Here is a 143,830-nt window from a genome sequence, read left to right as displayed (position 1 = left end):
TCAATTAATGTTCGCAAAAATAATTTTTAAGGATAAAATATATTTTTTTTCTAAATAAAAATCCACGTTGGAGTAACCATGGTGCAAGCTTTCCTGCAAAATTTGCCCCTCATGCATGACTAAGTTATGGGAGATCCAAACCAGGAAGAATCTCAAATTATAACAGTATAATCAACATTTTTACTTATAAGACTATTTTTAGACTTCACGTATATTATAAGGATTATTTCAACGATTAATCGAATTTACAATTAAACCTACTTTTTATTAGGGTAATCTCGATTAATTTTTTACACTAAAAAACATTAAAACTAATCTAATCATTAATTTTCGTAACTTTTTAAATATTTTTACAAATACAGATTTATATAATGGGTTTGCTAGAAGCCACTCATGAATGTGTCTTTTAGCAAGTCACACCTCAAGGTGTAATTTTTACTTTTTAGTTATAACTTTGCTAAAAAACACCTTTATAAAAATTAGTTGGTGTCTTTTAACAAATGATCATAGAATAACTTGCTAAAAAGCAATTTCATAAAAGGTGTCTTCTAGCCTAACCATTTATATAAAGTTGTAAAATGCTCCTTTTTTTTTTTTGAAGGATTGTAAAATGCTCCTTAAAAGGTTGTAAAATGTTATATGAAGGGTGAAAAAGTGTTGCTTACCAGTGTTAGAGACATTAGTCAACAAAACCTTACTAACGGCAGCTTAAAAAATTTGTAAAATTGTGATATTTTCAAATAAATATGATTAAATTTTTAAAAAAAAATTTTATAAATAAAGATTGGAGGGAGTTCATAAATAATGAGATGTGGCATTCTATTCTATAGCATAAAATTCCCAGAAAATGTAACCAAAAAAAAATAAAATTCCCAGAAAACCACGAATACATTTAAACGCCGTGACTATCACATCACATGAGAGAAAGTAACAGCGTCAAAATAGACGGCGCCGCTCCATTTTCTCTTTTATCTTTCTCTTCTTTCCCTATTCTCTCTCTTCTCTCTCTCTCTCTCTCTCTCTCTCTAGAAATTCCTTTACAACAACTGAAAGTAAAGAACCTCTCTCTCTTTCTCTATCCTTTTTTTTTTTCGTCTAAGGTACGCTATTCACTCTCTTTCTCTCTCTCTCTCTAGTTCATATTCGTAACTGTATTATTTATTTGATTTTTTTCATTTTTATCTTAATTTTGAATGATGCGTTATTAGTGTTATTCAAATTCCATAATTTGAGTGTGTGTATGTTGAATTTTGTTATTTTTTAGATTTTAGATGTTTCATCAGATTTTTTTCGATTGGATCATATTCACAATTTCATTTTAATAAATATTCTAAATTTAATTTTTAGCTTTTTTTTATTTCGAGTCAATTTTATTCGATTTTGTTTGATACGGTGTCTCATTTTTCTGGTGATTTGAGTTTGTAAGAAACATATTAATTTGCAGCTTATAGCATAAGTGCTTATGAATAAGCTATTTCTATTGCACAAGACAAAATAAAGTCAAATTGTTTTCGAATAAGCTATAAGCTGCTTTATTAAGCTATCTTGGAGAACTTGTTGAAATAAGCTGGAAACAACTTATGCTAGTGAATAAAATAAGCCAATCCAATGAGGTCCTAAGTAGTTATTGTTATTTATTAAGTGGATTTTCCTTTCACACTATTCCATATTCTTTTGTTACTCTTGTGTTCACTTTTTTGGTTGAGAAATGATTGTAATTGTTTTTAGAGTGAAGACCCATTTTGATTCTTCACAATTTTCCAGCGACCAAATTTAGTTATCGTCAAAAAGTAATGCCAAAGTAGTCCCTGAAATTTTCCATAAAAGGGTAACCCGGTGAAATGAAGCTCCCGCATATGCAGGGTCCGGGAAGGGGTCCCACCATTTGGTGTATTGTACGCAGCCTTACCCTGTTTTTACACAAGAGGTTGTTTCCAGGACTTGAACCCGTGACCTTACGGTCACATGACAACAACTTTACCAGTTGCGCCAAGGTTACCCCTCAGTCCCTGAAATTTTTCATATCGAGGACAAATCAATTATAATGAGTCAGTGACTAATTTGTGCTTTCTATTAAAATGTCAGGGACTAATTTGAGTTTTATTTTTGTCAAGGATTAAATTGGATCGATAAAATTGTGAGGAATCAAATTAGGTCCTTACTCTTGTTTTTAATTATGTTTTGACTGTAACATTACAGATAGATTATTGCAATTGATGATATGACTTTTTCATCTGTTTCAGGAAGAGAGGTGCTCACTGGTGAATGGGTGTTTTTGGTGGTTGTGTTAATATAAGAAGCTAAATACTATTATCAATTTCAGAATGGGCGCTGCGTGTTGTGTTGCGGCCAGAGATAAAACTATTCAAAGTGGACCAACCAGTGAAGTCTGGCATAGGAATGCTCGGTATTCCCCAACATGGAACTTGCGATGGGATCATAGAAGTCGTGTAGCTGGAGAAGATACTTCTATAAATTGGTTTTCTGACGGTGTTAGCAGCAACGACAGATTGGAGAATAAAAATGAATCACATGTATCCGAGGATGGAAGTCCGATGCAGAATTATCAAAGGAATAGATGGCAAAAGTCCCCAATCTCTGAAGGAACTGCTCAACATACAAAATCATTTTCTGGTAATTTTCATTGAATCAACTCTCTGATTTTAACTATCCATGATACACCTACTTGTTTTTCGCAGTAATTTTTTTCTTCTTTTCCTAGTTATTATTTGACATGTCTCATGAGATGAGCCGGTAACCTATTAAATAGAATGAAAATATAACACACTGCTACATCGAAGCTATGACAGTAGTCATTGTGATACATTAAATATATAAACATGGTGATGTGTTCTCACTTTTGTTTTCTTTTTCATAAATGATCAGCCATCAAGAAAAAATGCAATAAATATGGCTAGAATGATAGTAATTCCATATAAGGAACAAGTTGAGCGTTTTATGTCATGTTATTGTACTAGTAAATCTTGAGGGACTTAGATGGCAATTTCAAATATGATAGGATCATGGGACTGTAAAATAAAAGAGAAATGAACTGCTATGAATTCCTTAGTGCAAATAAATGTTTTTGTTGTACTACAACTACTATACACAATACAACATAAAAAAACGTAGACCAATGGAACATCAAGCTGGCTCCTTTTATTTAGGAAACAATTGACCATTAGTACATAAACATGTCTCAGAAGTTATCTTTGTTAAAGTTAAACATCAAATCCCTCTGGGCTATTTTTTCTGAAAGCTCGGCAAATAAAAATGTTTTTCCTTCAATCCTGTGTTTTATATTTTAAAGAGGAGAGAATATAGTGCTTGGTACAACTTCTTATATTAGAAATTCAAATATCCAAGTTTAATGTGTTTTATGGCATTCTTTTCTTTCACGGTCTAGTATGTGCCTATTGAAACACAATGAACATTTATAGCTAAATTGGTATTGTGTCCCATTGTTAAATCAGCAGCAAGGCTCATAAGTCATAACCCTTGTAGTATTAAAAATAATGAGTGGTCCTTAGCCCCCTAAGCCCCCTAGTGCTTGTTACTCTGAGTATAAAATTCAAAACACACAACATTTTGTGGAAGCTTGTTTATCAAAAGGCTTAACTGTGTTTGAATAGATTATTGAACCTTTTTGATTGGCTTTTGATAATCTTATTTCATTGTGTTAGGGTGGAATATGCACCATTGGATAAGTTATTATGTTTCTCTCTCTAGTTCATCATTATTCATAGCCCAGTACTTGATTAACAAAATATATAACAGAATTGGAAATCTTGTAAGCATATACTCGCTAAATGGTAAATGGTCTGAAAAAATCAATTACGAATTAACAATCCCATTTGCACGAAAAGTTATCACTTATCATCATGGATTTTCCGGAAAAATCACATTCTCAAATAAATATGAATGGAAATTATTCTGCAAATCCCCCATGCCCACCCAATAGGGAAAAATAAGCTTATTATGCAAGTCTTCTAGAGGACTGTCCACCCAACATTTCCTTTTGGTCTTAAGCAATAAACTTGATGAGTGATTATAGAAGTTCCCCTCATAAACACATAATCTTGGATGAAGGTCCATACTTGAGAAAATTGTGTAATGTAAGTCCTTTAAAAAAGTCAAAAAAAAAAAAAAAAAAACTTTCAGATCAATGTGTATCTTTATCTGAGGGCCAAGTAATTACTGTGTATCCTGATGTGGCTTCGTTTATATTAATTATTGTCTTGGCTATCCCTGCACCAATACGAGACAGACAGCAATGCTGCTATTAGAAAAAAGAGGAGTGCTAGCAACACTCTCTTTTTCAACACTTGCTCTAACACCCACTCTCTTATTGGGTGAAACTCATGTGGGTCTCGCCACTTTATGTAGGACCTATTTTCAAATTGTGGATCCTACATAAGTTTCACCAAATAAGAGATTGAGTGTTAGAGTTAGTGTTGCTAGCACTTCTCTAGAAAAAAAGAGTAGACCATCCTTGTTTTAAATTTAACTGATCCATTAGTAAACTATCATTCACTCAACTGGTTTGTTTATAGATCTGATGGTGTTCATATTTATGTCAGATCAATCTATTTCAAGGAACGTTTCCATAGATGGGAGAATGGAACAGGTAATATTATAACTGAAAAGGAATTTGGTGTTGTTTTAAGTTTTTGCAAGTAGTTCATATCTGATTTCTGGGGCACATTTCCTGCTTATTAATCTCTGTATAGGTGAATGAATTGGAAGAATCATCAGCAGTATCAATATCTTGTCCATTTCCTACAAAAACTTCACCTACATTGTCTTCTACTTCGTTGTCAATATCTCCTCAGCCATCCCAAAGCCGCCTACCTCCATCCAGCTCAACACCATCAAAGTGGCCCTCCCATTCCAGAGGATACCAGTTATCACGGCAAGTTTCTGATAGCCGGATCATGGGATTTAAGTCACCTAGCAGCTTTTATGCATCTGAAGAAAGGCCAGTGTTTCCTTCACGGAGCAATGAATATGGTATGCACTCTGACGGGGGATCTTCAGATTATTGTTCTAGACCTGGCTTTACTGAGCTGATGGGCAATCCTCACATGGAAAGATGGTCAGTTGATACCGAGTCATTTGGTTTTAATTGTGATAGGTTGGCTAGATTCAGTAGCCAGTTTTCAACTTCTCCAGTTGATTTGCAAACATGTGGTGTTTGCTCAAATCATTTAACTGAAAAATCTTCTTGGAGCAGTCAACAGATTATTGCAAATAATGACCTTTCTGTAGTTTCTGTTCTTATTTGTGGACACGTCTATCATGCTGAATGTTTAGAGAGTATCACACCTGAAATCAACAAGTATGACCCAGCTTGCCCAGTTTGCACTTTTGGCGAGAAACAAACTCGTAAATTGTTTGGAAAAGGTATGAAAGCTGAAATGGATTCAAAAGCTAGAAATAAGAAATCAAGGAACCAAATTGTGGATAATGATATTGACGACGACGATGATGATGATTCTGTTGTATTTGATCATTTTAAAGATAAAAGGCGTCAAAATAAAGGTCCTAGAATGGACTCTAGTTCTAGCAAAAGAAGCTCTTCTGGGAAACCTTTTCTGAGTAGACACTTCTCATTTGGCTCAAAGGGTTCCAAAAGCATGTTAGATAATCACCCAACCCGAAAGAAGGGCTTTTTTTTGGGCGAAGTCTAGCAAGGAATAAACTGCTTCTTGGTTGTTGGTAAGTTGCATTATATTTATTGTGTTGCTTTCATAGAGTTTATCAATAACATCCTTTTTTTTTTTTTTTTTTTTTAATATCAATGACATCCTTAAAGTTGTCATATTCCATACTTTTGTTTGGAATAATACTTCGTACATTATGATCGGTTAAAAATCAAAATTTCTTACTCTTTCTCTGTTTCTAATTGGTGGTTATGTCCACCAATCCTAACCCAAGTCTTACAATCCTCTGTGGCGCAGTGCAGCCACTGCAGAGTCATTGGATTTAAGTGCAGTGTTGGATACGACAGCTTAACGGTCTAGTCACTCAGAATTTGTTCAAAAGCATTGGTTGTTTCACATCCACATTTCTTTGGCTTCTGTTATTGGTGCAGCCTGGAATTTTGAATTTGTTATTGGTGCAGCCTGTTATTGACTTCAAAGTTCAAATGTTAAATGTAAATAAGCTTATACTGCCAGAAATCCTCAGCTGTTATTTTGGACTTATTTATTGTTTATTTTCCCTTTAAAACAGATTCCGTTGTTGTTCTTATCTGCAACCTCAGATATAATGACTGATGAAAGGGCAAGATGTCATTCATCAAGTTTTCATTATTTGAGCATTGCATTCACCAATGCATGATTTCAAAAGGATTAGAGAATGAAGTTAACTCTGTAAAGAAGAAAAGTGTAAAACATTCAGAAGGATAAATATATGAAGACAGAGACAGTGTTTAGAGACCAAGGTTCTTTATATGTTTTGTAAAGATCAATTTGTTCATTGCATGGATATAATTCATGTATCCAAATGACGTTCTGTTATCCATTGTTCTACTAATGTAATTCAGAATACATGCCAATTTGGTTGTATCTGGTGTTGGGCAACACCAATTAGTTTGGTTAAGTTAGTTGCATAAAACCTTGTATCTGATGATCAATGCTTTATTGGTTAGAATGGATTTGTGATTTTGGTAGCAGATTGTATTATCTGCTTTATTTAATGCCATTTGTTACTTGCTGACTGTTTGTTGAATCACCAAGTCCTCAAAGTTTCAACTTTTACACTTACACTTGGGTGAGATTTAGTATGGGAAAGGAGAGTTGTTTCCCACCATGGAAAAGTTTTTTTCAACCATTAGATTAAAGAGGTGTATCAATTTTATCATGGACTGCCAATACTATATTTTTTTCCCTTTCTCTTTCTCTTACAACTTTTTTTTTTGTTCATATCTGGAATTTTTTTCTTTCCTAAATCTGGAATTTTTTTTAAGATCTATAACCGGCTCATAAGTGTAAAATCAAATTAGATGGACTAAGAATGTTTGGAAGCAATTTTTCCAATGTACACGGCTCTGGTAGTTGGTTTAATTTTTTCAGTGCTCAAACATACTCTTCCAACCAATGATTATACATCCTAGGTTGACAATAACAAAGGTCACATTAATAGCACCGATTCTTAGTATGTAAGGAAACATTATTAACTTCTTTTAACTGAAAAATGAAGTTTTATACTTTCGTATTTTAAAATTTGGATATGTAAAGTGGATTTTTTACATATCTAGCTTTCATTTCACAAATAGAAGATGAGAATATTCAAATTGGTTTGATTTTGATTTGAGTTATTGAATTGAAGATGAGAATAGTAGAAATTATGAGAAATGAATGTTTTAAGAGAGAAAGTTGTTAAACATGATTTTACTGATAAAAAGAAAGAAGAAAGAAGCCACTGGTGAGATAAACGAAATTAGTGCATGAAGAAAGAAGCCACTGGGCTGTTTTCATTCAAGGTTAAAAGGTTGAGGAAAGTGTAAACAAAAAATCTAGTGATGAGAGATCATGATAAGATCAATGTTCCTTGTTGATCTAATGGTTGAAAAAAACTTTCCCATGGTGGGAAACAACTCTCCTTTCCCATACTGAATCCCACCTTACACTTGCACTATATTGCTTGCTTGTTGTTACTTTAGAGAGTTACGTGCACGTTTATATGTTTGTTCTAATTATATTATTAACTAACTTATACAATACGCTCCCATGAATCAATCAATCATTTTTTTTGACATGAGAAGATAAAACAAATAAAAAGCAATTACAAAGATCCTTTCTACTTGCTATTTAATTTGTCGACAAAAAAAGAGCATATGTTGACTCAGAGGAATAAAGGTGATATATATTGTAAAAGAGAATTTTAATTCTATTTCATTAAAAACTTGTTACTTTATTATTTCTCATGTGATAATTATTAGAAAGTGACGAGGGTGAGGGTGATCAGTTTCAATGCAAATTTTAATTCATTTGTACTGCACCTGTCAAGAATTGTTTATTGAACTATTGTAGATCATTTTTTAGATTATCAATATTACACGACTTTATACTTGGCAAGATATGAGAAAGTAGAGTTTAGGTAGGATATTCACACCCACATTTTGAAAACAAGGGATAATGTTTCAAGGCTGGTTTGTCCAACATGAACAATAAATTTAATATAATTAAGTCACATAGGTGTTCGGAACGTGCTGAACGTGACTTAAGTCACGTAGGTTGTATTCCACGTTGGGTTTAACACATGCGTGAGATAAGTCATGTGGGGGTATGTAAGGAAATTCGGTTGGGAGTGAGCAATTCTTGATGGGAGAAGAGCAATTTTCAAACAACTTTGGCTTTAGATTATGACCGTCCAATAGTAACAATTGTTTTTCGTCATTATGCTCTATGCGAAATTGCATATACTGATATACTAGTACATAGTTTAATTCCTTCACAAAATTTGCATACATATTTTGAAGTTGTTTCTCTTAAATATGGAACTTTCATATGCATAAACTCAAATAAGTACATATGATATTTGCTGCCCCTTATGTGTATCTCAAATCCCTACAAAAATGTTTATATTCGTAGAACTGGTCATTGTGGCCATAAATTCCTGCTCAGAATTGTTGTCTGATGGATTACTGTGTTTAAATTCTAGAGATTTTTGTGTTGACAATTCTTATCATATTCTTGCTCTGATGAAATATTCCCAACCTTGATTGCTTTTTGGCCATAAATTCTTATCATAAATGTTTGAATTCTTATCATTGTGGCCATGCAAAAGATACAATTTAAAACTCAATTATGTTACCTAAAACTAAGTGTTTAGAGTAAAGAATCAAATATATCCTAGTTATGTTTATAACTAGGATATATTTGAGCTGCAAACTTAACAGGGCATCATAAAGTGTTAGCCTTTCATGTTAGGTCGAAAATATATAAAGAAATAATGTATCAGCCAACACATAAGATAGATAAACAAAGCTTTAAGCTTATTTTTGTTTTACTAAAACAAACCTTTTAGCTTGAAAGGTCATATTTAGATCAAGACAACACAAGTCAGGATTCATAGACGAATTAATTTAATTTTGCTAATATAGATGAATTCTAAAATATTTCTCAAACACTTCGGAAATTAAATTACTACAGGCCCCAATTTAATGCAACATGCAAAAAATATAAAGATAAGAACGGAGAACAGCAAGCATGTGCCCCAACAAACTATATTGATATCTTGAGTATCATTTGAATTCTCCTTTTTCATTTGCTTTTTCCATTATTCCATTCTTGTACTTCAAACATATCACGTGTTGCATGCAGGCGCCAACAACCCTGCAATTTTGGTCCTCCAGTAAGGATCTTAACCTAGTTATTTAGTATAAATATATGAGAAATAAATCAAGAGCAAAGGGCCTGGAAAAGAGAGGAAATCGAAGAATTAAAGAAAAAATAAATTTTCCGCTGGTTGAGCTTCCTTCTTTCTTCTTCCTTGGTTCTTCTCTCGTAGCCCTCTTTCTTTTCTCCCATGTGTTGTTTTATTTCTAGGTCTTAAATCTAGGTTATATCTGTTGTTTATAAATTTATAAATTTAATTATACATCACTTGTTTTCATGATGATTTCTAATAGAACTTCTTCAAATTAGAAAGTTGAAGTTTAAATAAGATAAAAACTATAAATGTTTGTTTCAAGCTCAAGAGAGTATTGGCTAGCAGATCGTTATTTGATGTTTTGGATTTTTTTTATAACATGGTGTCTTTCTGTTTTCAGTTGAGTGTCTAAGTTGATGAAAAATTCGATTGATTAAAACCATCTTAGTATAAATTGTGGTTGATTATTTTAGTTATTCTAATATTTTGCCAAGAAAGGTCTAATATTTTGCCAAGAAAGGTCTGATGCAAAATTTTAATCGATAAAAAATTATGAACGATTTTCTTTTTTGAAGGAAAAAGATGAAAAAAGGTAAAGGGAAGCAAACTCTACTACCAATTAAAACTTATGTAATCTTTTATAAAATAATCAATTTTATCAAAATAATAAAAAATTATAAATGAGGAAAATCAAATTACACCAAAGTAATGTTACATAGCTCAATATCTTTTTACTTGATTTATATTTTTCAGATCATGCATGTAAAATTTTATACACATCTAAAATCATTTGATATGGACATATGGTTTTGAGAATCACCTAGATCAACTGTGCAAAGTCTCTAACAATCTTTTCTGCCAGAGTTTCATATGAAACCGTGAGTTTTTAAAGAATCTCATACATACACTTTCACATTTTTTGGTGTTGTCTTTTAAAAAATCCTAAACGAAATTCACTTGGCAATTTGTGCTTTGATTTTGATTTTTCACTTATTTTACTTTATGGTGGTGATTTTTACCATTGTTGAAAATTATCCACTCACCGAAAGAACCACGTCACAAATTGTATCATAACCAGCACTGCATCATTCTCTTTGATCTTGATAATTTTTGCGAACTAGGTTATTGTTAGCTTTATGGTATGGGTTTTTGTTTTGATTTTATTTACCTCTTGAAAACCAATTCTAAATAGTCTATCTATTGGTTTAGGAGAGTGACATGAATTCCTTTTATACACGGTGTTAAGCCTATATGACACTTATCGATACAAGCTTAACATCGAGTAGAGAAGGCTTAATTCATCTCTTAATCTTAGTAAACTGTTTGAGAATTGGTTTTCGATAGGAAAAAAAAAATCCAAACAAGGAATCATGTCATATAACTAATTGATGCCATAAAACTATCATAAAGAATGATGCAGCATAAGTTATGATCATAAGAATGAAAATTTGTAATATGCTTCTTCTAGTGAGTGGATGATTTTTAACAATGAGAGAAGTCAACATCACAATGTACATAAGGGAAAAATTAAGATCAAAGCACAAATTACCATCTGGGTTTTATTTAGAAACTTGGCATGCGTTGTGATAGCAATGGTGGCACCCAAATATTTAAAGTTCTAGGTTGCAAGTTGTATGCGATATTTTAAAACTCACGATTTCGTATAGAACTGTATTCCAACATATAATGTATTTAAGAAGGAAATATTATTATGGAATTGGATTCAAATAATGTTATAGCTTTGGTGGAAAACAATGAAACAAGTCCTTGGAATCTATGTTTTTCTTTTTTTGTATTAAATATGGTGATATAAGATCAAGAAGGCCATTGATGTTTGCATCATCTCTATATATAAATGCTAGCAAGGTATAAACTATGTTGTATGGTTGTTTATTTTGTTGCCTCACCATTGTAAAATGGTGTAGACGTGCAAGTTGAGGACGGTTGAGACAGCGTGAGTACCGAGGACTATCTAGACGCTTTCTCATTTTCTTTTGCTTTGAAGTCTAGTCTAGGGCCTGTTTAGGATCTTTTGGGAGTTGTTTATTTTCTATGTTGGATTTATATGGAGAACCTTATTGTTTTATTTGTATTATGAGATTGAATTATGATGTTGAGACCTTGAGATGATTTTTTTAGAAGATGTTGCTTATTCCGTTGCGAAACTTTGATGAGAAATGAATATATGTGTCATGACCCAAAAACAATCATCGTGACCGGCGCACGAACTAGATCATTCTAGCCCGGCAAGCCTATTAATCAAACTTGACAACTATAATAAATAAATAAAAAATTCCAATTTGAATTTCATTTCAAAAGAAAATTCACTGAAATTTCGACAAAGTTTCCTCTGTATTTTCAACATTTCCAAGATGTAAATCCTGTTTTAAAAACCTGTTCTATCAGCCAGAATCTCCAAATAACGTCTTTATTTTCATACTACTTGTACAACTCAAAATAAAACATCCTAGACATCCAAATACCTGCAGATACATCAATTGACACTAGAGTATACATAAATAAAAGAGTCGGTCATCAAGGACGAAACACCCCTACTAGAAATCACCTAGGATATCTAGCATGTGAGTTGTGGACTTCTCAGGTATATTGAAGACTTTTAAATTATTGTCTCTGCACCAGATTTGTTGTGCCAGTTATACACAATCGTTGTGGAAAAAAAATCGGATAAAATCCAAACAATCGCAGTCACTTTATCAAGGCATAATATCACCATAACAAAGCAATCATATGATATTCATCATACCTTGCAAATAATTCTCGACAGAGTTATCAGCAGGTTTCTTAAACTGCAACATACTTTGAATTAGACTTTAAGCAAGCATCTAATCTATCACACAGTCATATCACAATAAGTGCATAAGTGCTATGTTGCATCAAATTCAACTGTGATTATAGAAAACACTTCTAAAATGACCGGATTTTAGACTAAAAAAAACAATCACAAACTTAGCATAGATCAAAGTTTACCATATCATACAAAGATACATTAACCAAACATGCAAGAGGACCAAATTGACCTTAAAATAAATCATTCAAAAAAAAACACGCAGCTAAATTATATCTTCTACTGAAACAAATCATATAATAAATATAGTCATACTCATAATTTTAATCATAAACATACATAAATATATATCTGATCTATCGTATTCTGGTATAGCTTATATTTTGACATACTTATTTGAGTATGTATCTGATTCTTTTCCGATAACCACTAGTTTCGGCTAACTAAGCCGGAGTTCCATAACTAAAATTCCTCATTTCCAACTATTGGTAAAATGCCCATGAAATATTTCTTCGTAGCTAACTCAATCTAAACATAATTTTCATGTTAATATGCATATGCTATGTTAGTATTCATGTTGGAGGGTCCTTAGAATTTTTCCTTGATTCCAAAATTTTGTTTTTTCTCTCTTTCAAATATTATTCGAATAATTATTGACTTAAAATTTCATATCATTAATTATACATTTCATTCGTTACTATGAGTCGTACCTCATAGGCTACATTATCTCTCGTTGTAGCAAACGGAGTTTTCATATTCGTTACTATGACCCGTACGTCATAGGCTACATTATCGCTCGTTGTAGCAAACGGATAAAAAAATCATTACTATGACCCGTACGTCATAGGCTACATTATCTCTCGTTGTAGCAAACGGAGTTTTTCTCAATATTCTCATTTCTTTCTTTCTTTCTTTCTTTTTCTATGAGCATGTTACCCATTTAAATTTTTCTTCTCATTTCCATTTTTCTGATTTTCTATAATTCACTTTGAGCATATTACTCAAAGGTTGCATTTCAAATTTTCCTTCAAATCACTTCTATAAATATATATATGCATCAATTGCGTTGTTAATTTCCCTCCAACATTTATACTAACATCAACATACTTGTTAACATAAAAGATATTTTAGAATACACTAATAAGAATAACTAATTCAGAAATAATCATTCTACTATCTCATATTTATTCTGTTTCAAAAGTACCATTCATATGGCATAATAGTCATGCTATAATTATGTCATCTTATTCTAATAATTCATAATCACACATTAATCATTCATATACAACAACTCAAGCTTTTGTTCTATCATTCCAAACATAATAACATATCAAAAACCATACATATACCACTTGTTATTATCACTTAGTTTATAGCAGCCCAAACAACAACTCTAAATAATCACTTATGTGCCAAAACAGCTTATGTTTTAAATCCACTACCAAAGGATAAACAACTTATGCTTAAACTATATACAAGACACTCTGTAGAGACATATTTGGGTTAATAAGAATAATTGTCAAGGAATTAAAGAAAGAAAAGATTAATTTCAAACAAACAAACAAAGCTCATAACTTCAAAATTGACCTAGATATACATGTGTGAAATTTTAGAGTAGTTTGTCAAAGTATTAACCTGATCACAATCATCATTACTCAATCTAAGAAGCAATAACAAAATATACCAATTTCCCAAGCATTTTTGAAGGTTCACAATCATGATTAGACCTATACAGATTACGGTATCTGTTTTAAAACAAAAAGAACATGTGACCGAGTAAAGATAAGAAGTATATTCGAGTAACATCTACTCATTACTAGCTTTATACATTATTATGTTCTTCTACTTTCACTTGTTTTACACCTCTTCTATGTTCCAATCCACAATTAATTCAAATCCAAAAGCTACTGTCTGAGTCTATTCCTTAAAACAACTTAAATTTTAACAATCCAAACTTACCTAATATCCAGCTCAAAACCTCAACCCAAGCTTCCAACTTCCTTGTCACTTGCTTCAGACCATCCTGATAAGTCACGGTCAGTACCCAAAATATGCATACACAACTCACTGTTGCTAACTGAAAGAGTTTTCCAAGGCTAGAGAAAGGGTGTGTTTTCGGCGAAGAAGAAATCAAAGCTTGCTTCAGGTTCTAACCACTCTAAACATCTAAGAATTTCAATTGTATGTGGTGATGGTGAATATTGAATGAATTTGGGAAAGTTAGGGTGAAGAGAATAGAAGAAGGCCGGTTGAGTTAGAGAGAAGGGGAAAAGATATTTTAAAAAAAAAAAAAAAATTAGTGAGAAAAGAGTGGAATTGTCTAGAATTCTCAAGAAAAATTTCCCACTTTTATGGTATTAAAGGGGAAGTTACCTTTTTGCCCTTATTTTTAAAAAATCTCATGGACAATTTGGTTAAAAAAATATGCGGGTTATTACAATATGCATGTTTTGAGTTTTAATGACGCGGCACCTTGATCATAATATGAATTAATTATTGTATTTATATTTAATATTAATGGTGGGGTTCGAGGGTGTTACAAGGATCACCTTGCTATCAGCAGGTGCAACTAAACATTGGTGGGATAGACCAAAATCAACTAAGAGAGTAAGGCCTCGCGTGTTAGGATCAATGAGTGATTAACAGATGCATCTTGAACCGATTAGGTTAGATAGATCCTGACGAACTCATTACTTAGATAGTCTACTTATGATAACTAAACGAGACTTGAATGTTATTTAATTCCAACAAATAAATAGGGGATTCAAAGAGTCCTAACCACTGCTTATTTTTCTACAACTAAAACATGTAACTTGCTCTGTTGCAAACAGATAAACATTGCAATCTCTTTTTCATCCGTCTTATATCGCTCTATCACACGTCGAAGTAAGTAGATCGCTTCCATAGTCGATCTCTCAGACATAAAACCAAATTCGTTATCACTAACCCGAGTCTCTTCTTTTAGTCTTCGTTCAATCATCATTTCCCATAACTTCTGGTATGACATAAGTTTAATTTCCCTATAATCATCGTAATTTTGTATACCCTCTTGTTCTTATAAATTAAAATTAAAGTGTTTCTTCTCTACTCATCCGACATTTTGTTTGTCCTAACAATCTCGTTATAAAGTTTGTTGAACCACACAATTCCTCTATCTCGAAGTCTTTTTAACAATGGGTATGTTGTCTAACCCAAATGTCTTGCCACTACTCATCCCTTTTCAAAAATTATTCTAGATTTATATGTAATGGAGCAAACTACAAAATATACAATTTAAAACTCAATTATGTTAACTAAAACTAATTGTATAGAGTAAAGAATCAAATATATCTTAGTTATGTATATAAGATTGAAATAAAGCAACGCTCCAAACTAAAACTAATTGCGTAATACTTTGAGCTGCAAACTTAACAGGGCATCATAAAGTGTTAGTAACGCCTTTCATGTTAGGTCTAAAATATATAAAGAAATAATGTATCAGCCAACACATAAGATAGATAAACAAACCTTTTAAGCTTATTTTTGTTTTACTAAGACAAACCTTTTAGCTTGAAAGGTCATATATAGATCAAAACAAGCACAACTCAGGATTCATAGATGATTTTTTATTTATTTTTTGCTAATATAGATGAATTCTAAAATATTTAAATTAACTTTATGAAATTAATTTTGCATTGGAAATTGGTTAAAAATGGAATGTTTAACTTTGTGAAAGTCAAAAAATTGTTGTTTTTAATAAAAGAAAAATCTATTTTTGACATCCTTAACTAGTGCTTTGAGGGCAATAGTTAGTATGACCCTAAAAAAAATATGAACGGAAAACAGCAATCATGTGCCCCAACAACTATATTGATATCTTGAGTATCATTTGAATTCTCCTTTTTCATTTTCTTTTTCCATTATTCCATTCTTGTACTTCAAACATATCACATGTTGCATGCAGGCGCCAACAACCCTGCAATTTTGGTCCTCCAGTAAGGATCTTAACCTAGTTATTTGGTATAAATATATGAGCAATAAACCAGAGCAAACAGGCCTAGAAAAGAGATGAAATCGAAGAATTAAAGAAAAAAATAAATTTTCCGCTGGTTGAGCTTCCTTCTTTCTTCTTCCTTGGTTCTCTCGTAGCCCTCTTTCTTTTCTCCTATGTGTTGTTTTATTTCTAGGTCATAAATGAGATCTAGGTTATATCTGTTGTTTATAAATTTATAAATTTAAGGCTTAATGATGTCTTTAGTCCCTGCAAATAGGCGGCGTTTAAAAATTGGTCCCTGTAATCGCTAATCCTGGCATTTTACCCCTGCAATTGTTAATCATTTAAAATTTGGTCCTTTGACCAACTTAATCACTGCCACGTCACCAGATTGACAAAAATGGCATGGGAATTGACCAAAATACCCCTGGGCTAATTTTTTTTTTCCTTCAAAAAAATTTTTTTTTCAAAATTTTGAAAATTCTTTTTTAAATTAAAAAAATCTGAAAAAATAATTAAAAGTCAAAAAAATTTTCGGAAAAAAATTGTTAAAATTAAAACTGAAAAATTTTCGGGAAAAAATCGTAAAAAAAATTCGGGAAAAAACTGAATTTTTTTTAAGGAAAAAAAAACAAAAAAAAAAATAAGTCAGGGGTAATTTCGTCATTTCCCATGCCATTTTTGCTAATCTGGTGACGTGGCAGTGATTAAGTTGGTCAAAGGACCAAATTTTAAATGATTAACAATTGCAGGGGTAAAATGCCAGGATTAGCGATTACAGGGACCAATTTTTAAACGCCGCCTATTTGCAGGGGCTAAACACACCATTAAGCCTAAATTTAATTATACATCATTTGTTTTCTTGATTTCTAATAGAACTTCTTCAAATTAGAAAGTTGAACTTTAAACAAGATAAGAACTATAAATGTTTGTTTCAAGCTCAAGAGAGTATTGGCTAGCAGAGTGTTAGTTGATGTTTTAGATTCTTTATATCTCTTTAAACATCAACTAACTCTCTGCTAGCCAACCTTTGATTTTTTTTACTTTAGCACATCCAATTTAAAAAAATGTTCATCTATACTTGATCAATGATTTCCCTCCCCTTCCTTTAGGTAACGAATAGGATTACACCATCAATAGGAAGAAAAAAATTGGTTACACATCAATAGGAAAATTGGAACCAAAACTTTTTCCAACCTATTTATAAAAGGGTTATGATAGAAGACACCTTTTGTGAAGGTGTCTTTTATCAAAAAGGTTCGTTTCAAACTCGAGTCGAGTTTCGAGCCGAACCAATTCTTATCGAGTCGAGTCGAGCTCAGACAGGTTCGACTCGACTCGACTCGTTTCCAGCCTTATTTATCAAGTTACTCTATGAGCATTTGTTAAAAGACACCAACTACTTTTTATGAAGGTGTCTTTTATCAAAGTTATAACTAAAAAAGTGAAAATCACACCTTAAGGTGTGACTTGATAAAAGACACCACACTACTTTTTATGAAGGTGTCTTGTAACATAACCCTTTATAAAATATGCTCCACATAGATATTTTTATCTGATATGTAATTTGCCGGATCTGCCTATCCCCCTTGAAGATGATTTTATTCCTTGCATCCCAAAGGCACCACACAATAGCAAGCCATATAAACCTTTTGTATTTTATCATTTATACACACACCCAAATTTTATTTTAATTTTATGAAACACATTTGTTTGAACTTCGTACTAATAATAGCTTAGTTCTAATGTGCTCAAGTCATTTAAGTGGTGCACTATGAAAGATCATTTTTTACAATCCACCAAATATTAGGGCAAACCCTCTTCTCTGTCTTCCCTTCTTCTCCTTCCCTATCCACCAAATATTAGACCATTTTTTTATTCGGTTTACAGAGCTCAATACACATTTTCGGCCATCACTGGGTGGAAGAACACTAACAACTTTTTTTAATAGTTTGCTGAATTCTTCATTCCAAGTTGAATAGTCATACTTTAAACTAATTATTGATTGCTTATGCACTGTGGTGGAGATTAAGTGTGTGTTTGGTATAGCGGTGGGGAGAATTGATTTTGATAGAATTGAGTTTGAGAGAATTGATTTTGGTTAAAAGTGAGTTGAATGTGAATTGATTTATGTTTGGATACACTTTATTAGAAGTGATTCTTGTGGGTTGATGTTGTTTGGATAGTTTGAATCAAAATTGATTTTGAATGTGTAATGACTAAACTATCCTTTTAATTGTATTTAAAACTCATTCTCATTAAAAAATTATTTCAACTCATCATACATGAATTTTATTGGTTCCGAAATTAATTTTAAAATCATATTAATTTATAAGAGTTATTTTTAATAATTTTTTTTATCAATTGGGTGATTTTAATAAAATAATATAAGCATAAAAAGACGTAAAAAATATGAGAAATTACACAACTATAAACTAAAATATACGTAAATTATTAATACATAATCATAGATTTCTAAATTAGTATAATAACGATGGCAGGGCTCTAAAGTATATTACATATAGATAATATATAATATAAGTTCAAGTGCAATATAATATTGAAAATTATTACAAACTAATTATTTAGCTTATACGCTATAATTTGATCTCGAATTGAGTTTCGAACATGATCCATCTCTGAAGAAGAAGCTACATTGAAACTTTGAGATTGATCCAAGTTAGTTGATCTATGATAATCATCATGGTGAATGATTGTATTTTCATCTTCATAAAGATTGAAATCAACATCCATTTCGGCACTCCTTCTAATAAAGTTGTGTATTGCCATTGTTGCGACAACTATATGAACTTGTGTCTCATATTTGAACTTAGGCATGCGACGCAAAATTGCAAATCTATTCTTCCATACCCCAAAAGTTCTTTCAATTGTGCATCGTAAACTTGAGTGGTAGTAATTGAATAATTCGTTATTATTTTCGAACCCACTTGAACGCCTAAATTCAGGAAGATGATAACGTTCACATCTATATGGACCAATGTACCCTATTGGTGTTGGATAACCAGAATCCACCAAATAATACTTACCTAAAAATAAATTAATTATTAAAATATGAAAATAAATAAATTGTTAATATAACAAATCATATCTAGTAAGACAATATAACATACCTTGCGGAGGATGCGGAAAGTTAAGGTTAGCAGTAGTAAGAGCTTTGTCAAAAACACGGGCATCATGGGCAGTGCCTTCCCAACCAGCTAATACAAAAGTGAAACACATATTCCAATCACATACAGCCATAATATTTTGTGTTGGATATCCTTTTCTTCCAATAAACCTTGGTTGCTCACTAGCACTAACTACACATGACACATGTGTACCATCAATTGCTCCTATAGCATTCTTAAAAAAAGGCCAATAACGTTGGTCATTTTTTATTTTGGCATGACAATCACGAAACATAGGATCTTCGGGTTTAATATATTTGAAGGACAACTTAAGGCATGCATGAAGTACACGATGGAAATGTCTACTTACAGTCTCACCCGAATGTTGAAATCTTTCTTGAATCATTCTATTACCGACACCGTGGCCTACAACGACCAAAAACATTGCAACCATTTCTTCAACCCCCATATGTTTAGAAGATTTTAAATCATGTTCCACCAATTCATTGCAAAGTTTATTAAATATATGTTTTTCCATTCGAAACATCTCATAACAACGAGTGGGATTCCCTTGCAATATTTCTTGAACCCATGCATGACCTGTGAGCTCACTAGTTCTACATGGCTCTTTGCATAAATTTTTTGTTGCATACTCACCAAGTAATGCAGCCAAAAAATAGGATTCTTGAAATATATCATCATCTTCTTCTTCTTGTGTATTGTGTTCCAAATGTTCATTCCAACCATTCATTTTAATAAAGAGGAACCTGTGCATAAATCACAATATATAATTCAATTAGTATAATAAAAAGCATATATCATTTAGCAGCTACAGAGGTGTATAAACATACCATCCAATTTGAAGTAAAGCAAGTAATTGTATGAAAAACATCATTTAGCAGCTACTGAATCTTGTACTATACTAAGGTTTTACTTTTTGAACATAATATAGATGAGAGCAGCATACTAGTTTTTTTTTTAATCAGCAAATTTATTAAGCTAGGCTAGCACAAGAAGCACTATACCCGCATTAGGAGGAAAAAGAGTACAAATGAGGGCCAAAAAGACGAGCACCTCACCACCACACCAACTCACTAAAAAACCTCCTAAAAGTCCAAAATCAGAACTGCACTGGACTAAAAGCAGTCATAAACGACCTGCTAACAACTCCCAACAACAAACAGACCACCTAAAAAACAAACCTCCAGCACAGTAAAGCTTACAACACAGAAAACACAAACAAAACTGCCAAAAAAGCCTGCTGTCATCCCTAAAACACTGCTGTCAACGCTGCTACAGCAGCCTAAAAACACCCTCAGCCTCAGCGAAAAAGGAAGAACTCAGCCACGCAAAACACACAGGCACCACGGTTACAAGTCGCCACATCAGAGAAAGAATCAACCTAACACACACTAGTACTGTCCAATTCACGATTCCATACTGCTTTTGACAGCACATTTTGGAAACAGAAAATTCATACTGATATATCAGGTGAATGATACCTGGCGAGAGTGGTTACTTGCTAGAGCTTGTGAGAGTATTTTTTGTGATTTTTTATCCACACTCTAAAGACATATAGCAACCTGTAATCAGTAAAGTCATAATAGCTATTAACAAAGGCAACCATGTAACAAATTCACTTCATTCAAATTCCAAAGACATAATACATAGGTTCATATCACCATAATAGCAATTTCAAAGACTTAATACATACTACTTGGGTTCTTAATAGCAAGCAAGTTCTAAAGGAAAGTCTTAACAGATAGGGCAACATAATGAAGATCTAAACACAAACTAAACAACCAAATACATAAACTAAGTCCAAGAGCATAAACTAAGTCCAATGGACATCACTAAGCCAATTCTTGAGCCAAATTAATACTTCATAAACATAGTAGGATTGAATGATGCAAATTTGAGCCAAATCAGCCTTCTTTCCTCAAAACCCCGCAATGATACAAACATCTCCCTAGCTGGCTTAAACATCATTAGGTTACAACACATTGTATGAAACTCTAAATCAGAAGTAACTGCATCCATGGTTTGAATCTCAGCCATCACTTCACCAATAGATGCATTACTTATAGCCTCATTCCGCGACTTGCAAGTCTCCGCAATCACATTAACAGCCTCAGCTATTGAAGTTGAAGTAGTTACAATTTACAATTTCATACAGATGAAATGATATAAACATTAATTAAACACATTGGAGCAGCACCAATGTTCATTTGTTTATCTTACACTTTAACTTGAATTGTTTTGTTAAATTGAGAAAGGATGTTGGTCATTTACTTGTTTATTGCTAATTTATAAATAATCAAATTGTGGTTTGAGGGACCAACAAAATAAAATTGTTTTTGGGATGAATTGAGTGGAAGGGATTGAAAACATTGTGTCCAAAGTGTCCTTTTTCCCTGCATATGTAAGATGAAATGTAGGAGGAGTAAGTACTTGGTACAAGCAACAACATTAGACCACCGCCACAAAATACTTGGAAGTGAAATTTTGATGGGTCATCAAAAGGTAAACCCAGTGCAGCTGGCATTAGAGGAATGCCTTGAAACACAGGCTACCATCGTAGAAGAATTTGCTGCTTCGATTTGGATTAAAAATTCAAATGAGGCAGAATCCCTAGCAATCTTTTCTGCCACAGTTTCATATAAAACGTGAGTTTTTAAAGAATCTCATACACCTTCACATTTTTGGGTGTTGCCTTTGAAAAAATCCTAAACGAAATCCACTTGGCAATTTGTGCTTTGATTTTGATTTTTCACTTACTTTACTTTATGGTGGTGAATTTTACCATTGTTGAAAATTATCCACTCAACAGAATAACCACGTCACAAATTGTATCATAACCAACACTGCATCATTCTCTTTGATCTTGATAATTTATGCGAACTAGGTTATTGTTAGCTTTGTGTCATGGTTTTTTTGTTTTGATTTTATTTACCTCCTGAAAACCAATTTTTAACATTTTAAAAGGGTTATGAGAGTGACATGAAATTCTTTTATACACGGTGTTTAGCGTAAATGACACTTCTCAATACAAGCTTAACATCGAGTAGAAAAGTTTCACTCCTCTCTTAACCATGGTAAACTGTTTGATAATTGCTTTTCGAAAGGAAAAAAAATCCCAACTAAAAAAATTTATGACATAAAACTAATTGATGCCATAAAACTATCATAAAGAATGATGCAGCATAAGTTATGATCATAAGAATGAAAAATTTGTAATATGGTTATTCCAGTGAGTGGATGATTTTTAATAATGAGAAAAGTCAACATCACAATATACATAAGTGAAAAATTAAGACCAAAACACAAATTACCATCTGGGTTTTATTTAGAAACTTGGCATGAGTTTTGATAGCAACGGGCACCCACAAATTTGAACTTCTGGGTTGCAAGTTGTATGCGATATTTTAAAACTCACGATTTTATATAGAACTGTATTCCAGCAGATAATGTATTTAAGAAGAAAATGTTATTATGGAATTGGATTCAAATAATGCTCTAGCTTTGGTGGAAAATAATGAGACAAGTCCTTGGAATCTATGTTTTTTTGTATTAAATATGGTGATATATGATTAAGATGGCCATTGATGTTTGCATCATCTCTCTATATACGAATGCTAGCAAGGTATGCGACTCACGCAATATTGGTGTATCTCTTCATAAACATGAAGTATAAAGTATAAAATATAGTCTTAATTCCTAAGAAGGATAATCCGGAAACTATGAGGGATTTACGCCCTATTTCACTATGCAACGTCCTTTACAAAATCATAGCAAAAGTGTTAGCAAATAGACTCAAGAGGTTACTGCCAAAATGCATTTCACATGAACAGTCAGCTTTTGTAGAAAATAGATCTATTCTGGATAATGTTTTGGTAGCATCTGAAATTTTACACCATATGAAATGCAAGTCCAAAGGGAAGAAGGGGGAAGTAGCACTGAAGATAGATATGAACAAAGCTTATGATAGAGTAAATTGGAGTTTTGCCTAAGGAATGATGAGGAAGATGGGTTTCGACGAGAAGTGGGTGAAATGGATGGCAATTTGTATGACTAATGTGAAATATCAAGTGCTTGTTAATGGTGAGGGTATTGGTTTACAATATCCTGGAAGAGGCTTACGACAAGGAGACTCGTTGTCCCCATACCTGTTTATTATTTGTGTTGAAGGCCTCTCAGTCTTGCTCAAAAAGTTAGAAGCCCGAGGGGACATTAATGGCATCAAAGTGTGTCGGGGAGCCCCACTTCTGACACACTTATTATTTGCAGATGATTGCTTTCTGTTTTGCAGGGCAAACGAAAAAGAGGCACAAACCTTGTCAGAAGCACTTAAAAAATATGAAGAGGCCTCGGGGCAGACAATAAATTTACAGAAGTCAGAAATATTCTTTAGCAAAAATACTAATCATACGACAAAGGAGACAGTAAAGAGAATTTTACAGGTCTCAGAGAGTATAGGCTCTGGAAAGTATTTGGGGTTACCATTGATGGTGGGGAGAAAGAAGAGGGATGTGTTCAATCATATTCGAGATCGTATTTGGAAGAGAATTCAACATTGGTCAGGAAAACATTTATCTAAAGTCGGAAGAGAGGTACTTATAAAGTCCGTGGCTCAATCGATTCCAACATATTGTATGAGTTTCTTTCTACTCTCGTCGACTTTAGGAGAGGAGATTCAAAAAAATGTTGAATTCATTTTGGTGGGGATCGAATAGACAAAATGGGAAAGGCATCAACTGGTTAAGATGGGAGAAACTGACAATGAAAAAAGAATACGGAGGCATGGGCTTCCGACATCTGTATGGTTTCAATTTGGCAATGCTAGGGAAGCAAGCTTGGAAATTAGAAACCAACCATGATACTATAGTTGCAAAAGTTTTCAAAGCTAGATATTTTCCAAAAGGGAATTTTGTGGATGCAAAATTGGGTCATAACCCGAGCTATGTATGGCGTAGTATCCATGCTTCACAGGTAATAGTCAGAGGAGGCCTCAGATGGAGATTGGGAGACGGTACACAGATTCGAGTGTGGTATGATCCATGGATCAATGATGAAGGGAGAGGTTATGCGACAAGTAACGTTCCAACAGGGAGGGAGGGCATGACGGTTAGCGAGCTAATTGAGGATGACGGTAATGAATGGAAAGTGAATGTCATCCAGGAGGTGTTTAATGAGAGAGACGTCGAAAATATCTTAGCCATGCCAATTATGGATGACATGGGAGAAGACAAACGGTGCTGGAAATTCACAAACCACGGGGAACACACTGTTAAATCAGCATATCACTATACCATGGAGAACCTGGTGGATAACAACGAGCTGAGAAAAGAGGGTAACTGGATGAAAATTTGGAGTCTTCAAATCCCACAAAAAGTAAAGGTGTTCTTATGGAGGGCGGCAAGGGGATGTCTACCAACGAAACACAGGCTTCAAACCCGCGGTGTACATGTTTGTGATCGGTGTGTGCACTGTGAGAGCTCCTATGAGAATGACTGGCATGTCTTTTTAGGATGTGCAAAACTAGAGGAGGTGTGGAGTGCAGCAGGTATATGGCCCATCATACAAAACAACTTAGAAACGGCGGATGGTTTTGTAGCCCTTTTCTTCAAGTTACTAGAATCTCTACAACACCAACAACTCTTTGATTTCGTAATGACCCTTTGGGGCATCTGGAAACGGCGCAACGATAAGTTGTGGAACGACGTCGAAACACCACCACGTATCTCAGTGAATATGGCGCGCGATGTCTTATTTCAATGGCAGCAGGTTCGCATAAATCAGGGAAGAAGAGAACAAGGAGAATACTGCAACAGTGGACTGACAGATCACAGACAAGAGGGGTGGATTAGACCGGTAGTCGGGGAAGTGAAGTGCAATGTCGATGCGGCAATTTTTAAGGATCAAGGTTGTTATGGGGTCGGTATGTGTCTAAGAGGGGATCAAGGGGAGTTCATTAGAGCGAAGACAACATGGTACAAAGGTCTCCCACAACCAAAAGAAGCAGAAGCAAGAGGTCTAAAAGAAACGATAAAATGGCTTGGTACTATGAGATTTCCTTCGGTGTCTATAGAACTTGATTGCAAGCAAGTGGTCGACGGCATCTCAAGCAATCTTAGCACCAATTCCATGTTCGGTGCGATTCTGAATACTTGCAAAGTTTCACTTTTGAATCATCAAAACTTTAAGATAAGTTTCATTAGGAGACAAGCAAATAATGTTGCCCACTTGTTAGCTAGGGCGTCATTATCTTATGCTAGTTCCCAAGTTCATGATTATATGTCATCTTGTATTGAAACTATTATTATAAATGAAATGAGTTAAGTTTGTTTCTGTCAAAAAAATATATATATAATCCAATGTAATGCAACATGCAAAAAAAACAGCAAGAATGTTTATGTTTCACTCTTTCACCAAATGACAAAAAAAAAAATAATAAGAACGGAAAATAGCAAGCATGTGCCCTAACAACTATTTTGATATCTTGAGTATCATTTGAATTCTCCTTTTTCATTTGCTTTTTCCTTTATTCCATTCTTGTACTTCAAACATATCACATGTTGCAGGCGCCAACAACCCTGCAGTTTTGGTCTTCTGCCCCCACAAGCCAGTAAGGATCTTAACCTAGTTATTTAGTATAAATATATGAGCAATAAACCAGAGCGAAGGGCGCCTGTAAAAGAGTGGAAACCGAAGAATTAACGAAATAAATTTTCTGTTGGTTAAGCTTCCTTCTTTCTTCTTCCTTGGTTCTTCTCTCGTAGCCCTCTTTCTTTCTTCCTTTGTGTTGTTTTACTTTTAGGTCTTAAATGAGATCTAGGTTATATCTATTATTTATAAATTTAATTATACATCATTTGTTTTCTTGATTTCTAATAGAACTTCTTCAAATTCGAAAGTTGAACTTTAAACAAGTTTTGATGTCATGATTTTTTTTTATAACATGATGTTTCTCTGATTTCAGTGGAGTGTCTAAGTTGATGAAAAATTCGAACGATTAAAACCATCTTAGTATACATTGTGGACTTGTGGTTGATTATTTTAGTTATTATAATATTTTGACAAGGTCTTATGCAAAAGTTTAATCAATAAAAAATTATGCAAAAAGATTTTCTTTTTGGAAGGAAAAAGATGAAAAAAGATAAAGGGAAGCAAACTCTAGTATATCAATTAAAACTTATGTAAACTTTTATAAAATAATCAATTTTATCAAAGTAATAAAAAGTTATAAATGAATATATATATATATATATATATATATATATATATATATATATATATATATATATATGAGTAATCTAAATTGCCAACCACCGCCATATAATACTTGAACTACATCATTCTCTTTGATCTTGATAATTTATGCACAATAGGTTATTGTTAATTTGCATTATGGTATCGGTTTTTGTTTTTGTTTTGATTTTATTTTTCTATTGAAAACGAATTCAAAACAGTTTAACAGGATTAGGAGAATGACGAAAACTTCTTATACACGGTGTTAAGCCTATACAACACTTATCGAAACAGGCTTAACATTAAGTAGAAAAGGTTTCTTTTATCTCTTAAATTTAGTAAACAATTTGAGAATTGGTTTTCGAAAGGAAAAAAAAATTCAAGCAAGAACTATAAATGTTTGTTTCAAGATCAAGAGATTTGACTAGCAGAGTGTTAGTTGATGTTTTGGATTTTTTTTTTCTAACATGATGTTTCTCTGATTTCAGTGGAGTATCTAAGTTGCTGAAAAATTCGAACGATTAAAACCATTTTAGTATAAAGTGTAGTTGATTATTTTAATTATTATAATATCTTGACAAGTAAGGTCTGATGCAAAGTTTAAGAGCAGTGCTATATCGCACGATAGCTCGTAACACGACAATTGCACGACAAGTACGTTTTTAGCTTAACCCACCTCTCCAATGGTTTCCATCCCCATCTCACCAATTATATATAACTGCAAGTGTAACACCCATACTAGACGTATCTAGAAAGTCTAGCATGTGCGTTAGTTTAGTACCGGATACATTAAAATTTACAACATAAATTTCTTCGAATGAATATATTATACAACAATACACGTTCGTACAATAACATTACTACACCTTTTGTCTAAAATATAATAAAAGCATCCTTGAAATCCATAATCATTCTGCAGCGGGTACGAACGAGCACTTGCTGAAATATCCATCCGGCTACAGGCTTGCGATCCACCCTGTTTATCTGAAACAAATAGGATTGGGATGAGACATAAGGTCTCAGTGAGTTCCCCTAAATCCTAGGCTATAGGTAACCTCAGGGGAAACCTACGGTCACGACGTGTCTACTTTACAACCTGACGGTTGATTATACGTGTGTGGGGACTTGCATACTTAGACGGTTGTGCATACTAGGGCCGTCATAAACATCTTACTTGTTATAGGCTTACTATAATCATATGTGTCATGGCGGTCAAGGGATCCTAAGACCGCTACCTCATGATACGTTAAATGCATCAAGACTAAACTTAATATATTCATGACACAATCATAAACCGGACGATTAGGGGAACCTAAGATCGTCATCGACATAACATTCTTTACTTGTTCTATTTCCTGACTTGAACTTATCTTATAGCACCTTGTGCTCTGGCTTAATAACATAATTGTACTTGAATTCATTCTTGCATAAACATAAATAAAGTCAGGGTCATTCTTGGTTAGTGTTGAACAAACATATTATCTGAGTTCATTTTACGGATTAATCCCGAGTGGAGTAACCCCGGAAGTTAATCCCATACTACCGGTGAAAGGCCTAGCTAGGGCGCACCGGACTCCCTAAATGACGTGCGGGTCCCTTACGGCTAACCACATTCCCCCTGGAAGAACCTTTTGCATCCGACCTGGGAAGGAATACAAAAGACACGGCACCGTCAAATCTTGCTTATTCAGTGGCATGCGGGTCCCTTTCGGCTAACCTCATTCCCATCATGAGAACCCCTTGCATCCAACCTTGGAAGGAATACAAGAGACATGACACCTACTTAATTCATTTTAAACTTATCTTAATCTTGATCTTTAACTCTCATGAAAGGATTAAACCTATTCATGCTTACTTGTTACCTAGAATCCTTAATCGATTCTATTAGTGGTAACCTTCTTACTTGATCATGTACTTTCTTATTCTTAGTGGAGAGATATAACTTATCAAACCACAACTTATCATACTTACATGATCTTCTTAAACATATGCGAAGAGTTTACACTTCGCGTCTTTCCTTATTAGGATTCTTGCTTAACTTTCTTTGTGAAAAAATATCTAATCTCTCACATCCTAGCATAAATAATTGGCTAAAATGCACTTTTGGCCCCCTAAGTTTAGCCCCGTAGCAATTTTGGCCCCCTATTAAAAAAATGACTTTTCAGCCCCCCAACTTCACCCCCTTTTGCAACTCGGTGGCCCCCTTCAATTTTGACTCGGTCAAAACTCAGTGACCAATAGATGGATGCCACGTGACATTTATTGAATTAAAATTAAAAAAAAAAATCCAAGTAATTATTTACATAATTAAATAAATAAAAAAAGAAATAAAAAAATAGAAAAGGAATATCTTTAATTAAAAAAAAAATGGAAAAAGATGGAACACGTGATTCCATCACCAACACCATTCATCATCTTCCATCCAAACCCAGCAGCTTCATCAAGCAAAGTGTTCAACAGTGGGAGAAAAACAAACACAAACACAGCTGCCCAAGAAACAAATGCAACTCAAATCACCAACACAAATTCACAAAACTCAAAATATAACCTTAAAATTATAGCCTTCACATGCTCACAAGATAACCAACAACAATTTCAACAAATCTACAAAAAATCAACAAACCTAAAACAAATTCAAACATAGGCTAGTTGATTAGGTAATAATAACAAGAATTAAAAGCTTAATTCAAACATAGGCTAGTTGATGAAATGCTCAGAAACGGAACCAGATACAATCCTTCCAAAAAATCCCCAAATGCTAGGCTTCATCACTGCCAAACCCGTTCCAACTCCACATAGCAACGAAACAAACAATATCCAAAAATCCAAACTCTTCATCGGTTGCAGGCTTCTGAGGTCCGTACACCTGTTTCGTCGACGCCGGAGTGTTGAAGATCACCGGTTGTCGCCACTGAAACCCACCTCGACACCATAGTCTCACCTTCATAAAATTTTGGTTTGATTGTAAAATTTGGAATCAGAGATAGAAAGTTGTGGTGGGTTTTGGGTTTGTGGGGAGGGAGGTTGTCGTTGTTGAAAAGAGACAGAGGGAGGAGGTAGAGAGATTATGAGGTTGTAGGGAGGGAGGTTGTCTGGGTTTGATGAGAAAGAAGAGAGAAGGGTTGAAATCACGTGCCCCTTCCTCCTTCCTTTTTTTTTTTTTTTTTTACCAAAATCATTTTTAATTCTTTTTTTATTCTTTTTTGTTTTTTTATTTTTTTAATTAATTAAATGCCACGTGGCGTCCATCTATTGGCCACATGAGCTTTGACCGGGTCAAAATTGAAGGGGGCCACCGAGTTGCAAAAGGGGGTGAAGTTGGGGGGCTGGAAAGTCATTTTTTGTAATAGGGGACCAAAATTGCTACGGGACCAAACTTAGGGGGCCAAAAGTGCATTTTAGCCTAAATAATTTCATGCTAATCTCTCACATCCTAGCATAAATAATTTCATGCTAACTATCTAGTTCTCGATAACTATATTGAGGCTCTAGTTCTTTCCCCTTTCTTATTTCATGCTACCCGGACATAATGAATATTATTCTCTCGTATGCCACGCTTTACCAACACATTAAATACTTGCTTTATTCTTAAGTAAACATATAAATAAAACATGTAAAACATCTCTTCAGCAAGTATTCATGAGTTAGCAAGCATAGCATAATTTGGGTAACTAATCATAACATATAAAATTCCTAATATTCATATTATCCTCACAAGATAAAAACATAATCCCAAAGGGTAGGAAAACTATCTATGGAACTCACCATAGAAAAAATTCTGGATTCTCTCAATATCTTTTGCCACAACTCAAAGCTCATATCATTGCTTTCTCTTCAACCCTCTTCTCTTGCTCTTAGAAGCCTTATTTTCATATCTCCGCTTCAGTCCTTATCCATTCAATATGACTCACTTATGCAAAACCCGTACCCTGCAATATCCAGCATCAATGCCTTGACTTCAACAATTTAATTAAAATACCAAACGATATCGGTTTAGAGCAAACGACTACTCGTTGGAAAGCTTAGGGTGTCAAGATTCCGAATATAATTTTTGTTTTGAGGGTTAACCTTCGAATTTGTACAGTTTAACAAAAGAGTGGACATTGGTACAGAAACGAGATTGAAACTTTCCTCAAAATTGCAGGTACTTTTTCTCCTACTATACTTGATAAAATTTAACAATTCTTGTGTCTAAAATGTAGACAATTTCGTTAGCCATCCATAGCAATAACGACCACTTAATTCAGAGTTACAGGGAGAGAGTTCTTACCATTTTAGTGAAGCCCTGTTCCAAAACCCGTAGCCAGAATCAGCATAAAATACCAAACTTTAAACATGTTTTCCGAACTCGTTTCAAATCTGAATCATACAAAATTTGTGTCCAAACTGTAGGGAATTGAATGAGGAATCCAAAACTTTAACAATCATTCAATTCCAAGCTACATAGAAACAGGTACGAATTAAAAACCAGAACTTGAGTTTACCACTATTTTATGAAATTCGTCCATAATCAACCTCAAATTCAAAATTAATGAAACACTCACCTATTGATTATGCAGCAACCCCAGCTTAAGCTCCAATTTCCAACTTTTCTCTGCATCAAAAACCTAGCTTCCCTTAAACATCTCTTTATGAGCTTTAAGATGAAAATTTGCTAATCCAAGTTGTTTCAACCACAACATAAGCTTGATCATTCAAGAATCCAATTTAATCAAAACCTTAACTTCTTAAAGGAGAGAATAATTGAAACTTACCCATTAAACCAAGCTTCTAGCACCATAAAAATTTTCTTGGAAAATTTACACAACTTGTTTCATAATTTGGAAGTAGTTTGGAAAAGATTGATGGAAGAAGAAGAAGAAGAAGAAGGAAGAGAAGCGTGAGAGAAGAAGAAGAAGAAAAAGAGAATGAGAAAGAGAGAGCACGGCAAGAATGAAAGGAAGGAGCATAATAATTATGTGAAAACAGTGTTATGCATAGTGATTTAATGATAATTGAGTTACTATGCAACACGTGTGTTTCTCACCAATTGCCCTTGAAAATTGCTGTTCACACATTTAAGAAGGCTGGGACACACATGTAAAATACGTTTTTGCCCCCTCGGCAGTTAACTGCCGGCAGTTAACTGCCGAGGATTTCAAAAACCGGCTGCAGTTAACTGCCGAGGAAAACCTCGGCAGTTAACTACCGAGGAAAAGCAAATTTCATTCTTCCCAGGAGCAGCACCCCATCCAGAATTTTCATTTCCGGACCCACCATTGCTGGCAGTTGTGGCTCCCCAACCAGCTTCAGTTGTATTGCTTTCTTTGTTTGAGCTATTTCCACCCCAACTTTTACCACCAGTCGCTCCCCATCCACTCTCGCCACCAGAGGGAGTTTCATTCTTCCCATGAGAAGCACTCCATCCAGCTTTTTCATTTTCAGGTGCATCATTATTGGCAGCTGTGGAGGAAGGTTGGTGAAAGAGTCCATGTGTGAAAAAGCCTCATACACTGTTGAGACACTTAGATTCCAATTCTTCTCTTCTTCTTCAATTATTCTGGTCCTAATTTACCCAAGGTTTTGCAACGGTAGTTTGATCCACATAACAAATTTCAATTGCCTTTTTTTGTTTGATGAATTTGGGAACTACCCACAAAGAAAAAATATTAATTTTGATGGGAAAAGGAAATTTGGGTGAAGATAAAAAATTGTTTGATTGTTCAGGAACAAGAAGTGATTGGGAAAAGGAAATTTGGGTAAAGATAAAAAATTGTTCATGAACACAGTGATTGGGAAAAGAAATTTTGATGGGAAAAATTGTTTGGGTGAATACAGGAACACGAAGTGATTCCTCGGCACTTAAGTGCCGATGGTTTTTTTTCCCTTTTCCCTCGGCAGTTAACTGCCGAAGTTTTCAATTTTCCTTGGTAGTTAACTGCCAAAGTTTTCCTCGGTAGTTAACTGCAGCCGGTTTCATAATTCGGCAGTTAACTGCCGAGGGGGCAAAAACGTATTTTACATGTGTGTCCCAGCCTTCTCAAATGTGTGAGTAGCAATTTTCATTGCCCTTTTTGTCTTACACGTGTTTATTCTGTCTCTTAAGGGTAACTTGGGTTTGTCCAAAAATTAATTAAATAAACTTTTCCTGTCATATTTATTTTTCCATGAACATTAGTCCTCTTATCACGTTAATCTGACAATATTCCAAAAATTAACGAGCGGGATATTACAGCAAGCCCATCTACATGTTTTAGGACTAACCATGTAATGTAAGCAACTCCTCTAAGTCGTCTTCACTGTTGCCTTTCACTGTAGCTGTATTCATCATTGCCATCAGCGTTTTTGTTGTTCTAGTTGTCTTCACCGTTGCTTTCGTTGTCGCCGCACAACTTAGTTGCCATTAGTCAACAATGTTGTGATTGTTAATCAATAAAAAATGAGTAATGATATTTTGACATCCATTTGATGACAACTTTGTTGACAACCTTGTTTTTCTCACTTCTTATTGGTCAAAAACAATGGAGAGAGAAAAAGGAAGAGAGAGGATAACAACATCATGTGAGTATGAGAGAGAAAGTTGTCAAAAAGTTGTCAAAAAGTGGTTGTCAAAATATCATTTCTCATAAAAAATTATGCAAGAAGTTTTTCATTTTTGAAGGAAAAAGATGAAAAAAGATAAAGGGAAGCAAACTCTACTACCAATTAAAACTTATGTAATCTTTTATAAAATAATCAATTTTATCAAAATAATAAAAAATTATAAATGAGGAAAATCAAATTACACCGTAGTAATGTTACACCGCTCAATATCGTTTTACTTGATTCTTATTTTTCAGATCATGCATGTAAAATTTTGAGAAATAATATTTGAACATCCATTTTTTAACAACTTTTGTGACAACCCTCTCTCTCATACTCTCGTTATACTTTTATTCTTTCTCTTCTTTTTCTCTCTCTATTGTTATTGTCCAATAAAAAGAGAGGAAAAAGATTGCCACAAAAAGTTGTTGAAAATTGAATGTCAAAATATCATTCCTCTAAAATTTTATACAAATCTAAAATCATTTGATATGGTTTTGAGAATCACCAAGATCAACTGTGCAAAGTCTCTAACAATCTTTTCTGCCAAAGTTTCATATGAAACCGTGAGTTTTTAAAGAATCTCATACATACACCTTCACATTTTTTGGTGTTGTTTTTAAAAAAAAATCTTAAACGAAATTCACTTGGCAATTTGTGCTTTGATTTTGACTTTTCACTTATTTTACTTTATGGTGGTGATTTTGACCATTGTTGAAAATTATCCACTCACCGAAAGAACCACATCACAAATTGTATCATAACCAGCACTGCATCATTCTCTTTGATCTTGATAAATTTTGCGAACTAGGTTATTGTTAGCTTTATGGTATGGGTTTTTGTTTTGATTTTATTTACCTCTTGAAAACCAATTCTAAATAGTCTATTGGTTTAGGAGAGCGAGTGACGTGAATTCCTTTTATACACGGTGTAAAGCCTATTTGTCACTTATCGATACAAGCTTAACATCGAGTAGAGAAGGTTTAATTCATCTCTTAATCTTAGTAAACTGTTTGAGAATTGGTTTTCGATAGAAAAAAAATCCAAACAAGCAGCCTTGCCATATAACTAATTGATGCCATAAAACTATCATATGATGCAGCATAAGTTATGATCATTAGAATGAAAATTTGTAATATGCTTGCTTCTTCCAGTGAGTGGATGATTTTTAACAATGAGAGAAGTCAACATCACAATGTACATAAGGGAAAAATTAAGATCAAAGCACAAATTACCATCTGGGTTTTATTTAGAAACTTGGCATGAGTTGTGATAGCAATGGTGGCACCCAAATATTTAAAGTTCTAGGTTGCAAGTTGTATGCGATATTTTAAAACTCATGATTTCGTATAGAAATGTATTCCAGCAGATAATGTATTTAAGAAGGAAATATTATTATGGAATTGGATTCAAATAATGCTCTAACTTTGGTGGAAAATAATGAGACAAGTCCTTGGAATCTACGTTTTTTTAATTTGTATTAAATATGGTGATATATGATTAAGATGGCCATTGATGTTTGCATCATCTTTATATATGAATGCTAGCAAGGTGTGCGACTTACACAATATTGGTGTATCTCTTCATAAACATGAAGTATAAAGTATGCTGTAATTTACTTCGAAAAATTAGCAATGAACATGATTAAAATGGTAATAATTCATATATGGAAAAAGTTTAGTGTTTTATATTACATTATTGTACTAGTAAATCTGGAGGGAGTATTAGATGGCAATTTCAAGTTGAGTGTTTTTTATGTTTATTGTATTCTACTTTGTTCTGATTTCATTTTTTTAATTTATTCTCTAAACAAATTAGAAAGAAAAAAAAACACTCGTTCACGTGTTACCAACAAAAAATCATTATATATTCCATTTGGTTAGATTAAAGTGTACTCTCTGATAATTTTAGGAATAAGCCAACTATAGTTTCTTCTTGATTTTTTACTTGGCTACTTAATTTCTAATTTTGTGTGAAAATAATGCATCGTTAACATATGCGTGTGTGCTTGTAAAACTTTATCTCCCAAATTTTTACCATTCTTTTTTTTTTTTTGTCTAGAAAATTACCTTAACCTATAATGAAATTTCTAAAAATAATCAGAGGTTTTCCGGCTACTGAGACCTATTAGTTCTCCTGCTCTTTGACTTTGTACGCTCTTTTCACAAACCTCAACATCAGCATTCATACTTTACCATCTTCATTCTTTCATTGATATTACTAAAACCACTCTAGTCACTTTGTTCGTGTTGTTGTTGAAGGGTTGTGAGACTATATTATAGAAAATGGACAAAGTTATACAAGAATTTGAGGCATTGTGCACAGATGCAGAAAAGGTTCAAAGGAATACATTGAAACGAATTTTGGAAGACAATGCATCAACACAATATTTACAGAATTTAGGTCTTAATGTAAGAACTGATCCCGAAAGTTTCAAGGCATGTGTTCCACTTGTTACACACAGATTTAGAACCTTATATCAATAGAATTATTGATGGTGATGCTTCTCCTATTCTAACTACAAAGCCCATCACAGCTATGTCTTTAAGGTGTACTGTTGTTTTCTTTTTACAATTTCATATGTTACATACATTTGATTTTTGTTTCTTCGTAACGTTACTTAATATTTCATATATTATACGCTATATTTGTTTTGTTCCGAACTACAAACCATTTAAATTTTTAGACTTGTACAATTGCAACGTAGAAAGTTTTTCTAAGTCTGAGAACCATGTTCTTGCAGTTCTGGCACTACCCAAGGGAAGCCTAAATATATACCATGGAATGATGAACTGTTTGAAACAGCAATGCAGATACATCAGGCCTTTTTTGCATATCTAAACAGGTTCATTTCATTTATTAAAAAAATTATGATTGAATAATTATTTTGTTATATACTCTTCTGTCCTACCATGATTTTTTGTTGGTTAATTAAAGTTGGCACTCTAATATTATATATAACTCCATTTTGTAGAGAGTTTCCAATGCTACAAAATGGGAAGTGTCTACACTTTGGATATGGCTGCAAACAGTTCCAAACAAAAGGGGGTCTCATAGCTACAAATATTACAACCAACATGCTACGCAATCCGAATTATAAGCATGTAGTGAAAGAACTTAAGATTCAATATTGCACCCCAAATGAAGTGGTACTATGTCATGATTATTTTCAATCACTGTATTGTCATTTATTAATTGGACTGATTTACCGCGAGGAAGTTCAGTCTTTGTCTTCATCATTTGCTCACCTCTTAGTCCAAGCATTCAGAACTTTTGAACAAGTTTGGGAAGAGCTTTGTAGTGATATTAGGGAAGGAGTTCTTAGTAGTAGAGTCACAGATCCATCGATTCGAATGGCAATGTCTAAATTGCTCAAACTAAATCAAGAATTAGCCGACATAATCCGCAAAAAATGTCTAGGGCTGAATAATTGTTATGGTTTGATACCAGAGTTGTTTCCTAATGTGAAGTACATTTATGGAATCATGACAGGGTCGATGGAGCCATATTTAGGAAAGTTGAGGCACTATGCAGGAGAGTTCTCTCTATGGAGCTTCTGAAGGGTTCATAGCTGCAAATATTAACCCAAAACTTCCCCTTGAATTGGCAACCTATGTTATGTTTCCTCAAAATGGATACTTTGAGTTCATTCCTCTCACACATCCTAAGAATGAGGGCAGTGACCTTTGTGTTGATCCTCATCCAGTGGGACTCACTGAGGTGAAGGTTGGTGAAGAATATGAAATTGTTATGACCAATTCAGCAGGTAAACACTTCTGGTTTTTTGACACCTTTATGTTAATGTGTTTTGGGAAATGTGTACGATAAAAAAGTTAACATTTATCGTATTAACTTACTCGGTTAAATAATTTCAGGATTATACCGGTATAGGCTAGGAGATGTGGTAAATGTTATGGGATTCCATAACTCAACTCCAAAACTCAAGTTTATTCGTAGGAGTAGTGTTTTGCTGAGCGTTAACATCGACAAGACCACAGAGAAAGATTTACTATTAGTTGCGGAAGCATCTGCCAAATTATTAGCAGAAGAAGAATTGGAAGTTATTGAATTCACAAGCCATGTTGATGTATCCAAAGAGCCTGGAAACTATGTAATATTCTGGGAAATTAGTGGTGAAGCAAGTGAAGAATTGTTGAGTAAATGTTGCACTTGTTTGGATAAGTCTTTCACTGATCCATCCTACAATTTTTCTCGTAAGGCCAACACTATCGGGGCCTTAGGACTCCGAGTTGTTAGGAAAGGAACGTTCCAAAAGATTCTTGATCATTACTTGGGATTAGGAACATCTATTAGTCAGTATAAGACACCAAGATATGTAGGTCTTACACAGAACATTGTGTTGCAAATCTTGAATGAAAATGTTGTCAAGAAATATCTGAGTACTGCTTTCAATTGAATAATATTTGACATTGTGCCAATAGTCTGGAATCAATAAAGTTTATTAGTTTTAATAAAAAAGAATGTGCAACTTTCTATTTGATGGTTCAAATCTTAAAAAACTTTGTGCATCTTCATTAAGTCTATGCCATTAATTTGCCAATATATATCTTTGGCTTTGAATGGATTTTCTTTTTGACATTGAATATAAAGTCTAAATGAATGCTTCATTTTGTCGAAAAAAAAAAAGAATGCTTCACATAATTTACACAATATCCATAATATATTAATTATGTATCTTTTTTTTTAATGGCAAAAATTGTATTGATCAATAATAATGGAAAACAGTACAAGTAGTACTACACCCAATTTTATGGGATCTGGTACTAGTGGCACTAAGACCATTGCCAAAAAATAAAAGTTCATCTATTAATCTCATCTAATTAAACAATTCATTGGGTTTACAAACCATTCATAAAATAAGCATGAGCACCCGAGTGTTTTCCCAAGAGATACTTTTAATCGCATCAACGATATCTAAGTAGACATATAGATTTTTGTGAAAAAAAAAAATAGATCATTACACGCCTTCAAAATTGACCTTTATTTTTGCGAGAAACCATGCTTCCTCGGAAATTTTTGGTTGGAATTCCATAGTATTCTTGTAGTGGTTGTATGTCAAATCAATAATGACCCTTTGGTAATCTTCTTATGGCACACAAAGAAGCAAACAACTTTCCCACGAAGTAAAGACGTCATTTGGTAGAACCATTGAGACACCAAGCCACCAAAAAAATTCATACCAAACTCTAATTGTAAACCCGCATGTTAAAAATAGGTGATCATTCGATTCCGTCACTTCTGAGTACCATTGATAACAGGTAGCCCCCCATCGACTAACACACCACGCTTAGCTAAATTGATGGAAGAATTGTTAAAGAAAAAAGAGAGATAAAAGAGAAGATACCAATGGGAGAAAAAAACACGTGAAAGGGAAAGATACATAGAAAACGCAAATGACACTGCAATATCTAGAAACATACGCTCGCGATGCTTTCGGGATAATAGTGTTCGTGATGTTTAGCATTTTCCCTATTATATATCATGCAACTGTCTGAAATAATATAGTGTTGTTGAAGGTCTCGTTGCTCGTGTAGCGGATGCTACTCATTCGCCTTCCAACGAAAAACAATCTAATACATCGTGAAATATTCCTCACATTTCATATCTTTGTTCAAGTAAGTTGTGGTAAGACCAAAAATGCATATCATTTATTTGTGGGTTGTGCTTTTTATGGCAGCATTTGGGCGTATATCCAATTGTGGTTTGGTATATTTAATTTGTGGTAGACTGGTTACCTATTTCTAATCATGTTTGTCAATTTACAGATCTAGCATGCATAGAAAAACCATATTTGCTCTTCATGTGATTTGGATGGCGTCTGTTTGAGTCATTTGAAAAGAAAGGAATAGTTGAATTTTCCGCCAAAAACATCAATCATTGCAAAAGATGGTGGACAATATGAAGTTATCCTCTTTTGGGTGGTTACAAGCTAAAAATAGTATCATACATTTTGATTTTCATCACTGGTGACTAATCTCATTTAGTGTTTTACCAAGATCCATAGCTAGCTTTTGGTTGTTTTCTAGCTATTGTTGGTTGTGGATCCTTGTATGCGACTGAATCCTTTCTTTAGTCCTTGCCTAGCACTTCTTGTGCGGCGAGGGAGCTCCGTTAATTAATATATTTTATTTTGTCTTCAACAAAAAAAATTATTGAGTGTGTTTTAGATGGAACACCGCCGGTATGTCATTTTTATACTAGAAGTCGGACCCATTTGTTTAAGATAATAAAAAAAAAAATTGATTATCTTATGAAATTGACTCTTAAAAGTTGACTTTGCTATATATATTATTAATTTTATTTGAAATTATATATTTTCCTTGTCAGTAACAACACTGCTTGAGCTTTCAAGAATCATATGATTTCAGGTTCATGTCTCTTAATGCTTGACATGTTCTCTCTACGTGCAGTCACATAAGTAAGGGACTAAGGGCCCTGATTAATGTATATATACATACAACTAAAAATAATGTCAACTTTCTCTCCTTCCTTAACTATGTGCTTGCATCACTCCTTTAAAAAAAATGTGGTTGCATCATTGTAACCAACCATTTTCTTTTTTGCAGCCATAGTCGATCACATGTAGTTGCAAACGTTAAATAAAAGATTGTGCGAGTTATTTTTTTAGTGTGAATCAGGTATCCTCTGCGTGCAACTCTGGAGACTAATTTTTCGATTATTGAAGTTGTATTTTAAAATTTATTTATTAAACTTGGACTGTGAATCATCTCATCCATCCTGTGGTTAAGATTTCATGACAGCATGACATGACACAAAAAAATTGAATGTGTATGGAAAGACATGACATTATTGCAATAAATGTAACTAAAATTCAGTTTGTTGTTGATGTTTTTTTTGGAATGACACTACTAGGGGTGTTCGCGGTGCGGTTTGGTTCGGTTTTGAGCAAAAAAGTCATCCAAACCGCGAGATAAAAAAGCATGCGGTTTGGTTTGGTTCGGTTGATTTTTAAAAGTCATCCAAACCAAACCAAACCAAACCAATGCGGTTTGGATTGGTTCGGTTTGTGCGGTTTATCGTGAGATAAAAAAATATTGCATTAACTCTAATATTGCCAACTTGTTAAAAAATAAACATAGGACATTTTATTTTGATGTTTATATGATAAAATATTAGGTAAAACTTATATCAAAATAGGTAAAATTAAGAAGAAACATAAGCATGAAACAAATTATTGGGAAGTAAAGAAAACAAATTCATCACTAGAAATGAATTGAAAGAGATGGAAAGGAATTATAATCGAACCTGATGGTGCAACGATGGAAAAATCGAATCAAAAGAGATTATTCTTGAGCTATGTAATTAGGCTAGTACATATTTAAGTAATATTCATTATTCTTGCGGTTTGGTTTGGTTTGGTTCGGTTGCTGAGATGCAAACCGCAAACCGAACCGAACCGCGCGGTTCAGTGCAAAAGTCATCCGAATTCATCCGAACCAAGTGCGGTTTTTTGCGGTTTCGGTTTGGATTGAGTTGGTTTGCGGTTTTTCTATTGGGTTGGTTCGGTTTTGAACACCCCTAGACACTACATCATGGTAGATAAAGCTCAAATAACCTGTCTAAATACTTGAATGTAACAAACTCACATTTGTTGCAACAAATTTAAGGGATTTGCAGGTGGAAGTTTCCTACATCCACGTAGTCGAGACATCAGTGGCAGTCCGATCAAGATTGAACAGTTCAGATTCAAGCACAGTCTTTTACACTATATGATAAAAAATTAAAATCTGTATTTTTAGATCTTATAATCTTGATCGAACGACTCCAAATATCTCGAATGCATGAATGCGACCGTATGGAATCCAAATTCAAATTGAAGGTAGTTAAAATAAAAAGGAAAAGGGAGTTTGACTAGTTCAAAGCAACCATTTGTTTGGTAAATACTAAAAAAGGCATTAATCAAAAAAAGACAACAAACATGTTAATGTACGAGAATTCACAAACCACAAAAATGAACATTCCAAATTCTTAGGCTAAATATTTGGAATCCAAACATTCTGTCATTGTTGTCATCCTTTCCTATTTTCCTCCAAACAAATTGAAAGTTGTTATTAGAAATCTAATAACACCCTTTTCCATGCTTTCTATCAACTTATAACATTTCTAAATTTTCATAACCTCACCCTCAATCCCCCCCAGGAGGTATGGGGAAGATAGAAAAAAAAAACACATCAAAAATAAAATTTTCATTACAACAAAATCATAATAATAATTTTCTATCAACCTTGTCATCAATATCACCTTTGATGGCTATCCTCCTGGTCATTCTTCTCTTATCTTTTTCTTCACCTTCATTAGCTCTTCCTTCTTCGTCTCCAAGTTTCGTTCCGAAAGACAGTTTTCTTATTGATTGTGGTTCTGAAAATGTAGTTACTTTACCTGATGGAAGACAATTCAAATCAGATCCACAAGCAAATTCATTTTTACAAGCTAAGGATGATTACAAAGTTTCAGCAGATGATGCTAATGTTCCTTCACCTATATATAAAAATGCTAGAATCTTCATTCAAGAAGCTAAGTATTCATTCCATTTGGTTCAGCCTGGTTTTCATTGGATTCGCCTTCATTTCTATCCGATCAAAAACAGTGTTTTCGATCTTCAAAAGGCGACGTTTTCTGTCAACACAAATACTTTTGTTCTTCTTCATAGCTTCAATGTGAATAACACTGACAAGGCAATCCTCAAAGAGTATCTCATCAATGCAACAGAACCACAGTTGATGTTGTCCTTCATTCCTTTGAAGAATTCGGCTGCGTTTATCAATGCAATCGAGGTTGTTTCGGCGCCAGATAACCTAATCTTTGACACCGGCTCGGGACTTTTCCCAGTCGCCCCGGTTAACGGATTAACAGCCTATGCTTTCCAGCCTGTTTATAGGTTGAACAATGGAGGACCTTTAATTACATCAGCAAATGATACACTTGGAAGAACTTGGGAATCTGATGAACCTTATCTTACAAATAAGAATCTTGGAAAGAGTGTTACTGTTGCTACTAATGTTGTTAAGTTTCCTCAAGACCGTCCGGATATTTCGCCTTTGATTGCACCACAAACTGTTTATTCTTCTGCCACTGAGATGGGTAATGCTGATGTGAATCTACCAAATTTCAATGTATCATGGAAATTTGATGTTGACACTTCTTTTAGTTACCTTGTTAGGTTGCATTTTTGTGACATTGTGAGCAAAGGACTTAATCAACTTTACTTCAATGTTTATGTTAATGGAAAAGTTGCAATTTCTAATTTGGATTTATCAGCTATAACTGGTGCATTGGCAACACCATATTATAAAGATTTTGTTGTGAATGCAACATTGATGACTCAAGGATTGAGTGTTCAAGTTGGTCCTGCAGATGCTAATGGTGGAAATGGTAATGCAATTATGAATGGTATTGAGGTTTTGAAGATAAGCAACACAGTGAATAGTTTGGATGGTGAGTTTGGTGTTGATGGAAGGAGAGTTGGTGGTTCGAACCGTGGAACGGTTGCAGCGGTCGGTTTTGCTATGATGTTTGGAGCATTTGTTGGTCTTGGTGCTATGGTGATCAAGTGGCATAAGAGGCCTCAAGATTGGCAAAAGAGGAATAGTTTCTCTTCATGGCTGCTTCCTTTACACGCCGGCGACACAAGTTTCATGAGTAGCAAGAATTCAATAGGGAAAAGCAACATTTTCTCATCATCAATGGGATTAGGAAGGATTTTTTCCTTTTCAGAAATACAAGAAGCAACAAAGAATTTTGACTCCAAAAACATTATTGGTGTTGGTGGTTTTGGTAATGTTTATTTAGGTGTGATTGATGAAGGGGTTCAAGTTGCTGTCAAGAGAGGAAATCCACAATCAGAACAAGGTATCAATGAATTCCAGACTGAAATCCAAATGTTGTCTAAGCTTAGACATAGACATTTGGTTTCAATGATTGGATATTGTGATGAAAATGAAGAAATGATTCTTGTTTATGAGTACATGCCTAATGGACATCTTAGAGATCATCTTTATGGAAAGAACATGCCACCACTATCTTGGAAGCAAAGGTTGGAGATTTGCATTGGATCGGCAAGAGGTCTTCATTACCTTCACACTGGTACGGCACAAGGAATCATTCATCGTGACGTTAAGACAACTAACATCTTGCTTGATGAGAATTTCACGGCTAAGGTATCCGATTTTGGACTTTCAAAAGACGCGCCTATGGGACAAGGTCACGTTAGTACTGCGGTGAAAGGTAGTTTTGGTTATCTTGACCCTGAGTACTTCAGGAGACAACAATTGACCGAAAAGTCTGATGTCTACTCATTCGGAGTAGTCCTGCTCGAGGCATTGTGCGCCAGGCCGGCTATTAACCCTCAGTTACCTAGAGAACAAGTTAACTTAGCTGATTGGGCTATGCAATGGAAGAGAAAGGGTTTGCTTGATAAAATCATTGACCCTCTTCTTGTCGGTTCGATTAATCCTGAATCTATGAAGAAATTTGCTGAGGCTGCTGAGAAATGTTTGGCTGATCATGGTGTTGATAGGCCTTCAATGGGAGATGTTCTTTGGAATTTGGAATATGCATTGCAGCTTCAAGAAGCTTTTACACAAGGGAAAGTTGAGGATGAGAATGAGGCTAAATCTGCTGCTGTTGTTGTTCCTACTTCACCTGCTCCTCCTACTACACCCCCTTCTGTTACTGATTGTCCCCCCACAACTCCTCAACAAGAAGTAAATAATAGTCCTGCTGAAGTTCAAGCTATTGATGGCCATTCTGGAACTGCAATGTTTGCACAGTTTAGTAATCTTAATGGAAGGTGAAATCCATCACATGGAATTCTGTAAAGTTGATCATGTGAAGGAAGTGTTATATAATAATTTTGTATGAATGTGGAGAAAAAAATTTGATGTATAATGGTGTGTGATGATACTGTGTGATATTTTCTGTTGTGGAGTATTATGTTTGATGGTAGAAATTTGTAATACTGGTTAAAGTACTGGTGTGTGGAAGTATATGTGCATTCAGTACCATTAATCATATGGTCTTATATAATTTGATTTGTAATATATTTTGTTTTGTAAATTTTAGGGAGTGATTTTTAGAAGCAAGTTTTAGAAAACTTAGATTTGAATTTCCATGCAATTTGACAAGAAAATAGCTTCTTTTTCTTATTTGGTCATATGATATAGATGATGTTTTTGTGCTACCTGCAAAAAAAACTAACATAGGATGAATATAATCAAGATTGTAATCAATGATTTTAAAAATATAAAAATAAAAAACGTATGTCTCCAATATCAAGATTATTTTGTATGGCTCTGCACACGATTGCGAGTGAGGTCGTATCACCTTGAGTCCTTGACTACAATTCTCCTCAATATTAAAAATTGTGATAAAAGTTGAGATTGTGTCTGCGATTTAAAACCTTGTTTAAACTTACCGGATAGTTAAAATATAAATTAACATTTTCAATCTTTCACATATTCATGACTTGCAAGACTGTTGAATTGTCTTTGCTACATTTGCATCTAGTGCCATAAGTAAACTATTTATGAGGTCACACTCACAGCACATAATCTGTCATAAGAAATGACTTACAATATTAATCTGGTTGGAAAGGATTTACCTCATACTTCATAAGAGTGTTAGATTCAAATCATGATACCATTCTGAGAAATTCACTAGGAGCAGGGACCGGTATCATGTACATTATGAGTTGTGGGGACACATGCATGTACTGTGTTATTGAGGAAACAAAAAAAAGTGAGTAGCATACATGATATACTATGTTTGACATTTTGACCAACAATGTGGCACACGCCCACCCAGCATAAACTCAACATGCACAACTCAACTAAACAGTATGGCCCACACCTAACACAATGGCTGATAAAAATCATAGAGAACAGTTGTGATTATTTATGCTTTCAAAAATGAAATATATTTATACAAATATATATTTCCTCGTGAAAAAACATTGCTTATGAGATTGAACCCTATACTTGGTTTACAATATATTTATGCTTCAAAAATGAGGATTGAAGAAGCTAGAAATCTTAGCTTCACCTAGATGCAGGAATTTTTGCTTCAGCCACAGATCCAAACAGGCAATTAAAGGAGGTGTAGATAAGGATGGGGTCGCCATCACCCAGTCTGAATAAAAGCAGAATTGGTGGCTGTAGAAATCAAATGTTCATAACATTAAACTAGTATATAGCTTGGGACTGGGACCAATATCAGCCTGAAGAACGTTGAAATAAAATCAAAATTTATAAAGTAAAAAAATAACAGTTTTGCTTTATTTTCTCTTTAATGTGCTTCTAATAAAAAAGTTGCGTCAAAAAAAAAAAAAATACAGTATGATTCAATTTCGGCAAAGTTTTACACAGGCAAATCTGTCATGCCAGACAGCATCATCCATTTGACATTTGTATTAAATCATCCACCTATTCATCTGACAAATCCAGAAACCATGAAAGATTGGTAATAAAAAGTTGTCCTTTTTAAGAATTCATGAGAATGACCAGATGAAAGGAAAAAAAATGCTAAAAATATACATGACAATAACTGAATAAAATTTCATTTTGCAAAATATCTGTTAAATCGTCTTTAGACAATAATTGAATAAAGATTCCAATTTGCAAAACTTCTGTTAACTAATATCAGGTGTTGTGAAGTTAATTAGAAAGATTAGTGATCCTCTCTGTCAGGAGTCAGCAAGAATAATACACATTTGCTGCCACAGAGAAAAGCACAAGAACAAAAAAGAGTATCTATCCGAATCAGAAAACTAGTAGCAGCATACCTAACCCGGTTATGGCCAAAGAATCGCCAAACCTCTACCAAATACAAAATTAGAATGCAAGATCTCAACCGGATTAATAGTTCGTGCACAAAACTATGACACTCTTCTCTTTTTAAACCCATCTAAATTCCCATCGAGCATGACAAGGTCGTCTTCATCATCGATTACTTGCAATTTCTTGTGATGCCTTTCATCATCAGCAGTATTCGACTTATCAGAATCATCAGGAAGCTTTCTTTTCTTCACCGGAGAAATTATACCAACATCATCATCATTTTCAGATTTTTCTACTGCTGTTATTGGTGCGTCTGAGGTGCTTGCACCGTTACTAACAGATTTGTCTTCATTTTCTGCAGCTGCAGCTGGTTGAGTCCATCCTGAGAGAACCATACCATCGGGTTCTTTCTCTTCATCAAATTCCTCTCTGAATTTAAAGTCACCAACAAAAGAAAACAATTCAGAATAACAGGAAAAAATAAACATTAGGATTAAGAATGAATTGAAAAACAACCATAATTCAAGATGCAAGAAGGAAATGGGAGAAAAGAAACACTACAAACCTGTGCTTTATGTTAATGTTGCACTTCAATTCCTGTTGAAAATCCTCTACTGTAAGCATTGTACCACCAGTTACAGGAGAAGGAAGCTCAGCTAGGACCTGAACAGAATAGTAAAAATGGTTAAAGAAAATGTAATCTCATTATCAAACCAAAAGACAAGAAGCATACCTTTTCAAGGTTGGCATTATAAATTGCAACCATGTCATCCTCAATATCACCAGCTTCATAGAGGAGGTTTGAAGCATTCATGACAAGTGGAAGGCTCATCCCAAGCTTAGCCTTGATGATCTTTTCGACAACATCCTTCAACTTTGAACGGTTTGTGTTTATTTCAAGCAATACAGGACTCTGTTTCCCACATATTTGAACATGGTGAGTATGAGCATATTAATTACATTGACTTTAAAGTACTAGGTGAGAAAGGAAGATTTGACGTACCTCAGAACAAACATAACATGATTTGTTAGGCTCAAATGGCTCCACTGGCATAAGCAGAGTGTTTCTTGCTGGATGTTCCAGACAATATGTCATTCTGCGGCATGTCCAAATAAGATTAGAATAAAAGCATTAAGAGAGAAGTTAATAAACTTGTAAGCTACGAACTCGTCAGAGAGAAAATCATCACGGTAAACAACATGAACAGAAAATACTATTCACGGATACTTAGAACAGAATTTATTCTCGGGAAAATTCTAAAAATATGTTTGGTTACCATTTAATAGTTTTAAGGAGCTTTATCATTTCATCGAGTTTAACAGAAATCAACAGAATAAGAAAAGAATGTGGTAGATAAAAGCGAGATAAGTTAGAGCCGTGGTTATTTCAAAGTAACTCCTATGCCCATGGAAAAACATGATATCCCTCCTACTCGTAGGAATAAACAGCGAGCAAAACATGGGCATGTTCCATTTGTTAGAATCAATAACAACAGGACTATTATTTCAAGGCTTGAACCAAATACAGAATACTGCATTCCTAACAATTCTACAACCAGCAGAAACATCACCAACTATTTGATAACATAAGATCAAGTATAAGTTGTTTCTAAAATCAAAAAGAGAATGAGGATAAACTTCTGCATAAACTGAAAATAACAGGCTTATGATAATAAGCCATCTGGAGAAGCTTATGAATCATGAATGTAAGCTAAGGACAGCTTATATCAGGTTTTTTTTTTTTTACAAACTCTTCCAGCTACTTAAATTGCCTATAAAATAAATCCAAATAACCCTCAAGTAAACAGCTTCAACTATAATTTTATTTAGCTATGTTAACTATACTGCAATAGAGTGAACAATAATGATAATATTTTGATCATTCAAAACAAAATACAAACAAACCGAGAGTAAATTCTTACATGTAACACTAGCAATATGATGATACTACAGAAATTGTTCCCCACCACCAAAAAAGTTTGTTAGTATCTAGAAGGTAGTTTTTTCCTCAAGGTATATTGTTTGACACTTAACAATGCTTTCTACAACCCCAAACATACAGTAACACAGTCACTTTTGTATCACTACATCCAATGCAAAACGGATAAGTTAGAGAAAGCGGAATCACATATACCTATAACTTTTAATGTCATTTTTCAGCACCTTGATTGCTTCAATGACAATCAAACCAGCAATAACAGCATTTGTTGTCGCCACAGCATGCACAATGTTACCAGCAATTCCTTTAGCTTCAAAAAGACTATGTAAAGGTATGCCAAATGAAGCAGCACGTATGTTTGCAGCTGCAGTAACAAATTCTACAGCCAACTGGTCATCTTTATCAAAGCTCAGATTGCCAATATCCTGCTCAAAAGATACATCAAAAGAAATAAAAGGTTCCCGTTAAGTTTCCAGATGGTGATATATGATTATTGTATATGCTCTCCCATCAGAGTGTGAAATCAGACCAACCTTTTCTCTTTTTGTGAAAAATAGTCTCAATGCTTCGAGAAATACTCTAGCATTTTCTCTAAGACTCCAGATATCTTGCGGGTTCTTCATGCCCAAAGATGACATGGCAGAAACTGAAAATCCATCGCCACAAGCATTATCATTGTCCAGATTTCCATTCTGTTTATCCAATTCATCAGACAGGACATCCTTGCTGTATATAGGTTTAGGTCTATTTCGATTTTTCCATGTCTCCTCATTGGACAAAGCTAATTCAATATTATACCCAAATACGTGATCAAATATTTTCTTTCCATATTGACTGATGTCTTCATCTTTGCTATGTTCAAATATATCCTCTATGTTTTTTGATGAGCTGGCAGCATCGCTTGAGCGAACATTTAAATCATTGTCTTGATTTTTGTCGCCAAATAACTTAGAAAATAGTAGTTCTTTTGCCCACACAATACAGTGAACAAACTACGACAACAAAGATAAAGCAAAAGCTTAGAACTCACTACGCTGAAGTATAAATTGAATGCATAATTCATAAGCCTAGTTGATGTTCAATTTGACAAAGCAAAATACAATTGTTTGTGTCACAAACTTATCTACTTGTCTAAGATATAACTAATGAGTGCCTTCGGTAATAGGTTAGACTGTAACTGACTACTGGTATTCATGATCCACAAAGATATAACAAGGAATTATAAAGATTACATTCAAGGAAAATCTAAATGGCCATGCAATGCCTAAAATTTCTATGTATGAACTACGGTCCTATTGCATCATATGTTCTATGATGAAAAAATCATTCAGTGCATAAAGGAAAACCAACACATACCTTTGATGGGGTACTTGTGATAGTACAGACTGGATATGTCTTTGGAGCTGGTTTAGGCTGACACTCATAGCACTCTGTTCTTCCTTTGACATGAACTGTTACCTGTTTCCAATAAAAATTATATCACAAAAGCTGCAATCAGTATCTCATAACAATTAAGCATACAAACATATATTGCAATTAAAATCATGTGGGATCAATGATATATTTTGAAAGATAGTAAAAAATAAGTTTCAAAGACCGCCGGGGCCACAAAACTAGGAGGTAAAAAAACAAATAAGTGATCTCAAATGAAAACCTGAACAAGTCAATAGTATATAATATAATTACTGTGGATTTAAGTCAATTAACTTTCAGAAAACTCATCATAGAAACAGTATGAAGAAGAGGTGTCCCCTGAAATTTTAGAGGATAATCAGTGAATAGAGATTAAGAGCTCGGATGATAAAAAAAATTTGAAGACATGAAGTATGTCAAAGGAAACATATTTTCTTTTCCCAATCAGAAGATCGATTATCTAGTCATAAGACATAAATCAGTGACTAATTACATTGATAACAGATTTTATCAAATAGGTTTATAATGACAATCAGATAATCAATGATTAAATTACCATTCAGAATTTACTTAATACTGCTAAACACAACCCCTATATGGAAATAGATATATCTTACCAAGAAAACAATAACTACACACACAGTAACACAATAACACAGTAAACTCAGTAACACAATAACAGTTATAATTTTATTAAGTTTAATTTAGCTATGTTAACTATACTGCAATAGAGTGAATAGAAATTAAGAATTCAGGTGATAAATAAATTTTGAAGATTTCAAGTATGTCAAAAGAAACATATTTTGGATTCCCACTCGAAAGATTGATTATCTAAATATCAGACATAAATCAGTGATTAATCACATTGATAACAAATTTTAGGTTTATAATGACAATCAGATAATCAATGATTAAATGAACAAAGATACACTAAAGCAAATAAAAATAACCATCGAGCAAGAAAAAACACAATTCAGAATCTACGTAATACTGCTACAATGAAACTTCTAACTGAAATGAAATTCTAAATGAAATGAAATGAAATAATAACACACCAAGAAGCCAATAACTACAATTAAATTACCTGACCAAGGAACCCAGTAGTTCCACTTTCAACTAAAGGAACATCAGCTGCCAAGCACAAACGATTCACATGTCGCCGTGCATCTAGGTTGTCCAGCCCATTAAGAACAACATTAAATTGCTTAAAGAAGTCCACATTGAAATCAGGATCTTTGACATTTGCATGATATGATGTGATGTTTATCTTGGGTCTAAATTTTAAAACAGCATCCCTAGCAACCTGGTTGAAGACTTAATCAGATGGTTGTGAATCTAAAACCTATACAAGTAACTAGAATGTCGGTAACATATTAACTTACTTTAGCCTTGGACTGCCCAACATGGGATTGTCGAAACAAAAACTGTCTGTTCAGGTTACTGACTTCTATAGTGTCCATGTCAATCTGCACATTGGGAATAAAAGAAGCATATTAATGTAATAAAGCGCATCCATGGCTTAAAACCACGTAGATAATTCAAAAGAAAATCTTAAAATATAATAATATACAAAATGCAGTCTTTTAATTTATTCTGGCCACAACTTCCACCAGCATTCACCAGATCTGCATCTCCCCACAAGCTTATCACCTACACCTTATCACCTACACCCTCCGGTCACTATTATAAGCAAAAATGCATTTTTTAGATTCATTGAATAAATGATGTACATGGTCTATAATATAGACCACATAAATCATTTATTGAATGGATTTAAAATGTTGATTTTTGCTTATAACAGTGACCAGAGGGTGTAAAGTATTAACCAATGATTTAAAAACCAACCCAGACAATTCAAACGGTTGAACCGCGAACCAGCACCGTCTACGGTTTGGTTATTTGAACAGTTCAACCGTGGTTTTGTCCAGGTTCAAGCGAGTTAAAGTTGTTGAACCATGAACCAAAGGTCTTGGTTCGATGTCCGGTTCAGTTATTAAAACATTGGTACTAACCCCCAATAATAACAGGGTTAATATATGCTTTTACGGTTATAACAACATTGTCCACACTACAAACTACCCTTAATTAAAATGAGTCTTATCTTACAACTTGGGTAACAAAAACTCAAGAATCCACAACCAAACGTGTAATAAATACCCTATTTTCATCATTGCCAACACCAATTGCCAAAAAAAGCAAGTAAAGTCAACAGACTGTAAACACCCAAACATTTCAACCTAAACACACAATTATTGTGAAAAAATTGCTCAAACCTTACTAAAACAAAACACCTGAAAATCCAATACCAAAAAACTCTCCCCAATTAAAACAAACAATAGAGTTTCAAATCAGTACTAAGTAACCATAAATCAGATCAAAAGGGAAATTAATCAAAATACTATACAACCAATACAACAATTTAATTAAATAACAAATTTAATCACTCCAATTAAAAACTAATAACAGTTCAATAACTTTCTAAGTTCACAACCAACACTCACACTTGACAATTCACTCACACACAAAAAAAAACTAAGAAATTCAAAAAACGAAACTGAAACGCAAAATTATGGAAATACCCATTTGACAAAACCCATAAAGTTCAAAACTTTACTAAAAATCTGAAAACCCGAAGTGCAGAAAACCCTAAAAAAACCAAATTTCAAAATTTCAAAAAAAAAATTAAAAAAATAAAACCCTAAAAAAACAAAAAGGAAGTAACTAACGATGTGTATGTCAGAGAAGCCAGAGAGAGCGAGAGTTTTGAGAAGCTCGCAACCAATTCCACCAGCACCAACCATGAGAACTTTTGCATCCTGAAAGAAAACCCAAAACGACATTAAAAACATGCAAAACGACGAAAGTGAATACGAAGAAGGAAAAAAAGAGTAAAATTTACTTTGATAATGGAAGAAGCCATTGAAATTGAGGGTTGAGTGAGAAGAAGTTGAAGGAGAAAAAGAATCGTTGAAAAATTTATGAGAGAGAAAGAGGGAACAAATTGTGAGAAAAAATTGCGTTTTTGTTTATTTATTATTGTTCAAAAATAAAATTAAATAAATAGAAAAATGGTTTTTTAGAGAATCGAACCGTTGATGTGAGGGTGGGAGAGGATCTAAAGGGTTGTTAGGGGTAAAGAGCGCCAAAAACAAAAATACTACTTCCTTCCTTGAACTTAGGTTCCCTTTTTAAATTCGCAACTTGGTTTGGTTCGGTTTTGAGGGTAAAAGTCGTTTATGCAAGAAAATATATGTAATTTGATTTGGTTCGGTTGACTTTTAAATCCAAATCGATCAAATCAATGCGGTTTGGATTGATCTGATTTTTGCGAGAAAACACGCAAAGGAAAGTACTACTCCCTCCGCCCCTTAATACTTAACACAGTTGACCTTATTACGCATGTCAATGCATAATTTTGAGCTAAAATATCTTGAATAATATATTAGAAAAAATTATGAAAATTTGATATTTTGAAAATACTCATTGAGGCAAATCTAACGACATCTTATATGATATTATTTATATTTGTATATTAGTAGAAAAATATGGTCAAAGTAAGTTAGGTCAAAAGTACACATTTTCAAATGGATAATCTATTGCGGGACGGAGGGAGTATTAATGTTTATGTTTCATGTTCCAATGAGAGAACATGATAAGTTACATACTCCCTCCGGTCTCAAATGTAAGAAATAAAAAAAAATGGATGGTCTCAAATATAAGAAAAAGTATAGTAAGATGAACCTATTTAAAGCCATAATTCCAAGTTTACCCTCATTAAACCTACATCATTAATGTCTTTACTACTCCAAGACAAGGGTAAAATTAAAAAAATATCATTTTTTATAATGACTTAAATGTGGTCAATCCACTTTCTTAATATGTGTGCATTTTTTTTTTTGTTTCTTACATTTGAGACCGGAGGGAGTACAATTTTCCATGTGAGAGTTGTGTTGATTTGGTACTAGTAATAATATTTTTACATTGATCCATTAAGTTTTTCCGTATTATAAAATGTCACGAATTTTTTCCACATTTAATATTTAATGAATTTTGTCATTCTATAAATTGATAAACAAACACAAGATAAGAAATAAATTATGCATAAGAAACAGAGCATGTTTTGGTTACCATTAACATGTTGCATTACATTAAAATAACAGTATATATCAAGTATAAACCGCTTATTTTACCATTATCATGTTGCATTAAACAAAATAAAAGAAATAAAAACATATCATGATGAATATTGTGTTGGATTGGGATTGAGTCTTTTATGTTGCGGTTCAATTTGGTTTGGTTAAGTTGTTAAAATCAAAACCACAAACCCAACTATGTGGCTTAGTCGAAAATGGTCCGAGCTCATCCGAATCAAACGTGTTTTTTTGCGGTTTTGGTTTGGGTTGTTTCGTATATGCAATTTTCTATTGAGTCGGTTTGGTTTTGAACACTCCTAATTTTTAGTAAAAAAATGTTGAAATCGATTAAGAGTAATGATACTTGTACAACCATTTTGTGATAACATTCTTTTTCTCTCTTCTTATTGGTCAAAAATAATAGAGAGAAGAAAAAAAGTAGAACACGGTATGAGTATGAAAGAGATATTTGACTTAAAGTGGTTGTAAAATATCATTTCTTAAATAGAAAAACATTTTAATAAAAAGAACAAAGAGATACAGTGATAAAATATCACCTTGTCTCTTCCTAGGTGAACTCCTAAAAAGCTTCACCATTCTAGAAATTTAAGTTTTTATGTTAAAATACAACACCAAATAATGTCAACAAGCCTTTGAGAAATTTCAATGTCGTTGAAAGTTTCTTTGACGAAATAACCTACTCATGTCATAAGATTTTTCAAGATCTATTTTTATAGCCATCTGTAACACCCTCAAACCCTAATACAATATTTAATAATAATTCAATAGATAATCACAAAGGTTCAAGATGTTATTTCATCATTAATCCAAAATAGTCATAAATTCTCATAATCATAAAACAGTCGCAGCGGAATCAAAACATAAAACAACATAAATTCATCATCTCAACATCTCAAATACATCATCTATGAGAACTCATGTGTTTCTCAAAAACACAAATGCAAAGACAAAATAAATAAATCTTCGACACCTAATCAGAGCACGACAACTAAGACTCCAAAAACATAAGCAAAGAAGAAGGTTAGGCATCACACCGTCCTCTAGAACTCACGCCGATCAAGCGTCTTCAACCTGCACATCTACACCACAACAGATGTAGGCGACCAAACAGCCACTGGAGGTTAAGATATGCATTCAACATAAAGAAGATATGAACTTAAGCATAACATTTAGGAATTTAAAATATCACATATGAATAAACATATTCATTTCCCAAATTACCATCACTACATTCATTCTTATTCAATCAACAAACATATTAATTCTCACATTATCAACACAAGATATAACAAGTATTCACTTTCTCACTTTATAGACAAATCAAACATATATCATTCACAATTCATCTGTATCACTAAATATTACATGAACACACATAGTTATTCACACATCTTCACATATGATCATGTATTCAAATCACGACTCTCACGTAGACTCATGTGTATGTTATGTTCTAGACACGGCTCTATATGCATGTGGTACAGTTTTGGATGTCGGAGTTATGTTGCCGATTGATCCCTCATCATCAAACACGTCATCTTTACATCATAATTCGGAGGCATGCTACGGACTTAATCACTCATCTTAAATACTCATCTTTAAGTAGGACATATGAATGCATGGACTTCAAGTATAAACTCGACGATGCACAACACCAAAAACTCATCATTATATAATTCACACTTTTATATAATATATCACCACACCAACACATCATTGCATCGTCAAATTAATACATATGTACATCATCAATTAATCATATGATCATATCATCATGTTTAACATACCAACATCACTGTCATTTTCATCATTCAATTCACAATTCATAACATAATCAAGTACAAGTCCACTACTAGTCTTACTAACCTCTATGTTACCTTTAATCTAGAGTTTAATTAATATTTCCTCACTATCAAATTAATCTCAAGCCACTTAGGTTGTTGCTAATGATTAAATAAAATGAATGCAATTAATTTCAAGTTAATTGGAGTTACAAAGCGAGATAACGATAAAAAACGGGGGGATGGATGCATGAGCAGACTCCTGAGGGACTGCCTCAGGCGCCCTGCGCCTGGAAGCGAGTTAACTCACTTTTGGCGCCATTTTCAGACCGTTTTCGCGGCGAACTCAACTCTAAACTTTATCATGTGTTAACTCATCCAATTATAACCTAATTCCACTCTAAACCACTCCATTAGTCATCAACCATAAGCTTAAATGGTTCAATTGGCTTAAGCTAGTTTCTATCAAATTTTAGCATGTTCAATTCACTCTTAAGCATGAGACGACAACAAAAACAACTTCTTCACATCTTCAATTTATAAATAACAACATAACAACATAATTCTCTTCATTTCATCATAACAACACTTTATCAATTCAAATCATGAAAACTCGATCCACAATTAAACAACAACTTCCATGAATATCATCAATTTCTCCTAAGACTCACAACAACACAACAATTCGATCCAACATGATATCAATATAACAACTTCATGAATTTCTCATTTAATTTCATACCCAATGAGATAGAAAGAAGATAGAACATGAATTTGACATAATTCAACAACAACTTCATGAATTTTACTCAAATAAGCTAAAAACAATTAAACTTCAACTTATCACAATTAAACATAGGTTTTCATGCAACAACAACATGATTGTATCACTTTTCACATATTCAAAATAACCATAACTTTTCACTTGACAGATAACTGCATCATCATATCTTAGAAGAAATGATCTTTGAAGTAGCTTGTATTCAACATGATTTATGGTAGATGCACGGTCTCTAAATAAACGTAAATGAAAGTCCGCTTAATTTCTGAAGACAAAATTTTAAGGAACTTTTCTCTAACCAATCTAGTTTTTCTATGCGTGGTGGCCAGACAAAAACCCATAACGAACAATTGTCAAATCTCCCCTTGGTTGCGTATATAATATTCAAATAATATTCAGAAGTGTACCATCATATACGATTTTTATTTTAAGAAGCTAAAAATGGAAGTAAAACATAATTTCTGTCTTGAAAACATAAGATTTTAAATTTCTAAAACATAGAATGCGCAATTTCCAATAAAATGTTTCTATATTTAATCTCTTAACTTGTGTCTTAAGGGCATAAGTTAACATTTGCCTTATTTTAAAAATGCATAGGATTAGCAACTCTTCATTGGCTCATGTTTGTTTAAGTACGTGCAGGTTAATGTTAGCTCCATGAAAAATGAAATGCTTATGTTACTATACAACCCGTATATTTTACTTACTATCTCTCTTAGGGTATGTTTCGATTGACTTATTTAAGTTTATCTACCGACATCAATACTTATGAGACTGTTGAGATAATCTATGGAAACAGCTTATGACATGTCCATAAACTGTTTTCAGCTTGTTTATATAAGTTTTACGATGGCATATGAAAAAGTATTTGATTTTATTTTATCTTTTGTTAAAGGAATAGTTTATACATGCACTAATACGATTAGTGTTTGTTGCACAGATAGGGCTACAAACGGTTAACTAAGTTGTTTATCAAAATAGGACCCTAATTTTTCATGTGACTGCATTTGAACAAATTCTTGCCTGCATCATACAATAATTTTTGTTCCACTTCACAGAATGCTGCTACACATCATTCTCTTATGATAGTTTATTTTGGAGGCAATGATTCCATGGGTCCTCACTCATCTGGTCTAGGCCCTCATGTGCCACTTCAAGAGTATATCGCAAATACAAAAAAGATTGGTTCATAATGAGGTACTTCTGCTATGTCGATCATATTATGTCTTTCTCCATTATTGTCCTTCAAGCGTTGGAGACAGATATCTTCACTTTCAAACACATTTGACACTTCAATGACAAATATTATGTAAATCGTTTGATTTTAAACCTTCCAATGTACTGGCATATATCTTGCCTTACCTTGGTTCTCCAAAGTTGTTTCGTTGCGCACAATACAATATTGTACTTAATAGTGAAACATGATTTTGCTTGAGTTCATTTTTTTTCATTATGGTTTATAGTTTTACAAGAAACAAAGCATCCAAAAAAGTTAATTCATAAAATGAAGATTATGTTTGAGTAAAATACGTGGATAATAATTAACCCCCCTCCACTCATGAATGAGGCAAATTAATATGCTTGTGATTTTACTGTGTCTTCATAAAACAGTAACAAGTCAAACGAATTAGGGAAATAAGAAATAGTGAAAAATAATGTGTTGCAGCGATGAATTGCAGCATATTGTAATTCATTAATAATGATAAAAATATATATTAAACATGATGATAGTTTGCTTGCAATTATGATTGCATTTTCGTTTGAAATATAAAACTACCATTCATAGTTTAATGAAAATATTGAATGGCAGAGCCTCTCTGAAAAGACATGTATCATTATTCTCAACTGTTGTTCTATCAATGAAGAAAAAGTGCGCAGAAACACTAGGTAGCCTAAAACATTTTTCTCTTACATTTTCATCTATGTACTTGTATTCAGATAACGCAATGAAATTCTAATCACATAATTTTTGTTCTCCTTTCTTAATCAGTGCAATTTTCAATGAGTTGATAAGAATAAATGAATTATGTCGAAGCTTGTATAAAGCTATGCAAGGAACTTGGTATGAAAATCGTGGATCTTTTAAATGCATTGCAAAGTATAGATGATTGGGAGAATGCTTATTTTACGTAAGCTTCTTAACCTCTTTCTTAATCAATTTTATTTTTCCAAATACCATAAAATATCAAGTGACATACTGCAATGTAATTGTTCAATATCCAAATCCTTCACTAGCTTTTCTCAAGTATCTTGTTCTTTTTTGATGCTTTCTTTGCTAGATGGTCTAAGCATACATTCTTCCACCCTAACCACGTATTGTCTCATACAATCTTTTAATTAATTATTTAAACTTGGATTTGTTACTTCTTGTAAGTTGTGATGTATACGTTATTCTCCTCTTCCCCCTCACTCAATTTGCACATATGTAACTTTAAACTATTTTGATCATGGAAAGATTGGAATTAACCTTAATTTGGTCCTAAAAGATAGGTATATGACTTTAGTTTATGAAAGTTGGAGAGTGGCATCAATTTTGTCCTCTAAAGAAATCCATATCAATTTATTTATTCAAATATAGTGTTGTTCATTTATATAACCAACCCTGTATGGTGGAAAATTATTTAGTCGAAATTGTTGTTAGTTATTAAGTGATTGAAAAATGACATCAATTTTGTCTTTCAATGTTCAATTTTGCAGTTTGTGTTAGAAAGACGATTTTAAGGTTACTTTTAATGATGTTAGGATACTGAATTGATGTCACATATCTATTAATATTGTAGCTTATTATGTTTTCTTGTAAAATATATTAAAGGACAGCCCTTTTAATGTCCTATAACCTGATATAACTTGTAAAAAATAATTTAGGAAATGATAAATCTAAAGTATCATTAATTTTGTTCTAAATTTTAATGAATTATGCAGTGATTGTATCCATTTAGCAGATGAGGGAAGCAAAATTGTGGTGAAAGATATACTGAAAGTACTTAAGGAGGATGATTTGAAGCCATGCCTCCACTGGCAGCCTATGGACACTAAATTTTTAGAAGATTCACAATATGATCTTGTTGTTGTTGATGGGAAAAGAATACTGAATCCTTTTGAGTGAACTTTTCACAGAAAGGTTAGGTGGGATTAGGTTGTTGGGTGATCAACATCATATTTTAACAGTTTCCTCCTTATTTAAGTTTTGTTTTAAAAATATTGATTTGTTATATGGTGACAAAATAGTCATTTATGAAGTTTATAATAGCTGATATAGTAGAATGGCAGTGTAGTTCTATACTTCCATAGCTATATGCAAAATTCATCATGTATTTGTCGTTCAGGGAGTTTTAAAATCAGTGTAAATTATATGATGTACGAGACATAAGTCCTTTATAATAATTTAGTTATCAAGATGAATTCAATGTCATAATATTGTCTCGTCCACACTCTCCCATCATCTTCGTCTTCTTTTATGAACATCCTCCCCTCTTTCTTTTATGTTATTCCATTTTCTGTTTTTGTCTTTGGCTGAATCATCTTTTCACTTTCTTCTTAATGAAAGTATGCATAATATAATCTACTTTTGTTGAATGAATAAAATTATAGGTAGACACTGACGAGAAAGTTTGCACAATCTGCATCATTAACATGCATGTCAAGTTTATCAACCCGCTATTATCGAACGGTTGCTAAGTATGTATGGTTATGCATTGGAGTTAGTTAGGAAAGCAAAAGATAGTGTTACTCAAGAGTATATCCATTTAGCTGGGGACTTAAGAGTAAAGTAGATTTTACTATGTCTACTTTCACTCAAGAACAAATCATTATCTATAAGGGTATGAAATATATGATATTTATAGTATTTAGGAATTAGTTAATAAGAGTTAGTTAGTAAGTTGATATTTTTGTTATTATTTTTTTGGTGGTGGTCGGGGTTTGAACCCCGAACCTTGCATATATTATGCATTGTCCCTACCAACTGAGCTAAGCTCACGATGACAAAAAAGGGTGGGAGAGGTGCAACACAAGGACTTCCTAGGAGGTCTCCCATCCTAGTACTACTCTCGCCCAAATACGCTTAACTGCGGAGTTCTGATGTTATTCTTATAAAGCTTTTAAATAGTCCTCTTTTGGATGAGGAGACGATAAATAACTTTGAATAATTAAATTTTCTGATTAGAGAATTATCTAGCTTGAAAGAAGACTGCATTTTTGAGGTAGCCTTATGTGCATTTGTGCATGGTTTGTAAATCTTTTATATCTTATCTTTCAACTTCTCTGTACCATTAAAAAAAAACTTCATTTGTTTGAAGAAAAAAAATCAACTTACCTACTAACTTACTAATTCTTAACTATTCTAAGTATTATATATTTTACATCCTCGCATGAATCCTTCATGGATTATTTGCAAGGAGTTAAAAGATAGATTAACTGAAAAACAAAAATAAGAAAATTGAACAACATAGAAGAACATGAAGGATATCATGGAAGAATAAATAAGGAAAAAGTGTGAATGAGACTGAGAGAAAAAGATTTTAGTTTATTTTTAAAAAAAAAATTATGATTTTTTTTTTAAATTGAGGAAAACATTTATTTTAGTATTTGAAATTGGATGGAGTATATGATGTGGAGTTCATGGGAAATTTAAACAACAAGTCTTGATAAAATGACGTTATTCTAAATAAATATTATGTATCTTTTATACCGTTGTTTAATTTCATACTAATTATTTAATATTGAGATCCTTTTATTTACCTTTTCAAAGTGAAATTTCCCTTTGTTTTTTTGGTTAAAGTGGCCGAAATGGCTTTGTTTTTATGTATTGAATTTGAATTTTTTTAGAATTCAAGAAAACTCTATGAGTTGTAGTTTTAATAATTATGAATGGTTTAATTCTTGAAGTTTTAGGAAATAAAGAAAAGAAGTATAAATTACACCTTTTAAATATTGTCGAACTTTTGAGAAACTTTATTTAGACTCTTTAGGGTTTGAGATTGTCAAACCTTTTGGCAACTATTATAGATGACAAGATTTTATATGGATGATATATTATGTTGTAAGTATTTTTTTTTTGGTGTTCAAAAGTTATGGAAATTATTGCAAAAACAAAGGTTGCAACGAATTTTTTCTAGAAAATATTTTAGGGTTGAACTTTGATAATTGAAGTGAGTTACTGTATTTTGTATCATTAGACCTGGGGGTTATTTGTTATGTTTAGTATGAGTTTAAAACCTTTTGGAAGTCAAGATTTTTTTTTAAGTGTTAAACTTATTTGAATTTTTTTTAATGAGAGTTGAGATTTTTAAAAGGAATGTTAACATCTATGATTTTGAAAACATGTATGTGCTTAGATAGTTTGGGGGAGACAAACTAGGTGTAGTAGATAAATGATTGAATAGTAGTGAACAATAGTTTTGAGAATCACCCCTAAAAGAATAGTTCTAATAATAATTTGAGTAAGAGTGAATCTTTATAATTAAAGGTTGAAAGTTATAGCCGGATTGAAGAACTTGTCGAGTGAGAGACGGATTATGCTTGCATAATGCAAGTTTGCTTAGTGTAATAAATCGCCGCGAGGTAAGGACACTTTTAAACTACAATGTTTATTTCTCCAATATGGAGGTGTGCATATACATGATTTAATGTGGGTACTTTTGTGTATATTTGTGTCTAAATGTGGTGGTAATTATAAATTGGTGTTTATGTAAATTGGTGATTAAATGAGGTGGTGATTATGGAAATTGGTGATTAAATGTGTGAATTGGTGATTTACTCTTATAGAGATTATAAATTGGTGTTTATGTAAATGAGCGGTTAAATGGTGTGGCGAATGCATATGGTGTAATTGTAATATGTTTGGTGTTGGTAAAAAAACAAATTAAAATTATTATGACGTTAAAATCATGTTTGCAAATGAAAAAATGCATTTAAGCTTTGAAATTATGTTGACCTTACTTCTATATATGTGGTGTACATATCCGTTCATAAATACATACATAGTAAGTGATGTAACATCTCATATTGCTTTCAGGATTGTCGACCGACCCCACAAACCAAAATGAATCTTTTCAGCGTGTTTTGTTCTCACTCGCACGGTTTCCAGGAAACTTCTCAGAGGGTCGTCCATCCCAAAATTATTCCAAGTCCAGTATGCTGAAATGTGGAGTTCTTATAGAATGGGTTGCCGAAAACAAGATTCATCTTGTTGATATAGGTAGAACCAAACAATTCTTATAAGCATTCCTTCAACCATGCAGTCTCATACCTACACGGCTTCAAGATTCCTCTCATTCTGATGTGATTCAATTTTTCCTAAAAGCTTCCGGAAGTTGGACCACTCCCAGCCCTCACCAGCCTCGAGTGTTGCATGTCCATCAAGCGGAGGCGTTACAAGTGACAATGGCGTTCATAATTGGTTGCAACCACCGTGGTGATGTCCATATTGGATAAAAGCCCCACATTCTTAAAATGGAAATTGGAGTTGTAACACCCCCATATTTTCTACACATTGTTTTTATAATTTTATTAATTTCTTCTATTTAATAATCAATTTGATGAAACAATAATAATTTAGTCATTATTTGTTTGATTAGATATTTGATGAATAAATCTTATATTAATTCCCTTTTTATTTAAATTCTGATGTGATAATAGTTATTTTATTTATAACTTTTGGAATTAGTTGTATTAGTCTTAGATGGGAAGTAGCCATGTCAATTTTGACTAAGTCAAAATCGTTGTTATTCTTTTGTGTGTTGCAAATGTATCACACGTCATTGGTTTTTAGCAAGCCTTAGTCCTTAAGTACCCTTTTGTTTCTATAACCATGAAACTAATTACTCCTATTAAATAGCATGGTTCAAACTAATTTTCCACTTATTCAAACCACTAACATGCCAACGGGACAATTTCTATCACTCTTTCTCCATGATAGACACCTTTTTTACCAATTCATTGTTTCCCTCATATTAAGTTTCTGCCTAATGCCTTGATGTTCCTATAAGATAGCTACACGTTTAAATTCATGGCTTATAAAGCTGAGATGATATCCATTATCACTATAATTTGGTTCCCAATCATATTTTATTTTAACAAACCGTAACTTGTTACTATAATTTTAATTCTTCAAAACCATCCATATGTATCATTTTCTTGTGATCCATCTTTCCTTAACTTAAATTCTTCTATTTTGCTTTTGACTTTACTACCTTTCACACATATATTATGTGCTTCCATTTTTCATTTTGAGATAATATACATTACCACTGTTTAAAGTTGGGGTGTTACATTTCTAATGATTGAAGGATTTGAACTATCATAAGGTTAGGTCATTAGCTTGACGCATGCCACTAAAAGACTATAGGCCCAATATTCGAGTATAGCGAAGCCCACTATCCGACCACATAGCCAAGGTGGTTAAGGCCCATTATAGAGATTCATATCTCTATATATGGACAACTCATTCCATCGTAAAACCTAGATCATTCATTCCGCAGAAAACACCCGACGGCTAGGTCAGAGTTCTATCAACAACAATATATATCGGAGAGGTAGATACATCAATTTTGTGCCTTGATTTTACTCATTTGTTTTGTTGATTTTATTTTAAATTGATTGCATCTATATTGCTTGGCTTGTTTTCGCCTTTTAATCTTTATTTGTTTCATCTTATCTAGATCCACGGGCGAGCCAACAAATCTAAGTTCATGGATAATCAATTTGAGCTTGATCTAATCGAAATTATCATTGTTGGTTTTTATTTCTACATCTTCTGGGTTATGCTTTCTTCTATTGTCCGTTTTTGTAATGTTGAGAATATATCTCCATCGACTGTAATTTCTTTGATTAAATTGCAACAAAGTGTTATTAACACCTCAAATATATATGTCAAAAGAGATATCATATTCTCTTCATTCAGAAGCTCGGTGATGGATAAACTACTATTGTTGTTATTGGTGATCAGCCATCACTTGTGGGTGTGACGACGATTAGAATCAAATAGCTCCTCCTCCTCCAACTACTCTAAGTGGAGTCAAAGTTGAATTGGAGCCTGCAAATAATTAATATGTATAACCAATTTTTAGTGTTTACGTGGTGAGAAACGATTTCTGCATGTAAAACTCAACACGACCTTGTATTTGGTTTGATGTTGGTATGTAAAAAAATTATATTCCAATACAATAAGACGCCTCTTACTTGATTAACAATCATATATCTAGAAGTTGGTCTAATAAGTTTTTCTTTCAATTGTGTGTTCAATTTCATGTTTTACTAGTGTTGTTTGAGAACAAAAAGTCATAATTAATTTTTTTTCTTTCCTCTAATAGAGCCTTCTCATTAAAAATTGCCAACTTTAGATTTATATATATATATATATATTATGTTTAGTATATGTATTAAAGAAAAGACGGACACTCACGTTCCTAGCTTTCCGATTTTTTTTATTGCACCAACGTTTGAAAATTATGAATGGTGTTTTTTTATGAAATTTTGATTTTGATTAAAAGTAAAAATATAAATGTTTTTTGCTTTCAAATTATAACAAATCAAACTAACTATGATTATCTACTTCAATGATACCAACAATATAACAAAAAAATATAATCTAAGTTCTTATTTTTTTTAATGACACCAACAACAATCTTTATTATAGAAAATGTTGTTTAAGGGTATAATTGAAATAACGAAAAAGTAAGTATAAATATACTCATCTTGTTTGTTAAACTTTTTAAAGGATAAAGGAAAAAAACTCGACACACACACACACACACACACACACACACACACACACATATATATATACTCATATCATGTTTGTTACACTTTTATTTTAATATTTGAATATACTCTTATCTATTTGTTATATATATATATATGTGTGTGTGTGTGTGTGTGTGTGTGTGTGTGTGTGTGTGTTGTTTGTATTGAAAGTTGATGATAATTTTAAAAGAAAAAAGTCAGGCCAAAAGAGTCAAAAGATAGCGTCGCTAATCTTTGATGGATGAAAATGACTAATGTGGTACCAAATAAACAAATTAAAGGACATATCTGCATCTTTTTTAAATATGGGACCAATATGAACCCTAAAATAAAGATAAGGAACCAAAAAGATATTTACGCCTAATTAAAAATATTCTCCCCCCTTCATCTACCCCGAACCAAACAGACCTTTAGGGGAAGGGTTATCTTTTTTCCTTTAGTGGGAAGGGTATGTTTTTTTTTTGCTATTTCTCTTGTACACCATTATTTTCATGTAACTATACATGATTAATATTATTTATTTTGTTTTTTATGTAGCATGATTTGCTGGAATTGCCACATGATTTTTTTTTTATATTGTTATCGCATTGTCATTATTTGTGAGATTTTCTCCTTGAGTTAAGTTGAACAATCATCCATTGCCTGAAGTTGGCGTGATCTTATGTTGTGGCTGGTTCCTTGAGTAGATCAAGGCTTGACACTCCCTCTTTACAACTCTATTCAAATCCTGCATTTTGTGGTTGTGTTGACTCTATCACCTCATTATCTATATTTGCACATTCATTTTCTTTCACTTGTTGCGTTCTAGCCTCCTCTTAACATGTCTCTACATTGCTCAATTTATGACAACATTTTTCACACTATAAGCATACATAATGAAGCCCTTGATATTCAAGATAAAGAGGATAAACTCTAATAGTAATATAAGTTGACAATGACTTCTCCAAGTTGCGCTCCACACAAACACAAGCAAACTTGCCCTAGAGTGAATAAATGTTAACCTATCCATATTGAGGAAAAGTCCCCATAATAATATATATTCGCCTCAAGAAAATATATTATTATAAAGCTCAATAGGTAGCCCAGGGATACAAACCAAACTGTCGCCTTACGATAAACTTTGGGCTAAATAGAAATAATGGACTCCATTGTTGAATGATCAGATAATGATATGCAATCATCTACAAACCTTTAAACATTGGATGATTACAGTTGTCCTAGTTGTTAAGAATCAACCATCATGCATACCAATGATTTGAATTTTTTGTTCTTTGTCCAACTACGTTGAAACTTGTTCTCCAAAACTCAAAACATAATTTTTTTATAGCCAAAACAGTCACCACCATTGTTTTTGAATGACATCGACCAAATGTCAAATATTTCGCCCAGAGACTGACATGTAAGACGTTATCAATTGCTTTCACCTCTTGCATATCTTCCACATTGAGATACATCAATGGTTCTTCAACTTCCTTAGCAATATATCTCATGTTACTTCATTAGTATGTCTCTATATGTAGAGTTGTCATCATTTCTTTGTGCTATGGCTGAGAAGGGCTTCCTCTTGTCTCAAAACCCTTGCAGACACAATTGTCGTCATTTTCGAAACCTTTATGATTGATCTTTAACTCGCAAAATTGTTTTTTCCATATTATTTAACACACCCATTTTGCTTACGACTCTGGTTAGCGAAAAATAGAGAATATCAAATAGATTTACGTTTGTTGAAATGATACATGTACAATCTTTCCTGCCAGATTAAGAATTTAGGCAAAATGGCGCCATTTCGCCACCCGCTACAACCACATTCAACTGCACTTCACCGCATCACACCTACTCCAACCGTCATCTTCAATAATAGCAAGATCGTTATCTGGAGATTAGTCACTTTAGTCCCTGAATAGGAAAGGAGTCATCACTTAGTCCCTGAATGCAGAAAAATTGCAAAATAGTCCTTGAATGTAGACTCTGTTAGTCAATTTAGTCCTTGAATGCAGACTCCGTCGATTAATTTAGTCCCTGAATGTAGACTCCGTTTGTCACTTTAGTCCCTGAAATTGACCAACAGAGTCTACATTCAAGGACTGTTTTGCAATTTCTCTGCATTCGGGGACTAAAGTGACTACTCATTTCCTATTTAGGGACTAAAGTGACTAATTTCCCGATCATTATCTAACAAAATATAGATTATTCTAGAGACAATCAATCATCACAAACACATCAATAAGAAAACACCAATCAAACCCATGCTTCAATCACTCCTACACTAACTTCCACACTAAGGAACCGTTTTGCGGGGCTTTTTTACGGTGTAAAAACTACTTTAAAACAAAGTTAAAATAAAGGTCTTTAAGAAAGAAGCTAAAACTGCTTGGTTTCTTTATTTATTTATTTTTAGTTGTAAAGCTATTTTTAAGTTAAAAGTTGTTTGACAAACTATTGTACAAAACTTTGATTTTTTTTTTGAGGTTTTGGTTTCCGGGGTTTGAACCCCAGACCTTGTATATATTTATGCGTTACCCCTATCAACTGAGCTAAGCTCACGAGGACAAAACTTTGAATGTATTATGAATTAATATACTAAATAAAAAAATGTTTAAAATATTTTTTGAAGGGAAAAAATGTTTAAAATTTAAAAGATATTTTATTTACAAATACTATATTTACTCAATGACGTTTATTTTGTGTAACATGAATACAAATTTGTATCATCATATAAATGACTTGTTAAATATTTGAATATGAGAAATAATTTAAGGAGACTCAAATAATAACATAAATAATATCAAAATAGTTGGTTTTTTCTTTTCCAATTATACTCTATAACAAATTTCGTTATAAGAATACCATATTTTTGGTGGCATTCAAAAAGATAAGAATTTTTGTTGTATGATATTATATTTGTTACATTGTTGGTGTCATTGAAAAAGATATGTTTAAGTTTTTTTGAATAAGAAAAAGATATGCATAGTTTGTTACAATATAAAGGTGCAAACTATATATAAGTATAATTTTTTTAGGCATCTATACTTGTACTTTTAATTGAAATCAAAATTTTATAAAAATAATTATATGCATCAACACTAAAAATAAATTATACGCATTAACGTAACAAAAAAACCGACAGACAGACATAAAGTATTACTCTAAACGCTAATGTGTGTGTGTATATATTTGCGAGGTTGAAGAATGGAAATAAAAATATTTATGAGGTTGTGATGATTAAATGATATTGAAATTAAATATATAAGTGATAAAAAAGATAATAAAATTCCTTTTAAAAAAAAGATAGTAAAATTAAATGGACTTTCCTTCAAAAATAAAATAAAATTGACCGGATCAAAAAAATAAAAAAAAATAAAATGGAAGAAAAAAATAAATTGAAATATAATATTAAAAAATAAAAGAAAAAGTTGTCAGCGTGAGTTGAAGAGATGTGCTTGTGAAATAAATTGTCGAGAAGTAGTTTTTTGAAGTAGCATTCAACAACTTTTGGTCAAAGCTCATTCCATTCAATTTTATGCATTCTAAAAAAAGTATTTTTTTTAGAGAAAAAAGTACTTTTTTCGAAGGTACTTTATTGATATTGTGTCTGGCCTAGCTTCTACTTAAAAATGTAGAGAAGCTGAAAAAAAAAGCCGGCCCAAAACGGTACCTAACTCCATCACACACAATCACTCCTCCTCCAACAAACTCAACACTATTTAGCGTGTGTTTGATTCTACGGTGGCAAAAATTAATTTTTATTGAATTGATTTTGTACAATTGATTTTAGTTAAAAGTGAGTTGATTTTAAAGTGATTTATGTTTGAATACCTTAGCTACAAAAGTGATTTGTATGAAAGATGTTCTTTGATTATTTTGTGTCAAAATTGCTTTTAGATATGTAAATTACTAAAATGGGTTTTAACATGTATATATGTAGATCACTTGTTTCCTTTATTTATTTATTTATTTATTTAATAAGGACAATAAAGACAATAGTGAAAAGATGTATAAAAGCTATGATTTTGGGCTTCAACTAGAATCGAGTTTGGATGGCAGAATTGCTTTGCTTTGTATCATCCAAACAACATGAAAAAATTATGGAATCACGTTTTTCATTAGAAACGCACATTTAAGCCATTTGGACGTGAATCCAAACACATACTTAACCACTACCATTTCCAAAGAAGAAGGGAAAAAAAACCAAAATCTTCACTCGCTTTCAATTCTCAAACCCTAATTTCACTCTTCTCCTTCACAATCGGTAACATGCATTCTCTCTTCTAAACCTAAAATCAACCATTTATCATTTAATTTCTCATTCTATCGAATTTCTATGATTTTGCAGTTTTCGCATAGTGTCATCAATGGATTCATCGGTTCAGTTGTTACCAGCTAAACACTCAGCTCCAGATGGTATATCATTCTTCATTTTCTTCTCTCACAATTTTGATTTTAATTTTTATTTTTTTTACTTGAAATGTAGCTTAACTATTGATCATCATTGTTTTTTTTTTCCAGCTGAATTTTTGTTTTTATTTTCATCTATTTGTTAATGGTGTTGTAAATTTTAATTGTTTTTTTTTTTCTTTTCATGAAAATCAACTTTTTCCTTTTAATGTAAATTGATTATGGGTTTGAGCTTTTGAGTTGAATCGCCAGTGTTCATGCATGTTGGACCCATATTTTTTTTATGTGATTTCATTTTTTTTACCGTAAATGAGTTGGATTAAAATATGGTATATGATATAACATAATAGCGTCGTTTGATCCATGTAGTCAAGACCACTTAGTGGATAAGGCATGGTTGTTGTTGTATTTAATTTTTTTTCTTTCTTGAAAAGATTATGTTTGGCCCTGTTTTGATGAACACCTTATTTGCAGTTTATAGCACAAGCGCTTATGTATATGCTTACATAACCTTTTTTTTATAGCAAATGATAAAATGAAGTTACATTGTTTTTGTTTACTCCCTTCGGTCTCAATTATAAGCAATATTTCACTTTTTAGGTTCATTGATTAACCGATGTATTTGGTCTATATGACAGACCAGATACATTAGTTATTCAATGAATCTAGAAAATGTTTGTTTGTTGCTTATATTTGGGACTGGTGGGAGTATGCTATAAGCTGTTTTCATAAGTTATCCCAGAAAAATTATGAATATAAACCGGAAAAAGCTTATGAAAATGTCATAACCTGTTTTCAAAAGTTCTCCCAAACAGCCTCAAAACTTATGCCAGTAGATATACTCAAGTAAGCCAATCCAAACAGGCCTTTTATATTATTATCATAATGTTATACGGTCTATGTTTTGGTAAGAAAAATTGCCTATATTTAGTTATGTGTTAATTGTATGCGCAACCCTTTTTTTTTGGAAATGTGTTGGGAACCCTTTTTGTTACTGCCTGACCTTTCAGTCCACTCCTTTTTACATGCACGACCGTTCACTGGTTGGAGGTAGTAGTAATGTTCCTCCAATGACAAAATGACTCAAGTCGGTTTCAGGTGAACCGAGGGTTTTTCACTTTCTAGGCTGAGAAGTGAAAGAATATGCACGAAGCAATCCACTTGTTTAGACGGAGGGTTTTAGAGGGGAAATGGGAACTGAATGACTGGATAATTTTTTTATTATAAACAAACATGTATTCACTAATTTAAAAAATTTAGAATTAAAGGAAAAAAATGACATTAAAATTCCTCCAGTGCTTGAATTGGAGGGGGAGGGGCTGAGAATCCTGTGTTATGAAATGTTGGCTTTGAGTGTATACCACTTTGATTTGATTCTGTGGGGACCTAATTGTTCCCATATCCTGACCTTCCTGCTAAAAACACAAAAAATGGTGGGTTCAAACCCCTTTATTTTTTATTTATTTATTGAACCGTTTATATGGATTGACGAGCTGCTGAATGGAGTTGAAAACCGGTGTTGTCCTTGGTAGCGTCATGTTTAAGTTTTAGTCCAATTGAATTATATAAGCCTTTAGAATATTTTCTCTTGTTTGTACTTGTAATTAGCTTCCTTAGGATGAATGCACAGATGCACATGTTGGAACATGTGGAGTTGCACAATATTCCCATTCAATATATAACACTTGAAAGAGATGCCTTTAGTTTATAAGTATCGTTTATGTCACCTATTCCATTAATAAATATATGTACTTATTAATGGATTTCTAATTGTTTAGTTTTTTAGTTTATCTGAAGCAAAATATGCCTTAATGGGCATTTGTATCATGTCAATTCTAATCCATTTCATTTTCTCCAGGTATTTCGTCTGAGGAAGGATGCAAAAAACTTAAGTTATCAAGTGATGGTTTGCCATGTTCAGCACAAGCTAAGGTTGTTGATTACAGTAATCCGTATGCAATCACAGAAGTTTTAAATAGTTTAGAGGGTGGAGAATATGGTAGTGTGACAAAGGATATTGATGCCCTTATAACCCGAAAAATGCAAGTGTTAGGCCCCTACTTTGCTAAATATCCTACCCTTATTGATCGATTCTTGAAAGTGGTGACAGATCAGGATGAAAAAAGTCACCACTCAGATCAAAATGTCATAGATTTGGATGAGGAACAAATTCAAAGGGATGTTAGGGCACCAAAAAGAGAAAAGGATGTTCCTGCGGCACCATGCCCTGTTGTTATAATTGATTCAGACGAGGAGGATGATAGGGATCAGAAGTCTTTTCATGCGTATCATGAAGTTGTTTTGCCAAAACGGCAGTCTCCTGCATTAAAAATGATTGTAAGCTTTGCCCTGCTTTTATTTTTGGAGTATATAATTTTTTGGAATGTGCCTTGCCCTGCTTTTGTAATCCTTAAAAATATACCTTTATTTGGGTTGTATATCCCTTCTGGGGTCATTTGACTGAACTAATGTATTTCATTTTATCATTTGTGGCACAAGAGTTTTTTAAATTCACAATTGACCCGTCTTGAATTTTTATCTTTTTCTTGATTGTTTTTTTTCTTAACCTAAATGTTGCACCTTTTGTCTTAAGTGTCCCAGTTCCAAAATCATTTACTGTTTTGCTAAACTTGAATCTTCCATTACAATATACAATTTCTGGTACCTTGTTGCTTTGTATTTATGTAAATTATAAAGTTGAAAATGAAAAATAAAATAATGTATGTTTGGATTTATATTTATTTAAATGCCATGTTATTTCCACCTTCCTTTTTTTTCTTTACTCCTATGATGCTGACAGAACCCTGAGTTCCTGTACATGTGTTGGCCCAATTGTTGGGCCCAATCCACACAAGCACAGCTTCTAGAAGCCAGTAGAAGCTGTGGGAATACAAACAGTCATAATAATTATTGGAATTTAGGCAGAAGTGCAGTTACTGAAGAGAAGGAAGCCTAGAAGGTTAGTCATTAAGAAGAGAATTTCAGTTATAAAAGAGGGGGGAGTCTAGTCTAGAGGTAAGGCATTCAGAAAGTTGCTAAGAGTTGTTTAGGAGAGAAGTTCTCTCTGGTCTAGGAGCTTAGCTCTGGTAGGAGTTCTCTGAACTCTAGTTAATCCTTTCAATTTTCTGTTTTTCATCTTTTTAAGAGCTTTGAGCTCATGTTAAATAAATACAGTGTTACTTTCAAATCTCGGGGTTCTATCAGATGCTATGGAACATGCCATAGTTGTTGAAAGACGAACAATATACAAGGTTTCCATTTAATTTTCAGAACATATTGATGAACTTTTTCCATAGGGATCGTTAGATGCTCATAAAAGTAGATTCCTTTGTAAGATTTTGTGTATCAGGATTAAAATTCATAGCTGCTTTTCTTGAGAAGATTCATGTCTTTCTTTTACAATGCAATTTGTTTCATTGACGCAGAGCATTAAGGTATTTTTTTATTTTTCATTCTATCTAGCAGACCCCACGTAGTGGGAAAAGGCTTTGTTATTGTTCTTGTATCTAGCCGACCCCAAAATGGGAAAAGGAATATTATTATTGTTGTTTCACTAACATCCTTTCCTATTCTCTTGCAACAATTCTTTACAGGGATATCATCCTCCCAATGCTTACAATGGAGAAAGTTCAGATCTAAAATTTGAAACAAGTCTGCCTCCTAATGCATACTATGGAGAAAGCGCGGATAAAAAATTTGAAAAAAAACTGCCTCCTAAAGATAACCCAAGGAAAGATAAAGGTGTTTATCTTGGTGTACAAGAGGAAGATGATAATGTGGTTGATGCTGAAGATGACGGGCTAGAGGATATTTGGAGGGAGATGTCAATGGCAATAGAAACTTCTAAAGTGCGGTTACATTTTTTTATTTGACTTTTCAATTATAACAACTATCTTTGTCAAGTAGATTTTTCCCCTACTCGTTTGGGTCATTGTTTCATAATATGTCATCTGCAGTACTTCCTTAATAGTTATCTTTTAAGGATTCTGAGACAACTCATCTTCCTTGTTCAGATAAGGGGGAAATGGAAAAATGGGCTATTTTGTGGGGGTATGAATTGATATATAAAGAATTGTGACACCGATTCCTTCTTTCGATGGAGTTGTTACTAATTAACATGAATATCTTTTGATTTATAAAGCGGACTACTTAATTTTGTTAGTGTTCACTGAAAATGGTCTGTATTTCAATAAGCTTTATTAGTATAGGGTATATGTAGGTATATATGCTGGTGATCATACTGTAGTTAATATAATGCATATTGCATGTGATTTTATGTCTTGCAATCTTCTGAATTATGATGTTTGATTATTTTGCTCTTTCATTCAGCCTTTCTTTCTCTCTGTTATGCTTGTTATATGCATGTTAATTGTAAAGCTTCTGTCAAATTTTACATTGTTAGTAAGCTTTTGTTCTCTGCTCAAGAAAATAGCTTGTATACATATCTTGGTAATTTAACTCTAAGAGCATTTGGAGTGTTGTTTCTATTACTAAAACCTGAGATATGTGAATTTGCATTTGCTGTTCTTTGCTTTTTTATCATTGTTCTCTATCTTATTGATCTTTTTTTTTTTTTTAAACTTTGAATTTTACTCATCATAGTATCTCTTAGAGTTCTTTTGGGATTAATTTAGTTTAATTGCACTCCTACTAGGATGTTTCTGCAGATCCTCCGCCCGAAGAAGAGGAAGAAGATGCTGACTGCGATCACTCTTTTGTTCTAAAAGACGATCTTGGATATGTTTGTCGTGTTTGTGGGGTTATTGATAGAGGAATTGAAACCATATTTGAGTTTCAATACAAGGTTAGACACTTGTCTATGCACGAATGCTTTTTTGGTCATAAATCTTCTAAGAACATCGCAAATGCATGCGTTGAGTTTTAAAGTATGTGTCTTAAAGTTAGATGCATAGTTTGCCTATGCATGAATGTTTTTTTGGTCATAAATCTTCTAAGAACATCGCAAATGCATGAGTTGAGTTTTAAAGTATGTGTCTTAAAATTAGATGCATAGGTTGAATATTTCAACAAGGCATAATAATATGAAGAGTGAAACAGTTAGAATTTAGATACTTGTTGTGTTAAATAATCTCCTCTGTTGTGGGAAAAGTGGTGGTTTTATCTGATTTGATTCAGTTTTGTAAAACATTCAGGAACCTCTTAGTCTTACCCAACCAAAATAATATAATAGCACATTAGGACATATTATGGCCTGGGTTAATTGCTTTGAAAAGCAGTTTCTTCATGATTCTCATTATATATGTTCTGGACTAATATTTGTGATACTTGTAGTTGGGGCTAGCAAATGTGTACAACTGATTTATTGTTATTTATTACCGTATCAATTTTGTTGAAGGTTAAAAGGAGCACCAGGACTTATATGTCCGATTCGTCGAAAGCCAAAGAAAAAGTGGATGCGTTTGGAGTGAAGATTGCTGAAGAAGATTTCTTGGTAACTGACATATCAGCCCATCCTCGGCATGCTAATCAAATGAAACCGCACCAAGTTGAAGGATTCAACTTTCTCGTCAGAAACTTGGTGGGAGACCATCCCGGGGGATGCATCCTGGCTCATGCTCCAGGATCGGGAAAGACTTTCATGATTATCAGTTTCATGCAAAGTTTTCTAGGAAAGTATCCCAATGCTCGACCTCTAGTGGTGCTTCCCAAGGGAATATTGTCGACTTGGAAGAAAGAGTTTCAAACGTGGCAAGTGGAAGATATACCGCTCTATGATCTATACACTGTGAAGGCTGACAGCAGATCTCAGCAACTGGAGGTGTTAAAACAATGGATGAATAACAAAAGTATCCTTTTCTTAGGATACAAACAGTTTTCTTCCATTGTGTGTGATAATAGTAATAACAATGCATCAATATCATGCCAAGAGATATTGCTTAAAGTTCCCTCAATTCTCATTTTAGATGAGGGACACACTCCAAGAAATGAGAATACAGATATGGTACAGTCCCTTGCCAAAGTACAAACACCTAGGAAAGTTGTATTGTCTGGAACTCTTTATCAAAATCATGTTAGGGAGGTTTTCAATGTTCTCAATCTTGTGAGGCCGAAGTTTTTAAAGATGGAAACATCTAAGCCTATCGTCCGACGCATTCAGGCTAGGGTCCATATACCTAGCGTGAAACGCTTTGACGATTTGGTTGAGAATACATTACAGAAGGACCCAGATTTTAAAAGGAAAGTTGCTGTAATTCATGATTTGCGTGAGATGACCAGTAAAGTTCTTCACTACTACAAAGGCGATTTTCTTGACGAGCTTCCTGGCCTGGTAGATTTCACTGTGGTGCTCAAACTTACGCCCAGGCAGAAGATTGAAGTTGAGAAAGCAAAGAAGATGTATATTAGAAAGTTCAAATTTTCTTCTGTAGGCAGTGCAGTGTATCTGCACCCAAAGTTGAAGCCAATTGCAGAGAAATGTGATGAAAATTCCATATCTGATCATATCATGGATGATTTTATAGCAGACCTTGATATGAGAGATGGAGTCAAATCAAAGTTCTTTCGCAATATGCTGAACCTATGTGAATCAGCTGGGGAAAAACTTCTGGTGTTCAGTCAATATCTATTGCCTTTGAAATATTTGGAAAGGTTAGCCATGAAGTGGAAGGGTTGGAGTCTCGGAAAAGAAATCTTCGTGATTTCAGGAGAATCTTCCGCTGAACAAAGAGAGTTTTCAATGGAGAAGTTTAACAATTCACCTGAGGCAAAAATATTTTTTGGCTCAATCAAAGCATGTGGCGAAGGGATTTCATTGGTTGGGGCATCCCGTGTCATCATCTTGGATGTTCATCTCAACCCATCTGTTACTCGTCAAGCTATTGGTCGTGCTTTTCGGCCAGGACAGAAAAAGAAAGTCTTTGTGTATCGTTTGATAGCTGCTGATTCTCCAGAAGAGGAAGATCACCATACTTGTTTCAAGAAGGAGTTAATCTCAAAAATGTGGTTTGAATGGAATGAATATTGTGGTGACCGTGCATTTGAAGTTGAAACACTTGATGTCAAAGAATGTGGTGATCTATTTCTCGAGAGCCCGTTGTTAGGGGAAGACGTAAAAGCTCTGTATAAAAGGTTAGACCCCTTTTATTTACCTTTTTGCATATCATACGAAAATATGACATTTATATTTTCCTAATTCTTGTTTTATTTGTATTTGTCAGGTAACATGTGGGCATTCAAACAAGCTAAATTCAATATCAAATAGAGATGGAATATTTAAAGGTAGATGTGACAAAATTTAGTCCTTGTAGTTTTTTAGTTCTAGGTTCTCATATATACTCAACAGGATTGATTACTTTTTCTTTGTCTAGGAGTTTCGGAAAAGACTATGCTCTTAGCTGACTTATTCACAAGTCTTCCGCAGGAACACTAATGACAGTCAATCAGAGTGTGGCAGTCACAACTTACATTGAACTGTTATAGCTTTTTATTTAGATTAAGACCAATGTAGAGAGTTGCAAACTGAATTAGTTGTCTGTCTTTACGTCTTAGATAGTCACAACATACAGTGAACTGTTTAGGGATTGGGATGGAGACATGTAGAGTGAACTGTTTTAATTTTCTGAACTTGTTTGCGTTGCAGAAATCCTCTGCTCTGACATTGCTATTGCTTCAACTGTTCAGAAAAATGTTTTAAGTTCTGTATATATTGGTTGAGTTGCTAAGATGAAGGTTGTCTTTCTTCAGAAAGTTATAAGAAAAGCCTCCTACTTTCTTGGTTCTGATTTCAGCTTGATGACCAAAATATAAATAAAACTTATTTTTTCTGTAGCAATTTTACAAGAGCTGTCAAAACGGATTACCAAACCTGTTTAGGGCAGGTCCTAACTGGTTCGTGTTATCAGGCTGGGCTTAACAATCCTAGTTAAATACGGGCTCTAAAATTAGAGAATTTCTTGTCAACCCTACTCATCTCTTGCTCGCTTTCCAAATTTTTCATTTTACCCTTGGAAAATTGCTTTTTTGACAATGAAAGTTTCCTAGTGACACAAGTAAAATACTAAAATGCCCCCAGCGGTTGTTAACAACCGCTTTGCAAAACGCCGGTAGTTAACTGCCGCTGGCACTCAGCAAAATTGCTTTTTCTCTCTGTTCTCTCTCATCTCTATTCTCTAGATATATAACACTTCTCTGTTCTCTCTCATCTCTAATCTCTTTTCTGTTCTCTCTGCAAAATTTATATGTCGGGTTATTTGGGTTTACTACCTTTTTCGTGACAAGGAGAAAATGCTTCATTCTGCAACTGGGGTTTTACACCAAGTTGGAAATAAACAACTTTTGAGCAAGCTAGCTCAGTTATTTAATCTGCATGTTTTTTCCAAATTACTAGTCGAAACTAGAAATGGAACAAGTGCTAATTAAGAAAACACAACACAAACTACTACAAATTTTAATCCAACCAGATTTTCTTCATTCCCACACGGTATATATATAACCCATTGAATTGAAGTTGAAACATCTGAAAAATCCAAACCCACCCAGGTTGCTTTTGAATTCCAATTGTAGCTGAAAATCAATCCTAATCTTTCAAAACCAAAAGCTCTCCCAAAAAAGACCATCTGCAACGCAAACCGTGAACCTGAAAAAAAGTCAAAACACAATAAAAAGAAAAAATTGCAGTAAGAATAAAACAGAGAGAAACTCAATTGAAATTTTAAGAACTGGGTATTGAAGGTAGAACCTGAAAGTTTGGATTATTTTTATCAGTCTTCCAATCAATGGCGAGAGTCGGAGGAAGCAGAGGACGGTTTATCGGTTACGCCGTCGTGTTCCTCTTCACCCTGAATTCGTGCTGGTATGCGAAAGCCTGAGAGAGAACAGAGAGAAAAAGCAATTTTTCAGCGGTAGTTAACTACCGCTGAGTGCCAGCGGCAGTTAACTACCGGCGTTTTGCAAAAGCGGTTGTTAACAACCGCTGAGGGCATTTTAGTATTTTACTTGTGTCAATAGGAAACTTTCATTGTCAGAAAAGCAATTTTCTTACCCTTGTTTGGATTATATAATTTGAAGCATTTTATACTATTTGACATTATATAATCCAAATCATCTAAAAACTCAAAAGTCCATGTGTTTTGCATTAAATTATTGTGTGTAATTCCTGTTTCAAAACCTTTTGGATTGATTATATAATCCGAAAAGCAAACTAAACGTGTTGAACCCCCCATTAGACCAGGTTTTAACCATAATGGTGGTCATAATATTGACACATTCTGTATTATATAATTCGAAGAAGTAAAATATGTGTTTGAACTGTGTAAATCCATATTGTATCAACATGGAGACCTTACTTATTTGTCCAAAAAGCGTGTACTCATTTGTAAATCTTAGCTGATTTTGAAACACAAACCAATCTAACGTAACAAGTTTAAATTTGAGGCTGGTTTTCCTAAAAAATGAAACTGAAATATTTTCTCAACTGAAAATAAATTCAACAAAGCATAGAAATTGAACATGGCACAACACTTATTCACGTTAGCATAAATCACACACAATCAATGTTCAAATCACAACGAAAATATCTCGTGGGCATGTATTTAGGCCACAAAAAATCAAACTTTTTTTAAGGGACAAAAAATAAAACCTGGCCACCAAATTTCTCATTATAATGGTTTATATTCAAAACATTTTTCAAGCACCCAAAGCGAGAATCATACCATTTTTCTCTCAAAAAAAAAAAAAAAAATTCAAAACATTTTTCCAACAAAATTTTCACTCCATTTTAAAAGATATAATGAGAACAAATGATCATTAATTTATATGAGTTAAAATTCCATTGATGCTATGTAATTCAAAAGACTTATACCAAATTTTAACCCTTAATTTTAATTGTTCTTGCGGTTCAAATTATATAATAAAAGAAAGTTTAAATTACACCATGAGTCTTTTAAGTTTGAAGTTTGTAACAAATAGGTCATTTATGTTATTTGGTCACGTATTTTCAAACGGTTTCAATTTAGTCCATCTGTTAACCAAATGTTACAAAAACGATGACGTGACATTACTTTTTTGTATGATCCGGTAGTTAAGGAGTTGACATTAGCCACATCAGATCACAAAAACACTGCGTTTGACCCACCAACATGTCAAATTACGTGTGACCAAAATAACTTAAAACATATCTGTTATAAACTTCAAATTTAAAAAACACCTCCTTGTGTAATTTAGCCTAAAAGAAATTGATAAAACACATAGCAGCTGATGCGAGATCTCGTTCGAAAAGTTCTTGTATCAACGATGCGAGATCTCGTTCGAAAAGTTCTTGTATCAACGAAAAAGCCTTACAATCTCTGAGAGATAATTGAAACCACTAATTGCCTAATAATATAAACATCGATAATCAAGCAAACCTCAATTCTATACGTAGATTCTACACCAGTAATATCTTTGAGATTTAGGCCAACACCAATTTAAGTCATTGTTCGGTGGCAACACTAAAAGAATTGAGATGTCAAGAATCTTTGCTATTCTAAAATCATAATTGATTCCTAAGGTTTTTGAATTCTGCTCTTTACCCAAATTGTTTTGCTCATTCCCAAAGTAAATGACCAAAATACCCCTACGCATGTTAACTCACGCTAGTGTTAAATTTGTGTGGGTTAACTCATGCTGCGCTGCGTGACTTAAGTCACGCAGAAAAACACACTAAAACCCAACGTGAGTTAACTCACGCTGGTTTTGTTTCATCTGAATAACCCTAAGCTTTGCACTTCTACTTCTGCGGTTCAAGTTCTCTTCTTCTGACGGTGTGATTGGTCTTTTTGTGAGAATAATTCCATTTGATCTATGCATTACTTGTTTTACCCATGCTTCTTTTTCTTTGATTTCATCAATCATCTTCCTCAGATCACTACTGCAGCTCTCCCCTTCTCCCATTTCTTCATTCCCTTTAATTATATTAAGAAATGTTCGCTTCACAATTCTGTCCTCCAAACTGTGAAAGGATATGACAGCAAGGATGCTGATCACGTGCATGCAAATGAATGCTAGAGGACACCTCCAACTTCAATGTCATGCATGCTTGCACTGCAAACACTTGTCAACTTTTGGGCAGCTCAGCCTCAAATGAAATACCAAAACAAGTTCATTTTATTATATAAAGGCACATGTTAGATTTTTTTTTAACACTGAACTTACCATGCCATTGATTAATCGATTATCCTCATCACATGGCTTCATTAATGAGTACAATCACATAGTACAAGTCCAAAAGGTGTGTGAAAAAATTGGATACGATGAAACAAAACCAGCGTGAGTTAACTCACGCTGGGTTTTAGTGTGTATTTTTCCGCGTGACTTAACTCACGCAAATTTTGTTGTTGCGGATGACCGGAAAATAATTAACCTGCAAAAATAACAAACTGTGAAATAAACCTGAGGCGTGACTACGTCACTGGACTAAGGAATTATCCGCAGAATTGCGCAACTCCCCCAGAATACAACAGGTTCCTCTCGGTGGTAATCGTACCGAGGCTATCAAGACACGAGAAGTTTACACAGATAGTAACTCAGACACCTAGTATATTTGGAAAATCAAAGAAAGAAGGGAAGCACCAAATATTTTCTGTGTGTATCGGTGAAAGCACATTTTTGAGTTTATTAATATAGAAAGAATATATTTTCCCGTTGAATAACCGTTTCTCCCCCATTAAAGGAAATTATTATATATATTAATAATAAGTAATGAAATTATTTTTAAGATGGAGCAGATTCGGTTACTCTTTTAAGGAAATCAGAATCACACATATGCCAATATCAAGTCAAATTCATATTTTACACTTAATGGCATATAACGTTTCCTTAATTTTAATAAGTATCATGTAGGTAGAATAATTCAAAAAGAAGTTCCACAAATCATGTAAAATACCAGCGTGACATATACTGTCAATATGAGCTTCTTATGCATAAGTCAACAAAGTTAATTATTCTCAATAAAATTAATTAAAACATTTATTTATAATAAAATAAAATAAAATAACTTTTGAAATATCTCAAATATACAACAAATTTAACACCAATATGAGTTAACTCACATAGCGTGAGTTAACATACATAAGAGTATTTTGGTCATTTACTTTGGGAATGAGCAAAACCGTTTGGGTAAAGAGCAGAATTCAAGGTTTTTTTCTCTTCTTTTTTTGAGTTTGGAAGGGAAGGGAGAGAAGGGGTTTGAAAAAAAGGAATGACCAAGCGGAGGAAATAAATGACATTGAGAGAGGAAGACATTGGGGGTTCATTTTTCTTCATAATACAAAATTCACCACTAAATAATTGTATTGCAAGAGGATTTTTTTTTTTCCGGGGGGTTGTTGGAGGGTTTACATCAATTCTTCAAATTTAATATACTTAGTTATAATACTTTTAAAATAAAAAATATATTAATCAAAAACATTAATTTATCATTCTCTAAAAAATTACCCCTCTAAAAAAATGTGTAAAGATTCTCTTTTGAGCACAAGATGTGCTAAGGAAGAACAACAAAGTTCAAATACAACATTTTATCAATAAGAAGAAGCAAAGTAAAAACATCTAATCAACGTCAGTCAGTATTTTATTGTGCATTATTTGTAGTGGTTGAATACACTTATCATTAACTTACTACCAACTTACCAGCCATTGTATCAAAGGAAAAGCCTTACAATTTCTAAGAGATAACTGGAATCACTAATTGCCTAATATTATAAAACATCGATAATCAAGCAAACCTCAATTCTGTATTGTAGATTCTACACCACTAATTGTTTTGAGATTTAGGCAAACACCCCTTTAAGTCATTGTTAGGTGGCAACCTTAAGGGTGTGTTTGGATGGAGGATTTATGAGGGGAAGAGATGAGAATGCTTACTTTTCTTTTTTAAATTACAGACATCATAAAATGATTTTTAAAAAATTGATTTAACAACATGATAAATGATCAAATTTAAAAACAATTAATTAATTTAAAAAAACATTTTACATTGTTAGTAATTTATAAAATAAAAGTGAGCCCTATCATCCTAAACTCTCAATCCAAACACACGCTAAAATAATTGAGGTATCAAGTATCTTTGCTATTCCAAAATCATAATTGATTCCTGAGGTACCAAACTCTCGAACAAGATCCACGGATGTGTTTTAGTTTGTTTTTTTTTTGTTGATATAATTTGAACCGAAAGATCAATTTAAATTAAAGGTTGAGATTTGGTGTAAGTCGTTTGATTTACACTTGGTGTGATCATAACTAACTAACCACACACATGGGTGTGCAAATTTTTTGGTTAACCATATCCAAATCAATAATCAAACTAGCTCGTATTTTAAAAATACATACATATATACATGGTACACACAACTTAAATTTTGGTGGCAGCAGAGGTTTGTTCAAAAATTAAACGGTGGGTATATCTTGCTCATTTTCTAAAAAATTGGTAAAAAAAGAGGTTTTAAAATTCCAACATTTGCTGGGACATTTCATAAAATCGTTTATCATAAAAAAGACTATTTTACATACATAATTACAACAAAACTCATGTGAATTAGACAAATTTCAAAGTAGGTCTTACTCAATCATTGGATTTGATGATAGTCAGTATTTTTATTGTGCATTATTTGCAACGGTTGAATACACTTTATCATTGACTTACTACCAACTTACTGGCCATTGCAACTTAGGCTCAATTTTCATTTAGAACAGGTTTTTCTTAAATAAGAGGTTTGGTTCTATGTGGCTTGTCATCTTGTTTTATGTTTACATAATTTTTTTTGTAAAAAAGGAGCAAATGAAGAACCAAATGCATACCCTAGATATATTAATTTAAAATAAAAGGTTACAACAGTCTGGGAAGACATAAATCTGACTTAGTGACAACAAAAAACAGACAAGCAATAGAAACAATCCAAAGGGTGTTACAGTCCAACCGAAAATGGTCCAAAACCACAAACACATAAACATGCACCACCAACACAATTTAACAGGCCCGTGTACGGAACCAAAACCAAATTACAAAAACAAGAGTAACGCACACGAGCAAGAACTAACCATATACGACTTCATACTAATTTGAACCTTTGCATAATGGTAGGGAACCCGATCGCCAACACAATAATGAATCCACTACCAACAACTCACTTTAACAAAGAAAAAGTAAGCTAACACAACCATTTCAAGATCAATCATTTAAATTCTCCGACGCGTGAAAAAGTTCTCGACACACGGACCACACGTTCATCACACTCATCACCAAGAAAACTGGAACTAGCACCACCACAAAACTGTTGCGAGTTAAGAAGGAGGCAATGGCGATCCGTCAGAAGGAAAAACCAGGTGAAGGTGGAAGGTGGCAACTGGTTTCTTGGTTAGCAAGAGTTATGTGTAAATATTTAATATCATTGCTCTCTTCTATTTAATATATTAGTCGATAAATAATTTGCTAATCATCTATATGTATCTACCTGTCTACCATATATCTATTATATACTTTAGAAAATAAATAATCAACACAAAGACAATATTAACCTCATTTAGCTAAAAAACCTTTTTTTTTTGTGTAAAAAAAACTCTTGCACATTTTTATTCATTCTAAAAAGTGAGAAACTATCATTTTCCAACTTTGTCTTCTTTTTTGTATGTGGCTTCATTGTTTTCATATTATTTTTTGAAAATGAGTCACTGGAGTATCATTGAAATTTACAATCGTAATTCGAGACAATTGTTTTTTACTAATCAATTAATTTTGTGTGTGTATCTTCTATGTAGAAATGAGAATAATTATAATAAAATATTAATTATAATTTTTTTAATAAAAATCATACATGGGAAAAATATGTCACTAAATGGTTATACACTAAATGGTTATACAAATTAGTGTTTATTTTAATATCTTCGACATAAATAAGAGAACAATTATAATTTACCAATTAATTTTTTTTACGCGTCATTATTTTAAATTTGTTTTTCTAGATATGAGTCACTAAATAATGATGTTGACGCGTATAATTCACACACAAGACAACTATTTATCAATAATCAGTTATATAATATTTTTTTATATCTTCTAAATAAAATTGAGAATAATTATAATATAGTAATTATAATTTATTATAAAAATCATCGAATGGATAAATATTTGTCACTACAGAATTACTTATATTTTTCAATATCTTTGATATAAAAAAGAGGATAATTATAATACATTAATTATAATTTTCGTAGACTTCATTATTTTCACGTTATTTTTATCTAAACGAGTCTATAACGAGTATCCTTGAAGTGTACAATTCATACACGGAAGAATTGTTTGTCATTGACCAATTGATTAATTTTTTTTGTCTTCTAAATAAAAATGAAAATAATATTTAATATACTATTTATAATTTATCATAGAAATTATACACGAGACAAATATTTGTGACTGAAAAGATAGTTAAAATTAGTGTTTTTATAATATCTTCGTCATAAGAATGATAACAATTTTAATACACTAATTATAAATGAGAATAACTATAATACGGAACTGCGATCCTCTCTCTCTCTCTCAACTCTCTCTAACCCTACTCCGCTGCCACTCCCCTTACTCCAAAATTCAACAACAAATTCCTTCACCATGTAGACTTTTATCCTGGTGGTGCGACGAAATCCTTTCTCTGCACCACCGAAACCTGTTGGGCACTAATCATAATAATTTCTATCGTTTACGGTGTTCGTTTGTTATAATTGTTTAGGGTTGGATCCACCATGTTGTTCTTTTTGATGTATTACCTGTTAGGGTTGACTCACATTGATTGACCGAGTCAAGTTTTATACCCCTCAGTTTAGAGTAAGGTACCAACTTAGCTAGACACTATTCTTTTTGATGTCATTTTGCTCTTGACTTATCAAAAAATAATTAATTATAATACACTAACTATTTTTTTTTTTTCAAACTTCAATTTTTTAACGTTTTGCTTTTGGAAATAAGTCTATAAAGAAGTCTTTGACACATACAATTCTTACACGAGACACATATTTATTTGTCACTAATCATTTAATTAAATTTAATATTTTTTGTTGTCGTTTTTTATTTGAACATATTCACGAACTTTTTGAATGTTCCTTCAAAAAAAAAAATTTAGTGAGACGCGTTACAAGAATCTTAAGTATTTATACTCCCTAGGTTTTCTCTTTTCCTCACACACATTCTTCTCCGTTTATACATATTCAATCACACACTGTTTGAGCAGGGTCACTCTTGACTGGTCTAGGGTTCGCCAAATTTTTTGTACAAAGGTTAGATCTATCTAAATCGTATATTTAGTTTTCAAATTTCATATAGTACTCGATACAAATTGATTAATTATTTTCAAATCAGTTGCATTACGAAAGTCTTAAATTTATATTTTCTAGATTTCCTCTTTCCCTCACACAATCTCTTCTTCGTTTATACATATTTAATCATACTCTGTTTGTGCAGGGTCACTCTTTGTTGGTGCAGGGTGCGCGGAATATACCGCACAAAGGTTAGATCTATCTAAATTGTATTATATTTTCAAATTAAATATACAATATTTGATATATTCGATTTGTTCTATTGTTAGATTAGATGTATGAATGATATGTTATTAAGATGATATTTTACAACTGCATTGATCATCACCCACCATGGGTACAATGTTTCTTTGCTTTAAGACTTATTTGTGAAAATATTTTTTTCCATCCTCAAGATTGAGTTGATATTTGATCTATAAACTGTCATATTTGTTTATTGTTGATAGATCTACTGATTTAGCGTACAAATTTTGTTTCAAAATAGTTTTTGCTTGAAAAAGGTGACTTCTTTGTATCTCTATTCCATTTGTTTCAAATTTTGATAGAATTGATAAAAGAGTTGAGGTTAAAAATTGATTCATGTTTGATAATTATAATTTAAAAATGATTTTTTTTTTGAATAAATAATTTAAAAATGATTTTTTTTGAGGGAAATTTAAAAATGAATTTAAAAGCATTCATTTCATTTAAATGGTAAAACTTTTGGGCTTAGGCCCTTTTTTTTGGGTTTAAAAATTCAGGTCTTACTTATCACCAAGATTTAAAAGTAGAAGAAATTGCTCTTAAGGCACCTATCAATTGCTCACAAACATCTCAAAATACCAAATATATCCCTAACGACAATTAATTACCGTTTGGGGAACTTAAATTGATTAAACCGATTTAAAAAGCAATTTAACCGATTTAAAAAGTAACGAATGACAATTAACTACCGTTTTAAAGCGATAGTTATTTGCCATTTATCAAATGGAAATAGATATCTATGAGCAATTGCTAGGTGCCTAAAGATCAATCTTCAAAAGTATATTTACTTTTCTGTCTAAGTCTATCGTGCACGGGGGATGCAAGTCTTCCACCATGCACAAGGTCATTTCCACCATTGAATTAATAAATTTCGTTATTAAAGTAAATGAAATATGAGGTGATTTATAGATCCGATGGTGGAGAGTAAATGTTTGCATGGTGCAAGACCAATTTACTTAAACATGTTAGTAAAAATCTACTTTTCATGTGCAAATTAAGGATTTTGCGACTTATGTACACAAAATCAATTGTACACAAAATTGACTTTAAGTGTCACAATTTCAATTACTAGATGCACGTACAATGCAAAAGTAGTATCATTGCATGTTTTTCCGATTTTATATTTATTAAAATCTTAACCAAACAAATTTGAGCCTTGCAAACCGATCAATGCTTTATTATTTTATAAAAATACCCGGACCTTGCGTATGCTGGAGAGCGTTGTGGATTTGCGCACAAGACTGTCAACCGTTAATATAATCTTATACATTCACTTTTTATTATACTTTAACTTAAGATATATCATTAGGGTAAAAATCCACCTCATAAACTTAAGATATCTCTAACTTAAGATATACTTGAATTTTAATAATCATTGTTATTCCTCCACAAAGAATGGCAATGTAATGTCTAATATCTTTAACACCGTAATCAAGTTGAAAGTTTTTCTTTAAAATCATTGTTTGGGACAAGCCAGATATTTGCACATAGTTGTGGGGACTAGTCTCAAAATTTTGTTAGATCCTAATAGGCAGTAAACTCTCTCTAAGTGATTTTATTAGATGCGCTTAAGTCTTAATGTCAAATAAGTTTTAAAATACACGAAAACAGGTAATATGTTTCCTTCTTGCTTGTACCTAGTCATATGTTCATGTGAAATTTTTTTTGCTTGTTAATGTAGTCGTTGGTCTTATTATTGCTAATGTTGTTTCTATTTGTTCATGGTTATTTCAACTTGGTTTAGTGTTTCATTAGTTTTTCTTCAAGTTCCATTATGTTGGTATAAAAGAATGAAGTGTGTAGGAACACGTTCCTAGGGTTTTCTTTTGGTGTCTGACACATGTCAGTGTTGGACATTCAATCACTTATATTTTTCTCAAGTTGTCATAGATTTTCACAACTAATATGTACTAACTAATTTGATATTTGGACTAAAGCTGCATAATGAGTGATAGAAGGAAGCCTTTTATTGGAGGAAAAGATGTCAATGATGATAATGGAAGTAGAACAAAGAGGCTTAGAGATGATAATGGCATTCCAAACCCATTGATTGGAAGCGAGAGCAATGAAGTAGAAGTCCTTTATGATAGAAGGACAAAAACTGTGAAATATAGCCCCATGATGAATCCTACATCTTCTTACACTCATGCAGATGCTGTGAAATATAGCCCGATGATGAATCCTACATCTTCTTACACTCATGCAGATGATGTGAAATATAGCCCGATGATGAATCCTACATCTTCTTACACTCATGGAGATGCTCTGAAATATAGCCCTATGATGAATCATACATCTTCTTACACTCATGCAGTTGATGTGAAATATAGCCCTATGATGAATCCTACATATTCTTACACTCATTCAGATGCTATGAAATATAGCCCTATGATGAATCCTACATCTTCTTACACTCATTCAGATGCTGTGAAATATAGCCCTATGATGAATCCTACATCTTCTTACACTCATGCAGATGATGTGAAATATAGCCCTATGATGAATCCTACATCTTCTTACACTCATGCAGATGTTGTGAAATATAGCCCTATGATGAATCATACATCTTCTTACACTCATGCAGTTGATGTGAAATATAGCCCTATGATGAATCCTACATCTTACACTCATGCAGATGCTGCGAAATATAGCCCTATGATGAATCCTGCATCTTCTTACACTCATGCAGATGTTTCGAAGACGCAAACTGTGAAATATAGCCCTATGATGAATCCTGCATCTTCTTACACTCATGCAGATGCTGTGAAATATAGCCCTATGATGAATCCTACATCTTCTTTCACTCATGCAGAAACTGCGAAATATAGCCCTATGATGAATCCTACATCTTCTTACACTCATGCAGATGCTGTGAAATATAGCCCTATGATGAATCCTACATCTTCTTACACTCATGTAGATGTTTCGAAAACCTTTACGGTAAATATGTTCCTCAATTATCCTTTTAAAATTTAAATTTATCTTAATTCTTACACTAATAGCCTTCATTTCTCTTTGTTGTTGTCTGCTAGAATTCTGTTGTAAAGAAGGAAGAGGAAATTCGTAATCTCATAACATCTGGTCAAGCTAAAGAATGGGGCTCCGATATGCTTCTGGGTAGCGTCCTTTTAAATTTATATATGCCTTCAGAATATTTTCTCATGTTATTTTACTTGTATTATGCATGCTGCTTAGGATGCATGCAAGATGCACTCGTTGAAGCACAAAATACCTTAATAAATTTCTGTGTTATGTAAATTTTAATTCATTCTATTTATTGCAGGAATTTCATCTGAGGAAGGATGTAAAGAACTTAAATTATCAAGTGATAGCTTGCCATATTCGGCAAATGCTTATGTTGTAGATTACAAAAATCCGCATGCAATCACAGAAGTTATAAACCATGTAGAGAATGGACAATATGGTAGTGTGACAAAGGATATTGATGCCCTTATAACCCGAAAAATGCAAATATTGGGCCCTTACTTTGCTCAACATCCGAGTCTTATTAATAAATACTTGAAAGGGGTGACAGATCATGAAGAAACTCACCCTTTGGAAAATATAAAAGTTACTGGTATGTCACATCAAAATGTCAAAAATTTTGATTTTGACAGAAGGCATATTCAGAAGGATGTTGCGGCACCAAAAAGAGAAAAGAATGTTCCTGCAGCACCTATTCCTGTTTTTCATCAATTTGTATTGCTGAAACCTATTTTTCATAGAGTTTTATTGCCGAAACGGGAGACTCCTGCAATAAAAATGATTGTAAGCTTTGCCCTGCGTTTCTTTATGGAACATATAATTTTTAAGCACATTGAATCATGTGTGTTTTTTATGCACATTCTCGCAATGATTTACCGGAAAATGACTATTTTTGTTGTTGTTGTTGCTGTTTTCCTAACATTCTTTCCTATTCTCTGTGCAACAATTATTTACAGGGCTATCAAGATGCTCCTAATTATGCTTACCCTGGAGAAAGTTCAGGTCTGAATCCTAAAATAAGTCTGCCTCCTACATATAGCACTAGGAAAGATAAAGGTGTATATGTTGGTGTACATGAGGAAGAAGATAATAATGTTGCTGCTGAAGATAACAGTGTTTATGGTCGTGTACAAGAGGAAGAGGATAACAAGGTTGATGCTGAAGATACATGTGTTTATACCGGTGTACAAGAGGAAGAAGATAATAAGGTTGATGTTGAAGATGACGGGCTAGAAGATATGTGGAGGGAGATGTCAATGGCAATAGAAACTTCTAAAGTATGGTTACATTATTTTGATTTCACTTTTCAGTTATAACAATCATCTATGTCAAGTAGATTCCCCCCTTTCACGTTTGGGTCAATTATTCATAATATTTCATTTCAGAAATGCTATTTGGACCCACAATGTTAACAACAATACGGGACACCGACATTTGTTGTCACTGTGCAGGTGACATGTACTGTTGTCAATATAGTGCGTCCAAATAGCATTCTTGTATTTTATTTGCATTACTTCCTTATGATTTATGACACTGTTTTATTTCCTTCTTTGATTGAGTTGTTACTAATTAACATGAATATCTATTGATTTATAAAGAAGACTAATTAACTTTGTTTATGCTCATTGAAAAAGGTCTGTCCATTTCTATCAACTGTATTTATGTATGTATATGTTGTGATCATACAGTAGTAAATGTTATGCTGGTTGTTCGCATGTTACTTGTAAAGCTTCTGTGAAATTTTGTTCTCTCCTCATGAAAATAACTTGTATGCATATCTTGAATTAGGAATTTAACTGCATTTGCATGTGCTTTTCTTTGCTTTTTTAATAATCTTCTCTATCATATTGATCGTTTTTTTTTAAACTTTGACTTTACTCTTTATAGTATCTCTCAAAGTTCTCTTGGATTAATTTAGTTTAATTGTTGTCCTACTAGGATGTTTCTGCAGATCCTCCACCTGAAGATGAGGAAGAAGATCCTGACTGTGATCATTCTTTCATTCTAAAAGACGATCTTGGATATGTTTGTCGTGTTTGTGGGGTTATTGACAAAGGAATCGAAACCATATTTGAGTTTCAATACAAGGTTAGACACTTGTCTCTGCAAGAATGCTTTTTTGGTCATAAATCTTGTAAGAACGTCGCAAATGCATGAGTTGAGTTTTAAAGTATCTGTCTTAAAATTAGATGCATAGGTTGAATGTTTCAACAAAGGCATAATAATATGAAGAGTGAAACAGTTAGAACTTAGAGATTTGATGTGCTACACCCTCCGTCGTGGGAAAATCAGGAACCTCTTACCAAACCAAAATAATATAATAGCACATCAGGACATATTATGACATGGGTTCAATTGATTTGAAAAACAGTGCCTTCATATTTCTCATTATAAATGTTCTGGACTAACATTTAAGATTACTTGTAGTTGGGGCTAGAAAATGTGTAAAACTGATTTATAGTTATAGTTATTTATTACCGTATTATTTTGTTGAAGGTTAAAAGGAGCACCAGGACTTGTATGTCCGATTCATCGAAAGCCAAAGAAAAAGTGGATGCATTTGGAGTGAAGATTGCTGAAGAAGATTTCTTGGTAACTGACATATCAGCCCATCCTCGGCATGCAAATCAAATGAAACCGCACCAAGTTGAAGGATTCAACTTTCTCGCCAGAAACTTGGCGGGGGACCATCCCGGGGGATGCATCCTGGCTCATGCTCCGGGATCCGGAAAGACTTTCATGATTATCAGTTTCATGCAAAGTTTTCTAGGAAAGTATCCTGATGCCCGACCTCTTGTGGTGCTTCCGAAGGGAATATTGTCAACTTGGAAAAAGGAGTTTCAAACATGGCAAGTGGAAGATATACCGCTCTATGACCTATACACTGTGAGGGCTGACAGTAGACCTCAGCAACTGGCGGTGTTAAAACAGTGGATGGATAACAAAAGTATCCTTTTCTTAGGATACAAACAGTTGGCTAACATTGTGTGTGATAAAAGTAATAACAATGCAACAATATCTTGCCAAGAGATATTGCTTAAGGTTCCCTCGCTTCTCATTTTAGATGAGGGACACACTCCAAGAAATGAGAATACTGAGATGGTACAGTCCCTTGCCAAAATACAAACACCAAGGAAAGTTGTATTGTCTGGAACTCTTTATCAAAATCATGTTAGGGAGGTCTTCAATGTTCTAAATCTTGTTCGGCCAAAGTTCTTGAATATGGAGGCGTCTAAGCCTATTGTTCGGCGCATTCAGAGCAGGATCCATATGCCTGGTGTGAAACGCTTTGATGAATTGGTTGAGAATATATTACAGAAGGATCCAGATTTTAAAAGGAAAGTGGCTGTAATTCATGATTTGCGTGAGATGACCAGCAAAGTTCTTCACTATTACAGAGGAGATTTTCTTGATGAGCTTCCTGGCCTGGTAGATTTCACTGTGTTGCTGAAACTTACTCCGAGACAGAAGCACGAACTTAAGATAGTGAAGATGACACATATAAAGTTCAAAAAGTCTTCTGTAGGCAGTGCAGTGTATATGCACCCAAATTTGAAGCCCATTGCAGAAAATAATGATGAAAAATCCACATATGATCATATAAAGATGGATGAATTTATAAAGGACTTAGATGTCGGAGAGGGAGTTAAATCGAAATTCTTTCGCAATATGCTGAACCTATGTGAATCAGCTGGGGAGAAACTTCTGGTGTTCAGTCAATACCTATTGACTTTGAAATATTTGGAAAGGTTAGCCATGAAGTGGAAGGGTTGGAGTCTCGGAAAAGAAATCTTTGTGATTTCAGGAGAATCATCCGCTGAACAAAGAGAGTTTTCCATGGAGAAGTTTAACAATTCACCCGAGGCAAAAGTATTGTTTGGCTCAATCAGAGCATGTAGTGAGGGGATATCATTGGTTGGGGCATCCCGTGTCATCATCTTGGATGTTCATCTCAACCCATCTGTTACTCGTCAAGCTATTGGCCGTGCTTTTCGGCCAGGCCAGAAAAAGAAAGTCTTTGTGTATCGACTGATAGCGGCTGATTCTCCAGAAGAGGAAGATCACCGTACTTGTTTCAAGAAGGAATTAATCTCAAAAATGTGGTTTGAATGGAATGAATATTGTGGTGAACGTGCATTTCAAGTGGAAACACTAGATGTGAAAGAATGCGGCGATCTGTTTCTCGAGAGCCCATTGTTAGGGGAAGACGTAAAAGCTGTGTATAAAAGGTTAGACCACTTTTACTTACCTTTTTGCATATCACACGAAAGTATGGCATTTATTTTGTCCTAATTCTTGTTTTATTTGTATTTTTCAGGTAATATATGGGCATTCAAACAAGCTCATTTCAATATCACATAGAGATGGAATATTGTTGTCTTGATTCTGATTTCAGCTTGATGACCGAAACATAAATTTGCATTACAGTTCCTATATTTGGCTGGTAATTTCAGTATAGTGCAATCAAACTCATCTGTCAAAAGACAAATCAGTTAGACATCCTGTTTGAGTATTTTATTGAATTTTTTTGGACAAAAATTCGTATGAAACAGTTTGAGTATATTATTGGTTCATTCTGTAACAGTTTTATGACTGGGGACTGATATTTGCAATCCCAATTTTTGCTACTATCTCCATATAGAATTTTTTTTTTTATTGGAAATACTTCTATCGAGAAGTTTATTACGCGATTTAAGCATTTGCGATGTTATTATGAGATTTATGACCAAAAAAAGCATTTATGGTGAGAGAAGTGCCGTACCTTGTACTGAAACTCAAATATGGTTTCATTTCCTCTATCAATAAGACAATAACCCCACAAACATATCCAAGATAGTCTTTTAGAACGAAAGAATGATGACAATCAACATCTTGTTCCTCTTCTTAGGGTGGAGGATCTGCAGAAACATCCTAGTAGAAGTACAATTAAACAAAATTAATCAAAAGAACACTAAGAGATATTATAATGAGTAAACTTCAAAGTTCAATATGATAGAGAACAACGATAAAATCCAAAGAACAGCACATGCAAATGCAACTATATCATTTTCAGGTTTTAGTAACAGAAACAACATTCCTAATAAGTTTGGAAGTTAAATTACCAAGATATGTATACAATTCATTTTCTTGAAGAGAGAACAAAAGCACACATACAATGTAAAATTTGACGGAAGCTGTACAGGGAACATGCATATCTTTTTTTAGGAAAGGTAACATGCATATAATAAGCATAACAGAGAGAAAGAAAGGCTGAATGAAAAAGCAAAATAATGAACTTTATGCTAAATAAAACTGATCGAAATGGATGGACCATTTTCAGTGAACATTAACAAAATTCATCAGTCTTCTTTATAAATCAATAGATATTCATGTTAATTAGTAATAACCCCATCAAAGAAGGAAATAGTGTCACAATTCTTTATATATCAATTCATACCCCTGCAAAATAGTTCGTTTTTCCAATTCCCCCCTTATCTTCATAAGGAAAATGCTTTGTCTCAGAATCTTTTACAGATAGATCCTAAGAAAGTACTGCAAATGAAATATTATGAACAAAGATCGTTGTTATAACTGAAAAGTGAAATCAAAAGAATGGAACCATACTTTAGAAGTTTCTATTACCATTGACATCTCCCTCCAAACATCTACTATAAACTGCACATGACTTGTAGTTCTGTCTGGCCCATCATTTTCAGCATCAAAAGGGTGAGTTTCTTCATCATGATCTGTCACCACTTTCAAGACTGACTTGCGTCATTTTGTTTGACACCGACACAGACACATGTGATTATATCAAATTAATTCATTTTTCTAAATTATCACCGACTTGGCATGTTAGTGTCGTGTGTGATGTCTGTGTCAATGTTTCATAGACACTACCACTTCATCCAATCAGCAATAACAAAAAGGGTTCCCAAAAAAAAAAAAAAGTTACATGAAGAGATGCTACAAAATAACATTACACCGTGTAGGCAATTTAGCTGACTAAATCATTATTATTATAACATAATAATATGAGGTATATATGAAATCATTCACATTAACTATTAAATTAAAAAATGCACAAAAACAATAAAATGGAATCCACGTAAAAAACAGAAACAGGTAAAATGGCCACAAAACTTTACACTTACAGCATACAAGAAATTCACAAAACATGATTAGCAGAATAATTGGCAAGTTTATGATGGACGGTGGTGATCAATCAAAGGGATTTACAAATTTGTGATCAAAGGGATTTTGTGTGTGTATCGGGGTGGGTAGCATACAAGTGTATTGATTATGTTTGGGAGTTTCTAGATACACTACCAAATTCAACATACAATTGATTCCGTTTTGTTGTTTTTTTGACAGAACATATACAATTGATTCCTAAATTACTAAATTCAAGATCATTTTTATGAAATCAAAGTATCTATCGAATTTTATATTTTATGAAATATTATTTCATATATGAAAAAAAAAATCATTTCATTATTTATAAGAATCATGTTCATCCCTAAAAAGACATAATCATGTCCTCCCTCTCCAATAAGTCAAGTCAGCTCTAGTTTTTTTTCACTTCCCTCTTTCATCTTCCGGTGGTTTCTCTGTTTTAATCTAAATCAATGATTTTCAAATAGATAGATTTGTTTTTCCTTCATGATTTCATCGTCCTAGTGGAATGTTGCGTTGTTCGCCGTCTTCGTTGCGGTATTCGTTTGATTCATATTGAAATATCAACTTTAGTTAATTACGATTTAATCAATGATTTGCAGATGACACACAGGTATTCTCATCATTTTGTGGAATGCTTAATGCTACCAATACAACCGTGTTATGTGTTCTGTTTCAGGGCAGGGCTGGTCATAACTCCCAAACCACAGCGATTAGAAGTTGAGAATCTGAGAGGGGTATTTTCTAGGTATTTGAGAGGCGTGTGAACAATTGAAGGGACTTGTAGAGCAACTTTCTGACATTATGGGCATGAGATATGTAGTAGACCCTTAAAAATAAGTGGAGAGATATTTAAAAGGAATTTAATAACAATGTTTAAATGGTAGAGATTGGGACAATAAAGAAAACACGAGATTCTCAATCTCTGCGTATTGGGATGCAACTGAGGAGAACCAACCCCTAACTGTTGCATGCTGCCAACCTCAAATTCAGAAAAGGGGAGCCTCAACCCAGGAAAAAAAAAACATTATGTGCTGCTTTGGAGAAACAATCAGAAATCCTGATAAATGAGTATATTACTAACATTGACCAACCAGACTACAAGGGATTGCATGAGTACTTTGTACATTCAACCCATAAAGTGTTGATTCAGATACATAACCTTAATCTTTGATGGTGTAAAATTACAATGTGAGCAATGTCAAAACAAAACATACCTCTCAGAATTTGTTTACAAAATTCCTAATCATGGCTCACTAAGAATAAACTTTCTTCCTCAACATACATACAAGATACAAAATGAACTTTGTCACAAAAATAGAAAAATAATAGCACAAAAGATACAAAAGGACAACGGTGAACACGAAAGAGAAAGAATAAACGTTAAGGAAGCTATCTTCACAAGCCCTCAACTCAAAACTATATGCTTTTAAACTTCTATTGCTATGTATTCATGTTCTGATTTGTTCTTTCTCTCTTCCAAACAATTACTATGCCGTAAAAATCAGATGAAGCCAAAAAGTTTTCTCCATGGTTCCAAGCAATCCCCATCACAGGAAACCGATGACCCTGCATCACAAAATATCTTGTCAATTTGTACACCATTTTAACATCAGTATCTTCAATGGATGTAAAACCAACCTGTAGCTTGTTCACACATGTATGCTTTGGCTTTGTTAAATCATAAAAATAGACGTTTGAGTCCTCACTTCCAGCAACTGCATATAACAGATAAAAGTTAGAAATACAGCAACAGTGATGTCCATGTAGTCAAAAGAAATGTCAGATTTTTTTTGCAGTAAATCATTTTACATTGATAAAGAAAAAAAAAATATTGATGGAAAAAATAAACAAAATGAGCAACGATGATATCAAGATATCAACATACCAATGAATTCTCCTTTTTCAAGAGAAAGAAGGGGGCAGAAAGAAGCTTGAATTTTGTGTATCCGAGGAGTTAACTTGAGCGAGCAACGAAGAGTTAAATAACCTTTTATCTCCAAAGCCACACTGTAATATGCCAACTTTAGTGCTCCAAAGAAAAATAAAAAGGTTCAATTAAAACAACAGAATGCATATGGGAGTCTTGGCTAATTGTTTTTGAACCTGAAAAAAGATAGATTTCCATCCTGAGTACAGGTCAACAACACAGGTCCTCGAGCTAGCAGAGAGAAACTCCTATACTGCACTGTTGTGACTGGAGATCTGTGCTTGCTGCTACTTCGATGACGATGTGAGCGGGATAATATACCTGTGTGGGAGTTCATATTTACAGAGTATATACATCCCTGCGTTTAGTATCCAGTTAGTAAAGAAAATGAGATAAACCTAATGATTAGGATATATATGTGTATGTATAGATCAGCACACCTGCGCATCTCCACAAAATATGAGATGGCCAGTATGGTCGTGGTCCATAGAGGTAACTTCGGCGTCAAATACAGACTTGTTAATTGTCCTCCCAGTGCTAAAATTGAACACCTGGTACATTGTGAAAAAATAAGAAATAAATTCAAATAAGAATGCTATAATGACAAGAAATGTTAAAAACACGAGAACATGGGATTTTGCAGGGGCGAAAATAGAGGAAGTAGCACAGATACTAATAGTTAAAGGTAGGTAAATTTTTGCATAAAATATATGGAAGTATGTGTGACATGAGTTCGCCCAGTCAGAATTGCGCCTGGACGAGGCAGATTTTCTGGACAGAAAGGGTTACTTTTATTTGAAAAACTAGGTATTCGGTAGTTTATACCCACAAATTGCGTTAAATATGTATAAAAGGTTTTAACAAAAAAAAAAGTTTAAAAGGGTAATAATGATATGTTACAATGCAACACTTAACACCCACATTACCTTCCCATTTCTTCCCCTTTAAATTTCATCTGATTTTCTCTAAACTTTGAAACATGACCTTAGTTGCAAGCCATAAAACGTTTTATATACTTCAGAAACAAAGAAAGAACACAACGCCACTTCAATGACATTTCAGTCTTTACAGATGTCACATTAACAATATGTGATATGTCAACTCTTACTGATTAAAAGTTGGAATGCCCGAAATTAACTCCGACAAAAAAGTTCAGCAATCAAATATGTTACTTGTGAATGAAGAAATAGAAATAGACAACATATTTACATTGATTTCTTTGTTTGCATTTCCAACAGAAAGGAAGTTGTTATTCACCTGCACCAAATACAGAAAAATACATTATTTAAAAACAACCAAAGGTGAATGCAAAAGAAAATCTATTTACCTATATAAGTACCAAAATCTACATAAGAATACTGCATGCATTATGGAAAACTCAAACAAGTAACTGAGGAATATTTATTTTCACCAAGTATGATGGAGAAGAAATATTCAGCAATTTTTTCTCATTTTCCCATGGTTTGAAATTGACAGGTTACCCTCTCATGCTCTTGACCTCTTTTAGAGAAAAACAGTCAAGTTTCACCAGATGTGACGGAGAAGAGAAGGACACGCTCTACACACTATATTCCCAGCCCATCACTATATCATATTATTTTGCACAATCATGTGTTGACTTGTTAAAGCCTCAATCACAAGCAATCCTAAATAAACTAAACTAAACATGTATCAATGTCTCAAATTCTTTTTAAAATAGTGATAAGTGTTGGGTTTTTTGTATCATTTACTCTGTTTGAAAAAAAGTTCATTCATTTCACAAAATGTACGAGAGATACCAAAACCCCCTAAAAAAACTAAGGAAACAACTTTGTCACAACTCTAGTGTAGAGAATGGTGACTTTTTGAATTTGAGAAGATAGCCAGATGACAGTGGGAATCTGATCAATCGAAACCCAATTCAGAGTATGTTGCTATTGTTCTGATAATAATAATAATAATAATAATAATAATAATAATAATAATAATAATAATAATAATAATACTAATAATAATAATAATAATAATAATAATAATAATAATAATAATAATAATAATAATAATAATAATAATAAATTACCAGAATATACGAATAAAAAAAATCAAATCTAAGAATTTTTCCAACTATCAATGATGAAAATACTATCTTCCAAATAGAGGTCAGGAAGTTAGCATTCTATTTACACGCTCACAAGCACCATATTTTTTGTACTCACAGGGTGGAAACGGATACACAGCTGTGAAGAAACTCCATATATCACCCGCATGCAATTTCCTTTTTCTATCTCCCATACTCTCACAGTTTTATCCAATGAAGCAGAAGCAATGTACTGATTGTTTGATGTAAAATCGAAATCTGAAAATAAATCATCAAAAAAGGAAGTGTTCATGTAACTGAGTAGATAAAAGAAAGTTCAACACTAACATCAGATTTGTTACTAAAATTTGGCGCCGACATCCTACTGGATATAAAAATGACTTAATTATATGCTTGGTTCGTATAGTTTGGACTCTGATTTTAGTCCTTCAATCTTTTTCAAGTGAATTAAGTTCCTACACTGTAAAATTAAGTAAACACGGTCCTGCTACTGTCAATTTATTTAGCTAAACCCCTTAAATTCCGATTTTTTTATGAAACAATGGGGGTTTATGATGGACTTGAGATTTAAAAAAATAAATTTAAAGTTTATAACTTAAAAATTTAGTAAAATCTTGATAAACTTTAAAAGGATTTTGAAAGATGAAGTTAGGGTTTGAAGGGAGGTGGTTCGTTTTTTTAGTTGTTTATTTTTTAGTGAAATTTCATATTTTTATGTGAGTTTTGAATAGGAAAAGCGTTGAAATAATTTGATTAATTTAATTTAAAAAAATGTAAAACATATTGTGATAATTTAGAGTTTTAAATAAATGAAAGGTAAGAACTTGATTTTAACAATTGAAAAAGTTGAGGGTCTGAATTCGCACAAAAAATTATGGACAAAACAAAATGACACATAAAGTGTATTAGAGTAAAAGTAAAAGGGAAATGTTAACGAGTGCCCATGGGGCACTCTTTAAGCACCTTTAATAGTAAGTTTTTATAAAAAAATCTGTGTAATCAATGTATTGGAAATTGTAACATTTGACTTTTTTGAGGAATATTTTCTAAATTTGGGATCTTTAAAGAGTGCCCTGGGGGCACTCGTTAACAAGGCGAAAGTAAAATTAAGCTTACAGAAATAGAGTCAGGCTAACAGGTGCCCTAATTGACAAAACAACATGATGCCTAAAGTTTAGGGAACCCAAACAAGGAAACCTTGTCTTTGAAATACAGTACAATTCAAATACTTGTCAAATTACTTTGTCTTGGCAATTGTTAGCATTTTCCATAAAAATATAGTAAAATGTGGGTTAAAAGCTATGTACAAATGGACTGTTTGAAGAATCATAATTAATAACAGATTTATATTTGTTTGTCAAATCTTAAGTTTCTATAGTCATATTTGACATGAAACTCAGTTTCACTTTCATATTGTAAACAGTATTAAAATCCTCAGATCAGGGGAAAAGAGGGAAAGGATCAGTCCAGACAATCAATATAGTGCAGATCAAGTCTGATATGGTGTCTTGTTAAAAAATGGAAATTGGAAATATGCACCCAAAGATTTATTGATGTAAAATCCCCCTTAAAGATTAGTATATTAGATGATATTGACTTTGAGCATTCATGGACATGTATGTTGTGCAAGATTAAATAAAGACCAACAAACCAATGTCAGTATATCTTACCTGTGATGTCTTTCGAATGGCCGTTTAATTGTTTGATGACTGAAGGTTTCTCTGAAACACTGCACACAGTCAAGGTTCCATCTGATGCCCCATAAGCAAGTAGGTCAGAACTCATGTGCCCAAACTTTATCACCGTAACTACACATCAAACTTTTCAGAATTAGTTTCACTAAGAAAAGGCAAACATACCAGAGATAAGTTACCAAGATGACAAGTCTAGTATGGACTCTAGATACTACCAGAGGCTTTGCACTGGTCGAAGATGCAATGCATTCCTACGAAGGAATAGGCAGGCTCAACACCACGAATTCGTGGACGATCAGAATCACTTGCATTTGAGCCAGAGCCAAAACTTGCTCTATGATTGGATACTGAATTTGCAACTTGGACATCCTATGATGAAAATAAACACAATTTTGACATAAGTAATGATCAAGAAATTGAACTATATCTATAACTTGTTTAATGAAGATGCATTGTTGGTGTAACTTTGTTTGCCACTGCCATCAAATGGAAACTCGCCATATTGGCACATACATTCACTTAGTAATTGCATTTTAAAAGTAACTGCAGAATATCGGATTCTCATTGGACGTCAATATAAAACTAGTTTACACTATCTGTGCATACCCTCTATTCTCTTTATCAAATTCCTAGATTTTGATTTATTCTTTTGGACAAACTAACTTCTTATCCTGACTTATATACCTGATTCATTGTTTAGCTCTTTTCTACAAACCCTTCGTTCCAAAAAGAAAAAAATAACTAAATAAGCATCCTTAATGACTGGATCTGGGTGCCTGCCAAAGCACTTCCTGCAGTACTTTGATGCCATCGTTCTCAAAGGCAACCAAAGCACTAACTGCTTGGTCTCCCTATCAGTTTTTTTGGTACACTCTGATAGCAAACATTGTGCTTAATTTTAAAGGTGTAAATCCCAATAATAGATTATAGAATTTGTCAATATGTTTGATGAAAACGTCTATCTACCGCAATTACTACTCATTTAAGAATAATGCATTGTTATGTTCCAAACACTGCAAGAAGAATTGGAAATATATTACAACAAAATCTACAAGGAATTACTTACCCTCCCAGAACTCCAGCTGTCCACCTCAGACCAACGGGAGAGTGGACTTGGAGATGGAAACCATCGGCCACTGATGCATCAACCAGTAAATTATCCTGATGTCAGAATTGTATGGAAACATAAATTTAAACTAGCACCATAAATAAGAAAGCTGCATCAACATAAAATGTGGTTATAGTTACAAAGAGTTGCGGAAATTGAAGAACTAACCCTCAAAGAAGTACATGAAATTCAGATTTAAAGATGAAATTATAGTGATTGAGGTAATAAAGTATGTAGAAACTTGAGTCATTTTGATTACAAGAACATTTTATCCAAAGGTAACACGGTACACATGTTAGAAAATATGATATCCCCCTTAACCTAAAACATCTACTCAACAGAACTTCCAGATGTCCGGTCAAAACAGTAAAAGAAATTTGCTTTCAAACTTAAATAATAATAATTGTGTAAATTTGTTTGAGACAGAAAAATCATAATGTTGTTACACACACTAAAAAACCAAGTGTATTTAAATGCATACGAAAATTTTGTTTAAAGTCTAACAACACATCCCAAATCACTTCAAAGAACAAAGTCCAACCATACATGCCTTTAAATCTTTACTCTATGCATTTTTTATAAGCATTTTGTGTGACCATTATGAAATCAATTGATACAAACTTTAACATATATTGAGACATCACTTCGAGTAAAAAATTCAGCAACCTGTTTCCCGGAGTACTTCGAAGACTTGGGGCTCGTCCTAAACTTTCCCAGTTCCTAGGCCTGTTTATGTAATTCCGGTATGCCACGTAAGTTTTCCCATTGCATCTCCAATCCTTCAACACAGTCATGACAACGTCAAAAAGCTTAAAAACCTCACTCCGTTAGCCAAAAAGCAACAACACATTACACGAAACATAAGGTGACACAATTATTATAAAAGTGTTTTTTATAAACGTTTTCCACCACTCAATGTAATTAATTAAGGATTTAATTGTGTAAAGAGTTTTTACCATGTCAATCAATCGTAGCTGTAATCATAACCTATGAAGCACCATCACAGTTCACAGATGCCAAACTGACATTGGACACTGGCACGTCGACACCGATAAAATTTTGCCAGACACAAATACCGAACTAACATAATTCATTATAACCTATTGAATCAAATACATTTGCCACAGACACAAACATCGGACACTGATAACAATTTTTTTGAATTGTCACAAAATAAAATTACATTACTAGAATGGAACACACGGATAACACTTTGAGACAGTGACATAATTCAATTTAATTTTGAGAAATTTTGAGACGGACATCAAACATTGTCATGTGCCAGTGCTCGACAGTGACACGTGCCAAACGTCAAGACACACATTCAATCAGAAGTGTTGGTGTTAAAAGGATTATCACCACTTCTAAAGTCAAATATACAATTGATAGATTGTGAATGTGCTGACAGTGTAAAGCTTTTTACACAAACAGAGCATGAAAATTAATAAGAGAATAATATGGTTTAATATGATTGATTGATCTGAAAAAAGACGCCGTAGAACGTTAAAAACAAATTCAGCAGAGTTATGAAGAATTGAAGATTACTTAGCTAAAAAGTCAAATCAATAAGCTTATGATCCAAAATGCAAAATGAAATCACACTGCAAAATTGATCTGAATTTTGAGATTGAAACGACAGAAAATCCTAAACGTAGTGATAACTGCAAATGTCAGATGCGGAGTATACCTTACGGCGGAGAATTCCAGCTTCAGCTTTTTGATGAAGAAGGAGGCGACGAATGCCGGTGTACTCAGGATCAGCGTCGGAGGTGAGAGGTTGAAGAAGACAGCAGAATAAGTCTGGATCTGAAGTCTTATCTTTCTTCTTGTCCTCGTCGTCGATGTTGTTGTTGTTGATGTTGTTGTTTTGGTGGTGGTTAACGGTGGAGGTACCGTGCTCCGCCATGGTGTAGGATTAAGAAGCGCTCATCGGAGAGCGGTGGGTGGACCTGAATCTCCGGTGAACTTGGTTAAGGTTCGAAATGAGAGAGAAGTTGACGCTGTATTCAGAAATTAGCAACCGGTGATGATCCGTGCAGAAATCGGGGGAAAATTTATTAAATCAAATTATATTATTAATATATACAAAATCGAAAAAGAAAATGGAAATGTGAATTGTTTTTCCTTCTTTTATTTTATTGATTAATTTTAATTTTAATTAAAAAAAAAAATGACACTATGAGATTTATGTAGTATTTTCTCTATTTTTTCCATTATCGAAGTTTTGAAAACAAAAATACAATAATATGTTATTAGCAAAAAAAAATAAATCAATTGAAACCCTTTTATGAGTCAGGTATATATGTTGAGTTATTCACCCCAAACAAAAATCATTTAAATAGGAATTATAAATGCAGAAACCATGTGTCCTACTCCTAACATAAATTTCATCAAGTCTTTTATCGTCACACTTCCTGCTATTAGGCATATCTCTATTGGGTGGCGGACTTCGATTCCCTGTAATCATGTTACTTAACTCTCACTATACTTAAACTTCTCATTTCTCTTTTCAAATGAGGAGATCTTACTTAACTGTTAAAAAAATTACACATCCTGCATCTGCGAAATGCCACTTGAAATGCTACATATCTTTATAGTTGCTAAACCTTCCAAAGCTATCATTGACATAAAAGTTCCAAGGTTTGGGAGTTCAAAATACGGGCAACATATATATTAGTTTTATCAAATACTCCACGGTATTCCAAGTTATATATTTTATACAATGTGAAGTTACTACAAGGCATGGGAGTTCTAACATCTACTCAGTCGGCTTAATATATACACCATAGAATTGACATCATTTGTAATTGTACATTAGATCCATCTGTGCACACAATTTGTTTGTGGCAAACGACAAATTAATATGTATTTCTTGTACACTCGCAGATAAAATTTCTATGAAGCCATTCATTACATGAATGTTATCTTTGCCAAACTCCTAAATGTGGAAAACTAACACAACTCCAACCATACTGAATTAGAACAAATGGTGACATCTCAAAGAACCATCTGACCATATTACCACTGCAAATAATTCTGAGACTTGGAAAATAAAATGTTTTTATGTAATAACATTCTTTTTAGAAAATCAAATGTGCATGTAATAACATTTTTCTCGAGTAAAAAACGTGTTTATACTTCAAAGGCAGATTCAATAATTGACTTCTTAAACTACAGTAAAATATTATCAACTTTGATAGGTAGGATGAGTAATAAAACTGATTTCAAAGGCTGGGCTCTGCCAAAGAATCCGCATCTTAATAATATACAAATGGGGAACAACAAATAGCAAAAAATTTTACACAAATCCAATGTGTCAAAATTCTAAGCCACCTAATGTCACATCACTATTAAAAACTAATTTTATTTTTACCATTTTAAGCATTCACACAATACAAACAATAAAATATCATTATCTCACATTTTCCCTCTTCAATTCAAAATTCAAATTTCTAAATTTTTCAAATCCTTCTTTCCCTCCTACTTTTTCTCTTATCCCAACAAACATCACTTTCAAGTTTCAACTCACATTTCAACAAACATTAAACTATTATTTCCTCTCATTTTCCCTCTTCAATTCAAAATTCAAATTTCTTCAAACCCTTTTTTTTCCTCATACATTAATTTATCTCATTCTATTTTTTTACTCTCTCACCCCTAATTCTCCTCACTTTCTCTCTCATTCACAAACATTCCACCACTCCCTCTTTTCCTCTCTCACGTTGCAACACAAACCCTTTTCTTCTTATTCTTTAAAAAACACACACAAACTCATTCTCCTCTTACTTCTTTCTTCGTTTACAACGGGTTATGCACCATATCTCTCTTTTCTTCTCATGAACAACTTGAAGTCGTACTTTGAATCGTTGTTGAGGTAAGTTTTATTTTCTATTTGTTTTTTTTATGATTAATGTTATGTGTGATTTTGAATTTCTAGATTGTTGTGATTAATGTTTGGTATTTTTGTCTGTGCATGAATGGGATTGGAAGACTAATAACGACAATCCTTTGGAACCATCAAACGGACCTACTATCATCTTATCTGATTTCTACAACAAGGTTGTGATTTTTTGTTTTTATGTTGTTGTTTATTGTTAGATCCTTAAATATCTTTTTATTGTAACCCATAATTTTCAAGTATTCAAACACTTGATTCTGCTTATATTGTACGGTTGTTTTTTCAACTAAGTATATAATTTCTTTACATCCATTAAATTTATCATCAACACAATCCATTGCAAACCCATTTCTCTGTCATTATTTGTTGTTATCGTTAAAATTTATAGGTTTGAGTTTTGAAAGCAACAATCTATTTGCAATTTTTTTTTATACCCAAATTTGTTTTTTTTTTTTGTGTGTTTTGGTTTGATTATATGCTTAACTGCAAGGTAAGATTATAAGTTAAGATATGTGGACACTCACAAAGTGTTCGTTTTAGATGCCTTATTTTTAGTTGGTTTTGTATTTGATTTTTTTGTTGTGCAATTGAGCACTCTCAAAGTGTTTGAGAAATTGTCTCAAGAAGAAAATGGATGATATTGTTAGTTTTAGATGGTGCTGAAGATTTTGATTATGTTTTGTTTGATTTGAATTTGTTTTTGTTCTAAATTGGGTAAAAATATACGACCCTTTTGTTTGGATTGTTTTGTTTTAAGTTGGTTTTATTCAATTTTTAATCTCTGGTTTTATTTGTTGATAGGTTTTATGCATCAAGTTTGAAAGAGTTCAAATAAATGATATTGGAGAGGCAATCAAACTGAAGGTGTGATCCTGGTTTTTAATTATGACTTGAATTTATATGATGTATGATTTTTTATTTTCATTTTCATGCAGTAAAAGATGGATAAAAAATAAAAATGGTTCTCTTAGTCATGGATTGTTGTTGAGCCGATCCCATTTTGCATTCTGTTTTTTCTTAACATTTGCATTCTGCTTTTTCTACAACAGAATTGTAAATTATTGGTTTTAGTTCCATGTACTATTGTTAGTGGTGCCTTAATTGTTCCTTTTTCTTTTGCAATTGATTTAACTTGCTGCACTCCTAGATCTGGTTATTTGGTTCAATTAAATTATTAATTTGTTGTCTTAGTGTTTTTGTGTTAAGCTTTCAAACATATTGATTTGTGTAGATCATTTTGCATTCAACAGGTTGGACAAATATTGAATGATTATAGCAGGATGTAACATGAACAGGTAAGTAAATTTTCTCTGTGTAATAGGACCAAATAATGCACTTACATTGCACATAAAATTTGTGGTACAAACTTCTTGGTTATTCTCATTTCTCATTGTTTAGTATTTGTATGCTTGAGAAAAACTTCTAATGATTAGTGTGGTCTTCTGTGCATAAAAGGTTGAAGTTATATTGAAGAATGGGTTCCACACTAATATGAGCTTTGTGTTGAATCAGGGCATTGTTTTTTAAGTCTGTGTGTTGAATAAGGGCATTCCTTCTTCTGATTTGGTAAGCTACTGAGCTACCTACCTTAAATTTTTTTGACAGTTCCCATGTAATTTGTTATGACTGCCTTTTGATAGAGTTTTTCTCCTTCCACCTTCTTTTGAAAAAAACAAAATATGTAATTTATCTATGTAATATGATATTTACTATGTGAAACATATAATAGAAGGAATAAAAAATTGTGCTCAAGAAAATGATCACAGATGTTTAATTTTTTGCTGCAAATTGGCGTAACCAGTTAGGCATTTCATTGTTATTACAATCTCAATTATCTTCAATTTATGTTTTCTAGATTCTCTCTGACATGCTTTGCAAAATTTCAATTTATATGTAGCCTATTTATGATTTATGATTATATTCATTTGCTTTTAGATTTTGTGTATTGATTTTATATTTGATTGTGTATGATTTGGATTGTATGATCTTTACTTTCTTTACTCTCATGAGCTGATTACACTAATGAAGTATCCACATTGTATAATATTGAAGTTTTATAATGATTCTAAATTTAAGCATATCATTATCAGCATAACATGTGCTGGTCTTTGTATTTGTGTTCCTCCCACTGATTCCTTTTTATACATAACTCCGTGTGATTGTTAATATTTGCAGGAGTTATTACCAAAAAAACAAACAACAAATTCTTTGCTTACGAGGTATTTCATTTTCACATAATTTCTAACCTCAGATTATGATTAGAAATTTGAATTGGTGACATTCTCTAACTATAAGCTTTCTATTGTTGTATTAATGATTCAAGATGATTATAGTGATGATTAAGCTTTCTATTCTTCTTCATTTGTTTGATTTGATTCTGTTACAAATCCCATTGATACTATGTTGCTTTGTACTTTTTCAGGTAGTTGACACCAATCCAACCCAAGGTATTTTTCCTTGAATAAATGTGAATATGCTTGAATGATCTTTTATAATATAGAAAATATTAGTTGTGTATATGCTTGAACTCGATCTTTGAAATGATAAATTACATGTAAAAATGATAAAATATATATTAGTTGTTGTATATATTATGTTTGAAACAAGAGCCTTTTGTCATAGTGACCATATTTTAGCAAACGAGCTTTTTATCACAATGAATTTATATCAGATAGTTTTACTTTTCCGTATAAAGTATGGTAAACTTTATACTGGATAATTAGTCTTTTAATATGAATGATTCTTCAAGTTAGTCTTCATAACCCAAAAGAAATAAATTAAAAAGAAAGAGATGGTACACTAAGAGGGTCAGATTACATTTGACTTTCAAAGTTGGGCTCAATTTGACTTTATTAGAGAGCATCTTCTCTATACACCCATATTTGAACTACTACTTTTTTCAGGAATCTTTCTGCATACACTCCTTGAGCACCTATTTTTTGTGTGAAAGCTTTCTCACCTCCACAATTCACCTATATTTCTCTTAAGAGTTTGTTGTGTAATAAAATTTTGATTTTGATTATCTTCTGTTTTTTAGATAAGCTTTTGATCTATCATCTTTATCTCATGTAATATGATTTTTATTATGTGAAACATGTAATAAAACAATCAACAATTTGGGCTCAAGAAAATGCTATAAACCATATATGATAACGGGCAGTAATTATAACTCTTTTACTTTCTGATTGACTCTTTTGGAACAACTTCATGGTAAGTCTCTTTTCAGGCTAAAGTTTGCTTTTATAAAATCGAATGTTCCTTACGTTTAGTTAGAAGTTGACTAAAGATCCTTTAAAGTTTGCTTCTGATTCTTTAGACAATAAGTTATAGAGAAATATTGATTTTAAAGCACTGACTTTTTTTGAAACATAAATATCTAGGTTAGATGTCATGTTGATTTTAACACGCATTTTTGCTGATTTTAACACGTTTGAAGCAAAAATATGAAGAGTAGGTTGCATGTCATGTTGATTTAAGTAAAGTTTTGACTGAAATTGATTCCAAGAATTACCAGAAATCTCTTGATAAAGTTTTAGCAACGGGACACAAAAGCATAAGTACCAAAGGTAATAGATATATTTTCATTATAATATTGGTTAATGTTCTTTTCTTTTCTGTTTTTAAGGGACCATTCTTTTCTGTTTTTAAGTTATATCTCATGAAAAAACTTGAATTGTGTTGGAGTTAATAATTTTTTCTTCTAAACTAATTTCAGTTGATTCTGAGTTATTTGTTTTCATTATCAATTGTTGAGTTTTGATTATCTCAAATTTTTAGTCTTTGGATTAGAGTGATATATTAGATCTGAATAGTTGTTTAGTTGTTGATTTTTTTTATAGCAATGGTAGCAAACATTGGTTTGGTCTATTTCCAAATATGTTTGGGCAATTTTCCTTTCTATAGCAATGTTGATCAGTGGCTGTAACTGAGCTCTGGTTTGTGCCTCTTCAAGATTGATTGGTTGAATGTTCGTTGCTGGTTTATTTTCCATGTAGTAGCCAAATAATCAAAATATTATTGAGTGAAACGATCAAGTGAGTTAATTGCACAAGCTGAGGAAAGAAATGACAGATTCTGAAGGTTTGTTTTTGCTTATTTCATCAACTTTTGATTAGATGTTTCATGGACTTGACTAAAGAGCATGATTTGGTTTAAAGGTAACATAATTGTAAAAAAAAAAAATAAAAAAATGGCCCCTGTGAGAAAGAAACAAAACGTGAATTGATATGGTAGAGTTGGTATAATTTATAATATGTTTTTCAGTTATTTAGTAGGATATATTTTGATGTTTATTATGTTATGTTTGATCCTGCAACTACATGGAAATTCGGATATATATCTTAATTAATTAATCAATTAATTTCCTTGCAGGTATCATGTTAGACAAGTTGGGTGTAACATTCATTTTCAATATATCTTCATAGCGATAGCAACAACAAATGTATGTGTTTCTTATGGTTTTCTTTTGTTTCAGATCTGATAAGAAATGATAGTAACATAAGCTAAGTGTTTGGTTTATGGTCATGATACTTGCTTAAAGAAATATAAAATGACCTCTGATTCCGTTATGATTTGGTTTGACAATTTTGTCGTGTTTCTTTCATTGGTTTGTTGCTTAGTTTTGAAAATGTTAAACAAAAACTATTCATTTTAATGTAAATCTTTATACTCTATATGAAACTGATATATTGAATTACATTTTGAGATGTATTTGTCATTCTTTGATATCATTGTCTATGTTGATCTATATGCAGGTTCCATTTTGACTGAACATATTATAAGTAGGTACCTGAGAAACTACAAACTACCTACAGTACTAGGCCAAGAACCCCCAACCTATTAAAGATCTTTTGTTTTCAAGTGTTTAGCAGGAATAGGATCTACTAGGAAGGCTCTATGTTGAATCTTGGGTAAGAAGACGGTATATTAGTTAATGTACAAGTGGATTTAGGTGCATGCATGGAGGGAGTTTATCTATGAAGGACCAAATTCAATGTGCATTATTGTTTGAAAATCAATTTATGTTGTTGCTATCTTAATTTAGATTTACATATGTAGTGTCTCTCTATATTGTTGATGTAAATGTAACCCAATCAACTTCTTAATACTATGTGTTCTTTAAAAATTTCTTTAGAATAGACAAGGCTACTTTCTGATTACACCATTGTCATGTATCTTGAGATATTTAACAATGAATTAAATTGATTGATTGTGATGAGATTTCCTTTTTAAAGTGGAAAAAAATTCCAAAACACGGGAGGCTATGAATATTTGATTTAAGTTTCTGTTTAGTAAAAACCTAAACTTTCATATTTGCAAAAAACACGTGGTCTATAATTTGGTGGTATGTTCAGAGTAATAATTTGTTAACGCCACATAAAATCTTTTTGTTCACCCGTGCGTTGCACGGGTGGAAATACTAGTTATAACACAATCACAAATGAAAAACAAGCAGCACAGAAAACAATCAAATATCGGAGCAAGAATGTAATAAGAGAGCATAAGATTAGATGACTATCAATACGAATGTGCCAAAATACTCTTAACAAAGTATAACTAAAGCAGTCAACACAAAAATCTCCTGGATTCAAACACAATAATCCATTAGACAACAATTCTAAGAACGATTTTGTGCCATGTTCATCCCATAAACAGCAAAAGCAAAAATAATTTGACATTGCAAAAACAATCACTCGTCTTCTTGACTGCGCAACCTGGCGAGCTTGTTGGTGACAACAACATCCAATTGAGCTGCACGTTCAACGATCTCCTTCCTTTTCCTGGTTGACACATTGTGTGCGATCTCAGCACAGTATGTCCTGAAGATGTAAATAAACAAAGTCAGAACTGCAGCTATAAGGGTCAATGGAAAATTAAGAATCAAAATGCAAAACTAAAACCAGTTACCTGTTGTGCATCATCAAAAGTTCTAAATCCTGGACATTGTGCACAACAAACTTCTTGAATCCATTTGGCAGATAGTGGCGGGTCTTCTTGTCTGAGCCATATCCAATGTTTGGCATCAAAGTAACTCCTTTGAACTTACGCCTAACACGGGAATCAATACCCTTTGGCCTACGCCAGCTTTGCTGCATACCATAACAGTAACAATGTTAAAATATTATAGACCCAAGGATTCAATTTGCAAAACATATACAACCTGTGTATACAGAACAGCAAATAGAATGAAAGTAAAGAATAATAGGTAACAGGGATCAGTAGGAACATCAGAGAAGAGGTTTTTGTATTACAAATGCAATAGAAATATTGGTACAAGGACAAAACAGGGAAATGACACAATAAACTTTAGAGCTTAGCCTGAAATCTGGATATTTTGTTGTTATGTAAAATAGGCTACATGAGTATGAGGGCCTGTATGGTTCAACAAAGCGGAGGCGAGGGGAGGGATTTTAAAACCAATTTACTTTGTTATCCTTACAACACTTAAAAAAACATGTCTGTCTTTATATATAAAAACTAAATTAACACAATAAAGTAAGCACCAAAACAAAATTAATAATTTGAAAGCAACAGATTCAGATCCTCTCAATCGTGAAAAAACTTGAGAGGTTTAGGCGAATGATCTCCCCAATTAAAATGCATTGGACCCAACTTATTACTTTTACATGTTGTAGAGCCCAATGCAATTTAACGGTGAAAATTCACATATCCCACTCGAGTTTTTTTCACAGTCAGGATGATTTTCATATTTCAGCATCAATCCACTCCCCTAAAAATAAAAACTGACAATTTTTCGCTATATTCACCACTCTCTTCCGGCTTCAACTTGTAAAAAATTTGAACCAAATGAACATCATATAAAATAAGCCATCCCCTCCAAAAACAGCAATCAAACAAAACGTAAGAAATGAAAAGCATTTCTACATACCCTGAAAGACTTATATTATAACATTCAATCTAGTTACAGTGCATTTACGAATCTGTATGAGAAATCTCAAAACATACAGGAATCTGTTTTTGATAAAAGCTCAAACATGCATGGTGCATACCATTGAGGTCTCTCCAACAAATTTCCAAACAGAAAATAAGTCATTGGATAAAACATAGTTTGCATTGCAGACATAAATTGAAAGAAACACATACCTTGACACATATTTTCCTGTCACTTTGAGGCCTGATGAACCTCTTGACACGCTTCTTGATAATCTTCTTAGTTAACAGAGGAACAGCCATCGTATCTTACCTTGTCTCTACAAAACAGAACATATATAAAAATCCTAACAAACCAAAAACAGTAGAGATCTAAACATGAAACACCCTAAAAACATTGAACAAAAGCATACAACATTAAATACAATAACCAAATCATAGTGAAAAATTATATGAACTTCCAAGATTTCAGAAAATTTAAAAATAGCAGATAAATACAATAAATTGGTCAAATATGATTTTAGTTTTAGCTAAACCATAACTCAGTTCAAATTTTCTACCGTTTATCAAAAAGGATCGAGAGAAGAAAATTTTGAATAAACAAAACACAATAAAGGCTTCAGAGACGCAAAGGAATATCATATCAATAAACAATGTTAACGAACGGTAGCAGGATACCTGGTTGAACAGCGCGCAGTTTCTGTGTGAGATGTAACAAAGAAGAAGAAGGCACTAATAGAGAACTAGGGTTTTGTAGTGAATATGAATTGGGTCGGTATTTCGTTATGGGCTATTTTCAATACAAACTATCCTTCCAACAAAATAAGGAAATTTCTTTCTTTTCCCACCCTCCTTTCTTCTTGTGCGCCTTATTTCGATTATAAAGGGTTCATGAAGGTGTTTAAATGTGTTCTGGTGGGTGTTTAATTGTTCAGATTATAAAATTAAAAATTTATAGGACACGTGAGAGAAACTAATAGGGTGGGAAAAGAGTTGTCAAAAAATAAATGATAATAATCGTATATATTTTGACACAATAATAGCAAATAGTAAAATTTGACACAATAAACTAACAGTGTAGAAGTCCTAGCTCAACTGGCAAATGCCGAAATTACAAGGTCGGACGCCGTGACCCGGGTTCGAACCCGGGACCTCACAGTTATGTGTGAGTTTATTTTCAGTGGATTACCACTTCACCTAAGACCAAAAAAAAAAATCAGTGGATTACCACTTCACCTAAGACCAAAAAAAAAAAATTGATGTAACTTTTTCTTCCAATTTTACATTTTATTTAAATTGTGTTTACACTTAAAAAATAACTCGTTAAATAAGATAGGCAGACCTTTCAAAAAAAATAAAAAATAAGATAGGCAGACGGATGATTTTAGAATCAGACAAACTCCCCTACATCGATTGGAGATTACGCAAATACAACTATAATCAGATACGAGTTAGTTGAATCTTTTTTAAGCCTGCTAATATCCATGAAAGTCATGTGTTCTGGTTATAGACCACCCATGTATTTGTTGCTTCTTCTATTAAACATTTATTTCTCTGCCTTCCAGGTGTTTATTATTTTAGGCTCTCAACCGATGGTTATTGACGTATTGATTTTTTCATGCTTTGGTTTCACGAAAAAGATCAAACTTAACAAGGGACGATAATGACTCCACCTTTAAATATCAAGGTTTTTTTTTAAGAAAAATATCAAGATATTATCAACCTTGCAATTGCACATTTGAATTACTCTGAATCTGTTTATAATAATGACATCCAATCTGATGTATCAGCTAATACATACAATTCCTTAATTGATACAAACAGCTTATAATCGTTACAATACTTAACAAATCAATCCCATTTTCATTTACCAAATTATATAAAATTTTCAAGCCTTGGTTTGTCATTCGGATGAAAGAGTTTGAAAAACTATTCAATTTGGATAATTTATTACTAAAAGCCTATCCCTGTCTTTAACGGGGAAATATATTAAAAATGAAGGTTTGCAATAACAAAAAAAAAATTCGGTACAAAATAACAAATTTTAAATTATAGAGCAAAATTATTAATTTTGAAAATCAGGGTGAATGGTCCAAACGAACCTACAAATTAGGGTAGCAACATGCATTTGTTCCATAACTAAATTACGAAAAATTTAAACAATCTTGTTTTAAAAGGTCATACACATAATCATTACGAATATATACCACACTAAAAATACAAAATAACTTACAAGCAACGGTTATCTTCTCGGGTTTGCAGAAATTATGACCTAATTAGTTACATTATGACGAATGACGATGTTCGTGCTACTATAAGTAAGCAAAATAACATGACACATCAGCCCCACAAGGATGTTCAAAATACATAAGCATTCAATTGCAGATTCTATCTTCATATCTGTTTTCCCAGAAGATGAACACATTTCTAAGACTTCTAACATATCCAGAAACAAGAACAAGGATGTTCAAAATATATCACTTGTTTTGCTTAGCTACAGTTCGTTGAACAGTTGAAACACCATCGACAAATTTTGTCCGGAAAAGAACATTTGCATTATTGAACATGCCTTCCTTTAGTGACACCACAATAAACTGCAAATGAAAAGAAACAAAAGAAATTAGATCATTCATCTTATTGGGTGTAGAACTGTCAGTGGGTGGCCTTACACGAAATTTGAACAGGAAAAGAAAATTGATTCAAAAACAGTCGCACACCCTAAAGAAAGACATAACTTGAATTTACACATGAAATATTTGTGTCAAACAAAGCAAATGTTTGTATCTTGTTGATATTCTACAATTAAAGTTTGATGGTTTTTATTTTTGGAATTGAAAAATCACAAGATTGCATGAAATAAAGTAAGCCATATCAAAGTAACAAAAATGACCCTCTACCTGGGAGTGTGGAAAGTGATTTTTTATCATCTTCCCTATGTTTTGTGTGTGGCTCAAATCAAGAGCTGCATCAACCTGCAACGGATAATAACAGTTAACATTTGGATGAACCAATAATCATTGCTTCAGAAGTATAAACATGTAAATTATGTAATAATAACAGCTAATGCATTGTAATAATTTTATTCAAAAGTCCAAAAGATATGACTCAGTTAGCAGCACATGATAAAGTTATGAATGGAGAAGAACCAAGTTTGTTCCCTAAAAAACACATCTTTGAGGGGATGAAGAGCACTAAATGTAACTAAGCCATGGTTGAGGACTGATCTCATTCAAAGAGTCGAAGCATATGATGAGGACATTTTGCAAAACCGCAAGAATGCTAAAGGCCCTTATTAAGTTTGGTTGTGAAAAACAAATTATACACAAGCATTCACACAGGTAAACAGGCCAGAAGATCGCGCGTTTCAAAATGTTGAGACAAATTTCAAAACTTGCCATAATTGTTGACTTGTTGTCAACAAGCCAAAAGATCATGTTTCTTAAACAAATTTTGTCATTTTCACCACTCCTAGGTTATGGAACCAATCAGTGTTCATACACAACCCAATAGTAATACTACTTCTAGTCCCATAAATAAGAAGAAAAATCATCAAGAGGGGCCTCGTTTACTTTGCGAAAACATTTCCTATTTTTATTTTCTAAAATATGTTTATTTTAACTTGATAACAGAAGATGTGAGACTCTTGAAGTGAACCCTTCTGATGGAGAGAATGAGAATTGCTAGCTAGAGATGATGCATTTCAGAAAATAACGAAATCATTTATTGGCATTTTCATTGTTTCAAGGAAGGCCAAGTTTAAGGTGCACAAGGATGATAAGTCTTGCACCATGTACAAGATTGTTTCCACCATTGGTAGAAAAGAAACTTGTGCATGGTGCAAGAGCAATTTACTTGTGCATGTTAGACAAAGCCTTCAAGAAAATGCACGCAATTGTTCACTTCAATAGTCTATTGTCTCCTTTTTAGCAAGTAAGGATAACACAATTTAGAAAATGTTTTCACAAAGTAAACAAATTTTATAAGTTCATTCCAAATATAATCATATGACATTTAATGTTTTTACATCCACTTACACATGGGGATAGATGCTTTTCCAGTATACATGGAAGGATATCAAAGTAATTCTAACAACTAATTCATCTTAAAATTTGTGACTTTTTCTTATAATCAGTACCCCAAAAATGCCAAACTTTTAATTATATATGGAACCAGAGGCAGTATTATTCTTCATCTCTAAAACATTTTGTATAACTTCCAACCTCTCCAGCCTATCAAAAGTTGCTTGGATAAATTTTCAATCGTGTATATGTTTGATCATTGTATGTAAGGTAATAAATAGTTGGGTTAATATGTCTTTACCCCCCTGTAATTTAGGCGAGTTCCGGTTTTCCCCCTGTAAAAAGATTCTTTCGATTCCAACCCTGAAATATGAAGATTCTTTCGAAAACCCCCCTGATCCCATTTGCCACACTCCAGGTGCTGACGTGGCATGACGTGGCGCGCCACGTCACCTTTTTTATGTTCATGACGTGGCATGACGCTCTAAAAAAAATATGAATTTTCGAAAAAAATATGAATTATGTTTGACTCAAATACCATTGAAACTAGTAGACACTAACATACAAAATGTTTTGAGCAGTTTGTATGTTTTTCGAAAAAAATATGAATTATGTTTGACTCAAATACCATATTTTTTTTTATCTTTTTTTTCCGAAAATTTAGTTATTGTAAATATGATTAATCTTTTTTCGAAAATTTCAATATTGATCATATTCAAAAATTTGAAGATTAATCATATTTATAAAAATCATGTCCGAATAACAGGATACAATGTATATTGATTAACACCGGTATATAAATCATGTTATACGGTTGATTTTTTTCATTTTTCCGGTACTTTCCGAAAAAAAAATATGAATTTTTTTCATTTTTCCGGTATTGAAAAAAATCTGGAAATATGAATTTTTCGAAATTTATTAATTTTTTCCAGAATGTTTTCATTTTTTTAATTTTTCCAGATTTTATTTTTTATTTTTAAAATTTTCCAGATTTTTGTTTTCATTTTTATTAATTTTTCCAATTTTTTCAGATTTTTTTATTTGTTAAGAATTTTTTTCGTTTTTTTTTTTTTAAAAAAAAATATTTTTTAATTAAAAAAAAAATAGAAATGCCACGTGTACCCTATATAAAAAATAAAAATAATTATAGAGTCAGCATGCCACGTCATCATAAAAAGGTGACGTGGTGCGCCATGTCATGCCACGTCAGCACCTGGAGTGTGGCAGATGGGATCAGGGGGGTTTTCGAAAGAATCTTCATATTTCAGGGTTGGAATCGAAAGAATTTTTTTTACAGGGGAAAACCGGAACTCGCCTAAATTACAGGGGGTAAAGACATATTAACCGTAAATAGTTTTACCGAACTTATGATTAAAGAGACTGGATATTAAAAAAAACGAATACAATGCCAGTCAAATTTTCTGCAATATATAATTCTTAACAGAAAGGACAATTTAATCAAAATACCATTTTCCAATATAACTAAGATTCTCTGAAAAAATTACAATGAAAATCATGTAAAACTTACCTCGTCCAAGATATAAAGTGGAGCAGGTTTGAAAAGAAGCAGTGCCAGAATCAGAGAAAGAGCAAGCAATGATCGCTGACCTCCACTTAGTTCAGACAACGACTGTTTCCATACACTTCCAAATGCAACTTTAACCTCAAGACCATCAAGAAAGCTGAATCCTTCTGGAGGTTCTAACTTGGCCATTGTGCCCGGTAATAGTGTAGAAAATATGGATCCAAAGTCACTAAAGGAACAATACAATATCATAATTAAAAAATAGAATAATCAATGAATGACATTGTTAAGAATAAGAACCAACTCTCCAAAAGCTTAAACTGTTAGATGGCGGCTGCTAAATGTAGTTTTTTATCTAAAAAAAAAACAAGTCCTTTAACGCAAGAACCCTTAAGGCTGAAAGTGTGGACATTTCACAAAGTTCAACATGCTGAAATTCAATTTTTTACTTAAAAGATTCGACCTCTTGATCAAGATTCGACCTCTTGATCAATTTATCACAAAGGCACTCATACTACACTAAGAACCAATTCAACTACCAAAATTATTAAACTTTTAGGTGAACGCTTAGTAATGGTTTTAACACGTTAGCATATATATTAAGAGACCAAAATACATGAAAAAAATAAACTTACGTGTTCACTTTGGTCCAGGTAACATTTAGCGTCTCTTTCTTTTTCTCATCTAACTCTTCAATCACCTTCTTGATCTTAGACTTGTCATTCTAGGCAAAAGAAGAATAGATTACGCATTTTAGCAAGAAAGATAGAAAATGTTGAAATAGATTGAAATTCACCTCAATTATATTTTTCTTTGACATCAAGTCATTGTACTCGTCCTCTGCCTTCTCAAACATTGCCATTACTTTCTTGTTCACCCTTTTCTCAAGCCTTGATTGCGCAAAACAAAACAGAAAGGAGTGAGCATAGTAAATAAGGAAGACATCTATTTATAGTTGAACACAAAATGGTACCAATAAAGAAATCATATCTCTAAAGCAACACACCCTGATTGTTCAGCCTGAAGCTTCTCGAGTTCTTCCCTTGCTTTACGAGGATCACGAGAAGAGAAATCATAGTCAGTCCCACTTTTACCAAACAACTGTTTTTCAGAAGCAATCCATGCATGCTTCTCTATCAATTTATCCACCCTCACAGAACAGTCTTTCTGTTCCAATTCCATTCGTTTTACCTGGAACAAAAGAGAATGAGGATAATGTTCTTTAGCACTCAAGTTCTGTTGAGATTTAAATAAATAGTAAATAATTATATTTACGTTGTAAATAAATTCTAGCTTACTCTTTAAGCTACTTAGCCTAGAATATTATGTAGAAAGTTCCTGTTATAATTAAGTGAATAATCTCCTATATAATAGACCTTCCGTAGTGCTATTCAGACACATGGTTTCAGCACATGTCTCTCTTTTCTCTCTTATTCAACAAGTTCCAAGGGTATGGAAATTATTACCTCGTTTTCCATCCTCTTCCTTTCAAGATTACTCTCACTTAGTTTATGTTCAAGCTTTTTTTGCTCTTTAACAATGCCACTGATTTCCTTATCACACTGCTTCATTTTCTGACGAACTGCATTCAGCTCTGACTGAACTTCATCAAGATTATTCCTCGCAGCAGCAACCTACACCTTGGAAATTTGAGGACGCAATTCTTGCTTTAGAGAAAGAGACCAAATCAAAATAGTTATCTAACTTACTGTAGATTTTTGTTCTTCTACTTCTGAGGCAAGATTACTAATCTGTGTACTCATTGATGCTAATTGATTCTCCAAGGAAGCTTGCTCCTGGATAACAGCTTCCATTTCCATTACAAGCCTCTCCTTTTCATTATCATGTCCCTAAACCAGCGAACAACCAATTAAGTATCTTAAGCAGTGACTATTTACTTATCTTTTTACCTTCTGTCCTTCAGATTATCATTTAATTTCCTTTATATTGTTATTTAATCACAAGCACTTAAATCGTGAAATTCCATCCCAATAATTTCTTCTTCACCAAAAAATTGTAAACCATATCTCCCACTATTTTTGTCTAAAGTTCAGGACAGCGTGAATTTTTTTTGCTTAATAGTTATCACTTTTATTTTTAAGGAAGTTATTACTTGATAGTTGATTCCACAATCTTTAATATGTTGGTTTGCACAAAAACTCAAGCATGTTTACAAGTTAACCCACAAGTTTGACACATTATACAAATTGTTATTTCTTTATTAACATTGCAACATTTTATATAGCCAAAAACGTAATAAAATTTAAATGATTAAAAATAATTCTCAAATATAATGTTATTTAATATTTACTAAACTTAGATTTAACGATATGAGAATAAGAAAATTAAACGGTTTAGGTCGGAATCACATGTTTGAGATTCAAAATCCATTACTGGATTGGAGCCTTTCACATGAAATTCTCAAATCAAACACCATGATTTGTATCATGCCGCGGGTTGGGTTGGGATTACCCAAACCACTGAACATCCTAACGTTAGAATTGGTAATTATTCAATTGTTATAAAGAAGTTTGAATGAATTGTGATGTCCAAATAATAACAAATAAATTATAATATTCAAGTATACCTTTAGGTCTTTTGAAGATGACTGCATTTGGGATTTAATTGACTTTATCTTTTTCTCCAAACCTTTTAGCCTACTTTCTCGATTATTGTCATGTTCTTTGATTGTTTTCTCAAGTGATGAAACAGTCTTGACACAGTTCTCATATAAAAGTTGTTTTTCTTTGACTGCAGATTTTGCTTCTTCAAGTTCTTGCTCAATTTTTTTCACTAATTCACCAAGCTACAAAGAGAAACAGGATGGGGGTAAATGGAAGAAAGCAAAGAGAGGTAAATCACAATAACATGGACAAAAACAACACTGCAACTGCACAAACTCAAGGAGAAAGAATTTAAATACCTTATGATGCTCGTTTTGCTCAGCTCTGCTCTGAAACAATGAAAGATCATATGACTTGAGTTCTAATTGTGTTTTGAGGTCTTTAAATTTTTTCTGAAGAGGAAGAAGCTGTGTGATCTGCAAGCCAAGATACAAAGACAAAACAGACGTATAAGATTGAGATTATGCTAAAAGCTTGAAACCGTGTGCTTTAGACACAAGAAATTGACATAGAAAATGACTAGGCTCTACAAGGTTACAGAAAGTAAAAATAGCAAATCTGACTAGGCATGTGCATGGTTACAGAAAGTAAAAATAGCAAATCTGACTAGGCATGTGCATGGGGCAGTTAATGAACCACACATGATTTAAAATCAGTTTTGCAAACCAAACCAAACAATGGCAGTAACAAATGTAATATGCAATTTAGAAGAAAGAGAACAATTAGAATCAATCTGCATTTTGTTTAACAATGTCAATTCCATATCTTACAGGCTTTTCTAAATGTAAGTCTACATATCATAATGGAAGTTAAAAAACAGGTGTTCAGGGGCTACCTTTGCCTCAATCTCTGATAACCTACTTTGATGCACTGAAAGTTTTGACTCTGCTTCAGCCACAGCATGAAGTTGCCTCAATAGATCACCGCTTCCCCTGTTATAACCAACCCGTCAAAACATACCGAAAAGCATATATAACATAATATTATCTGATACAAACATCCAATAACTAATTGATGCAAATAACTAAGTGATTGCATCACTTAGTAAAGAACAAAACCTGTAAAGTAAAATATAAGTTGTCGAAATATTCTGTGATCTCCGGTTACAGTCTATTAGTCAGAGAATAAGAGATATATGCATATTGCAATAATAATTGTAACGGTGAAAAGAAGATAGAATCATACTTCCGGCTTCCCCCAGTCAGAAGACCACTTGGCTGAAATATATCTCCTTCAAGAGTGACACTTGTGGTGTGAATCTCCCGACTAAATGCCACCTATCAGACATCCAGCAAAATGCAAGTCAAATTGAGCATCTATAAAGGTGGGTGAGAATTGATGATATGCAAAAATAGACAACAAAAAAGATGAAGTGTCACAGTGGAAACAAATTGCAATCACCTATTTATATATAGAGCATTAAGGGACAATTTAATTACATTTTACATTAGGTAGATATACATTAAGAAAATTCAGACATGACATGATGAAAACATTAAACGAGACGCATAAAGTTGTTGTTGTGAACCTAGAGAGCAAAAGTGGAAACTGTATATAAAAAAATATACAGTAAGAAAATACAAGACATGACATGATGAAAACATTAAACAAGATATGCATAAAGTCAATGTTACGACAAACCCAGAAAGCAAAAGTGGAAACCGTAAAAAACATGCAAAGAAAGAAAAAGCTTACTGAATGAGTAAATGAGAATAGAGAGATCTCTCCTCCAAGGGTTTCCCCTTTTATAACTAAGCCACTACTCCGTTTTTCCAAACAAGCAAATCTGAATGCCATTCTACACTTCTTTTATATTCACTTGTTCATTTGAACCTCTTCAACTAACTAACCTAACTACCCATTATTCCTAACTAGCTACTCTTTATTCAACTCTTTTATCCAACAGTCACCCAATATTTCTACATAAAAGTAACCAATTATAAAGAGGGCAACCAAGTGCTCTAAAACTCCTACCATGGCAAGATCTAGGGATGAATTGAACTCATTATAGGTCTATTGTAGGCCGCCTTATCTTGCAATTAATTTATTCACTTACTGTTGGACCATCGAGCTATTAAATTATAAATACATAATGTGAAGAAATGCATCTAAAGTGCAACATGTAGATGCCATTAGTGAAGGGTTTACGCCTCAATGTAAAATTAAGGATACATAACTCAGCAGGAAAATCAGGTGTAGCTTGTTACCTCCTTTGCAGCATCGACAGTTTTGCAAACAAAGGTTGAGCCAAAGACGTATTCCATTGCATTCTAGAACAAATAGGATACTTAGTTAGCTAAAAGCAAGTTCAAAATTAATTTAAATTAAATAAAACTACAAACATTAAAATTAACCAAAATTTCCACGGAAAAGATTATTAAAAAAAATTAAACGACATAGGAAATGCTTTCATTACCCATCTAAGCATCAGAGACCATAAAATTAAAAAATTAAAAACTTTAAAAATATGTGTAGTAAATGTTATTATAAAATAAATAATTGGAATTCAAAGAAGCAAACCTTCAATTCTTCTTGATAACCAACCAAAGAAAGTGCAATTTCGGCATTCTCCTTGCCCACCTGCAATGAAATTAGCCAAGGTCCTCAGTAAAGCTAATTAATAATCAAGACATGGTAAAATAAAATTAAAAAATACAGATATAAATTGCAATCACCTACCAATCTAACAGCAGCTTGTTGAACTCTTGAGGGAACAGTATAGGATTGTATTTTGTTCAGAGGTATAATTGTAACTCTTTTTCTAAGTTTGCCATTCTGTAGTAGCTGTTTTCCAGTACTTTCTGTGTCAACTACAACATTGTACAACTTTCCACCAGCTGTAACCTGAAAATGGTCAAATGCAAGTCATTAACGTCAGAATTTTCATTTATTAATTCGGATATAAGTTGTCACGTTGTCAACCTCTAGGGCAGTCACGGTGGACCTATCTTTCACTTTGATGAGTTTTGCAACAACACCCTTCACCTTTGACCTATCAAAGTTCTTGACAGGATCAAGGTATGAAAATTCAACATTAGCCAAGTATGCTGAGAGATTGCGTATTTCATCCTTCAACTTTTGCACACAACCCCTCTCAGATTCGCGCTCCTGGAAGGAAATTTTTACAATACTTAAATGAGACTTGTGAAACTCTTTAGATTCAAAAGAAACTAACATGAGAAAAAACAATCAAACCTCTTGCAAAGCTTCCATTTCACCCTCTTTGTAAGGAAGAGATTCCAATCCTGTTTTGATATTTTCAACATCCTTCCTTCTAGCTTTGAGCTCATTTTCCACAGAAGTAGCTTCATCCCGTTTTGACTTTAATTGATTCTTTTTCTCTTTCAGTTCCTTCTCGCAATGGCTAATTTTGGTTTTCAGCTGTTTCAATTCTGTTTCAGCACTCCCAACTGCTATCTTTGCATCACCTAGTTGATCCTCTAAGCATTTTTCCTCGTTGCCGCTGCTCTTGCCAGCTAAAACACCCTGTCAATAGTTTTGATCAATTGGATAAATAAACACCCCAATATAACAGAGACACGCAGATAGACAACATAGATCCCAATATCATTAAACCAGCACATGCTTCCTTTACCTGATATTCCTTTTCATGCTCCTCCAGGCTCTTTGAGAGCTCCTCAACTCTACTTTTCAAATCAGCTGCTCCTTCTTCAGCCTTTTTAATGGCAGAGGCCTTCTCTTCTACAGATTGCTTCAATTCTTCAATATTTTTAACAATCTTCAAAATATCAAGGTTTGAAGTCCAAATATCAGGTTCACAAAAATGGAAAAGTTTTAAACATAAATAGCACAAACGTTTTTAAAAGACAGCAATATTCTTGAAATTGAACAAGATTGAATCCATAACATCACTAGCATACTTTTCCTTTGTTGACTTCTTCGCTCCTCAGAGTGTCTTCTTTATTATTTAGTACAGACGTTTCCTTCACAAGATTCTGGGAAAGTTCATCTACCTTATCCGACAGAGATTTCATTTCACCGCCCATGCTTGCTTCCTTCTCAGCAGTCAACTGAGCTATTTTGGTCTCCATTTCTTTAACATCCACCATAGTTGTCTTAGCCATGTCATCAATCTCGGTTATCTTGGCTTTTACTTGTTCCACCTCAGAAATAGCATTGTCTTTGATAGTCTCCGCTTGAACATACTCAAAAGCAATACAGAATCTTCTCAGCCTATCTAACTCAGCGTTACAATTAGCCCATTGCATGTACTGCGTCCTTTCTTTCCTTAACTTCTCCAAAGCTGGAAGTATCTCCTGATCAAGAAGCTTGTTGATCTCATCAACCTTACTCTGCTTCTTCTCAAGAGTTTTTAGAGCAGCCTCTTTCTTTGTCTCATACATTCTTGTCCCCGCAGCTTCCTCAAGCATAGACAATATCTCTGGGGGTTTCATATTTAAAACCTTAGTAATCCTTCCTTGCATTATGAGGAAATGTGGATTGTTCACATTTAGTTGTACGGAATGGAAAAGGTTTTGAACTTGACTAGGCTGCGCAAGTTTCCCATTTATCAAATACTTGTTCCTACCTCCAACCACAATCTGCATTGCACCCCATCAAATTACATCACATAACATAGAAAATGAACCAGTAAACCAATCCAAGCATAAGCTAAACCTAAAACTCATAACGCTTATAATTTTATTTTAAACTATCTATGTAACCATTCAATGAAGCAATCTAATTTATTTTAAACTATCTATATAACCATTCAATGAAGCAATCTAAATCTATGTATTTGTAGATAAAATTAAAACAAAAAATTGCAAACACAACTTAAATCCCGTATGTTACAGATTCTTAAAAAAAATGAGAATCTAAAATAGTCTAAAAACTGCTTCAAACAGAACCTGTGTTGATAAGCTTCTCATAAAAATCATTTTCTTTAATGATTGATTTAAAAAAAAATATATATGATTTTTGTTTTGGTAAACAAACACAAAACAACTTATGCTTTTCTGTAAAAAAATCTCTAAATTATTGAGTATCAAAATCATTTTTTTAATAATATGTAACAAACGGTCCTTAATTTCACTTGAAAAATGACACTCGAGCAGTGACCTATGTAGCTCTAACACTCCAAATCAAAAGTGTGTCCTCTGTTTGACACATTTTCAATTTATAGTGTCAGATGCCACACGACGACAATGAGTTGGTTACACATGCAGTTACATTTAATAGATTTAATTTTCTTAAATTATTACTGCTGTCATATCCGGTGACGTGTATTTGACATTGCTTCATAGAAAGTGACATAAATCAATCAAAACAGCTACTAAACTCAAAACCCACAATTCCATTTCATAAAAATAGAAACTTTAAAACCATAAAAAACGCAATTTATTAATTCAAAGATAAATAAAAAAAGCAAACAAAAACCTGTCTAGTAACCGCAATCTCGAAATGGCCTTCATATCCAATCACAACAAACACAACAATTTCTGCTTTTTATAAAAGTCTCTAAATTATTGAGCATCAAAATTATTTTTTTTATATAATCTGTAGCAAATGAACCCTTGATCTCACTTAAAAAGGACGCTCAGGCAGTGACCTAGCACCTAAACTTCAGATCAAAGGCATGTCCGTGCTTCCCACGGGTGACAGAAAATCACTAAAATGACTAAATCTATAAAATTAATCTCTAACTAAATTATTGAAAATCAAAATCACCTTTTTTATAATCCGTTACAAATTGACCAAAAAGTGACATAAAAGCAATGCAACAGCTACTAAACTAAAAACCCACAATTCAATTTCATCAAAACAACATAAAAATCCAAACTTTAAACCAATATAACCACAATTAAACTATAAATTCAAAGATTACCTGTCTAGTGACTGTAATTTCAGAATGAGCTTCATACCCAAGCGGACTGCGACCCCTTTCAGAATTATCAAACACAATTGAAACAGTAGCTTTGGTAATCCCCGCTTGACCTTGCTTATAAACAAGCTCTTGAAGATTAGAACAACGAACCTGTGTCAAATTGGTGATTCCAAGAACGAAGCAAATGGAATCGAGAATATTCGATTTGCCAGAACCGTTTAAACCGGTAATTGCGTTGAAAAATCGGTCGAATCCAGGAACAACGGTGCGTGTTGCGTAGGATTTGAATCCTTCGAGGCAGATTTCCTTGATGTACATCGTGTGTTAGGGTTTTGGAGATGGAAACCCTAAACGGTAGCGTTTTGGTGGTGAACGTTGTGTTATGTTGCAGAGAGAGAGAGAGTGTGTGATAATGGAGAGTTTGAAGTTTTGGTGAGTTTATTGAATTCAAAAATCATGAAAGGCGGGAAATTTTCGCCAATTTCAAAACGACTACGTTTGGGTGAGCTTGTGCAGAAATGAAATGAGCTGGTCAACTGGAAGTGAACGTAAAAGTTGGCCAAAAACGGTCTTTTTTTTTTTTTTTGAATTAAGGCAAAAACGGTCCATACCAGTGTTTTGAATTTTTTTTTTTTTGAAATTAATTAACGAGATATCGGTGGTTTTGGTCCTTGAATGTAAAACAAATAACTGAGGTAATTCTTTAATGTGTCAAAATTTTAAAATTGTCATTGATTATTCAAAATAGTCTCTTGTATTAAAATGATTCGTCGTTAATATTGTCATGTTAGTTCTTCAATATAACTGTTTATTGTCATATTAGCCTCTACAAGTACTTACTGTTGTAACGGTACCAATATAAAAAAAGTTAATGTCAACATTGAGAGACTGCTTTAACGTCAAAGACTATTTTGACTAACGAATTACACAATCAAATACTATTTTAAAATTTCGATACATTGAGAGACTAAAATGACTATTACCCACTAATTAATAGAAGAAACAAAATAATAGTTTGCGTCTCCGTAAGCAAAATTCAGTTGGTGGGGATATTGTTTATATATGTTGAGGTTGGTGTTTAAACCTTGAATTTCTACACTTGTTTGTTCACCTTTAAATAGTCTTATAGAAAGAAAGAAAATAGAATAAATATTTGTCACTTTTAACGTAAACCACATTATAACCCTTAAAAACCTCTAAAGTGTGTATATAATGTTGATTTTGAATGTCTGATTAAAATTTCTTCAAGCTTATAGCAACATGCATTAAAATGCCGACTTAAGTGGATAGATAGTCATGACTAGCCTTACTGGCTTTAGAATGATACGTTTAAAAAGAGTGTGTTTGAAAGTATAAACTATCTTTTATAAGTTTGTGTCACTTGCATGGAAGTGGTAAGTTAGTCAAAGTCTGAAAATGGAAATCTAAGCACCCTATCTACAAAGGCATGTTCTCTGTAAATTTTAATTTTAGCTATTGTGTTACTTGAGGAAGCTAACAGTTTAAGTTTGGGGATGTGATAACAGGTCGTCTTCATTATTTTTAGCATATTTTTAAGTCAGTTTAGTAGGCAACTTAGTTATTATAAATGAGTTTTAGACCACTTGGTGACTGCTATTACCAAAGGGGAAAACATTATCAGACTTGATGTGATTACTCCTGCATTATTGTCTCATTCTTAAAGGAGACAAAATACAAGTGAAGGAACTCAAGGCAATGGTATGTATGTGAAGGCGATTTAAGATCGTGGGTAGCACTGGGGTAAAGCCGAATATGGAAAAAAGAGATCTAAATCAAAGAACGAGAGAACAACTTAGTGCTTTGGTTTCAAATTGATCGACCATTGAAAGATGGATTGTCCAAACAAAACAGAGCTCATCCAATTATGCAAATGTGGTTCAAACCGACAATTTTAGCAAGTGCATAGATGCTATAAACAATGGAGGCATGCGAACGATGAATGATGTTAGATATATTCCATAATTAGGAAAGAATTTGATTTTCATATGTACTCTACATGCAAATAGTTTATCCTACATATCTAATTGAGATGAGGACATTAATTGTTCATTGACTTTGATAAGAGCAAAGAGGATTGCTTGTAACATTTACAAACAGTTAGAAAGTGTTGCTGTAGGTGATATTGTGTTAGTTGAGTTTCATAACAGTGCAAAACTCCGACACATGCGATTGGGTCATCTCGATGAGCATGGAATGACGGAACTTCATAAGAGAAATCTATTGAAGAGTGTTTGCACTTGTAAGATAGATTTTTGTAAGTGATGTGTACTTGAAAAATAGTTTCGTGTTCGGTTCAAAACCAGAAAGCACAAAAAAAAAAAAAAGGAATCTTAAACTATGTTCATTATGATGTGTAGGGTCTGCCAAAGACTCCTCCATGGGTGGTTTCAAGTATTTTGCGACTTTCGCCAGTGACTTTTCTTGCAAAGTTTGGGTGTCCCCTTAATGTGTTTCATAGATTAGGTAACTGAATTAGTTGGATTAAGAAGCTCTTGAGTCAAGATTGAATCCTTAATGTGTTTTATTTCCATTGGAAATGCAACTTCGTTATTCATTGTTTGGGTAAATTAGGTGCTAAAAACTTTGAGAGTTTAATCATGTTAGATACAACCCTCTGATGTATCTTTCGTACTACTTGCTAATGTACCAGACATATCTTTTGTTAGACATTATCCTACTTTAAACTTTTTTGTCTGGTGCTTCTATTAATTTTTTTTCTTATGTTTTTTCTTTTCTCTTTTTGTATAAAAAAATACACATTATCCAAAAATGTCATTCTTCATTAAAATTTAAAGTGATATTAAAAATAATAATATCACTTTTTTTTTTGTTTTTTTGTTTTTTTGGAATAATAATATCACTTTACATAAACTTCAACTTATATAAACCTTGTTCATACACAATCTCTAACTTACAAAAGAGTAATGATATTTAAACATCATTAATTTAACATGGTATAAGGGCATCATATAAAAATACACCTAAAATAAGAGTTAATTTTATTAGTGAGAAAATTATTGTTAGACCAAATGAGAACCGTATCAAAATAACTTTTCCGTTTACAAAACAACTTAAATTTCAACTTACACAAACACGTAAACTCCAACACCACATAAACTAGGAGAATAAATAATCATTGCAGTCCTTTAAAATTATGATGTTCTCATCAATTTAGCCCATCAATTATAAAAATACGCTAAATAGTCTATACACTAATTTTAATCCATCAATCTAGTTTTTAATAACTTTGAAAGAGCAAATGATAATTCATGGACTATCTTGATTGATTAAAAATAATTAATGTACTAAATTAATGAGAGTGAGATAATTTAAGGACCAAATCGGTGATGTGTTCAAAAGTAACAGTATTAATCAGTCTTCAACGCACAAGCTGATCCATTTTTCACCAAAATGAACATGCATCAATATCCTACAAAGTACATGTAACAATACACAAGTAACAATGACAAGCTTCATCAAATTCTTTGTTTATTTGTCATCCCCATATATCTTCAATATACATCCATTCTAAGTGGACACATTCTACACGTTGTGCCTGCCTATGGCACAAAAGTCTGCATACTGATAGAAAGAAGTTACACTCACAAGTCACATTCAATGTTAGGGCACTACAGTCGCTCTGGTTAGTGGGTTCGTGTGAGGTGCTTGTACCTCGCCGGAGGTAGTGGATGGGTGTTGGTGTGGTTTAGTGTTGTTTTTGTGTGTTACTGTGTCTTTCGTGATGTGTCTTGGTGCTGTTTTTCATATTTTTTCCTTTTTTGTTGTTTTTTTTTTTTTTGTTATTTGTGAAATGGAGTCAATTTTGTGCGTCTAGACATGTGTTGAGTCAACAATGTTCTTTGTTGGTTTTTTTTTGTTTTTTTAACAATGTCTATATGTGCGTTTGGTGCAAGATGGAGTCATCATTGTTGTGGTTTCTTTATTGTTTTGATTCATCTGTTTGGTCTTGACTCGACGGTTGTTGCTCGAAAGGGTTTGGCGTGTAGACGCTCCGTGTTGGCAGTAGTAGTCATTCATGTACCTTCAGAATTTTTTGGGTTCTTTTTTGGGTTGTGTTCGTGGGCTCTTGTTGCTTTTTGGCTTGGTTGTTGTTTACTCCGGCGTCGGACACCTACTCCTTGTCACCGGCGGTTGCCTTTTTACGATCTGGGTGTGTTTCCACTTCAAACCGGCGTCGCTGCCCGTGTTTTGTTGTTGGGTTTCATCTTCCTCTTGATCCGTGTTTGTGTTGCTGTCTATTTCTTGGTGGGGTGGTTTGGCGGCGTAGTTTCTGTCTATGTCGTTGGTTTGTGGGTTTATTCATCGTGGCTGCTTCTCTGGAATGCTTTGGTGATGTTGATGCTTTCCTTGGAGACTTTCAGCCCGACTGTCTTGCTCTTGTGCTTATTGAACAGTGGTGGTGATGCGCGGTGGTGATGTAGTGGTGGTGGAGGTTATTCAATTGTGGTGGGGGTGGTGTGCGTGGTGGTGGTGAAGTATGGTGGGGGTGATGATGTGTGGTGGTGGTTGGTGTTTTAAGCGAGGAGGTGAGTGCTTGTTGGGGTGATTTCCTTTAGAAGCAACATCTGTTACACAAGTCCATGTTCGTCGTCGCTAGCCTTGTTTGTGCTTTTTGGGTGGTTTAGGTGTTTACGGAGTTTGGAGGATGCGTGTCACGCTGTGTTGAGCCTTTTCCTTTTGATTTGTTTGTTGTTTAAACTTCGCATGCCATGTCTTTCGTCTTACATATTGTGTGCTGGTTTTAGGTGGGCCGGTTCATTTGGCTTCGAGATCGGGAGTCGGGGTCTAGCTGCAATCTTTGTTTGACTTGATTTGGTTTTTCTCTGGTGTACCGAGGGCGAGGGGTGCCCTGCTAATTTGGTATTATAGTCTGGTGGGCCGATTACTTTTGATTTGAGATCGGGAGTCAGTTCTTTGACTCAAGTTGGTTTTTGGGCTTTATGTTGTGCTCTTTCGGTGGTTCAGAGGTCGCGAGGTTTGTGATAGCTGCATGATCCTTCGGTTAGGTGCTCTTCGAAACGTGGCTCAGCTTGGGTGTTGGGGTCTGGGAGTTTTATTTTGAGGGTGTTCTTTGTGGGTGAGTAGTGACGATGGGCGGTGGTGGATACCGTGTTTACGGTGCTTGTTTTTTTTTGGATTCTGTTTTAGGTGGTGATGTGTTTTGGTGGGTTTATCTTCAGGGGTGTTTTTAGGTGGTTATGGTGTACCGTCGATATGCGACACCATTTGTATCTTGTTTCGTCCATACCTTGCGTCTTGCGGGGATGTCGTTTAATAATATTTGACGATTAAAAAAAAATGTTATGGCACTACACATTCACACAAATTACATTAACGAACATACAGTCAAAAAACATTTGACTTTAGAAACTTAAAACACATTAACTTGCCACAAATTTCTACACCCTAGAATTTTCTTCCACTGTTTTGTCATATTTCGTGATTCTTCATCTCCGTTTAAGCCATGTCACTGTTCACATATAACATACACGTACATATATTTTGAAAGTGAAATGACCAATTTAATTTTTTTTAGTATTAGTAATAAATGATACTTCATCCCTTTCACAATACTTGTCCATTTTGAAGAAATTACACATATTAAGGAATCAAATAAATGTTGTCATTTTTGATGAAATTCTTTGTGCTTTTTCTATAATACCCTTACTCATTTATTATTTCATTCTATTATTTCTCTCTCTAAAATAAATAGGTAAGGGTATTATTGATAAACCGATAATTAATGTTGCATTGAAACTTGAAAGTGACAAGTAAAATGAAACAAAATAATTCTCCAAAATGGACAAGTATTGTGAAACGGAGGGAGTACAAATTAAAGTTTCCCTAAAAAAACAAAATAAAGTTAGGTAGGGGTATATCTTATTTGCTAAAAGATTGCAGAAAAACATTTGATATATTAAGACATAGAATGAAATTGTAATTTTTTCATTTTTTAACCTTAAATATGTATGACTTTAATGTTTAAAAAACGTGTGATCTTTGTCGTTAAAACTAACTAAAAGTAATTTAATCCAATACAAATAGATGAGCAATGCAAGAACACTTAGATATAAAACGGTTAGTGATCTCTTATCAATTAATCAGAAATCATAGTCATATTCATTCTAAAAATATATCAATATTGAAAAATTTAAAAGAGAAATTTAACATCCATTTCAATTCTACCTGACTCGAGAAATTAATGGTTACCCTTCAACTAAAATACACGAGTTCACACAAACAAAAAAAAAGCAATTTCAATTATTAATTGTGGTTGCCTCAGACAATGACAAGAAGGCACAAAGAGGAGGACATTTCAATGCACAGTTAGAATCTTCATACTTACGTGGCAGTTGCTAGGCCAGCTATGCCACTATGGAAGTTAAACCATACAAAACACAACATTCTACATTCATCATCATCCATTTATTTACGTAAATCTCAACAATTTCTAACACAAACTCAACAAAATGGAGTCTGAGAAAATTGGAGGAGGAATTGTGAAAGTGGAACCAAAACCCAGTAATGGTTTCACTTCAAAAGCTGTTGATTTGTTAGAGAAGATTATTGTTAAGTTGTTTTATGATTCTTCACTTCCTCATCATTGGCTTGCTGGTAATTTTGCACCTGTTAAGGATGAAACACCTCCTGTTAAGGATCTTCCTGTTAAAGGACACCTTCCGGTTAGTTACAATCATTGGTTGTTTTGTGTTGAGTATGTTTGTTAGGGTGTTTTTTTTTTTTTGTCATGAGTTTGAAGTGGATGATCAGATAAAAAATTTACAATTTTGATGCAGTAATTAAGTGTGTGTTTGGTTATGTGGTACTGTGGTAGTGATAATTGATTTTGTTAAATGCTTTTTTTAATAAAAAAGTAAACTTAAATTTTGCCCTCCGATGATATAATGAGTCAGGGACTAATTTTTTTGAGTATGAAAATGTTGGGGACTAATTTGGTTTTTTTACTGAATTGGACCGCACGGAAAATTGCGAGGGATTGAATTGGGTCTTAAAAAATGAGTTTATTTAGTTAAAAGTGAGGTTAAGGTAAAACAATTTATGTTTGGAAGCTTTCATGTGAAATTGAGTTGAACAATGAATTTGAGTGTAAAAAAAACACTTGCATATAAAAGCTACTAATCATAAGTTTAAGATAGAATCAGAATCAGTTTTAGAGGCAAAATCAATTTAGAATTGAAAACCTCCAAGCTTATAAAAATCAGTTTTAAGTTTTTTGAATTCATGTTTGGCTCTCTCAAAATGAATCCAAACATGCACATAGTTGCAGTTTTTATACACTAGAATGAATTCATGTGTTACTCATCATTTAATGAGCATTTTCCTTAAATAAAAAGTTTTACTTTTGCTTCTTGATGATAATCTCTATGTGTGTAATTCTTATATGAGGTTCACTATACTGAGTGACCTTTCTTTGCTAAAGTGAAAATTGAAGAAGCTGAAATATTGGAACTTCAAATATGTAAAAGATTTTATAGGTTTGGATGTTTTCAAGTAATTTGTGCAAGGCTATGGATACAAGGTTTAAGCAAGTCTTAATCTCAAGCACTGAAAAGGTCATTCAGATTGAAAATTGAAAGCCGAAAACTAGAAATCTAGCCAGCTATAGAAAGAACTCTATATTAGTTGGTTTATAGACACATTTTCCCCTTCAGCCAGTGTTTATAGATTTCATGAAATGGTCTTGTGAAATGTGATTATAAGAGAACATACAGCCAGTAGACTTTCCTCATATACAAATACTGTAGAATAGTCATGCCTATCTTTCAGCAAGTTCTTCGATTATTATAGTTTCTTTTTGTTGTGAACTCAGACAACTCCTAAAGCAATTCTATTTGTGGAGTTGTCGAGCATTAAATTCACACACCTTTTGAGCAATATCAGGTCTTGCTGCTCACTATTTGCCATATCATGTTTATTGCAGGATTGTTTGAATGGAGAGTTTGTTAGGGTGGGACCAAATCCAAAGTTTGCTCCTGTGGCTGGATATCACTGGTAAAGTTTGTCTCATTTTTTGGTGTGCTTTGAACAGTATATTATTAGACCTTGCAACAATGTTATCAGTATATTGATTTTTCTTTTACTGTATTTAGTTTTTATAGAAAGGTCTGGTATAGATGTGGAGCTATTTTAGTGTATTTAGTTTTTATAGAAAGGTCTGGTATAGATGTGGAGCTATTTTAGTTTATCTGAACTGAAAATGTTTTCATAAAGTGAAGTTTTATGCTCATACGGTGCTTTCCCTCTATGTTTTTGCAGGTTTGATGGAGATGGGTACGTGATATTGGGTTTTCAAAAATTAAAAAATTCATAATTTTGGTATCTAGTCTTTGAATATTGATGTACGCATCAATTAATTGCAGAATGATTCATGGTTTGCGTATCAAAGATGGAAAAGCTACATATGTTTCCCGCTTCGTGAAAACTTCTCGTCTTAAACAAGAAGAATACTTTGGAGGCTCTAAATTTATGAAGGTATATAAAGAAAATAAAAGTATAGAAGCTTAGTGAAGAATATACTAGTGAATAGAAATGTTTGTTTTATACTTGGAAGATAAATGCGTCTTCTTGTATGCCATTTTCAGATTGGAGATATGAAAGGTCTATTTGGACTGTTAATGGTTAACATGCAAATGTTGCGAGCTAAATTGAAAGTAGTGGACGTTTCTTATGGACATGGAACAGGTAACTTTTGCTATGTAGTTTTTTGTCAAATTCAAGCTCCTAGGATTTTCTTTTATATTTAGCAACTTTTTCAGTACAACTGAAGTATATTTCATAATGTGTTGTATATCATGTGCAATTTGAAGATTACATTGTGTTCTATTAATTATTGGCTTTCATTCAGTCTTTGCAATTTGCGTCCAATATGACAAACATGATTCTTATTCCTCTCTCAATTTTTAAATTAGCCCTTCATTTTCTTCTCTAAAATGAATGGCGAATTTGTTAAATGATGATACAATGCCTTGCTGGTTAATGATACATGTTTTCGTGAAATCTGGCTTTTAATTGGGAATACTAAGCTCTTGTATATGAATTAAAATATGAAACTAACTTGTGCTCATACGCTTACGGCTACCAGCTAACACAGCTCTTGTATATCACCATCAGAAGCTTCTAGCACTCTCAGAAGGAGACAAACCTTGTGAGTACTTTTCCTTTCTTTTTAACTTATCTAAAAGATATTAAACTTATTGATTATATCTGAAATGCCATCAACTGAATAGAACATAAGAGTTAAAAAGATTCATCAAGTTCAGGTGTATCCTTCAGCCATTATATGATATTAAGCAGCAAATTTTTTTTATTTTTTTTCCATCTCTCATGGAAAAATCAACTTCAGTCCAATTAGCGACTTAATTGCAATGTTTTGAAAACCAGCTGAATCAGGTTGTTCAACTGGTCGAACCGAAAACCGGCCAGTTCGCCGGTTGGTCTGATATCAGTTACACAGTTTGATTGAACTAGTTTGAATCGGAGTTGAATCACGGTTGGTTCTACCAGTTTTCAGTTTTTACATTTATTTGTCACACGATTCAACCGTGTTTGAACCATCACCAGGAGGTCTCACTGTTTTGATCTTCGATCAGGTTTTTAAAACATTGTTAATTGATAATTGTATCACAATACTCGACTAGCAATAATTCTATTTACCTCTTCTACTATGATACTGAAGTGGTCTCATTTTAAATTTTGCAGATGCGATCAAAGTTTTTGAAGACGGTGATTTGCAGACACTTGGCATGCTAGATTATGACAAGAGATTGGGCCATAACTTCACCGCTCATCCAAAAGTTGATCCGTTTACTGGTGAAGCCATCTTTAAATTAGTGATTAACTTGAGTGATGTAATGAAATCGTAATTCCAATCCAATAAATAATTTTTCTGTTTGCAGGAGAGATGTTTACATTTGGATATTCACATACACCACCGTATATCACATACAGAGTAATTTCAAAGGACGGTTTTATGCATGATCCTGTTCCAATAACAATATCAGAGCCAATCATGATGCATGACTTTGCTATCACAGAGAATTATTCAATATTTATGGATCTTCCTCTGTACTTTAGGCCAAAGGTATTGTTGGCGTTTCTGTTCATATGATCTGACTAAAGATTAGCTTGTTAATTATATCGTTCAACTATACCAAGCTTAATTTTGAAACTCTGAAACTGATCTTGTTTATTTTTGTTAGTCGTATCACTTGATGGAAATTAAATGAATCTTGTTTATTTTTGAAACTCTTCAGGAAATGGTGAAGAATAAGACACTGATATTCTCTTTTGATTCAACCAAGAAAGCTCGTTTCGGTGTTCTACCCCGCTATGCTAAGGATGAAAAGCATATTAGATGGTTCGAACTACCAAACTGCTTCATATTCCACAATGGTATGTTTGTTTGCTTTTGCTTCTCCTTAATATAATATGTTGATTGATATTCTAATAATGATATATAAAATTCAATGATCCGTGAAATTGAAGAGTCCAGAGATTTTTTTTTGAGTAGAGAGGCTAGTACATTGTTCATTTTATTTTAATACATAATAATGTCAAAGTTGAACATAGGTTTCAGTAACATCATAACATGCAAACCAAGCTTCAATTTGTGCTCTAAATTCTTTAATTCTGATGGACTTGCCCATTTTCATCTTTAATATGATTCTTTTTTTACCTTAGCCAATGCTTGGGAGGAGGAGGATGAAATTGTTTTGATCACGTGCCGCCTGGAGAATCCAAATTTGGACATGGTTGGTGGAGCTGTCAAGGAAAAACTTGATAATTTCGCAAATGAGCTGTAAGATGACTCGTTCTTATATGCAATTTTTGGAGCAAATTTCACCGGACATTATTCTATATTTACAGTATTGAATTCTTTCCAGGTATGAAATGAGATTTAACATGAAAACCGGTGAAGCTTCTCAAAAGAAACTATCAGCATCTGCTGTAGATTTCCCTAGGGTGAATGAAAGCTACACTGGCAGGTAATATTTTTCTCCTCGTGTTGAAAATTAGGGTAGGACAAATACTAAACTTGAAAATTAGGGTTGAGCATGTTCTAAAGTAGGATGGATCAATCTTGTCCCACACTTGAGTGTAAATGTTGACCACACCAAAATCTTTAGAGCAGAACCCGGAAAAGACCGAATGGTATTGTCTGATTAAACCGTATCTGACTCTAAGTAGGACGAGATCAAGTAGACCCGAAGCATAAGCTAAATAATATTATATGACAATCATGTATCAATACACGAAAGAAACATAGTTCATGCAAATAGTAAATATTTCCTTATAGGCTATGTCCTTTCACTATTTTATATATGATGTTGGAAAAATAAATAATGATATATCACTCGAGTATACAATTTAATCATTTATCAATTCGATAGTTCAAGTTGTTATTTTCATTGTCACCTTATTTTTTCTAACGTGCTTATGTGAAAATGAGTATTACAGTGCTACCATATGTACTTTCCTGTCTAATTGTATTTTAAGATGGAGTCACTCAAAACAGTAATTAAGTTTATGCATGTCTATCATAGCCTATGTTTATTATTTTCATTTCATCAGGAAACAACGATATGTATATGGGACCGAATTAGACAGCATTGCTAAAGTTACTGGGATTGTTAAATTTGATTTGCACGCCAAACCGGATTCTGGAAAAACGAAGCTTGAAGTTGGAGGAAATGTTGTGGGTCACTATGACTTGGGACCAGGAAGGTTTGGCTCTGAGGCTGTTTATGTTCCACGCGTCCCTGGCACCGATTCAGAAGAAGATGATGGATACCTGATCTTTTTTGTTCATGATGAGAATACCGGGTATCACCTTCCTCTGTACTCACAACGACTTATATAAATTAAAGTATATGCACTGTCAGTGTAAATAAAATTATTTTACATTGACAACCAATCATAACTCGCCAAGACAACAAATAATTAACCGCTTCTATTTTAAAACAGTAAAATATGATGTGGCAAATTGAAGAGCTGTGATTGGATTTCAATGTAAAATAACTATACATTGACAATGCATATCACGTAATCTCTTATTTTTATACGCACAAGTTTCAAGATTCAAAATCATTGTGTATGAGTATTATGACCCGTGTAAATCATGGTCAGTTCTCTATGTTAATCATTATGGCATGGCTGAGTATTATGAATGTTGCAGGAAATCATTCGTGCACGTCTTAGATGCAAAAACAATGTCAGCAGATCCTGTTGCAGTTGTAGAATTGCCTCAAAGAGTTCCATATGGTTTCCATGCTTTCTTTGTCACAGAGGTTTGTATTACTTCATATGGCTTATACCTACATTACATTTCTCCTCTCTATTTCCTTCATATTACCGTGAGTGTTCATTTAGACTGATGAAAATGGATGGAATGAATCGTTCTATTATTTGAATTGTTCAAAATAAGATGGAACATAACAGAACATGATGAAATGCATTCCATCAAAGAAATAATTTGCTTTCATTTGATCTTAACTCAATTATAGATAGATTAAAGGATTATAGATAGATCAGTATTTGAATCATTGATGCATTTCTTTAGAAAAATAGTAACCGAGTATGGTTCATTCAGTCATATTTGAGCATTCAACTGTTTCTCACTGATTCCTTATACCATTACCACTTTCTGCTTTAAAAATTGCTTGCATTTAAGATTTTTTTCTACGTACACCCTGAAATTTCCGGTTACACCCAAATTTCATTAAAATTTACAGATAATATCAAAATTGTCCTTGTGCATTTTATTTTTCAAAACCCCTTTTTCATCTCTCACTCTAAATGTTATTCTGCTCTCTCACAAACATTCTCAATGAAATTCTGCTTCTTCAATGATCATTTTATGAGTTTTAATGTTTTTTTTTCTTTTCAATTTCTTTTTGTCATTTTGTACTTGGAAACTGTTCTTCCATTCTCTTCAACTCACGTTTTTTCTTCTGTTTTAAAGGTATAATGTAAACTCAGTTTATGTACACTACAGTAAACTCAGTTTACATGACTTACGTAAACTCAATACATATTTTTTTCTCCGGAGTTTATAGTATAGTGTATGTAAACTAGGTCTGCGGTAGTGCATGTAATCTGAGTTTATGTTCAATTTACCTACACTTCTGTAAACTCAATTTACATGACTTACTTGAATAACACAATGGACAATTTATTTTATTATAAGGGTATTTTAGTCATTCTGAGGTGTAACCCGGTTTTATTGGATGTGACTAGAAAAATTCTACATTTAAATGCATGCTGTTAATTTTTTGTATGACTCTCTTCACAGGAGCAACTGCAAGAACAAGCTAAACTGTAAACATGTGGATAACCTTCATTGCACTGCAGTACCTCAATCTGTGCACAGATCTTTATACAAATCGTATAGCATCTGTGTGGATATTCTACAATGCAGTAGAGTTTCTATTTTATATTATTTGCAAATTCGAACAAAACAGAATGAATATGTTTGTTTATTCCTCCTATATCTTCTTTTGTCTTTTGACACACTGATATTTTATTTATTATGCCTTCAAAATACCGTCTAAAGATTAAGATTAAAGGATTATATTATATTTATTTTACTTGTTAGAGAATTATGAGCCCGTCTAATTCATAAAGTAGACCTTAATGGACAAGATTGATTTTGTTTTTGCTTACTAGCCATGTCTTAACATGATTAAGATCGACATCTTTTCGTAAAAGTGCACAAGACATTGATCTTGAAATACTTTAAAGACATTATCAAAATTGTACCAAAATAAAAAAAGACATCAAAATATTTTTAGATTCATACAAAAGTTTAAACAATAGAATTCAAAAGTTAAAAAAAGACACGAAACCTCATTTTTATTTCTCAGAACATTTATAAGCACGAGGAATAATTTTTTTTTTAACTTTAAACATAACTGTTAATGACCATGACCATATACAAAGGTGAACAAAAATTTACAGGTACATCGTGGGGAAACAAACCCAGATCTAAAGAAACCATATCTATCATTGTGATATTATTATTTATTGTCAAAACATTTATTGTGATACTGATAGAAGGAGAAGTATGATAGAGATAAATATTGGCCGTGCCTTTTCATTGATATGGGTGCTGTATATATACAGCATGTGTGTGTCTGATAATCCTCAACAACTAATGAATATCCCTAATAATTCTCAACAAACTAATGAGTAATTATTTACAATAATATCTAATAATATTCTTTCTATATTTACATAGTCTACTACAGCCCCGTAGTCGAAACTAGAGGTGGACGAATGTTGAGACTATCCCTAAAATCGTCAAACAGTTGTAGCGGAAGCCCCTTCGTGAAGATATCAACAATTTGATAACGAGAGGGAACATGTAATACGCGCACCTAACCACAAGAAACTTTTTCCCGCACAAAGTGTATATCCATTTCGATGTGTTTGGTGCGTTGATGTTGAACTGGATTGTCTGATAGGTACACGGCACTAACGTTATCACAATGGACCAAAGTTGCTTTTGTAACAGGAATGTAGTTCTAAAAGTAGATTTCGTATCCAACATGATTCAGACACTACATTAGTCACTCCTCGGTATTCGGCCTCTGCACTTGATCGAGACAAGGTATGTTGACGTTTTGCGGACCAAGAGATCAAATTGTCACCAAGATATACACAATACCCAAAGGTAGATCTTCTTGTGTCTGGACATCCAGCCCAATCAGCGTCTGTATAAGATATGAGCTTGTCGATGGAGGAAGGATATAAGTGGAATCCGAATTCAACAGTACCACGAATGTAACGAATGATCCGTTTTAAGGCAGACATGTGTTGTGTTTTTGGATCATGCATAAAGAGACACACTTGCTGAACTGCATATGAGATATCTGGTCTTGTAAATGTCAAGTACTGTAATGCACCTGCAAGACTACGATATTCCGTTGGATCACAATAGGGATTATCTGAGGATCCGCTTAGTTTGGATTTGGTATCCACCGATGTTGGGGATGGCTTACATGATGACATTCCTGCATGTTCAATAATTTCTTCTGCATATTTCTTCTGAGAGAGAAAAATACATCCGGAATGACGAGTAACAGAGATGCCTAAAAAATAACTCAGAGGATCAAGATCCTTCATTGCAAATTCAGAACTCAGCTTGGACATGATATTCTCACGAAGAGAGTCGGATGAAGCGGTTGTAGATTTTAAGTTAAAATTAGTTGCAGACATTTAAACGCAAATATCAAAATGTACTCGTAACGTTTTGTCAATTTTTTTTATTCGTAAGGTCTCCTTGGTAAGACGAAAATTTGAGGTTTTTTTTTACCACAAGACGAAAATTTGAGTTAATAATTTATAGTTTGTAAAATCGTATGATTAAGAAGACATATTTGTTAACTGTGTCTGTCATGTCATACCCTTTTGTGAGCCGTCATACCCTAGTTTTTTCTCTTCATCTATCAAAGAGGGGTGATTTAGGGTCAATTTTTGATCTAAAATCACCAATCTAACTCATTTTTCTATTTCCCTTTTGTTGAAATAAGTGATTTTCAAATCTATTTCGTTTTTTCTTTCGTGATCTCGTCGTCTTAGTGCGACGTTGGATTGTTCGTCGTCTCAGTGCGGCGTTGTTTGTCTTTCTTGTTTCGGTCAGATATTTGTTTGGTTCAGATTCGCAGATCAACTTTGATCCAGTGCAGATCCAATCAATGACTTTGGCGTCGTCAACATTGCAGATCCGGAGACATGATATTTCAGAGACTTAAATATAATCATATGTGCATCTTTTGTACTTTGTCGTTTTATGCTATTAACATGGATGATGTGAGTTTGTTCGTAGATTCATCCTTTTTGTTTTTAGCGAATTTGCATTGTATAGATGTACTAATGAATGAATATCTTTTATTTTTGTAAAAAAAAAAGTTTGTTAACTGTCATTTTTAAATGAGCTTCTAACTTATTTTCATGAGTTTATAGTTGTTTTTTGATAAGTTAATTCAAGTAACTTATAACTCAAAACTTATCATTTTTAATCTCAATTTTATCCTTATAATTTTTATTGAAAAAATTAAATATTAAATAAATGCACATTTTTTTTTATGTAATTTCATATTTATAAATTACTTTTGTCAAAAAAATATTTATAAATTACTTTTTTTTAGGGAAATATTTATAAATTACTTGAATCTTACATTAATTATCAAGACTACACACTCAGTCACCTAGTTTATTAGCTACACCCTCCGATCACTATTATAAGCAAAAATCTACTTTTTAGGTTCATTCAATAAATAATGTATGTGATCCATTAAATTGACCATATACATCATTTAATGAATGAACCTAAAAAGTAAAATTTTGCTTATAATAGTGACCGGAGGGTGTATAAATTAATTTATAAGTCATCATCCATAATAAGTTCATCAACTATAAACTCACTTATTAGTGGTCTACTATTTTTTACAAACAAAGCCGTCATAAAAATTTCTTCTTAAAAGTAGTGCCGTGCATTTAATTCGTAAATCAAAAGTTTATGTCATTTTATAAGACTACTTAAAAAAAAAATCCTTAAGTATAAGACTATTTCCAAATTTCTAAATGTATTTATTACTTTTTTCCAAATACGCCCTCATTAATATTATCAATATGAGAAGTGCTAGCAACACTCTCTTTTGAACACTCTCTCTAACACTCACCCTTTTATTGGATGAAATCAATGTATGTCCCACCACTTTATGTGGGTTCCATTTCCAAAGGGTAGGTCCTAATGTCCTACATTAATTTCACCCAATAAAAGAGTGAGTGCTCAAAAGAGAGTGTTGCTAGCATTCCTCTTATCAATATACCTTGAAATATGAAAAGTTAACTTTAAACATCTCTATAAGCAAAGGTATTTTTTTTTTTGAATAATAAGCAAAGGTAATTTAGTAATAATAACATACATTTATGACAAATTTATTACTTCAAACATTTTTTATAATACCCAAGATTTTTGTAAACTATTCCTATAAAAAGAGAGGGACGGAGGGAGTAATAGTGAATTCCTTGACATGTCATAAAAATTGTACAATTGCACATGGAGTAATGCTAGCAACATTCATTTTTGAACACTCTATCTAATACTCACTCTCTTATTGATTTAAATCATTATGTGTCTATACTTTGAAAATTAAACCAACACAAAGTGGTGAAACGTACATTAATTTCATCCAATAAAAGAGTGAGTGCTAGAAAGAGTGTTGAAACGTAAGTGTTGCTGCATTCCTCTTGCACAAGATAACAATACTAAAAAAATGTTTGTCTAAAGGGGAGTGATATTTTGACAACCAAAATCAAACAACTTTAATGACAACCTTTTTTTCTCTCTTCT

The 143,830-nt window shown here is 33.1% G+C and overlaps 9 protein-coding genes, 5 long non-coding RNA genes and 3 pseudogenes across 25 annotated transcripts; 8 read left to right on the top strand and 9 right to left on the bottom strand.

Moving 5' to 3' along the window:
• The first annotated feature begins 991 nt into the window (after window positions 1–991).
• LOC146898200 (uncharacterized) lies at window positions 992–5,712 on the top strand (annotated as a pseudogene). The gene is made up of 4 exons (XR_015021261.1): window positions 992–1,100; window positions 2,244–2,634; window positions 4,581–4,627; window positions 4,731–5,712. The product of XR_015021261.1 is annotated as an uncharacterized LOC146898200 (transcript).
• Window positions 5,713–11,157: 5,445 nt separating this feature from the next.
• LOC146898199 (uncharacterized) lies at window positions 11,158–14,500 on the bottom strand. Its single transcript, XR_015022801.1, has 2 exons — window positions 12,143–14,500; window positions 11,158–12,009 (listed from the first exon to the last, which is right to left on the bottom strand). It is a non-coding gene; the product is annotated as an uncharacterized LOC146898199 (long non-coding RNA).
• A 4,173-nt stretch (window positions 14,501–18,673) lies between these two features.
• On the bottom strand, window positions 18,674–20,049 carry LOC146898198 (uncharacterized). Its single transcript, XM_085734052.1, has 2 exons — window positions 19,289–20,049; window positions 18,674–19,204 (listed from the first exon to the last, which is right to left on the bottom strand). The coding sequence occupies exons 1-2, from the start codon at window positions 20,034–20,036 to the stop codon at window positions 18,735–18,737; spliced, it is 1,218 nt and encodes a 405-aa protein (XP_085590178.1). The 5' UTR covers window positions 20,037–20,049; the 3' UTR covers window positions 18,674–18,734.
• A 7,143-nt stretch (window positions 20,050–27,192) lies between these two features.
• LOC146898197 (uncharacterized) lies at window positions 27,193–32,422 on the bottom strand. 4 transcript variants are annotated; one of them, XR_015022605.1, is made up of 5 exons: window positions 31,288–32,422; window positions 31,078–31,187; window positions 30,804–30,972; window positions 30,299–30,462; window positions 27,193–29,019 (listed from the first exon to the last, which is right to left on the bottom strand). It is a non-coding gene; the product is annotated as an uncharacterized LOC146898197 (long non-coding RNA). The 4 variants fall into 4 exon arrangements; XR_015022606.1 differs by having other exon boundaries at window positions 27,193–29,474; window positions 31,078–31,127; XR_015022604.1 differs by having other exon boundaries at window positions 31,078–31,127; window positions 31,288–32,421.
• A 2,754-nt stretch (window positions 32,423–35,176) lies between these two features.
• LOC146898196 (jasmonoyl--L-amino acid synthetase JAR4-like) lies at window positions 35,177–37,530 on the top strand (annotated as a pseudogene). Its single transcript, XR_015024072.1, has 4 exons — window positions 35,177–35,643; window positions 35,838–35,939; window positions 36,069–36,860; window positions 36,970–37,530. The product of XR_015024072.1 is annotated as a jasmonoyl--L-amino acid synthetase JAR4-like (transcript).
• A 3,516-nt stretch (window positions 37,531–41,046) lies between these two features.
• Window positions 41,047–44,175, top strand: LOC146898195 (putative receptor-like protein kinase At4g39110). Its single transcript, XM_085738937.1, has one exon. It carries the CDS (start codon window positions 41,281–41,283, stop codon window positions 43,927–43,929), a length of 2,649 nt encoding a protein of 882 aa, XP_085595063.1. The 5' UTR covers window positions 41,047–41,280; the 3' UTR covers window positions 43,930–44,175.
• Window positions 44,176–45,746: 1,571 nt separating this feature from the next.
• SAE2 (SUMO-activating enzyme 2) lies at window positions 45,747–52,266 on the bottom strand. Its single transcript, XM_085738936.1, has 11 exons — window positions 52,161–52,266; window positions 51,988–52,077; window positions 50,644–50,727; window positions 50,346–50,564; window positions 49,205–49,306; window positions 48,382–48,840; window positions 48,044–48,273; window positions 46,913–47,006; window positions 46,643–46,822; window positions 46,475–46,572; window positions 45,747–46,338 (listed from the first exon to the last, which is right to left on the bottom strand). The coding sequence occupies exons 1-11, from the start codon at window positions 52,179–52,181 to the stop codon at window positions 46,008–46,010; spliced, it is 1,908 nt and encodes a 635-aa protein (XP_085595062.1). The 5' UTR covers window positions 52,182–52,266; the 3' UTR covers window positions 45,747–46,007.
• Window positions 52,267–56,826: 4,560 nt separating this feature from the next.
• Window positions 56,827–59,113, top strand: LOC146898193 (GDSL esterase/lipase WDL1-like; annotated as a pseudogene).
• A 9,634-nt stretch (window positions 59,114–68,747) lies between these two features.
• Window positions 68,748–76,799, top strand: DRD1 (SNF2 domain-containing protein / helicase domain-containing protein). 3 transcript variants are annotated; one of them, XR_015023859.1, is made up of 8 exons: window positions 68,748–68,971; window positions 69,056–69,123; window positions 70,976–71,454; window positions 72,711–72,965; window positions 73,772–73,921; window positions 74,474–76,206; window positions 76,296–76,356; window positions 76,446–76,799. XR_015023859.1 is itself a non-coding variant. In XM_085738528.1 (7 exons), the coding sequence occupies exons 2-7, from the start codon at window positions 69,075–69,077 to the stop codon at window positions 76,297–76,299; spliced, it is 2,670 nt and encodes an 889-aa protein (XP_085594654.1). In that variant the 5' UTR covers window positions 68,748–68,971; window positions 69,056–69,074; the 3' UTR covers window positions 76,300–76,799. The 3 variants fall into 3 exon arrangements, 1 of the variants encoding a protein (XP_085594654.1); XR_015023860.1 differs by having other exon boundaries at window positions 76,421–76,799; XM_085738528.1 differs by having other exon boundaries at window positions 76,296–76,799.
• A 542-nt stretch (window positions 76,800–77,341) lies between these two features.
• LOC146898191 (uncharacterized) lies at window positions 77,342–77,966 on the bottom strand. Its single transcript, XR_015023862.1, has 2 exons — window positions 77,816–77,966; window positions 77,342–77,713 (listed from the first exon to the last, which is right to left on the bottom strand). It is a non-coding gene; the product is annotated as an uncharacterized LOC146898191 (long non-coding RNA).
• An 8,725-nt stretch (window positions 77,967–86,691) lies between these two features.
• Window positions 86,692–93,285, top strand: LOC146898190 (protein CHROMATIN REMODELING 35-like). Of its 2 annotated transcripts, XM_085738527.1 has the most exons (7): window positions 86,692–88,596; window positions 88,689–88,773; window positions 88,940–89,424; window positions 89,598–89,918; window positions 90,580–90,729; window positions 91,138–92,870; window positions 92,960–93,285. In XM_085738527.1, exons 1-7 carry the CDS (start codon window positions 87,601–87,603, stop codon window positions 92,961–92,963), a joined length of 3,774 nt encoding a protein of 1,257 aa, XP_085594653.1. In that variant the 5' UTR covers window positions 86,692–87,600; the 3' UTR covers window positions 92,964–93,285. The 2 variants fall into 2 exon arrangements, with proteins under 2 accessions (XP_085594653.1, XP_085594652.1); XM_085738526.1 differs by having other exon boundaries at window positions 91,138–93,285.
• Window positions 88,962–94,958, bottom strand: LOC146898189 (uncharacterized). The gene is made up of 3 exons (XR_015023861.1): window positions 94,246–94,958; window positions 93,404–93,552; window positions 88,962–89,407 (listed from the first exon to the last, which is right to left on the bottom strand). It is a non-coding gene; the product is annotated as an uncharacterized LOC146898189 (long non-coding RNA).
• Window positions 94,959–95,855: 897 nt separating this feature from the next.
• LOC146898188 (Transducin/WD40 repeat-like superfamily protein) lies at window positions 95,856–103,634 on the bottom strand. The gene is made up of 12 exons (XM_085738525.1): window positions 103,294–103,634; window positions 102,273–102,385; window positions 101,565–101,634; window positions 100,714–100,867; window positions 100,475–100,612; window positions 98,923–99,062; window positions 97,937–97,984; window positions 97,168–97,278; window positions 96,904–97,085; window positions 96,686–96,807; window positions 96,439–96,515; window positions 95,856–96,366 (listed from the first exon to the last, which is right to left on the bottom strand). The coding sequence occupies exons 1-12, from the start codon at window positions 103,510–103,512 to the stop codon at window positions 96,241–96,243; spliced, it is 1,500 nt and encodes a 499-aa protein (XP_085594651.1). The 5' UTR covers window positions 103,513–103,634; the 3' UTR covers window positions 95,856–96,240.
• A 1,625-nt stretch (window positions 103,635–105,259) lies between these two features.
• Window positions 105,260–110,663, top strand: LOC146898187 (uncharacterized). Of its 4 annotated transcripts, XR_015023858.1 has the most exons (12): window positions 105,260–105,480; window positions 105,597–105,665; window positions 106,306–106,368; window positions 106,755–106,799; window positions 107,017–107,070; window positions 107,680–107,723; window positions 107,927–107,951; window positions 108,959–109,070; window positions 109,500–109,584; window positions 109,876–109,945; window positions 110,259–110,285; window positions 110,366–110,663. It is a non-coding gene; the product is annotated as an uncharacterized LOC146898187 (long non-coding RNA). The 4 variants fall into 4 exon arrangements; XR_015023855.1 differs by lacking the exon at window positions 110,366–110,663 and having other exon boundaries at window positions 110,259–110,337; XR_015023857.1 differs by lacking the exons at window positions 108,959–109,070; window positions 110,366–110,663 and having other exon boundaries at window positions 109,503–109,584; window positions 110,259–110,337.
• Window positions 110,664–110,992: 329 nt separating this feature from the next.
• On the bottom strand, window positions 110,993–113,118 carry LOC146898186 (large ribosomal subunit protein eL32z-like). The gene is made up of 4 exons (XM_085738523.1): window positions 113,074–113,118; window positions 112,609–112,715; window positions 111,412–111,593; window positions 110,993–111,323 (listed from the first exon to the last, which is right to left on the bottom strand). Exons 2-4 carry the CDS (start codon window positions 112,696–112,698, stop codon window positions 111,194–111,196), a joined length of 402 nt encoding a protein of 133 aa, XP_085594649.1. The 5' UTR covers window positions 112,699–112,715; window positions 113,074–113,118; the 3' UTR covers window positions 110,993–111,193.
• Window positions 113,119–114,510: 1,392 nt separating this feature from the next.
• Window positions 114,511–126,822, bottom strand: LOC146898185 (structural maintenance of chromosomes protein 2-1-like). Its single transcript, XM_085738522.1, has 20 exons — window positions 126,412–126,822; window positions 124,445–125,125; window positions 124,159–124,302; window positions 123,759–124,049; window positions 123,486–123,671; window positions 123,243–123,407; window positions 123,084–123,143; window positions 122,771–122,833; window positions 121,749–121,840; window positions 121,399–121,495; window positions 120,863–120,979; window positions 120,527–120,745; window positions 119,649–119,789; window positions 119,406–119,573; window positions 118,946–119,130; window positions 118,736–118,829; window positions 118,575–118,663; window positions 117,943–118,168; window positions 115,293–115,367; window positions 114,511–114,989 (listed from the first exon to the last, which is right to left on the bottom strand). The coding sequence occupies exons 1-20, from the start codon at window positions 126,727–126,729 to the stop codon at window positions 114,873–114,875; spliced, it is 3,528 nt and encodes a 1,175-aa protein (XP_085594648.1). The 5' UTR covers window positions 126,730–126,822; the 3' UTR covers window positions 114,511–114,872.
• A 6,084-nt stretch (window positions 126,823–132,906) lies between these two features.
• CCD1 (carotenoid cleavage dioxygenase 1) lies at window positions 132,907–140,058 on the top strand. The gene is made up of 14 exons (XM_085738521.1): window positions 132,907–133,136; window positions 134,396–134,466; window positions 134,731–134,745; window positions 134,835–134,946; window positions 135,057–135,156; window positions 135,557–135,619; window positions 136,174–136,284; window positions 136,371–136,555; window positions 136,728–136,866; window positions 137,155–137,272; window positions 137,358–137,459; window positions 138,046–138,297; window positions 138,650–138,761; window positions 139,766–140,058. Exons 1-14 carry the CDS (start codon window positions 132,924–132,926, stop codon window positions 139,793–139,795), a joined length of 1,623 nt encoding a protein of 540 aa, XP_085594647.1. The 5' UTR covers window positions 132,907–132,923; the 3' UTR covers window positions 139,796–140,058.
• The last annotated feature ends 3,772 nt before the right edge of the window (window positions 140,059–143,830 follow it).

The sequence above is a fragment of the Medicago sativa genome, chromosome 8 (assembly GCF_051527215.1).
Source record: "Medicago sativa cultivar Bolivia chromosome 8, Bolivia_mono, whole genome shotgun sequence".
In the NCBI taxonomy this organism is placed as follows: domain Eukaryota; kingdom Viridiplantae; phylum Streptophyta; class Magnoliopsida; order Fabales; family Fabaceae; genus Medicago; species Medicago sativa.
The sequence above is the reverse complement of the archived record's forward strand: the minus strand, read 5'-3'. Positions and strand labels throughout refer to the sequence as shown.

Coding starts and splice junctions, on each gene's coding strand:
- LOC146898198 (XM_085734052.1), bottom strand. CDS start 20,036: ATGAATGGTTGGAATGAACATTTGGAACACAATACACAAGAAGAAGAA. Junction 19,205..19,288: donor CTTTCCGCATCCTCCGCAAG/GTATGTTATATT, acceptor ATTTATTTTTAG/GTAAGTATTATTTGGTGGAT.
- LOC146898195 (XM_085738937.1), top strand. CDS start 41,281: ATGGGGAAGATAGAAAAAAAAAACACATCAAAAATAAAATTTTCATTA.
- SAE2 (XM_085738936.1), bottom strand. CDS start 52,181: ATGGCTTCTTCCATTATCAAA. Junction 50,565..50,643: donor TTGGGCAGTCCAAGGCTAAA/GTAAGTTAATAT, acceptor GTCTTCAACCAG/GTTGCTAGGGATGCTGTTTT. Junction 47,007..48,043: donor AATGACATTAAAAGTTATAG/GTATATGTGATT, acceptor GACATGCCGCAG/AATGACATATTGTCTGGAAC.
- DRD1 (XM_085738528.1), top strand. CDS start 69,075: ATGGATTCATCGGTTCAGTTGTTACCAGCTAAACACTCAGCTCCAGAT. Junction 69,124..70,975: donor TAAACACTCAGCTCCAGATG/GTATATCATTCT, acceptor CATTTTCTCCAG/GTATTTCGTCTGAGGAAGGA. Junction 71,455..72,710: donor CTCCTGCATTAAAAATGATT/GTAAGCTTTGCC, acceptor AATTCTTTACAG/GGATATCATCCTCCCAATGC.
- LOC146898190 (XM_085738526.1), top strand. CDS start 87,601: ATGAGTGATAGAAGGAAGCCTTTTATTGGAGGAAAAGATGTCAATGAT. Junction 89,425..89,597: donor CTCCTGCAATAAAAATGATT/GTAAGCTTTGCC, acceptor AATTATTTACAG/GGCTATCAAGATGCTCCTAA. Junction 90,730..91,137: donor TATTTGAGTTTCAATACAAG/GTTAGACACTTG, acceptor ATTTTGTTGAAG/GTTAAAAGGAGCACCAGGAC.
- LOC146898188 (XM_085738525.1), bottom strand. CDS start 103,512: ATGGCGGAGCACGGTACCTCCACCGTTAACCACCACCAAAACAACAAC. Junction 97,279..97,936: donor ATGCAAACAAAGAAATCAAT/GTAAATATGTTG, acceptor ACAATGTACCAG/GTGTTCAATTTTAGCACTGG. Junction 96,808..96,903: donor GGAAATCTATCTTTTTTCAG/GTTCAAAAACAA, acceptor GGCATATTACAG/TGTGGCTTTGGAGATAAAAG.
- LOC146898186 (XM_085738523.1), bottom strand. CDS start 112,698: ATGGCTGTTCCTCTGTTAACTAAGAAGATTATCAAGAAGCGTGTCAAG. Junction 111,594..112,608: donor ACAGGAAAATATGTGTCAAG/GTATGTGTTTCT, acceptor TATGGTATGCAG/CAAAGCTGGCGTAGGCCAAA. Junction 111,324..111,411: donor CTTTTGATGATGCACAACAG/GTAACTGGTTTT, acceptor TTACATCTTCAG/GACATACTGTGCTGAGATCG.
- LOC146898185 (XM_085738522.1), bottom strand. CDS start 126,729: ATGTACATCAAGGAAATCTGCCTCGAAGGATTCAAATCCTACGCAACA. Junction 118,169..118,574: donor ACCTGGACCAAAGTGAACAC/GTAAGTTTATTT, acceptor TTGTTCCTTTAG/TGACTTTGGATCCATATTTT. Junction 114,990..115,292: donor ATCACTTTCCACACTCCCAG/GTAGAGGGTCAT, acceptor TTTCATTTGCAG/TTTATTGTGGTGTCACTAAA.
- CCD1 (XM_085738521.1), top strand. CDS start 132,924: ATGGAGTCTGAGAAAATTGGAGGAGGAATTGTGAAAGTGGAACCAAAA. Junction 135,620..136,173: donor CTCAGAAGGAGACAAACCTT/GTGAGTACTTTT, acceptor TAAATTTTGCAG/ATGCGATCAAAGTTTTTGAA. Junction 137,460..138,045: donor AATGAAAGCTACACTGGCAG/GTAATATTTTTC, acceptor TCATTTCATCAG/GAAACAACGATATGTATATG.